Below are 144,179 nucleotides of genomic sequence, written 5' to 3'. Positions count from 1 at the left end.
TTTCTGATGGCGGCCCTGGATGCCATCCTTACACACCGCCAATCCACATCTAAGAGATGCAAGTATTATGGAGGCTTGCACCGCACAGCTCCACTCCATGTCAGCATGCTTTGCGATATACCTGAATGTGTTCACAGTATATGGAATAGGGTCTTTTGAAGAATCACAAGTAAAGAGGTGTCTTTTTATCCATCTTGTGCCTGCCTTGTCTTTGGTACTTCAGCAAACAGAATGTGCGCTCACTGCTCCAACGTGTGAGACATGGATCCAAAACCAGTTCTCCAGGACGTGCTCACAGCTACAAGGAGATCCAGGCTGGACAGTGAAGCATACATGAACAACATTCGCCAAGTACAGTCCAAATGCAGGTCATTTATTGAAAAGTCCTATGCAATTCCCTGTTATGCATATGCATTAATACTGGATTGGTGTGTGGTGCAGAGATGTGGGTGCTCAGGCACAAAGGATTGGCAGAGTAGACCCGGATGTCTCCCCAGACCCTTCACAGCAGAGTAACGCAGCAGGCAGCATTACTCTCCATCTCCAGCGTCCACTCTCCAAGTCCGGAAACATCTTCTCTTCCAGGCGTCTCCCCCTAGCATCTGAGAATTATAGGATTTCTAGAGTCTGATTCATTCTCAGACACTAGGGGGAGAGGCCTGCAAGAAAAGATGTCTACAGACTCCGGGGACTAAGCGGCCGGAACAGCTGAGTATTGCAGCCTGCTGTACAACTCTGCGGGAAAGGGGGAGGGGAGAACATCCAGGGCACCCCAAAATAGATCAATGGCACATGCTATCACTGGCGTAGTTAAGGAGCTGTGGGCCCCGATGCAAGTTTTACATTGTAGCCCCCCAAGCACTCTATACATAACAGTTGGTACGGCGCACCAAAACCTGCCAATGGCATTTACAGTGTCCGAGGTTCAAAAAAGGAATGGGGAACAGTTTGCTAATGATTACCACTATAAAAAGTATCTATAGAAGTGATTGTTATGAGCACAGGACCATTAGAAAGCAAACACTGCAGTTGAGGGAGGGCCCCTCCGGCCCAAGGGTCCCGATGCTGTAGCAACCTCTGCACCCCCTATTGCTACGCCCCTGCATACTATACAGACATATCTATTGCACTTGCTTGGTGCTTTTAGTAAACTTCCAAGCCTTCTTACCGATTGCGATTTTGCATTGCAGTATTCTGCAATTTTTTGGTAAATACATTTTGTGACTCTCATTTTAGTGAATGAGAATCACAACACAATCACTAGGAAAATGTTACATGCAGCACGTTTGCGATCGTCAAAAATCACAAGCATGCCGTAATCCCAGCAGTGTGAGTAATCCCATAGGATAATTCATATAGCAGCACTTTGCTGATCACCTGCAGTCACCAAAGCACAAATCGCAGGCCAAAAGTGCCCGAGGGTGAAGTCAGCCTTCAGATGTTTTGTCTGTCTACAACTACACAACTATACACTTTCAAAATAAAAGTTGGTTGTTGGTTTTAAGACTGAGTCTCTTCTATAACACTGGTCAGGGCCGCCATCAGAAATTTTGGGCCCACCCACTGGTTGCTGTGCCCGCCCACTAGCCACCCCACCCCGGTGTCTGTGCGTGAAGTGCGCTGCGGCAAAAAATGTGCATGGCTCCAATACTGAAGAAAGCAGTATGCACAGCGTGATGTGGCAAAAAGTGGGCGTGACCATGGCATGTTGTGGGTGGAGCCAAATACTAGCAAAATACAGGTAGTCCCCGGTTAACAAATGAGATAGGGATTTGTAGGTCCGTTCTTATCCTTTATCCATTCTCTTTTGTCCCCCTCTTTTCTTCCTGTGCCTCTTTTGTCCACCTCTGTCTCACCTCAGTTTGTGCCTCTTTTGTGTCCTTCTGTGTGATCTCATGTTCCCATCTCATCTCTTTTCTCCCTGTGCCTCTTTTGTCTGCCTCTGTTCCCCCTGTGCCTCTTTTATCCCCCTGTGCCTCTTTTATCCCCCTGTGCCTCTTTTATCCCCCTGTGCCTCTTTTGTCTGCCTCTGTTTCCCCTGTGCCTCTTTTATCCCCCTGTGCCTCTTTTGTCTGCCTCTGTTCCCCCTGTGCCTCTTTTATCCCCCTGTGTTACCCCAGATGCCCTGGGCCCATCACTGCAGTGTCAGTTGTCCCCCCTGATGGCTGCCCTGACACTGGTACTTCATTCCTCTTTGGGCAAAGACATGTAGGACCACAAGCGTGTCTGCTACTCCTTATTGGTGGGAGCTGCCCTTCCATTTGTTGTTGCTAAATTGTATCTTGTATACATTAAATTACAATCTCAGAATTTAATACAAAAAGACAAGTTACATTTTTTTTTTCATTATTTTATTATAACTATGTAAATAGTATAATGCTGTTGCCCAAGTGAGTAGATGGTGGAAGCTGGTATGTGTCCCAAACAACTCACCAACCCTCACTGGCAAATTATATACGACTTAAAGCGTTCAGCTTCTATCTGGCGGGACTTCTGTGCCTCAGATTTGTGATATCCAGCACAGTTATGGTCTCGCTTGGTTTTTCCTGTGGTAGTTCTGGAATGGGGGCTGCGCCTCTCCGGACTCCACAGCTTTCCAGTTTATGTCGATGAAGAACGGCTCTTTCCTCAGGTTTTCCACCACTTTTTTACGGTCTTTCTGTTTTTTGCACAGGAGCTTCTCTAGGAAGTCTTCCAGCGTGAGGTCCATCACCTCTGAGAAATCTGGTAAATCGTTACAAATGGAGCGTCTAACGGCAGATTCTTCATCATAACAATCCTCCATGAATGGGTGTTTGTTGCATGCCATCTCACAAAGCACGACTCCCATAGAGAAGTAATCTATGGTGTGGCCGTAGTCCATCCCTAGGCACACCTCCGGGGCCATATAGTACACGGCCCATTCACGTGATCCTTTAATCGTGTCGTGCTCAAACACATTTTGTGCTGCTAGGCCGAAGTCAGCGATCTTTATATTCCCGACTCCGTCCAGAAGGATGTTATCCGGCTTGATGTCTCGGTGGATTATACCCTTGGAGTGGATGTACTCCAGGCCGATGACCATCTGTGCAGCAAATAGTCTGATGGAAGAGAAATAAAATAATTATTAGCATCACATGTTCAATACACAAATAAAGCAGAAAGATGTATCCATGTGGCTAGGTACACACATAGCAAAAACGCTAGCGTTGCGCAAACCGCTGCGTCTTATTCACCATGGGCCGCATAAAAAAATGCATGGGTGTGCGTTTGTACTTTAGCATTTTTAAAATCGCTAGTTTTGTTGGATATTATGCATGAACGCATCAAAAACGCACATAATGAAAGTGAATTGAAACGCAATGTATTAAGTTATGTATGCGTTTTTGATGCTTTTTGTTTTAAAAAAATAAAGATATCTGATGTATTTCCGCTTCCTGTTGTCTTCTTAGTAATTTGCATAAATGGAAATATTAAACAGCATAAAATATGCATACAAATCTCATATGCGTTTTGTACCTGCAAACCGCAAACGCATTAAAACGCACGCAAAACGCTTGAAAAACGCATTTGCGGTAAAAATCGGAAACGCACCGAAAAATGCACACAACTTAAAATGAAAACATGACAAAATGCAGCCTTTTTTAACGTTATGTTATGTGTGCATCCAGCCTGACTCATTCTAAAAAGATCTAATACAAATTTCAGTGTGTGTAAAATGACTTCTCCACAGTGATGTGATGTAAATAAAGCATTTTACCACAACCTTTTCTAATAAGGGTAATTTACAATATGGAATAGTTGTAACAGGAAGACTAGCAGATAACCCCCCCCCCACACACACACACACACACACACACACTAGTATGCAGAGCAGTGCAGGAAGAAATGTATGCTACCTGCTTGCAGCACCATGTTGCTCTGATATCCTCTCCACAGTGGGTGGCCTCTGTGCTGCACACCTCCACATGGCTACTGGCTCCTCTTCCATGTCATGTGACAGGTATGCAGCATAATGCACAGCTGCTGTGAGAAGGGGAGTGGCACAAGAACAGGTAACATACGCTGCTCCCTGCACTGCTCTGCATATTGGGGATGGGGAGGTGGGCCCCCATGGGCTACAGGGGCTTTTATTAACTCCCCAGAGGGGCAGTTGTTAGCTTTATAAAATAGCAGAGCAATCTTACCTCAGGGTTGTTTGGTCAAAGCGCTCGTCAGCATCTTTTAGCCGTTGCATCAGTTTCATCAGTTCTCCCCCGCTCAGGTACTCCATGGCAATGTAGAGGTAATCCTGTAAAAAAATGGCAGAACAGAAGACAGGTTAAGCATATTATACGGCTATTTTCTCTTTCTGAGGGGTTATATCAAAGACAGCACCAGCACATAAAGGAATGGAGCAGAGGTGATTTCCTTACATTTTTTTGAAAAACAGCTTAAAGGGAACCAGAGAGGAATGGAGCCTGGAAAATAGAAACAGCTTTTATACATACCTGGGGCTTCTTCCAGCCCCATAAGCCTGGATCGCTCCCACGCCGCCATCCTCCGCTTCCTGGAACCGCCGGTACCGGGCCCGTCACTTCCGGCGGACGCGGCCAATTGTCCACATCACAGGGGCTCCCTCCATACCCGTAAGCATGAGGCTGCGCAGTAGGCAGCCTCATGCGTACTTGTATAGAGGGAGCTCCGTGTGATGTGGAGAATCGGCCGACTGGCCGACTCGTGGCAATGACGGGACCCGGTGGCTGCGGATCCAGGCAGCAGAGGACGGTGGCGTGGGAGCGATCCATGCGTATGGGGCTGGAGGAAGCCCCAGGTATGTATAAAAGCTGTTTTTTTAACCCTGTCTGGTTCCCTTGAATAGTTGTAATTTTACATTGTGTTCATACAAACATTGAAAACGTTGTCTGTCAGCTAATCTTGATGGAGACTTCTCCCTCTAGTGGTGAGATGCAGCACTGCACCGAATAATATGTCTGAGCAGGTGTCCCATGTGCAATTATTATAACCAAGTCCAGATTTCTGTAAAGCAAATTTATACAAGAAGACGCAAACCATGCGGGATTGTGAGGTGTAAGACCGTAGCCAAAGTCCAAGAAATTTCAAAAGGTCCGCACACTCAGTCAGCTCAAATAAAGCTGTTTATTAACCATCAGGTATCAAATGAACTGACAGGAGGTTTTCGGGGCCACAGCGGGTCCCCTTTATCAAGGCATGTACAGAATAGTAACTGTTTGGTTGCAGTGCTGTACATGCCTTCATAAAGGGGACCTGCTGTGGCCCCGAAACATCACGTTGGTTTATTGAATGGACATTTGGCACCTGATTGGTTTAATGAACAGCTTTGTTTGAGCTGACGGAGTGTGCAGACCTTTTGGAATTTCTCAGATTTCTGTAAAGGCCACAGAGGCCCGGGCCTTGGGTGGCTCCCGCCTGAGGTGGCATGGCTGGACATGGAAGAGAGTTTTCTGCATATTGTAGAGGAGGCTGCAAATAGAATATGAAGGCTGCATGTGGGCAGCAACAAGTGGAAGAGGGAAGATGCCGCCTTAGGTGGCTGTACAAGAAAGAGAAGGGCTGCTGATCATAGAGGGGCTATAAGAAAGCTGGTCTAGTGCTGGAAAAAGTATAAATCTGGACTTGGTTATACCATTGCAGCACCAGGATAAAGGGGTCTCCTACTACACAAGGAGGGCATGTGCAGAGCTGGCACACCTCATGACAGGTATGTAAGTGCCAGCTGGGCATTTATGCTGGATAATCATCTGTTTTACAGAGTGCTGTCTTTATACATTTATCTCTATAAGCTCTTGGGGAATGGAAGGGATGCATGGGTACGGGATCTGGTGAGAGAGCTGATAGTAGAACGGAATAATACTTACCTCTGACTGGAATGTACCAAATAGCTGGGTGATGAAGGGACCCTTCCTAAGGGTCTCCAAGACCTGACATTCCCTGAAGATGAGCTCGGGGTCTTTCTTTTTGACCATTTTTATGGCCAGTTGTTGGTCACTGGCTAGATGGGAAGCAAGGTGAACCTGGAAGAGACAGAGAAGAAAACTTATTGTTCTATAGATAAGATGGACCGTCACAATACAACAATGCTGCAGGCCGGGGGCTGCCTGTCTATATCTAGTTCCACTGAGACCAATAAAGATGACTATCTAAAGCCATATCTGGTCTGACATCCCCTCCCCCTCCCTCCAGGGAAATCTGTCCAATTACTCACCTTGCCAAATGCTCCCTCTCCAAGACGGTGATGGATCTTGAAGCTGTCCACAGTGAGTGGCGTCCTGATGGTCTGGATTCCACTCGGGCCTTGGAAAAGAAAGAGAAATCACATTAATATCATCATCTACTGAGATTTCCTATAAGCCAAAGCGTATACATAATCAAAGCTTATACATGATTGTAAAGGTAGCCCTACACCGGCAGATGTCTCGCTGAGATTAATAGGTAGTGAGAGATCTGCTTGTGCTCATCCACATCTTTCCTGCCGGGACCTTCTCACACTTATCTCCACTCCTCTATATGTCAGCCAGCATTCTCCCGCATGTGGCCTCTGTGAAATAGTGATGAACCTTCTACCCTAGAATTTCCCCTAAAGGAGAGGTCATGGAGAAATGTGATGGGCTGGTCATGTGATCACAGTGCATGGGCTGTGTTACCCGGGGATAACTTACCTAGGCCGCCACCTCCATTCTAAAGCTCACCATGCCGCTCTTCATCTTCCGGCACTTCCACCTCCTACACTGGAAGTCCTTCTGTAAAGGAAGTGTCAGAGGATGGAGAGCGACGTGGAGCACATCAGAAGGCAGGTGGCAGGCTAGGTGAGTTAGCCCTTGCTTACACTGCCCCACTCACTCCGGGACAATTATTTTTTTTTGTGTGAAATCAATTGGACCAATCATACTGCCTGATTGGGCCCATCACATTGCACAATTTGACCAGTCACATAGCACAATTAGACCAATCAGATAGGACCAATCAAATAGCAAAATTGGATCAATCAGTTTGGACCAATCAAATTGCATGATTGGGCTAATCAGATTGGACTAATAACATTGCACAATTGTATCAATCAGATTGGACCAGGCACATTGCATTATTGGACCAATCAGATTGGACCAATCACATTACATAATCAGACCAATCAGATAGGACCACTCACTTTGCACAATTGGACCAATCAGAGTGGCGCAATCAAATTCCACAACTGGATATATCAGATTGGACCGATCAAATTGCATGATTGGACCAATTACATTGCATGATTGGGCCAATCAGATTGGACCAATTACATTGCATGATTGGACTAACCACATTGCACAGTGAACCAATTAGCTTTAGGGCTGTACGGTTGGCGGCAATTGGATATATCAGATTGGACCGATCAAATTGCATGATTGGACCAATCAGATTGGACCAATTACATTGCATGATTGGACCAATCAGATTGGACCAATTACATTGCATGATTGGACTAACCACATTGCACAGTGGACCAATTAGCTTTAGGGCTGTACGGTTGGCGGTAGTTTGAAATTCTCCAATTAAAATCTATGAGACAAAGTTGGGTCTTTGGTGGGCTGGCCCAGGGGCATGGAGGGTGGAACCATTAAAAAAAAGTGCAAGTAAACCTAAACCGCTAAAGGCCAAAGATGTGCAAAGTTTCACAACTATCCTCCTAAAACTGTAGGAGAAAAAAAGTGTAGAAAATAGCTATATTTTTACTGGCTGGGTTTTTAGCCCCGCCCACTTTTGGGTATCCCAAATAAATGTCAAAATTTCCGCATCAAAGTCAATGAGGCGAGTGCAAAGCACACACAGACACACAGATGCTGGCTGGAAGTTATTACGAAATGATGAACCCCTTTTTGAAAGATGTGGTTTACAGTGTAGATTTTTATTAGAAAAATATTATTTACAATTATAATACAAATAAATAAATAAAATAATTTGAACAATTAATCAGACCAATTGTAACAAAAAACAAGATCAAAGAAACAAGAAAAAACAATCAATTCTGCATATATATGTGCAAATAAACGCAGGACTTCTATGTCCAAAAACAACAAAATCAAGATAACATTATCATACAATATTAATCTGTTATGAAGACCTGAGCAGAAGAATGCTCAAACATACCACCGATTCAACCAACGAGACATGACTAAACAACACAGACCCAACACCTGAACATATGCAACAAATGACAATAACCAACACCACACAATACCTGACATCACCTAACAGCCTAGAATCATGACTTTGTACATGTAGAACACATTAAAACCACTTCCCTACCACAGGTTATTTCCCCTTAACAACAAGGTTAACCTGTTAGCGGGGGTTAAAGGACAACTGTAGGGATCGGGATATGGAGGCTGCCAAAGTTATTTCCTTTTAACAAATACCAGTTGCCTGGTAGCCCTGCTGGTCTATTTGGCTGCAGTAGTGTCTAAATCGCACACCAGAAGCAAGCATGCATCTAATCTTGTCAGATCTGACAATAATGTCAGAAACAACTGATCTGCTGCATGCTTGTTCATGGTCTATGACTAAAAGTATTAGAGCCGAGGAAGAGGATCAGCAGGATAGCCAGGAAACTGGTATGGCTTAAAAGGAAATAAATATGGCAGCCTCCACATACCTCTCCCTGCAGTTGTCCTTTAACTCACCTAGGCCGCCGCCTCACTCTCGGTGCGCTCCATGCCACTCTTCATCTTCTGACACTTTCATCTTCTAAACTGGAAGTCCTGCTGTACAGGCGGAAGTGTCAGAAGATGGAGAGCGACGCGGAGCGCATCAGAAGTGAGGCGCCGGGCTAGGTGGGTTAGCTGTTGCTTACATCCACACACACTCCGGGACGATTACTTTTTAGTGAAATCGATTGGATTAATCACATTGCACGATTGGACCGATCACATTGCACGATTGGACCAATCACTTTGCACAATCGGACCAATCATATTGCATGATTAAACCAATCAGATAGGACCAATTACATTGGACAATTAAACCAATCAGAGTGGACCAATCAAATTGCAAGTGTCTCAAGGAAATAACACACTATACTGAGCACAGGGCCAGTGCTTCCAGAGGGGAAAACAAGGCAATTTCTCAGGGCCCTAGAGCAGGCTAATGCCCCCCCAGGTCTATCCCCAAGATAATAGTGTCCACTTCCTCAGGGTCCTGTATTGATGGTCGGTGCACTATTAGGACCAGCAGACCTGTCTCCAACAGCTAACTTGTGCACTGGCCCTCGAAGAGGAATACACTAGCAGGAAATACAATGTAGCAGCCCTAATAAGGGCTTAGCTATTCAAGACAATGTGGTGGCAGCAAGAATGTGCACTGAGAGGACACAGAACACAGGCCTACCTAACTCTCTCCCTGTCAGCAACACACTGCCCCTGCTCTCACTAACACTGCAGCCACAGAAAGAGTCTATCAAGGCTGACTTCCTGGCATTTTTATAGGGGATTGTGGTCCAAAAGGGGGTGCAATCTGATTAGCCAGCGCACATGCACGGCACATGGGCAGACGTTAGGAAGAACATGAGGACAGGGAAGGGGGGGGGGGGGTGATCGAGTGTGTGCTGTGCACGGTGTGCGGGCGTGTACGCTCTGACCTGCGGTTGATGCTGCGGCGATGGTGACGAAAAGAGCGGGAGGTGAGGGGGGTTGTGAGGAGTGTAGCGACAGAGGCCTAGTGCCAATTATCGTAACGGGCCCAATGCCTATTAACAGATAATGATGTAATGCTTACCAGCTTCCTCTGCTGTATCAACATAAAGGGAGATATCCGACAACTGATATCCCGGCGCTGGATTCTCAGCTACTTCCTCCACCACATGACCGGAATCACCTGTGAACACATAGATAAAAACAATGATTAGCCTAGAATCATGACTTTATACATGTAGAACACATTAAAACCACTTCCCTACCACAGGTTATTTCCCCTTAACAACAAAGTTTACCTGTTAGCGGGGGTTAAAGGACAACTGTAGGGAGCGGGATATGGAGGCTGCCAAAGTTATTTCCTTTTAAACAATAGCAGCTGCCTGGTAGCCCTGCTGGTATATTTGGCTGCAGTAGTGTCTAAATCACACACCAGAAGCAAGCATGCAGGTAATCGTGTCAGATCTGACAATAATGTCAGAAACAACTGATCTGCTGCATGCTTGTTCATCGTCTATGGCTAAAAGTATTAGAGGCAGAGGATCAGCAGGATAAGCCAGGAAACTGGTATGGCTTAAAAGGAAATAAATATGGCAGCCTCCACATACCTCTCCCTGCAGTTGTCCTTTAACTCACCTAGGCCGCCGCCTCACTCTCGGTGCGCTCCATGCCACTCTTCATCTTCTGACACTTTCATCTAAACTGGAAGTCCTGCTGTACAGGCGGAAGTGTCAGAAGATGGAGAGCGACGCGGAGCGCATCAGAAGTGAGGCGCCGGGCTAGGTGGGTTAGCTGTTGCTTACATCCACACACACTCCGGGACGATTACTTTTTAGTGAAATCGAATAGACTAATTACATTGCACGATTGGACTAATCACATTGCATGATTGGACCAATCACTTTGCACAATCGGACCAATCATATTGCATGATTAAACCAATCAGATAGGACCAATTACATTGGACAATTAAACCAATCAGAGTGGACCAATCAAATTGCAAGTGTCTCAAGGAAATAACACACTATACTGAGCACAGGGCCAGTGCTTCCAGAGGGGAAAACAGGGCAATTTCTCAGGGCCCTAGAGCAGGCTGATGCCCCCCCAGGTCTATCCCCAAGATAATAGTGTCCACTCCCTCAGGGTCCTGTATTGATGCAGTACTTACAGTGAAGCACACTCACCTCTCCAGCCGACACGCCCCCTTCCTATGTTCTGCCGTTTCCATCCCCGAACACTGGCGCCTGCCCTATGTGACCCGCCAGCATGTACATACTCACATAGCATGCTGCCGGGTCAGAGAGAACAGCCTCCAGTGTTAGGGGATGGTGACAGAAGGACACAGGAGAGGTCTGGCTACTGGAAAGGTGAGTGCACTGCTGCCATTCTGCATCAATACAGGGCCCTGGATGACCACTATTAGCTTGGAGGGGATACCTTGGGATGGGGCAATAAGCTGGCTCAGGGCCCTGGGGGACAACACTATCTGGGGTGTGGGGAGCAAAGGGAACAACTATTGCTGCATTGGAAAGTGTAGAAACATTATGTAATGTGCCTTGATAATAGCAATGAGTCAGCACTCATTATTGGTGTTCCTGCTGTACACTCATTGCTATAGATTCCTCAGTATTAACCTACATAGTTGAGATGTGTAATAACCAATAATGATGTAGTACTTACCAGCTTCTTCCTTCTCCTCCACATCCACAAGAGGAGAAGCATCAGACAGCTGATTTCCTGGCGCTGGAGCCCTAGCTACTTCCTCCACCACATGACCAGAAACATCAGCTTCTTTCTGCTCCTCCACATCCACACAAGGTGGAGCATCCGACAACTGGTATCCTGGCGCTGGATCCCCAGCTACTACCTCCACCACATGACCAGAATCACCTGTGAACACAAAGATAAAAAAATGATTAGCCTAGAATCATGACTTTGTACATGCAGCAAAATGCAACCTTTATTATCATCATTATTATTATTTATTGTATTTATAAAGCGCCAACATATTACACAGTGCTGGACAATTTATCTATATCTATATATATCTATATATATATATAAAATCGGATGTGTGTGTATGTATGTCCGATTTGAACAAAACTTGGTATACCGATCCCTTACTACCTGGGATGATAATTTCTGGGGGTCTTGCGTCCCCCCTGCACACCTGGGCGGAGCTATAAACAGCAAATCAGATTTCAACCATTCATGTAAATGGAAGAAATGTACAAGGCTGCTATTCTCACAGAAATCAAGCCAGAATCCCCACACTTAGTCATTTGGTGACCGAGGTTAAAAATTCAGAAAAGGTGGGTGGAGCATAAAAAAGCCAATCACATTTCAGCCATCCATTTTAAATTGGAAAATGTAAACAGCAGCCATTGTTACACTGTTAATCACAGGTTTTTCAAACTTGGTACATTAAGCCAATTAGATTTTCTTGGTGGATAAACTTCTTACTTTCACACATTTTTGATGCAAGGAAAGAAAAGTTCACAGACTTGGTCATTGAGTGACTGTGTGTCAAGGTTACAAAAAGTGGGCGGAGGCAAAACTAATTTCACTGGGAAAATATAAACTGCAACCCTTCTTACACTCTGAATGGCAGAGTTCTTAAACTTTGCACAGTTGGTCACTGGGTGACTGGAATTCATATTCAGGAAAATGGATGCAGCCTACAACAGCCAATCAAAATTCACCTGTTGATTTTCAACACGAATATTTAAATTGCTGCCTTTCATACACTGTTAATAGCAGATGCCTCAAATCTGGTACAGTCGGTCACTAGGTGACTGGGGTTCAAATTCAGAAAGGGGTGGAGCCACAAACAGCCAACCATATTTATTTAATTTCAATGGGAATATACAAATTGTTGATACCAAGGACCCCAAAGGTCATAAACTTGGTAATTGAGTGACTATAGGTCAAGGTTAGAAAAAGTGGGCGGTGCCAACAACAAACTTTTTGACATTGGAAAATATAAACTGCAACCATTCTTAGGCTCCCTGCACACTGCATGCAATTCCGATTCCAATTTTTAATCGTTTTTTTACATCCAATTCCGATTTTTAATCGTTACTGCATGCTGAGTTTTTTCCTCCCCCTTTTTTTGTTGATTTTATTCAGGGAAAATCGGAATTGCAAATCGGAAACGTAATCAGAATCGGAAAACTGATTTTCAGTGTGCAGGGACCCTTACTCTGTTAATGGCAGGGTTCTCAAACTTGACACAGTTTGCCACTACTATCTATTGATTTTCAAGGGGAATATTTACATTTCTACCATTCTTACACTGTTAATAGCAGAGGCCTCAAATCTGGTACAGTCAGTCACTGGGAGAATGGGGTTTAAATTCTGAAAAGAGGGCGGGCCACAAACAGCCAATCAGATTTGTTTAATTTCAATGGGAAAATGCAACTTATTAATACCAAGGACCCCACAGCTCATAAAACTGGTCATTGAGTGACTGTATGTCAAGGTTAGAAAGAGTGGGCGGAGCAAAAAACAACTAACTTTTTACATGGGAAAATATAAACTGCAGCCATTCTTACACTGTTAATGGCAGGGTTCTCAAACTTGACACAGCTGGTCACTGGGTGACTGGGATTCCTATTCAGAAAAGGGGGTGGAGTCTTAATCAGCCAATCAAAGTTCACCTATTGATTTTCAAGAGTAATATTGAAACTGCTGCCATTCTTACACTGTTAATGGCAGAGGCCTCTAACCTGCTACAGTCAAAGGGACTGGGGTTAAGATTCACTGAAGGAACAGAGCCACAAACAGCCAATCAGATTTCTTTGCTGAATAAACTGCTTCCATTCTCACAATTTTGATGCCAGGAACCCGAAAGCTCACAAACTTGGTCATTGAATAACTGTGTGTCAAGATTACAAAAACTGGGTAGAGTCAAAACAGATTTCCCTAGGAAAATGTAAACTGCAGCCCTTCTTCACTGTTAATGGCAGGGTTCTCAAACTTTGTACAGTTGGTTACTTGGTGACTGGGATTAATATTCAGAAATATGGGTGGAGCCTAAAAAAGCCAATGAAAATTCACATGTTGAGGGGAATATTAAAATTGCTGCCATTCTTACACTGTTAATGGCACAAGCCTCAAACCTGGTACAGTTAGCCATTGGGTCACTGGGGTTCAAATTCAGAAAAGGGTGCAAAGCCAGAAACAGCCAATCAGATTTGTTTCATTTTACGGGGAAAATACAAATTATTGATGCAAAGGACCTCAAAGATCACAAACTTGGTCATTCAGTGCTTAATCATGCAGAGGTATAGCGTTTTATTGCATTTTTATTGCGTCTTTAATGTGGTTTTTTTTCTAAACCAAGTCTGATGATGTATTTCTGCTTCCTGTTGACTTCCTAGTGATGAGCCAGAGAGGACACCGAAAAGGTGTTTTTATACCGGTCACATTCCCAAAAAATTGCATAAAATGCATATCGAAAACGCAAACAAAACGCACAAAAATGCACTTGTGACTCATATGTGGGAAACACAAACACAGTAAAACGCAAGCAAAATACAAGTGTGAAACGCATCTGCGAACCGCAAATGCACTCAAAATGCACTTCATTATGACAAAAAATGCAGAAACACATATGCAGCAAAACGCAACCTTTCACGCAACGCCTAGTGCGTTCCCAGCCTGCATCTTCTGACACTTTCGCCTTTACAGCCGTAGTGTGCCCCTGCTAACTCTGGGATGATTTCATTTTTTGTGAAATAGATTGAACCAATCAGATTGGACAAATCACATTGCACAATTGGACCAATCAGACTGGACTAGTCACCTTAATGGTGGCCACTAATGATCCAATCTTTTTTGTCCACTCTTACCAAATCTATGTAGTAGCAGGTAAACTGAGTGTGAATATATTGAATGGATACTTTAGGCACTCCCTTACATTACATATAAGTGGTAAGATTGGATGAAAAAGATTGGATCATTCATCGCCACCATTAGATCAATTGGGCAACCTTTTTACGCAATGCTAGCATTTCTTCCTAGTGTGTTCCTACCCAGAGAGCAGCATAATGGGAGGCGGCGGCCTCATCAGAAGGGAGGCGGTAACCTAAGGGATTTAACCCTTGTTTACACTCCATGATAAGGTTCTTTTTGACCTCTACATTGCTTTCAATTCATGGTTCCACATTCCAGGCCAATTTTTTTTTATCTATTTGTTCACATATAACATATACCAAACTCACAGAAATACTTAGGATCTTTTATCTCTTTATAATTATACAAAAATGATCATAGCAGCAGTTGCTTGCGAATTTTCGCCAACATTTTTTCGCATCAAAAAAATAATTTTCGAGAATAGATTTTTCACAAAAATTAGCTTCTATTTTCACGTTTTCCATGAAAACGTGAAAACGATATTCTTACCACGAAAATTTGAAAAATGTATATTTTACCATGAAAAATGCCACAACGCAGCAAAACTATATTTTTACCGCAACAATTTTAACAGTGAAAACCTGAAAAAATCAATACTGATTGGTGAAACAGCACGAAAACCACAAAAAATAACTGAACACTTTGTCAATGGAATTTCACTCGATAATCAAATTATTTTTGCAAATTGTATGCGAAGAAAATATTGGCATTTTCGCTCATCACTGCACAGCATCACTGGGGCGGGGGAAGGTGGGATCCCTGGTTGGCCTTCTATAAATTTGGCATCATAAAAGTTTACATTAGATTTTTGATAAGTAGGGACTGGGAAATGAGAATCTGATCACAGCTTATCACTTCTTTGTAAATAGACCCCTAATGTATATAGTCCTTACCTGCAGCAGCAGCAGTAGCTCTAGACCGACGGGCTTTGCAGCAGCAAAGTCTGCCAAAAAAAGCTCTGACACGGCCCACAAATCTGCTAAATCTACAGAGCTTCAGATGATGCTAGCTCCGCATGCTGCTGCTGCCCTGCTGCTGCCCTGCTGGTCTCTGTCTCCTGTAGTGACGGCGTCACTGTAGGAGACAGAGACCAGCAGGGCAGCAGCAGGGCCGGCCTTAGGTTTCACAGCGCCCTGAGCGTAACCAGATTTTGGTGCCCCCCCCCCCCATTCATCCTGCACGCACGCGCGCACAGTTCGAATCCCGGCCAGGGCACTATCTGCAAGGCGTTTGTATGTTCTCCCAGTGTCTATGTGGGTTTCCTCCGGGCACTCTGGTTTCCTCCCACATCCCAAAAACATACAGATATGTTAATTGGCTTCCCCCTAAAAAATTGTCCCTAGACTATGATACATGCTCTACACAATACATACATACACATATGACTATGCTAGGGACTAGATTGTGAGCCCCTCTGAGGGACAGTTAGTGACAAGACAATATATACTCTGTACAGCGCTGTGTAATATGTCGGCGCTATAAATACTTAAATAGTGTATATATAATATATACACTAAGGGGGATCTGCCTAATATATATACACTAAAGGGGGGATCTGCCTACATATACAAGACTAGTAGCCTATATACACTAAGGGGGGGGGGGGGTCTGCCTATTATAGTCAGATCCCCCCCTTAGTGTATATAGGCTACTAGTCTTGTAGGCAAGTCCCCTCCTTTAGTGTATATATATTAGGCAGATCCTTAGTGTGTGTATATATATAATATATACACTAAGGGGGATCTGCCTATATATACACTAAAGGGGGGATCTGCCTACATATACAAGACTAGTAGAGCCTATATACACTAAGGGGATGGATCTGCCTATTATATGTGTATATAGGCTACTAGTGTAGGCAGATCCCCCCTTTAGTGTGTATGTATATAGGCAGACCCCCACTTAGTGTGTATATATATGACCCCCACTTATTGTGTATATATATGATCAGTATGCAGTATGATCAAAGTAAATTTAACACAACAGACAGCACAAATATATATATATATATATATATATATATATATATATATATATATATATATATATATATATATATATATATATCCTGGGGAGCGGAGCCTTACTTTTACTGGTGTGGGGTCCAGTCAGTTCGGGAGATGGCCAGCCCGGGTTTCGAGGGACAGTCACACCCAGTCACCCACTGTCACACAGCCAGGTCAGGGCAGGGTGGCTGACACTGTGCCACTGGCTGGCACACCGCGCGCTTCCATCCTCCTCCTATCACGGGTCCAGCAGCGCGGGGGGAGACTCTCACTACCTCCAAGAGTTTGCCGCAGTTGTTGCTGGTCTTCGCCCCCATCACCCCCAGCGGCACCAGGGGGCGGAGCCAGAGGGAGACAGTCGGGTGGCACAACCAAGCCGGAGCCCGCAGCCGCAAGTGAGCAAATAAATAAACAATATGCAGCCGGGCGGCATGAGAGCGGAGCGGCGCCCCCCCTGGAAGCCAGCGGCCGGCGCCCTGAGCGATCGCACAGGCCAAAGGCCGGCCCTGGGCAGCAGTGGCATGCGGAGCGGAGCTAGCATCATCTGAAGCTCTGCAGCTATTCTACGCTCGCTGCTGGCTGCACTTATGGAGGAGGGGGGTGTGCGCGGAAGGGGGGGCCCCTAGGTGAGGGAGGGGGGGGAGGCTTCCCCCCCTCCCCGCCGCTCTGTGCCCAATTTCCCCCCTTCCAAGCTGTGCCCCCCTCCCTCTTAGCTCTGGGGCCCCCAGGAGGCGGGGCAGTCGGGGCCCACCGATGGGACCATCGGTGGTTTGGTGGCTCAGTCCGAGCCTGGCTACTGTTATAAAGGTAAATATGAAACCTTACATGCCGCATGTCAGTGGTGGTGACAATGGCTAATAAGCATAATTACATACCCAGCTTTTCAGTCTGACTGGGTATCATCAGTCCCAAGAGTTTTTTCAGATGGGGCCACTACAGATACCAAACGGAGTGAGTCCTTTTTTGGACTCGGCGCGCTACTGCGACATCAGCACTGTTCTGTGTGCCGGGTTTTTCAAACCCGGCACACAGTAGTCAAATATCAGACCACAGTAGTCAAATATCAGACCAATTTTCCTGCGAGTCATCCAATGTTGTATACATGATACGCTGCATGAAATGCCCCTCAAGAGGAATCTATATAGGAGAAACAGGACAAAAACTGCGCACAAGAATGAACCATCACCGTTTTAAAATCAATGAAGGTAAAATGGACACACCAGTGGGCCAACACTTCTGTGAACCAGGACACAGCATGCAAGATCTCAAAGTACTTATTCTTAAGGGTAACTTCAAAAATGAACAAGCAAGAAAGATTTCTGAGTACAAATTTATAAAAATGTTCAAGACATTAACAGAAGGTTTAAATTGTGGAATGGGATTCATGACTCCTTATGTAACATGATTGACTTGGCTTCACTATCTTCAGAAACCTGCTAGATTTCATGTTTGCTTGCATAAGCTCACTGGCTCCAGCCTGCTGATCACCTGATATCTAACTGCTAAACAGCAACCAACTGTCATCTTCATGTTTGCCATTTCCCTGCATCAGTGTTTTACTACAGCTAATATCTGGAAATACGCCTGAAGACGGGGACTAGATCCCAGAAAGCTTGCATTATTCAACTTTATCAGTTAGCCATTAAAAGGTATTACTTTTACAAGACTTTGTTTTTTTCAACCTTCCTATATAACATAAAATCTGATGGAAAGTGCCCGGAAGGTCCCATCTGCTTCCATCAGGCCCATCTGGTGATGTCATAATAGCAGCCCACGCCCCTCTGGTGATGTCCTAATAGCAGCCCACGCCCCTCTGGTGATGTCATAATAGCAGCCCACGCCCCTCTGGTGATGTCATAATAGCAGCCTGTGCATGTAAGCAGGCGCTGAGCTTCCCTGATATCACCAGAGGTATACAGGCTGCTATTATGACATCACTTTCCTGACATCACAAGAGGGGCCTGGTGGAAGCAGATGGGACCTTCCGGCACTTTCAATACTGGCCACATTCCAAAAAATTGCATAAAATGCATATCAAAACGCAAACAAAATGCACAAAAATGCACTTGTGACTCATATGTGGGAAACACAAATGCAGTAAAACGCAAGCAAAATACAAGTGTGAAACGCATCTGCGAAACGCAAATGAACTCAAAATGCACTTCATTATGACAAAAAATGCAGAAACACATATGTAGCAAAACGCAACCTTTCACGCAACGCCTAGTGCGTTCCCAGCCTGCATCTTCTGACACTTTCGCCTTTACAGCCGTAGTGTGCCCCTGCTAACTCTGGGATGATTTCATTTTTTGTGAAATAGATTGAACCAATCAGATTGGACAAATCACATTGCACAATTGGACCAATCAGACTGGACTAGTCACCTTAATGGTGGCCACTAATGATCCAATCTTTTTTGTCCACTCTTACCAAATCTATGTAGTAGCAGGTAAACTGAGTGTGAATATATTGAATGGATACTTTAGGCACTCCCTTACATTACATATAAGTGGTAAGATTGGATGAAAAAGATTGGATCATTCATCGCCACCATTAGATCAATTGGGCAACCTTTTTACGCAATGCTAGCGTTTCTTCCTAGTGTGTTCCTACCCAGAGAGCAGCATAATGGGAGGCGGCGGCCTCATCAGAAGGGAGGCGGTAACCTAAGTGATTTAACCCTTGTTTACACTCCATGATAAGGTTCTTTTTGACCTCTACATTGCTTTCAATTCATGGTTCCACATTCCAGGCCAATTTTTTTTTTATCTATTTGTTCACATATAACATATACCAAACTCACAGAAATACTTAGGATCTTTTATCTCTTTATAATTATACAAAAATGATCATAGCAGCAGTTGCTTGCGAATTTTCGCCAACATTTTTTCGCATCAAAAAAATAATTTTCGAGAATAGATTTTTCACAAAAATTAGCTTCTATTTTCACGTTTTCCATGAAAACGTGAAAACGATATTCTTACCACGAAAATTTGAAAAATGTATATTTTACCATGAAAAATGCAACAACGCAGCAAAACTATATTTTTACCGCAACAATTTTAACAGTGAAAACACGAAAAAATCAATACTGATTGGTGAAACAGCAAGAAAACCACAAAAAATAACTGAACACATTGTCAATGGAATTTTCACTCGATAATCAAATTATTTTTGCAAATTGTATGCGAAGAAAATATTGGCATTTTCGCTCATCACTGCACAGCATCACTGGGGCGGGGGAAGGTGGGATCCCTGGTTGGCCTTCTATAAATTTGGCATCATAAAAGTTTACATTAGATTTTTGATAAGTAGGGACTGGGAAATGAGAATCTGATCACAGCTTATCACTTTTTTGTAAATAGACCCCTAATGTACATAGTCCTTACCTGCAGCAGTAGCTCTAGACCGACGGGCTTTGCAGCAGCAAAGTCTGCCAAAAAAAGCTCTGACACGGCCCACAAATCTGCTAAATCTGCCTCCCTTCCTAGCTCTTGGCTGGGGGTCAGCAGAGACATCATCAGTGGGCTGGAGCTCTGGTTCGGCATCCTGTCCTTCCACTGGATCCACAGGAAGGGCAGGCTCATCTTGAATGTTAGCAAGATTTGCACTTTCCTCTTCCTGGATCTCCTCCAAAGGTTCAGCTTCCTCAAGGATGGTAGAGAGAGGTTTCAGCTGAACCTTTTCATACCTGGCCCACAGCTGTAGAGCCAAGGGTGTGCGCCTCATTAAGAGGGCCATTGGTACCTGATTGGTGGTAATCTCAAGTACCAGATCCTCCTCCATACTTGGATGAGGGTTGTTCTGAAAAGAACAGTTGGGGTGTGTTCTGAAAAGAACAGTTGGGGTGTGTTCTGAAAAGAACAGTTGGGGGGTTGTGTTGTGAACACTTCACTAGCAAGTAGTAAAGCAAGCTCAAGCAACGCAAGGAAAATCGCCTTCACTGTACAGTGAAAACAAAGCAAGTGACAGCTGGTCTGAGTGACCAGGTATATATACAGCAGGTCAGCATTGTGACATCATCACTCAGCCTTCCTGGGCAGCTTCTGATTGGCCAGCAGCAGTGCCCTGTAAGCATTGTGACATCATCAGCTTCCGGTATGTTCTGGTGGTATCACCTGCTGGCTGTTTTCAGGCTTTCGTATTCTATATAATGATATTAAAGATAAACCAACCCACATAATGTTATTTCTTACAGGAAACCACATTAACAATGAGAACACTGTATTTATTTTTAAATTGATATTGTAAAGATGATTGTTAGTAATAAATACATGTCTGTATTTAGTGACAGCTCTGACTCCATGTAAAATGTGTAATGATTAGAGGTGTAACAGCTGCTGTGTCCTCCCTCAGTGGCACACGGGCGGCAGTTGATGCTGGTGCCACATCTCTAACCGCTCTGAATATTTTACAACTGTAAGAGGGGAGGGGTAACGTAACCTCAGCAGCAGTTGACTTGTGTGTCTCGCCTACTGCAAATACTGCTCAGCCAATGGGAAATGTTCAAAGAAGGATTTAGGGCCCTACTCCACTGTGTGCTGCCATGCGTCTTGCAAGACGAATCCCTCTAGTTGTGCCATGCATGGCTATAGGGAATTTTATGCGGGATGCAGAAAAATGACACATGCCAACCAATTTTTTTCCCTGCATGCAAATCAGGCAGCAGCCTATTGATTTCAATAGCCTGCGTTTCCCCATCCTAATTCACATACAGGGAAACACAGTGAATTCAACTAAATAGAAAAAGGCCCAGAGGCCTCGCTCACATTGGGTGCGTTCAGTATTTAAGCGCATGACAAAGAGGCATATATTGTTGCGCGTTTCATAAGGCATTTTTAGTAGGCTGCACTACTAAGCGGAACCCACGCGTTTTACAGGCACCTAAACACTCTTGAGCGCATTTTTGTTCAGCACGTTTTGCTTATTTGATGTAGCAGTTGTCAATAAAGATTTGTTTTCATTTGAAAATGTTTTTGTTTTTAATCAGGGGTAAAAAAAACGCATCTCCAAAGCGCATTGCTATTCTTGTCTATGGGCAAAAAAAGCACACCCATTCCCAATAACCAAGCGCATAGATGTGAACGTGGTACATTAGAATTAATGGAAAAAGCTTGTCCCTAGCAAAGCACACAGTGCAATGCGCTGGGAAAAGAGTACAGCAACGTCCCTAGTGTGAGCCAGGCCTAAGGCTTGGTGCACCTTATACACATAACAACTGATACACAAACTGTCTAGAAGTAACACAGCCGTGGCAGGTTTTATTTCCCTGTTGCAGCCACTTTCACAGCCTGGTCACTACAGTGAATGATGCTGTGCAGATAATTGACATAAAGCCACACCTGCACGCAAGTTTCACAACCAGAAACTCTAATCTCATGTAGATAGAGCTGTCCCATTGGAATACACTGAAGGACGTTTATTCATGGGGTTTCCACCAGACGAGAAATTGTGTACAAAAACAGACACAAAGAAGAATTATATGCACATAGCTATGAACCCATCTAAATATACAGCATTCTGCTACTTCTCACTACGTCAGCACTATAGGCTATTATAGCATGATAGGTTATTAACAGAATTTTAGGTTAGCTACTGTCAGGGTCAGACTGGGACACCAAGGGCCCACCAAGGAAGTTTCAGCCTGGGGCCCGCCCCCCTCTCCTCCCCCCCCTTCCCATTTTGGGCTCACATACACATGTACTCTAGAAATTTTGCACGACTGTATGGTAGGGAATAGATTTTGAGCAATTCTGAGGACAGTCTCCAATAGGGATATGTCTAAATGCGGCGCACGCAGCGACGCAGCGAAACTAAATGGGTGTCACCATGCACTGGAACATCGGCATGGTCATGATGAGTCATGGGCAGACTTAAAAAAAAAATAATACAAAGCACAAAATAAGTAGCGGTGTTATTCACAGAGATTAGGTCTGACCAGATACATTTTAGATAAAATATTCAAGTAGTTACATGCCTCATGACAGTTCATAAAGTAGTCAAATGGCAGCAAATACCCCCACAAAATGCAAACAGGTTGGCTGCAGATACCCCCACAAAATGCAAACAGGTTGGCTGCAGATACCCCCACAAAATGCAAACAGGTTGGCTGCAGATACCCCCACAAAAAGCAAACAGGTTGGCTGCAGATACCCCCACAAAATGCAAACAGGTTGGCTGCAGATACCCCCACAAAATGCAAACAGGTTGGCTGTAGATACCCCCACAAAATGCAAACAGGTTGGCTGCAGATACCCCCACAAAATGCAAACAGGTTGGCTGCAGATACCCCCACAAAATGCAAACAGGTTGGCTGCAGATACCCCCACAAAATGCAAACAGGTTGGCTGCAGATACCCCCACAAAATTCAATCAGGTTGGCTGCAGATACCCCCATACAATGCAATTCCGGTTGGTGGCAGATACCCCCACAAAATGCAAGTCCCCCTCAGCTTGGAAGGGGTGTCAGCGGGCACAGATCAGCAGGGAAGCCTCCCCCCTCCCTCACCTAGAGGCCCCCCCTTCCGCGCACCCCCCTCCTCCAGAAGTGCAGCCAGCAGCGAGCGGAGAATAGCTACAGAGCTTCAGATGATGCTAGCTCCGCATGCTGCTGCTGCCCTGCTGGTCTCCGTCTCCTGTAGTGACGGCGTCACTGTAGGAGACAGAGACCAGCAGGGCAGCAGTGGCATGCGGAGCGGAGCTAGCATCATCTGAAGCTCTGCAGCTATTCTCCGCTCGCTGCTGGCTGCACTTCTGGAGGAGGGGGGTGTGAGCGGAAGGGGGGGCCCCTAGGTGAGGGAGGGGGGGAGGCTTCCATCCCTCCCCGCCGCTCTGTGCCCAATTTCCCCCCTTCCAAGCTGTGCCCCCCTCCCTCTTAGCTCTGGGGCCCCCAGGAGGCGGGGCAGTCGGGGCCCACCGATGGGACCATCGGTGGTTTGGTGGCTCAGTCCGAGCCTGGCTACTGTTATAAAGGTAAATATGAAACCTTACATGCCGCATGTCAGTGGTGATGACAATGGCTAATAAGCATAATTACATACCCAGCTTTTCAGTCTGACTGGGTATCATCAGTCCCAAGAGTTTTTTCAGATGGGGCCACTACAGATACCAAACGGAGTGAGTCCTTTTTTGGACTCGGCGCGCTACTGCGACATCAGCACTGTTCTGTGTGCCGGGTTTTTCAAACAGTAGTCAAATATCAGACCAATTTTCCTGCGAGTCATTCAATGTTGTATACATAATACGCTGCATGAAATGCCCCTCAAGAGGAATCTATATAGGAGAAACAGGACAAAAACTGCGCACAAGAATGAACCATCACCGTTTTAAAATCAATGAAGGTAAAATGGACACACCAGTGGGCCAACACTTCTGTGAACCAGGACACAGCATGCAAGATCTCAAAGTACTTATTCTTAAAGAGACTCTGTAACGACAAAAAGATCCCCTGGGGGGTACTCACCTCGGGTGGGGGAAGCCTCAGGATCCTAATGAGGCTTCCCACGCCGTCCTCTGTCCCACGGAGGTCTCGCTGCAGCCCTCCGAACAGCCAGCGACTGTGCCGACTGTTCAATTCAATATTTACCTTTGCAGGCTCCAGCGGGGGCGCTGTGGCTGCTTTCGCTCCGAAGGAGGCGGAAATACCCGATCTCAGTCGGGTCCGCTCTACTGCGCAGGCGCCGGAGACTTGCGCCTGCGCAGTAGAGCGGACCCGACTGAGATCGGGTATTTCCGCCTCCTTCGGAGCGAAAGCAGCCAGAGCGCCTGCGCAGGAGCCTGCAAAGGTAAATATTACGTCACCGCTGTACGGAGGGCTACAGCGAGACCCCCGAGGGACGGCAGACGGCGTGGGAAGCCTCATTAGGATCCTGAGGCTTCCCCCATCCGAGGTGAGTACCCCCCAGGGGACGTTTTAACGTTACAGATTCTCTTTAAGGGTAACTTCAAAAATGAACAAGCAAGAAAGATTTCTGAGTACAAATTTATGAAACTGTTCAAGACATTAACAGAAGGTTTAAATTGTGGAATGGGATTCATGACTCCTTATGTAACATGATTGACTTGGCTTCACTATCTTCAGAAACCTGCTAGATTTCATGTTTGCTTGCATAAGCTCAGTGGCTCCAGCCTGCTGATCACTAGTGTTGGGCGAACATCTAGATGTTCGGGTTCGGGCCGAACAGGCCGAACATGGCCGCGATGTTCGGGTGTTCGACCCGAACTCCGAACATAATGGAAGTCAATGGGGACCCGAACTTTTGTGCTTTGTAAAGCCTCCTTACATGCTACATACCCCAAATTTACAGGGTATGTGCACCTTGGGAGTGGGTACAAGAGGAAAATTTTTTTTAGCAAAAAGAGCTTATAGTTTTTGAGAAAATCGATTTTAAAGTTTCAAAGGGAAAACTGTCTTTTAAATGCGGGAAATGTCTGTTTTCTTTGCACAGGTAACATGCTTTTTGTCGGCATGCAGTCATAAATGTAATACATATAAGAGGTTCCAGGAAAAGGGACCGGTAACGCTAACCCAGCAGCAGCACACGTGATGGAACAGGAGGAGGGTGGCGCAGGAGGAGAAGGCCACGCTTTGAGACACAACAACCCAGGCCTTGCATGAGGACAAGAAGCGTGCGGATAGCAATTTGCATTTTGTCGCCATGCAGTCATAAATGTAATACAGATGAGAGGTTCAATAAACAGGGACCGGAAACGCTAACCCATCACAGATGTTCATTGTTCATGTTACTTGGTTGGGGTCCGGGAGTGTTGCATAGTCGTTTCCAATCCAGGATTGATTCATTTTAATTTGAGTCAGACGGTCTGCATTTTCTGTGGAGAGGCGGATACGCCGCCGATCTGTGACGATGCCTCCGGCAGCACTGAAACAGCGTTCCGACATACCGCTGGCTGCCGGGCAAGCCAGCACCTCTATTGCGTACATTGCCAGTTTGTGCCAGGTGTCTAGCTTCGATACCCAATAGTTGAAGGGTGCAGATGGATTGTTCAACACAGCTACGCCATCTGACATGTAGTCCTTGACCATCTTCTCCAGGCGATCGGTGTTGGAGGTGGATCTGCACGCTTGCTGTTCTGTGTGCTGCTGCATGGGTGTCAGAAAATTTTCCCACTCCAAGGACACTGCCGATACCATTCCCTTTTGGGCACTAGCTGCGGCTTGTGTTGTTTGCTGCCCTCCTGGTCGTCCTGGGTTTGCGGAAGTCAGTCTGTCGGCGTACAACTGGCTAGAGGAGGGGGAGGATGTCAATCTCCTCTCTAAAGTCTCCACAAGGGCCTGCTGGTATTCTTCCATTTTGACCTGTCTGGCTTTTTCTTCAAGCAGTTTTGGAACATTGTGTTTGTACCGTGGATCCAGAAGGGTATAAACCCAGTAATTGGTGTTGTCCAGAATGCGCACAATGCGTGGGTCGCGTTCAATGCAGTCCTAGGCCGAAGAGGTCATAGCCTAGGGTCACAAAACCTGTTTATTTGGGCAATTTCAATGGTGGCGAGTCTGACGTACATAAATCGCAGCAATGGCCGTTAGCAACGTCTGAATCTCACGAAATGTCTCATGCAGGTAGAAGACATATTGTTAGACTTGGGCTCCAAAGATGGGTTCCCTACATCTCTGCAAACCAGAGTTACAGGGCTCCAAATTTGGTAAAATCACCCATAGGCTTTCATTGGGCCTCCTATTTACAGTTCCAAAATCTCACATCTTTTCAAAGGGCAATTACTCAGCAGTGGCAAATTTTCTAGCATTGTAGGGACCCTTAGGGGGAACATGACTGGTGAGTTTCGGGCCCCTAGGCCAAAGAGGTCATAGCCTAGGGTCACAAAAACCTGTTTATTTGGGCTATTTCAATGGTAGTGATGGTGACGTACATAAATCGCAGCAATGGCCGTTTGCAAAGTCTGAATCTCACGAAATGTCTCATGCAGGTAGAAGACATATTGTTAGACTTGGATTCCAAAGATGGGGTCCCTACATCTCTGCGAACCAGAGTTACAGGGGTCCAAAATTGGTAAAATCCCCCATAGGATTTCATTGCCTCCCTATTTCACTTTCCAAAATCTCACATCTTTTCAAAGGGCAATGGCTCAGCAGTACCAAATTTTCTAGCATTGTAGGGACCCTTAGGGGGAACATGACTGGTGAGTTTCGGGCCCCTAGGCCGAAGAGGTCATAGCCTAGGGTCACAAAAACCTGTTTATTTGGGCTATTTCAATGGTAGTGATGGTGGCGTACATAAATCGCAGCAATGGCCGTTAGCAACGTCTGAATCTCACGAAATGTCTCATGCAGGTAGAAGACATATTGTTAGACTTGGATTCCAAAGATGGGGTCCCTACATCTCTGCAAACCAGAGTTACAGGGGTCCAAAATTGGTAAAATCCCCCATAGGATTTCATTGCCTCCCTATTTCACTTTCCAAAATCTCACATATTTTCAAAGGGCAATGGCTCAACAGTACCAAATTTTCTAGCATTGTAGGGACCCTTAGGGGGAACATGACTGGTGAGTTTCGGGCCCCTAGGCCAAAGAGGTCATAGCCTAGGGTCACAAAAACCTGTTTATTTGGGCTATTTCAATGGTAGTGATGGTGGCGTACATAAATCGCAGCAATGGCCGTTAGCAACGTCTGAATCTCACGAAATGTCTCATGCAGGTAGAAGACATATTGTTAGACTTGGATTCCAAAGATGGGGTCCCTACATCTCTGCAAACCAGAGTTACAGGGGTCCAAAATTGGTAAAATCCCCCATAGGATTTCATTGCCTCCCTATTTCACTTTCCAAAATCTCACATCTTTTCAAAGGGCAATGGCTCAGCAGTACCAAATTTTCTAGCATTGTAGGGACCCTTAGGGGGAACATGAATGGTGAGTTTCGGGCCCCTAGGCCGAAGAGGTCATAGCCTAGGGTCACAAAAACCTGTTTATTTGGGCTATTTCAATGGTAGTGATGGTGGCGTACATAAATCTGAGCCATGGCCGTTAGCAACGTCTGAATCTCACGAAATGTCTCATGCAGGTAGAAGACATATTGTTAGACTTGGATTCCAAAGATGGGGTCCCTACATCTCTGCAAACCAGAGTTACAAGGGTGCAAAATTAGTAAAATCCCCCATAGGCTTTCATTGGCTCCCTATTTCACTTTCCAAAATCTCACACCTTTTCAAAGGGCAATTGCTCAGCAGTGGCAAATTTTCTAGCATTGTAGGAACTGTTAGCGGGATCATAACTGGTGAGTTTCAGGCCCCTAGGCTGAAGAGGTCATAGCCTAGGGTCACAAAAACCTGTTTATTTGGGCGATTTCAATAGTAGCGAGTCTGACGTACATAAATCGCAGCCATGGCCGTTAGCAACGTCTGAATCTCACGAAATGTCTCATGCAGGTAGAAGACATATTGTTAGACTTGGATTCCAAAGATGGGGTCCCTACATCTCTGCAAACCAGAGTTACAGGGGTGCAAAAGTAGTAAAATCCCCCATAGGCTTTCATTGGCTCCCTATTTTACTTTCCAAAATCTCACATCTTTTCAAAGGGCAATTGCTCAGCAGTGGCAAATTTTCTAGCATTGTAGGAACTGTTAGGGGGTCATAACTGGTGAGTTTCGGGCCCCTAGGCCGAAGAGGTCATAGCCTATGGTCACAAAAACCTGTTTATTTGGGCAATTTAAATGGTGGCGAGTCTGACGTACATAAATCGCAGCCATGGCCGTTAGCAACGTCTGAATTTCACGAAATGTCTCATGCAGGTAGAAGACATATTGTTAGACTTGGACTCCAAAGATGGGTTCCCTACATCTCTGCAAACCAGAGTTACAGGGCTCCAAAATTGGTAAAATCCCCCATAGGCTTTCATTGGGCCTCCTATTTACAGTTCCAAAATCTCACATCTTTTCAAAGGGCAATTGCTCAGCAGTGGCAAATTTTCTTGCATTGTAGGAACTGTTAGGGGGGTCATAACTGGTGAGTTTCGGGCCCCTAGGCCGAAGAGGTCATAGCCTAGGGTCACAAAAACCTGTTTATTTGGGCAATTTAAATGGTGGCGAGTCTGACGTACATAAATCGCAGCCATGGCCGTTAGCAACGTCTGAATTTCACGAAATGTCTCATGCAGGTAGAAGACATATTGTTAGACTTGGATTCCAAAGATGGGGTCCCTACATCTCTGCAAACCAGAGTTACAAGGGTGCAAAATTAGTAAAATCCCCCATAGGCTTTCATTGGCTCCCTATTTCACTTTCCAAAATCTCACACCTTTTCAAAGGGCAATTGCTCAGCAGTGGCAAATTTTCTAGCATTGTAGGAACTGTTAGCGGGATCATAACTGGTGAGTTTCGGGCCCCTAGGCCGAAGAGGTCATAGCCTAGGGTCACAAAAACCTGTTTATTTGAGCAATTTCAATGGTGGCGAGTCTGACGTACATAAATCGCAGCAATGGCCGTTAGCATTGTCTGAATCTCACGAAATGTCTTATGCAGGTAGAAGACATATTGTTAAACTTGGGCTCCAAAGATGGGTTCCCTACATCTCTGCAAACCAGAGTTACAGGGCTCCAAAATTGGTAAAATCCCCCATAGGCTTTCATTGGGCCTCCTATTTACAGTTCCAAAATCTCACATCTTTTCAAAGGGCAATTGCTCAGCAGTGGCAAATTTTCTAGCATTGTAGGAACTGTTAGGGGGATCATAACTGGTGAGTTTCGGGCCCCTAGGCCGAAGAGGTCATAGCCTAGGGTCACAAACACCTGTTTATCTTGTTGGGGGCCTCATGATTTGTTGGGGGCCTCATGATTTCTGAATTTGTCTTGTTGGGGGCCTCATGATTTATTGGATTCCTCATGATTGCTGAATTTGTCTTGTTGGGGGCCTCATGATTTGTTGGGGGCCTCATGATTGCTGAATTTGTCTTGTTGGGGGTCACATGATTGCTAACTGCGAGACTATGGGAAAAGCTGAATCCTTATCATATGAGACAATAGCATTAAACCTACTTTTTTAGCTTAAACAGAAAATAAAACTGGGAGGTTCTAAAAATTTGAATACATTTTTCAGGAGTAGGATGGATGAAATTGTTTATCTTCAGAGTTTATTTTCAACTTGGATTTTCCATAATGTTCATGTATGAGTTAAAACGTTTGTACAGTATTGAGTTTAAATTGCTGTTGCCACTTTGCGATAGATAAGTGACTTTTGGGTTGCAGTTTAGGCACTCGGCCTCCAAAAGGTTCGCCACCACTGTCATAATCTAATGTCCCACCATTGCTAGGTTCATGTAAATTTGTCTCCACCCGTTACCACACCTATATTCTGGTCCATGGCCCACCCATTTTTCGGTGCGGCGCGATAAGCACGCCGCACAACCTGATCCTTATATTTTTGGCACGCTAGCTGCAGTGTGCTGAATTCTGCTGCCTACAGTATGTACAGTATACGCTGTTCTCTAGTGCATGCACTGTGTGCTGATTTACCTCCAGTGTGTACAGTGTAAGGTGTTACTCTGTGCCTTTACTGATTGTAAACCAGCTATATTGTATGCTGATCCCTGCTACTTTCAGTATGTACAGTATTAGCTGTAAAGCCTGGTACACACATACAATTTTGATTAGCCAATTTTAGCTCTGTTCATAAAATTCATTGTCTGTTGGCCCACTTACTGCACGGAGGTGGTAAAATTGGGGGTCAGTGATTGACCAATCAAAATTGTATGTGCGTATACATCTTTGATCTATACCTATACTGATTGTAAATTATCTAAATAAAGGACAGGGGGCTCCATCCAATATTTCGATGGGCAGGCCCGTTATCTGTAGCTTACACCGCTGCTAAGTTCATGTACATTTGGCCCCACCCATGGTCACGCCCACTCACCTCATGGCCACGCCCATTTTTACCTCCCCTCCTGGTGCCCACAGGTGCCCCCGATCTCCAAGGACCCTAGAAACGCCCCTGGTGCCCAGTATATGTAGGCAGGGGTATATGTGCCCAGTATATGTAGGCAGTGGTATATGTGCCCAGTATATATAGCCAGAGGTATATGTGCCCAGTATATATAGCCAGGGGTATATGTGCCCAGTATATGTAGGCAGGGGTATATGTGCCCAGTATATATAGCCAGAGCTATATGTGCCCAGTATATGTAGTCAGGGGTATATGTGCCCAGTATATATAGGCAGGGGTATATGTGCCCAGTATATGTCGGCAGGGGTATATGTGCCCAGTATATGTAGGCAGGGGTATATGTGCCCAGTATATATAGCCAGGGGTATATGTGCCCAGTATATATAGCCAGGGGTATATGTGCCCAGTATATGTAGGCAGGGGTATATGTGCCCAGTATATGTAGGCAGGGGTATATGTGCCCAGTATATATAGCCAGGGGTATATGTGCCCAGTATATATAGCCAGGGGTATATGTGCCCAGTATATGTAGGCAGGGGTATATGTCCCCAGAATACGTAGCCAGGTGTGCTCCAGCAGGAGGGGAGCAGCGCAGTGGAGGGAAAGCTATGGGCTCAGTGGTGAAGGGCGGACTTCTTCCCCCCCCCCTTCCCTCACCTTAGGGGGCTCTCCCACCCTTGCTCTCCCCTCCGGAACGAAGTGTGCAGCGGCTGGCAGCGGGCGGAACTTACCTCATCTCTTCGCAGGCGCCGGATGGATTAGCCGCTACTCTGGTCTGATCCAGACCAGAGTGCGGCACCAGAACTTTGGGCGCAGGAGCGAGATGAGGTAAGTTCTGCCTGCTGCCAGCCGCTGCACACCTCGTTCTGGAGGGGAGAGCGAGGGAGGGAGAGCCCCCTAAGGTGAGGGAAGGGGGGGAGACGTCCGCCCTTCCCCACTGTGCCCATAGCTCTCCCTCTCCTCTGCGCTGCTCCCCTCCTGCTGGCTGCACAGGCACGCGGCCAGGGGGGAGCAGCGGGCGGCCAGGGTCGGGCAGATGCCCGGTTTTGCCATATGTGTGGACACCCATGGATATTGCCAAAGCAAGGGAAAAAGGGGGATATGGAAGGGGGGTGGGGTAGGGGGACAATGGTTAAGCAGTCTGTGGACATTTTTAGGTTTACAGTTCTGTTATGCTCCCCTCAGTCTGTGGCATGCTGTGACATAGTGCGCAGCGATTGTCACTGTGGATTCCTCTTCTCTCAGTAGGATATATGTTTTTCGCTCATCTTCTAAAGTCCTGACATTCAAGTTGACAGAAAAATGTTCCTCCTTTGTGACCATATACACTTTACAGCAGCAGAGGGCTGCAGAGAGCAAATTTTTACTTTTATATTTATTCTACAGTACAGATGATTTGGTGTTCCCACAGTGCCTGACTCCTGACATTTTACAGAGAGCATTAACCACTTAAGGACCAGGGGATTTGGCGCAGATCTGTGCTGCGTGGGCTCTCCAGCCCACAGCACAGATCAGGAATCAGCCAGGGCGATCAGATTTCCCCCCTTTTTTTCCCCACTAGGGGGATGTCCTGCTGGGGGGGGGGGGGGGGTCTGATCGCCGCCGGCTGCTTGTGCCTTGCAGGGGGCTCTTCAAAGCCCCCCTCCGCAGCGATTCCCAGCCTCCCCGTCCTTCCCTCCCTCTCCCGCAGGCTATGGGCGGCGCAGGAGATCCGTCCTCTAATAGGCTTCAGCCTATCAGTATGCTGCGATCCCCGGCCAATCTCATTTACAGCGCTGCTTTACATTTCGCCTGCGAGCCGCGATCGGAGGCTCGCAGGTAGTTCACAGAGACACCCTCCGTGAACTGACATTCCATGTAAAACCACTTAACACCTAGGTCCGCCGATCAGCTGACCATGGTCGTTAAGTGGTTAAACAATCCATGTAGTTACTGTACCACTGAGGCATTGTCAGATGAAAGTTCCTGCCCCACACTAAAGGGGCCCATACACTGGTCGCTTTCAGCCATCGATCGATTCTATAGAATCGATCAATCAAAAATCGATTCTTTTACATCTATTGATTTCGATCGACTTTGATGGATTTGATCTATCTGACAGGATGGAAGATCTAGGTCGATCTGTTGCTGGTAGCAGACCCATGGCCTATAGAGTTGCATTGGATCTAATGGTCCAATAATGCATTTAGATACAGTACATTTGCAATAGATTTCATTCTGAAATCTTTTGGAAATCTGATCCTAGTGTGTGGCATACATCAGATAGATTCCTGTCAGATCCGACTTGACAGGCATCTGACAGAAATCTATCTGTTAGTTGAACCTGCTGCAAATCTATAAGTGTATGGCCACCTTAAGGCCTTTTTTCTGAGAAAACCAGTTACAGTGGGATGCGAAAGTTTGGGCAACATTGTTAATCGTCATGATTTTGCCATATAAATCGTTGATTGTTACAATAAAAAATGTCAGTTAAATATATCATATAGGAGACACTCACAGTGATATTTGAGAAGTGAAATTAAGTTTATTGGATTTACAGAAAGTGCGCAATGATTGTTTAAACAAAATTAGGTAGGTGCATAAATTTGGACACCACAAAAAATGAAATCAATATTTAGTAGATCCTCCTTTTGCAGGAATTACAGCCTCTGAGGGCTGGTGCACACCAGAGCGGTTCTGAAGCATTTTTTAAAACGCATCCAGAGGGAAAACCGCTTGGCTAATGAAAGTGAATAGGATGCTGCACATCAGAGCGGCTCGTTTGTTCCCCAAACGCAAACTTAGGGGCTGCAGCATTTTTTAGATTTCTGAGGTGTTTCTGCCTCAATGTTAAAGTATGGGAAAGTGGAAAACAGCTCTGAAAAACGCTAGATCAGAGCGGTTTTCCAGGCGTTTTTGTTACAGAAGCTGTTCAGTAACAGCTTTACTGTAACAATATTTGTAATCTGATACACAAAAACGCTCCAGAAAACACTAGGCATGTTTAGAAAATGTCTCTAAACATGCCTAGAATCGCTCTGAAAACTGCTTAAAAAACCTCTAGCGTTTTGCAGATCTGCTAGAAGTTTTTGCTGTGCACTGGGCCTAAATGCTTCCTGTAGGTTCCAATGAGAGTCTGGATTCTGGTTGAAGGTATTTTTCACCATTCCTCTTTACAAAACATCTCTAGCTCATTCAGGTTTGATGGCATCCAAGCATGGACAGCTCTCTTTCACTCACACCACAGATTTTCGATTATATTCAGGTCTGGGGACTGAGATAGCCATTCCAGAATGTTGTACTTGTTCCTCTGGGTAGCAACAGCTAAGATAGGGGAGGGACACCTTTAGGGCCCCTACAGGCTCTGGGGCCCTGGGGCAATTGCCCATTTTTTCCTATGGTAGCTCCGGCCCTGGTAATGAGGAGAGAAGAGTAGATAGAGGGGGACACATTTATTAATTAATGCACCATGGCTCCCAATTGTACCTTTTTCGGACATTCCCTCTTTTGCATTCAATACCTCTGTCCCTCTTTTTTTCCATATTTGTCCCTCTTTCTTCCTTATTTGTCCTACTTTCATGTTTGCGGTACGGTACATATTTGTGTAAATGTATTTTCCAACTAAAAATATATTTATGTGACTTCAAAGGGAGTCTGAAGCAAACTTCTGCTCATGCGCAAGCACACTCTCTCACGCACTCACAGTACAGAGCTGCCTGTCCTCAGGAGCAATCGGGCTCCTGAAGACTTCCGAAGCCTCTCGCGGCGGGGGATTTAAACCAGGGATGCAGAGCTGGAATGGGGGGAGGAGGGGAAGGCGGAGCCGGGAAAAAAGGGCGCAGGCCGCTAGTGGACAAAAAGGGCGCCGCCATTCACTCTCATAATAAATAACGTTTAATGGGCGCCGGGCAGGAAAAAAGGGCGCAGGACATAAATAACGTTTACAAACGGCGCCAGGAGATTTTTAATGATTTATAAGTGTGCTTGTGGTGATTTACGTTTATAAAAATACTAAACATATTTATCTTATTTAACTAATTAAAACATTATTTAAAGTTTTATCCCTTACTGTTTGTAAAACATTATTATTCACAAAATAAAGCGATCAGTATGTAACGTAAATTGCTAAATATTTTTTGCATCCACAATTAGTAAAACATTATTATCCACATAATAAAGGGGGGTCTTAGGTTTAGGCACCAACAGGGGGGTCTTAGGTTTAGGCACCAACAGGGGGGTCTTAGGTTTAGGCACCAACAGGGGGGTCTTAGGTTTAGGCACCAACAGGGGGGTCTTAGGTTCAGGCACCAACAGGGGGGTCTTAGGTTTAGGCACCAACAGGGGGGTCTTAGGTTTAGGCACCAACAGGGGGGTCTTAGGTTTAGGCACCAACAGGGGGGTCTTAGGTTTAGGCACCAACAGGGGGGTCTTAGGTTCAGGCACCAACAGGGGGGTCTTAGGTTTAGGCACCAACAGGGGGGTCTTAGGTTTAGGTACCAACAGGGGGGTCTTAGGTTTAGGCACCAACAGGGGGGTCTTAGGTTTAGGCACCAACAGGGGTCTTAGGTTTAGCAACCAACTGGGGGGTCTAAGGTTTAGGCACCTACAGGGAGGTCTAGGGGTTAGGGGTAGGTACAGGGAGGGTTACTTAGGCACCAACAGGGGGGGTCTTAGGTTTAGGCACCAACAGGGGGGTCTTAGGTTTAGGCACCAACAGGGGGGTCTAGGGGTTAGGGATAGGTACAGGGAGGGTTCTGTGTAAGAGTAGGCTTAGGTATAGTTTTTGTAAAATTTTAGTAATAATTACTAATGTTTTACAACACTTATTACGAATGTAGTTATATATATATCATCGTTATAAATAATATTTTCAGATTTTATTATAAGAACAAACCATAAATGAAGGTTATTCACAATAATATACAATTATAACAATTAAACATATATTATTGTTTTTTTAATAAATGTAATTATAAGTTTAACTTTTGAAACAGGGAAGATTAACGTTTTCACAATTTCCGATTTCATAAACATTATTTAATGATTTATAATTTTGTTAAACTTTATTTGTAAACGAAATATAGCAAACTATTTTTAAAAACCCTATTAATGATTAATTATTATTTAGAGTTTACACCCCGCGCCCTTTTTGTCCAGGCGCCCTTTTTGTACGTACGCGCTAGCAGCACCCATTGTGCCATCCTGTTTTGCATGGGAAGTATTTAGTTATGCATATGTTTTGCATCTGTCTGATTGCTGAGTGTGTATTTGAGCTATATAAGCGGTGCATATGAGGTGATGAGTAGAGTTGGGAAGGTTCGGTTTGCGTTAAAGTTCGCGAACCGCAATAGACTTCAATGGGGATGCGAACTTTGAAAAAAAAAAAAATTATGCTGGCCACAAAAGTGATGGAAAAGATGTTTCAAGGGGTCTAACACCTGGAGGGGGGCATGGCGGAGTGGGATACACGCCAAAAGTCCCCGGGAAAAATCTGGATTTGACGCAAAGCAGCGTTTTAAGGGCAGAAATCATATTGAATGCTAAATGACAGGCCTAAAGTGCTTTAAAACATCTTGCATGTGTATACATCAATCAGGTAGTGTAATTAAGGTACTGCTTCACACTGACACACCAAACTGTTCACTGAACAGAACAGGTATGCAGTGGCGGGTTCACTGAACAGAACAGGTATGCAGTGGCGGGTTCACTGAACAGAACAGGTATGCAGTGGCGGGTTCACTGAACAGAACAGGTATGCAGTGGCGGGTTCACTGAACAGAACAGGTATACAGTGGCGGGTTCACTGAACAGAACAGGTATACAGTGGCGGGTTCACTGAACAGAACAGGTATGCAGTGGCGGGTTCACAGAACAGGTATGCAGTGGTGGGTTCACAGAACAGGTATGCAGTGGCGGGTTCACAGAACAGGTATGCAGTGGTGGGTTCACAGAACAGGTATGCAGTGGTGGGTTCACAGTACAGGTATGCAGTGGTGGGTTCACAGAACAGGTATGCAGTGGTGGGTTCACAGAACAGGTATGCAGCGGTGAGTTCACAGAACAAGTATGCAGTGGTGGGTTCACAGAACAGGTATGCAGTGGTGGGTTTACAATACAGGTATGCAGTGGTGGGTTCACAGAACAGGTATGCAGTGGTGGGTTCACAGAACAGGTATGCAGTGGTGGGTTCACAGTACAGGTGTGCAGTGGTGGGTTCACAGAACAGGTATGCAGTGGTGGGTTCACAGAACAGGTATGCAGTGGCGGGTTCACTGAACAGGTATGCAGTGGTGGGTTCACAGAACAGGTATGCAGTGGTGGGTTCAAAGAACAGGTATGCAGTGGTGGGTTCACAGTACAGGTATGCAGTGGTGGGTTCACAGAACAGGTATGAAGTGGTGGGTTCACAGTACAGGTATGCAGTGGTGGGTTCACAGAACAGGTATGCAGTGGTGGGTTCACAGAACAGGTATGCAGTGGTGGGTTCACAGAACAGGTATGCAGTGGTGGGTTCAAAGAACAGGTATGCAGCCAGGGACAAGCTAAGCCTAACTAATCTTTCCCTATGAGAGAGAGTGTGCAGCAGCTCGCCCTACTCTCACTAATGCAGGCACACGAGCAGCGTCGTACTGACCCAGCGAAGTGCCGATGTTTTGGTCGGTGGGCCCCGCCTCCACATCTCCAGTGGGCCCCAGGGCCAGTGGCGTAGGGATAACTATGGGGCCCATAGACGGGGCGCGTTTTCTGGCTACATGTGTTTTAATATCTTCTTTAATGCAGCCCTGGCTGGGCCATTTCAATAAGTAAAATCACCCCCCAGAAGATTGTTGCAGAGACGCTGCGCAGGCAGGCTAAGGGACTATTTTAACCTTCCGCCTCCCTGCGCTCTCTGTCTCCAGCCGGCAATTAGTTTATAGTTCCGGCTGAACAGAGAAAACACAGCAAGTGGGCGTGGCTCCACCCCTCCGCTCTACAGCAGACAGAGATGGGAATACAGCCAGAGACGAGAGTCACTCTGGTTACTGGAAGAGGCCCTGCCCCCCACGTGCACAGCAGTGAGGAGAAAGCTGCAACAGCGCGGCTAATTTGAATCAGCCTGCACAGACATGTCTTTGGTCCAGCTGGTCCGCCTCCTCCACGGAATGCCATTGCCAGCAGGTATTCTTTTATCTCACCCTCTGGCTACCTCCTGCCTGTCAGTGCTGCAGACACTACCCTTCCCCCCTCCCCTCCGTGCACACACTCTCCTGTCCCAGCACTGAGCTGAGCCTGAAATAGCTGTCAGCTCTTCTCTCTATTGTAGTTTACACAACTCCCTATCTCCACTCTTTCCTGTCTGGAGAATTCTCACACTATTCATCCCTCTTTTTGTATTTTCTTTTAGTTTACAACAATGTATTGTTTGCACTTTCAGGTTATGCAGTTTATTGTATTCCTGGTGTATGATTATAGCATTTGCACTTTTTATTGATGATTATTTTGTGCAGTTATTGTCACTGAATTGCAGTAAGTCCTATCCATTTAATACATCTATTTGTGTGGATGACCTACCTGCATTGCATTTATTTTTCTCTCCTCTGCTAATGATCATTAGCGATACAATTCTCTAGACGATCATCTAATCGCAATATCTTTTGGAGATGATCGTTCGGTCCCACTAGCGGAATGAAAGCTTCTATGCAATTTGATCAGATTAATGGAATAGATACATTTTCTGGATCAATTTCATTGGTCTGATCAAATTGGTTAGCATCATTACTTCTGTTAGTGATCTTGAATGATTGTTTCCGATCGATATTACGATCGAATCAGATGGTCGATCATCTGGAGAATTGTATTGTTAATGGCCACCTTGACACTAACCTTTACTCTGCCTAATACTAACATACTAACCTCTTTTGCCTATGTACATAAGACGTTTCAAAGTGTAAGCTCACTTATTAGATCACCCACCCTGCCTTACTTAGGCTTGTGTGAGCCCACCCTCCAGGTAATTGATATTAGCCCACCCACCTGGTAATTGATATTAGCCCACCCACCTGGTAATTGATATTAGCCCACCCTCCTGGTAATTGATATTAGCCCACCCACCTGGTAATTGATATTAGCCCACCCACCTGGTAATTGATATTAGCCCACCCTCCAGGTAATTGATATTAGCCCACCCTCCAGGTAATTGATATTAGCCCACCCTCCAGGTAATTGATATTAGCCCACCCACCCTCCAGGTAATTGATATTAGCCCACCCTCCACGTAATTGATATTAGCCCACCCTCCAGGTAATTGATATTAGCCCTCCCACACCTGGTAATTGATATTAGCCCACCCACACCTGGTAATTGATATTAGCCCACCCACACCTGGTAATTGATATTAGCCCACCCTCCAGGTAATTGATATTAGCCCACCCACCTGGTAATTGATATTAGCCCACCCTCCAGGTGATTGATATTAGCCCACCCACCTGGTAATGGATATTAGGCCACCCACCCTCCAGGTAATTGATATTAGGCCACCCACCCTCCAGGTAATTGATATTAGGCCACCCACCAGGTAATTGATTTTAGATTGACTGAGGCCTCCTTTCCACGAACTGTTGAGCTGTGTGCTCAGCAAGCAGTTACCAGGCAGAAGTAAGCAGTTATCATGCAGCAACAAGCAGTTACCAGGCAGCAGTAAGCAGTTGAGAGAGTTTGAGAGGCATTTCACTGCCTATCAGCAGTCCGTGGAAAGGAGGCCTTAGATTCTTAGATTTATTGACTTAGATTAATTGACATAGTCGTGTCACTGACTGTCCTCAGAGGAGCTCACAATCTAATCCATGTCATATGTATGGCAACTGGGACATTATATTAAAGGGGGACTCTATGCAAAGTTTTACTGGGTAGCAGTGTTTCTTCATTACAATGCTGCTAAGTTCATGTACATTTGGCCCTGTCCATGATGCATCATGACCACGCCCACCTTCCGATGCATGGTCATGTTCCTTTTTTCACCGCAGTAATGGGATGTGTGGGCCCCAGGTTGAAATTTCTCTGGTGGGCCCCCAGGGTCCCAGTCCGACCCTGCACACGAGTGACCGTAATGGCCGCCGCTGCCTGCCTTATATAAGGGGGGTGGGGCTCCAGGGGCTAGTGTAGCCTAATTGGCTACACTGTGCCTGCTGACTGTGATGTAGAGGGTCAAAGTTGACCCTCCATGGTGCATTATGGGGCGAACCGAACTTCCGCAAAGGTTCGCCTGCGGGACGCGAACGCGAACTACGGAAGTTCGCATGGAACCGTTCGCAGGCGAACCATTCGGCCCAACTCTAGTGATGAGTCATTCAGTTGCAGCCCATGTTGGTGAGCGCTAAAGGTAGAAGGCTGCGCATCCCTTGCTTTGTTTTCTGCTGTCTGTATTGAATGTAAGTTACACATTTTAGCATAGCTGCTCCCAGGGTAAAGACATTTGCTTTTAACTTAGGTTAGTTAGTGTTAGGACATCTGCTCTGGAGATTTACCTCAACGTTGGTGCAGATGTCCGGTATATTATATTTTTGCATGCAAAACTATGATGGAAGCTAAAATTTCTCCATAGACCAGTATTGCATTGTTTGGACGCGGGCGCACATTTCAGTCCAGGGGGGGTGGTGTATACTGTAGCTAAGGCTAGCTGGCCAGAAGGCAGCAGCTGGCCTGGTGTGTGCACAGCACACACACAGACACATAGCAGCTGCAGCAGCCCTGCAGCACACACTCTGACTGTCACACAATGAAATCAAGCTAATTAACAATATAACAATTGTGTAGTGATAGTGAAGGGGTTAATCACCGAACAGCTTTAGGTTTATCACTGTATACAGCACTTGCTAGGCCAGCAGCACTGGAGCATGTCTCTCAGTGAGCATTCAGCAAGCTAGGACTATATGTCTCATCATGGCAGGCAGCCCTCCTTATTGTACGGGAGGGGGCCTGGCCAGGGTTCCTTTCTGTGATTGGGTGCCAGGGTTTGGGCTGGGAGGCCTCTGATTGGCTCAATGAGGTCAAGCGGGGCTGGCCAGGGTTCCCTTCTGTGATTGGTTGCTAGGGCTTCTGTTGGGAGCCCTCTAATTGGCTCAATTATGTCATCTCCTTAGTTACAGTATTCGGATTCGGATGTCCGCAGATATCCAGGTATGCGACCAAATATCCGCAGATAGCTATCCGGATTTGCACAGAAATCCGGAATCCGAATTGGATAGCTGAAAAAGGTCGGATACCCGGAATCCAGATGAGCAGCACTGGATACATACATAGACATATGACTATGGTAGGGATTAGAGTGTGAGCTCCTCTGAGGGACAGTTAGTGACAAGACAATCTACAGCGCTGTGGAAGATGTTTGTGCTATATAAATACTAAATGATGATAATAAAAAGCAATAGATATGGCAGCCTCTATATAAAGCGGACCTGAATTCAGAACTTCCTCTCTGCTCTATGAGATATACAACAGCATAATGACCTTTCTTTGTTACAGCTGATACAAATCCTGCAATAAATCTGCAGTGTGTCTACTTCCTGCTTTCATGGAAGCAGACATATTGTTAACATCCTGTGTTTACCAATCACCTCTTTGCCATGGCAGTCAGCTGACACATCTGAGGGATCAAATTACAACTTGATGGGACACAGAGGCATGTTCTCTGCCTCATGACAGGCCTCTGTGTCCCCACACTGCCACTCTCTGCCCCCCCCCCACCCCCACGCTATGGCCCCCCAAGATTAGTGACAATATTGTCGCTATCTCGGAGGGTAAATAGAGGAGAGGGATTCCCTGCTCAAAACGTTCCTGCAGGCTTTCCAGAGCTGCCATTGGGCAGGTCTCTTCCCCCTGCCACGCCCCCTACCACTCCCCCGCCTCCCAGCACGCTGGTGAGAGAATGAATCTCTCCTTTCAGCGTTTTGACCCAGAGGTCACCAAATTGAAAGTGGGCCACTGCGGCCCACAGGAGCGGCGGAGAACGGCATGGATGGAGGCTACCTGATCCGCTCAGCCTCCCTGGATCAGATAGCATAATTTTTTTTTTAATGAGACCACCTTGGGCTCTCTTTAAGTAAAAAAGAAAAAAAAAGATCTTTAATTACCTGGGGCTCCTTCCAGCCCCATGGACCCCTACTTTGCCCATGATGTCCTCCTGGTTCTCTCTGGGCAGTGGCAGCGACCCCTGCAAAGCTGGGCTGTCGCTGCCAGTCGGCGGCTACTGCACACATGTGACCACTAGCCGTGTGCACCCTGTTCGTGCTCCCGTGGATGGGAGCATTCTGCGCATGCGCAGTACTCATAATTCACTACTGCGCTTGCGTAGAACCCTCCCAGTGCCGGGAATACAGACAGAGTGGAGGCTGCACCTGGCCGCGTGTACGCAGTAGCCCCCCGACAGCCCAGCTTTACAGGGGTCACTGCCACTCCCCGGAGAGGACCAGGAGGACATTGTGGGAACAGTAGGAGTCCAGGGGGCTGGAAGAAGCCCCAGGTAAGTTAAAACCTTTTTTTTTTCCTCCTACGATACATCCAGGGCACATTTCTTTGTTTTTCTTCTGTCCTGTGCAAGAGTTCAGAATTCCCCTTTTTATATCTTCCTTGCTCTCAGAAGCCATTTTCTGCTAGGAAAGGGTTTTATAGTTGGAATTTCTTATCAGTGAGGGTCACACTCACTAGCGTAACAATAGGGCCTGCAGCCCCTGCTCCTGCTCGGGCACGTTTTGGGGGGCTAGAGGGGTGGCAGCATGAGGGGAAAGCCGTGGCCACAGTCGGCGGGGAGGGGGGACGTTCCCCCCCTCACCTTCGGGGCTCTCCCCTCTGCGCTCCCCTCCAGCTTAAATAAGTGTCCGTGGGCAGCGGCGGCAGCAAACAGATACATAGCTTCCGTGCGCTCCAGCCTGCGTTCCTCTCGCTAGCCTCTGCCGCGACTTCCGGTATTATTATTATTAATTTATTGTATTTATAAAGCGCCAACATATTACGCAGCGCTGAACATTAATTCAGGTTACAGACAATATTTAGGGGAGACATACAGCAATATGACAATACAGGAATACAAGAAAGACCAGATCACACAGCACAGTATGAGTACCAGGTAATGCTTAGTCAGTCACTGGATGGGAGCATGGAGATTAGGCAAGTTAGGTTCACTCAGATGCATAGCATGGGTTCACAGTAATGGAGGTGCATGATCAGGTAGGGCACACAAGGAGGAGGACCCGGCCCAAAGCCTTACAATCTAGAGGGAGAGGTAAGGACACGAATGGTAGGGGATGTGGGGAGTGAAGGAGAGTGCGGAGTCCAGGGTGACACCCAGACAGCGGGCTTGAGAGGTAGGGCGAATGGTAGTGTGGGTAACAGTGACATGCACATCTGGGAGGTTCGTGGATGGCCGGGGTGGGAAGATCATAAATTCCGTTTGGTCTAGATTTAGTTATAACAGGAAGTCGTGTCAGAGGCTAGCGAGAGGAACGCAGGCTGGAGCACACGTAAGGTATGTATCTGTTTGCTGCCGCCGCTGCCCACGGACACTTATTTAAGCTGGAGGGGAGCACAGAGGGGAGAGCCCCGAGGTGAGGGAGGGGGGAGGGAACGTCCCCCCTCCCCGCCGACTGTGGCCACAGCTTTCCCCTCATGCTGCGACCCCTCCAGACCCCCAAAACTACCCCAAAGGGGGGGGGGCTCTGAAATCCTGCAGGGGGGCCCGGTGGGGCCTAGTTACGCCCCTGGTCACACTGTAGTCACTTCCTGTCTGAGTCAGGACTGAGTCAGCCACCTGATATTTAACTCTTTCAGGCAGAGAAAGAAAAAAAAGGAACACAGCATAGTTATTTGTGTGCTAGGCACTGTACACATGTCTATCTCATCATGTCACATGTCGCTTTGGGTATCCTTTGAATGGTTATTCTGCCACCTACATGCTTTATAGCTATTAGCACAGGAAGTGCATTGTTCAGTATCAATCTTCCTTCCTGTAAGACTAGCAGGGACCAGGGTGAATATACAGCTCTGAGTTGATCTGCACAGTCCCTGCGTTATTGATCCAACACAAACACCTCTCACTTCAGGTGTGCATTCATTATCCTGGTTCCAGCATCAGAAATACTTCTGATCTGTATATATTGCTGTTTATTGGTCTATAGCTCCGCCCTCCAGACGATGGTGAGCCAAGGCTGTGATGTCATGTAGCCTTCTGCCCCAGGGCAGTCTGGGAGGTCATGTGATGTACATACTCACTTCACATGGGATTCCCCAGCCACAGTGACACACCTTGCCTGCAGCAAGGAATCTTTGCTAAATGTGAGTATGTAAATCAGAGAGCACTATTGGCAGCTGTAACCCGGCAACACACATGGTGTGTCATCGTCATGCACACAGACTTTCAAATTACTATGGGATGTGCATTGATTTTTATTACTATTATTTTTGCTGTTATCGCTGAGTAAGACGGAGGGGTGTATATATAAAGGGAGCAGCCCTGTGATCTCTGTGGGGGTCCCAACTACTAATCATCCCTTCCTCCGATACAGGGGACTATACTCCAGATCAGGTGGTTTTGTGGCTACACTTGTTATGGGTATGAAGGTCATGGTGGTCACACTTGTTTTATGACCCTTGTGAGATGGGCCTCCAGGACATGAAAGACAGGAAGGGGGGTGAACATTAAAGGGTCCATCAAAGTTTACTGGGGGGCCCCCATGATTTGTAGTTCTTCTTTTCTGTAGTATTTAAAGGGAATATTAACTGAGAATGGATTTTTTCCCTTTAAAATAATACCAGGTGCCTTACTTTCCTGCTCAGTGGCGTAGCTAAGGAGCTGTGGGCCCTGATGCAAGTTTTACAACGGGGCCCCTAAAGCACTCTATACATAACAATTGATAGGGTGCACCAAAACCTGCCAATGGCAACTACAGTGTCAGAGGTGTAAGAAGGGGGTGGGGAGCAGCTTGTTAATAATTACCACTATTCATAGTATCTATAGAAGGGATTATTATGAGCACAGGACCCATGGAAAGCTAATACTGCAGTTGAGGGATGGCGATCGCTACCTCTGCACCCCCTATTGCTATGCCCCTGCTCCTGTGTCTCTAATACTTTTAGCCACAGCCCCTGAACAAGCATGCAGATCAGGTGCTCTGACTGAAGCCAGACTGGATTAGCTGCATGCCTGTTTCAGGTGTGTGATTCAGCCATTGCAGCCAAAGAGATCAGCATGGCTGCCAGGCAACTGGTATTGTTTAAAAGAAAACATCCATATCCCTCAGTTAAGGTTCCCTTTAAAGGACAATGGTAGAGAGAGATATATGTAAGCTGCCATATTTATTGCCTGCTAAACAATGCCGGTTGCCCGTCAGCCCTACTGATCTATTTGGCTGCAGTAGTGTCTGAATAAAACCAGAATCAAGCATACAGGTAATCTTGTCAGATCTGACAATAATGTCAGAAACACCTGATCTGCTGCATGCTTGTTCAGGGGCTATGGCTAAACGTATCAGAGGCAGAGGATCAGCAGGGCAGCCAGGCAACTGGTATATTGCTTAAAGGGACTCAGAGACGACAGACAGCCCAGCTCTGATACTTACCCGGGGCTTCCTCCCGCCCCATTAACACGTCTAAGTCCCACGCCGTCCTCCCGTGGTCTGCCATTCAGCCGCGGTGAGCTCAGTGACGTCATCCGGGTCTACTGCGCGTATGCGGGAGGTCTGCTCCTGTGCGGGAGGTCTGCTCCTGTGCGGGAGGTCTGCGCCTGTGCGGGAGGTCTGCGCCTGTGCGGGAGGTCTGCGCCTGTGCGGGAGGTCTGCGCCTGTGCGGGAGGTCTGCGCGTGTGTGGGAGGTCTGCGCGTGTGCGGGAGGTCTGCGCGTGTGCTGGAGGTCTGCGCGTGTGCGGGAGGTCTGCTCCTGTGCGTGAGGTCTGCTCCTGTGCGTGAGGTCTGCTCCTGTGCGTGAGGTCTGCTCCTGTGCGTGAGGTCTGCTCCTGTGCGGGAGGTCTGCTCGTGTGCGGAAGGTCTGCTCGTGTGCGGGAGGTCTGCGCGTGTGCGGGAGGTCTGCGCGTGTGCGGGAGGTCTGCGCGTGTGCGGGAGGTCTGCTCCTGTGCGGGAGGTCTGCTCCTGTGCGGGAGGTCTGCTCCTGTGCGGGAGGTCTGCTCCTGTGCGGGAGGTCTGCTCCTGTGCGGGAGGTCTGCTCCTGTGCGGGAGGTCTGCTCCTGTGCGGGAGGTCTGCTCCTGTACGGGAGGTCTGCGCGTGTGCGAGAGGTCTGCTCCTGTGCGGGAGGTCTGCGCGTGTGCGGGAGGTCTGCGCCTGTGCGGGAGGTCTGCTCCTGTGCGGGAGGTCTGCTCCTGTGCGGGAGGTCTGCGCCTGTGCGGGAGGTCTGCTCCTGTGCGGGAGGTCTGCGCCTGTGCGGGAGGTCTGCGCGTGTGCGGGAGGTCTGCGCGTGTGCGGGAGGTCTGCGCCTGTGCGGGAGGTCTGCGCCTGTGCGGGAGGTCTGCGCGTGTGCGGGAGGTCTGCGCGTGTGCGGGAGGTCTGCGCCTGTGCGGGAGGTCTGCTCCTGTGCGGGAGGTCTGCGCGTGTGCGAGAGGTCTGCGCCTGTGCGGGATGTCTGCTCCTGTGCGGGAGGTCTGCGCGTGTGCGGGAGGTCTGCGCGTGTGCGGGAGGTCTGCGCGTGTGCGGGAGGTCTGCGCGTGTGCGGGAGGTCTGCGCGTGTGTGGGAGGTCTGCTCCTGTGCGGGAGGTCTGCTCCTGTGCGGGAGGTCTGCTCCTGTGCGGGAGGTCTGCGCCTGTGCGGGATGTCTGCTCCTGTGCGGGATGTCTGCGCGTGTGCGGGAGGTCTGCGCGTGTGCGGGAGGTCTGCGCGTGTGCGGGAGGTCTGCGTGTGTGCGGGAGGTCTGCGCGTGTGCGGGAGGTCTGCGCCTGTGCGGGAGGTCTGCGCCTGTGCGGGAGGTCTGCGCGTGTGCGGGAGGTCTGCTCGTGTGCGGGAGGTCTGCGCCTGTGCGGGAGGTCTGCGCGTGTGCGGGAGGTCTGCGCGTGTGCGGGAGGTCTGCGCGTGTGCGGGAGGTCTGCGCGTGTGCGGGAGGTCTGCGCAGGTGCGGGAGGTCTGCGCGTGTGCGGGAGGTCTGCTCCTGTGCGGGAGGTCTGTTCCTGTGCGGGAGGTCTGCTCCTGTGCGGGAGGTCTGCGCGTGTGCGGGAGGTCTGCTCGTGTGCGGGAGGTCTGCGCGTGTGCGGGAGGTCTGCTCGTGTGCGGGAGGTCTGCGCGTGTGCGGGAGGTCTGCGCGTGTGCGGGAGGTCTGCGCGTGTGCGGGAGGTCTGCGCGTGTGCGGGAGGTCTGCTCCTGTGCGGGAGGTCTGCTCCTGTGCGGGAGGTCTGCTCCTGTGCGGGAGGTCTTCGCGTGTGCAGGAGGTCTGCTCGTGTGCGGGAGGTCTGCGCGTGTGCGGGAGGTCTGCTCGTGTGTGGGAGGTCTGCTCGTGTGTGGGAGGTCTGCGCGTGTGCGGGAGGTCTGCGCGTGTGCGGGAGGTCTGCTCCTGTGCGGGAGGTCTGCTCCTGTGCGGGAGGTCTGCTCCTGTGCGGGAGGTCTGCGCGTGTGCGGGAGGTCTGCTCCTGTGCGGGAGGTCTGCGCGTGTGCGGGAGGTCTGCTCCTGTGCGGGAGGTCTGCTCCTGTGCGGGAGGTCTGCTCCTGTGCGGGAGGTCTGCACAGCTGCTCCTGTGCGGGAGGTCTGCTCCTGTGCGGGAGGTCTGCGCCTGTGCGGGAGGTCTGCGCCTGTGCGGGAGGTCTGCGCGTGTGCGGGAGGTCTGCGCGTGTGCGGGAGGTCTGCTCCTGTGCGGGAGGTCTGCGCCTGTGCGGGAGGTCTGCGCCTGTGCGGGAGGTCTGCTCCTGTGCGGGAGGTCTGCGCGTTTGCGGGAGGTCTGCTCCTGTGCGGGAGGTCTGCGCGTGTGCGGGAGGTCTGCGCGTGTGCGGGAGGTCTGCGCGTGTGCGGGAGGTCTGCGCGTGTGCGGGAGGTCTGCTCCTGTGCGGGAGGTCTGCTCCTGTGCGGGAGGTCTGCTCGTGTGCGGGAGGTCTGCTCCTGTGCGGGAGGTCTGCGCGTGTGCGGGAGGTCTGCGCGTGTGCGGGAGGTCTGCGCGTGTGCGGGAGGTCTGTGCGTGTGCGGGAGGTCTGCTCGTGTGCGGGAGGTCTGCGTGTGTGCGGGAGGTCTGCTCCTGTGCGGGAGGTCTGCGCGTGTGTCGGAAGTCTGCTCCTGTGCGGGAGGTCTGCGCGTGTGCGGGAGGTCTGCTGCTGTGCGGGAGGTCTGCTGCTGTGCGGGAGGTCTGCTTGTGTGCGGGAGGTCTGCTTGTGTGCGGGAGGTCTGGTCGTGTGCGGGAGGTCTGGTCGTGTGCGGGAGGTCTGGTCGTGTGCGGGAGGTCTGCTCGTGTGCGGGAGGTCTGCGCGTGTGTGGGAGGTCTGCGCGTGTGCGGGAGGTCTGCTACTGTGCGGGAGGTCTAATGCGCTTGTGCGGGAGGTCTGCGCGTGTGCGGGAGGTCTGCTCCTGTGAGGGAGGTCTGCGCGTGTGCGGGAGGTCTGCTCCTGTGCGGGAGGTCTACTGCGCGTGTGCGGGAGGTCTGCGCGTGTGCGGGAGGTCTGCTCCTGTGCGGGAGGTCTGCTCCTGTGCGGGAGGTCTGCTCCTGTGCGGGAGGTCTGCTCCTGTGCGGGAGGTCTGCTCCTGTGCGGGAGGTCTGCGCGTGTGCGGGAGGTCTGCGCGTGTGCGGGAGGTCTTCTCCTGTGCGGGAGGTCTGCGCGTGTGAGGGAGGTCTGTTCCTGTGCGAGAGGTCTGTTCCTGTGCGAGAGGTCTGCTCCTGTGCGGGAGGTCTGCTCCTGTGCGGGAGGTCTGCTCCTGTGCGGGAGGTCTGCTCCTGTGCGGGAGGTCTGCTCCTGTGCGGGAGGTCTGCGCCTGTGCGTGAGGTCTGCGCGTGTGTGCGGGAGGTCTGCGCGTGTGCGGGAGGACTGCTCCTGTGCGGGAGGTCTGCGCGTGTGCGGGAGGTCTGCGCCTGTGCGGGAGGTCTGCGCGTGTGCGGGAGGTCTGCTCGTGTGCGGGAGGTCTGCGCGTGTGCGGGAGGTCTGCTCGTGTGCGGGAGGTCTGCTCGTGTGCGGGAGGTCTGCTCGTGTGCGGGAGGTCTGCTCGTGTGCGGGAGGTCTGCTCGTGTGCGGGAGGTCTGCTCGTGTGCGGGAGGTCTGCTCCTGTGCGGGAGGTCTGCTCCTGTGCGGGAGGTCTGCTCCTGTGCGGGAGGTCTGCTCCTGTGCGGGAGGTCTGCGTGTGTGCGGGAGGTCTGCTCCTGTGCGGAAGGTTTGCGCGTGTGCGGGAGGTCTGATCCTGTGCGGGAGGTCTGCTCCTGTGCGGGAGGTCTGCTCCTGTGCGGGAGGTCTGCTCCTGTGCAGGAGGTCTGCGCGTGTGCGGGAGGTCTGCGCGTGTGCGGGAGGTCTGCGCGTGTGCGGGAGGTCTGTTCCTGTGCGGGAGGTCTGCTCCTGTGCGGGAGGTCTGCGCGTGTGCGGGAGGTCTGCTCCTGTGCGGGAGGTCTGCGCGTGTGCGGGAGGTCTGCGCGTGTGCGGGAGGTCTGCTCCTGTGCGGGAGGTCTGCTCCTGTGCGGGAGGTCTGCGCCTGTGCGGGAGGTCTGCGCCTGTGCGGGAGGTCTGCTCCTGTGCGGGAGGTCTGCTCCTGTGCGGGAGGTCTGCTCCTGTGCGGGAGGTCTACTGCGCGTGTGCGGGGGGTCTGCGCGTGTGCGGGAGGTCTGCTCCTGTGCGTGAGGTCTGCGCCTGTGCGGGAGGTCTGCGCGTGTGTGGGAGGTCTGCTCCTGTGCGGGAGGTCTGCGCGTGTGCGGGAGGTCTGCGCGTGTGCGGGAGGTCTGCTCCTGTGCGGGAGGTCTGCTCCTGTGCGGGAGGTCTGCTCCTGTGCGGGAGGTCTGCTCCTGTGCGGGAGGTCTGCGCGTGTGCGGGAGGTCTGCGCGTGCGCGGGAGGTCTGCTCCTGTGCGGGAGGTCTGCGCGTGTGCGGATGGTCTGCTCCTGTGTGGGAGGTCTGCGCATGTGCGGGAGGTCTGCTCCTGTGCGGGAGGTCTACTGCGCGTGTGCGGGAGGTCTGCGCATGTGCGGGAGGTCTGTTCCTGTGCGGGAGGTCTGCGCGTGTGCGGGAGGTCTGCTGATGTGCTGGAGGTCTGCGCGTGTGCGGGAGGTCTGCTCCTGTGCGGAAGGTCTGCTCGTGTGCGGGAGGTCTGCTCGTGTGCGGGAGGTCTGCTCGTGTGCGGGAGGTCTGCTCGTGTGCGGGAGGTCTGCTCGTGTGCGGGAGGTCTGCTCGTGTGCGGGAGGTCTGCTCCTGTGCGGGAGGTCTGCGCGTGTGCGGGAGGTCTGCTCGTGTGCGGGAGGTCTGTGCGTGTGCCGGAGGTCTTCTCCTGTGCGGGAGGTCTGCGCCTGTGCGGGAGGTCTGCGCGTGTGTGGGAGGTCTGCGCGTGTGTGGGAGGTCTGCGCGTGTGCGGGAGGTCTGTTCCTGTGCGGGAGGTCTGCGCGTGTGCGGGAGGTCTGCGCGTGTGCGGAAGCTCTGCGCGTGTGCGGAAGGTCTGCGCGTGTGCGGGAGGTCTGTTACTGTGCGGGAGGTCTGTTACTGTGCGGGAGGTCTGTTACTGTGCGGTAGGTCTGTTCCTGTGCGGGAGGTCTGCGCGTGTGCGGGAGGTCTGCTCCTGTGCGGGAGGTCTGCTCCTGTGCGGGAGGTCTGCTCCTGTGCAGGAGGTCTGCGGGTGTGCGGGAATTCTGCGCGTGTGCGGGAGGTCTGCTCCTGTGCGTGAGGTCTGCGCGTGTGCGGGAGGTCTGCTCCTGTGCGGGAGGTCTGCATGTGTGCGGGAGGTCTGCATGTGTGCGGGAGGTCTGCTCGTGTGCGGGAGGTCTGCTCGTGTGCGGGAGGTCTGCTCGTGTGCGGGAGGTCTACTGTGCGTGTGCGGGAGGTCTGCGCGTGTGCGGGAGGTCTGCTCCTGTGCGGGAGGTCTGCGCGTGTGCGGGAGGTCTGCGCCTGTGCGGGAGGTCTGCGCCTGTGCGGGAGGTCTGCTCCTGTGCGGGAGGTCTGCTCCTGTGCGGGAGGTCTGCGCGTGTGCGGGAGGTCTGCTCCTGTGCGGGAGGTCTGCCCGTGTGCGGGAGGTCTGCTCCTGTGCGGGAGGTCTGCGCGTGTGCGGGAGGTCTGCGCGTGTGCGGGAGGTCTGCGCCTGTGCGGGAGGTCTGCGCGTGTGCGGGAGGTCTGCTCCTGTGCGGGAGGTCTGCTCCTGTGCGGGAGGTCTACTGCGCGTGTGCGGGGGGTCTGCGCGTGTGCGGGAGGTCTGCTCCTGTGCGGGAGGTCTGCGCCTGTGTGGGAGGTCTGCGCCTGTGTGGGAGGTCTGCGCGTGTGCGGGAGGTCTGCGCGTGTGCGGGAGGTCTGCGCGTGTGCGGGAGGTCTGCTCCTGTGCGGGAGGTCTGCGCGTGTGCGGGAGGTCTTCTCCTGTGCGGAAGGTCTGCTCCTGTGCGGGAGGTCTGCGCGTGTGCGCGAGGTCTGCTCCTGTGCGGGAGGTCTGCTCCTGTGCGGGAGGTCTGCGCGTGTGCGGGAGGTCTGCTCCTGTGCGGGAGGTCTGCGCGTGTGCGGGAGGTCTGCTCCTGTGCGGGAGGTCTGCCCGTGTGCGGGAGGTCTGCTCCTGTGCGGGAGGTCTGCGCGTGTGCGGGAGGTCTGCGCGTGTGCGGGAGGTCTGCGCCTGTGCGGGAGGTCTGCTCCTGTGCGGGAGGTCTGCTCCTGTGCGGGAGGTCTACTGCGCGTGTGCGGGGGGTCTGCGCGTGTGCGGGAGGTCTGCTCCTGTGCGGGAGGTCTGCGCCTGTGTGGGAGGTCTGCGCCTGTGCGGGAGGTCTGCTCGTGTGCGGGAGGTCTGCTCGTGTGCGGGAGGTCTACTGTGCGTGTGCGGGAGGTCTGCGCGTGTGCGGGAGGTCTGCTCCTGTGCGGGAGGTCTGCGCGTGTGCGGGAGGTCTGCGCCTGTGCGGGAGGTCTGCTCCTGTGCGGGAGGTCTGCTCCTGTGCGGGAGGTCTGCGCGTGTGCGGGAGGTCTGCTCCTGTGCGGGAGGTCTGCCCGTGTGCGGGAGGTCTGCTCCTGTGCGGGAGGTCTGCTCCTGTGCGGGAGGTCTGCGCGTGTGCGGGAGGTCTGCGCCTGTGCGGGAGGTCTGCGCGTGTGCGGGAGGTCTGCTCCTGTGCGGGAGGTCTGCTCCTGTGCGGGAGGTCTACTGCGCGTGTGCGGGGGGTCTGCGCGTGTGCGGGAGGTCTGCTCCTGTGCGGGAGGTCTGCGCCTGTGTGGGAGGTCTGCGCCTGTGTGGGAGGTCTGCGCGTGTGCGGGAGGTCTGCGCGTGTGCGGGAGGTCTGCGCGTGTGCGGGAGGTCTGCTCCTGTGCGGGAGGTCTGCGCGTGTGCGGGAGGTCTTCTCCTGTGCGGAAGGTCTGCTCCTGTGCGGGAGGTCTGCGCGTGTGCGCGAGGTCTGCTCCTGTGCGGGAGGTCTGCTCCTGTGCGGAAGGTCTGCGCGTGTGCGGGAGGTCTGCTCCTGTGCGGGAGGTCTGCGTGTGTGCGGGAGGTCTGCACCTGTGGGAAGGTCTGCGCGTGTGCGGGAGGTCTGCTCCTGTGCGGGAGGTCTGCTCCTGTGCGGGAGGTCTGCTCCTGTGCGGGAGGTCTGCTCCTGTGCGGGAGGTCTGCTCCTGTGCGGGAGGTCTGCGCGTGTGCGGGAGGTCTGCGCGTGTGCGGGAGGTCTGCTGATGTGCGGGAGGTCTGCTCCTGTGCGGGATGTCTGCGCGTGTGCTGGAGGTCTGCGCGTGTGCTGGAGGTCTGCGCGTGTGCTGGAGGTCTGCGCGTGTGCGGGAGGTGCGCGTGTGCGGGAGGTCTGTTCCTGTGCGGGAGGTATGCGCGTGTGCGGGAGGTCTGTTCCTGTGCGGGAGGTCTGCGCGTGTCCGGGAGGTCTGCTCGTGTGCGGGAGGTCTGCTCGTGTGCGGGAGGTCTGCTCGTTTGCGGGAGGTCTGCTCGTGTGCGGGAGGTCTGCGCGTGTGCGGGAGGTCTGCGCGTGTGCGGGAGGTCTGCTCCTGTGCGGGAGGTCTACTGCGCGTGTGCGGGAGGTCTGCGCGTGTGCGGGAGGTCTGTTCCTGTGCGGGAGGTCTGCGCGTGTGCGGGAGGGCTTCTGATGTGCTGGAGGTCTGCGCGTGTGCAGGAGGTCTGCTCCTGTGCGGGAGGTCTGCTCCTATGCGGGAGGTCTGCGCGTGTGCGGGAGGTCTGCGCGTGTGCGGGAGGTCTGTGCGTGTGCCGGAGGTCTTCTCCTGTGCGGGAGGTCTGCGCGTGTGTGGGAGGTCTGCGCGTGTGCGGGAGGTCTGCGCGTGTGCGGGAGGTCTGCGCGTGTGCGGGAGGTCTGCTCCTGTGCGGGAGGTCTGCTCCTGTGCGGGAGGTCTGCGCGTGTGCGGGAGGTCTACTGCGCGTGTGCGGGAGGTCTACTGCGCGTGTGCGGGTGGTCTACTGCGCGTGTGCGGGAGGTCTGCTCCTGTGCGGGAGGTCTGCTCCTGTGCGGGAGGTCTGCTCCTTTGCGGGAGGTCTGCTCGTGTGCGGGAGGTCTGCTCGTGTGCGGGAGGTCTGCTCGTGTGCGGGAGGTCTGCTCCTGTGCGGGAGGTCTGCTCCTGTGCGGGAGGTCTGCTCCTGTGCGGGAGGTCTGCGCGTGTGCGGGAGGTCTGCTCCTGTGCGGGAGGTCTGCTCCTGTGCGGGAGGTCTGCGCGTGTGCGGGAGGTCTTCTCCTGTGCGGGAGGTATGCGCATGTGCGGGAGGTCTGCTCCTGACCTTCTGTGCGGGAGGTCTGCTCGTGTGCGGGAGGTCTGCGCGTGTGCGGGAGGTCTGCTCCTGTGCGGGAGGTCTGCTCCTGTGCGGGAGGTCTGCTCCTGTGCGGGAGGTCTGCTCCTGTGCAGGAGGTCTGCGCGTGTGCGGGAGGTCTGCTCCTGTGCGGGAGGTATGCGCGTGTGCGGGAGGTCTGCTCCTGTGCGGGAGGTCTGCGCTTGTGCGGGAGGTCTGCTCCTGTGCGGGAGGTCTACTGCGCGTGTGCGGGAGGTCTGCGCGTGTGCGGGAGGTCTGTTCCTGTGCGGGAGGTCTGCGCGTGTGCGGGAGGTCTGCTGATGTGCTGGAGGTCTGCGCGTGTGCGGGAGGTCTGCTCGTGTGCGGGAGGTCTGCTCGTGTGCGGGAGGTCTGTGCGTGTGCCGGAGGTCTTCTCCTGTGCGGGAGGTCTGCGCCTGTGCGGGAGGTCTGCGCGTGTGTGGGAGGTGTGCGCGTGTGCGGGAGGTCTGCGCGTGTGCGGGAGGTCTGCGCGTGTGCGGGAGGTCTGCGCGTGTGCGGGAGGTCTGCTCCTGTGCGGGTGGTCTGCGCGTGTGCGGGAGGTCTACTGCGCGTGTGCGGGAGGTCTACTGCGCGTGCGCGGGTGGTCTACTGCGCGTGTGCGGGAGGTCTGCTCCTGTGCGGGAGGTCTGCTCCTGTGCGGGAGGTCTGCTCGTGTGCGGGAGGTCTGCTCGTGTGCGGGAGGTCTGCTCGTGTGCGGGAGGTCTGCTCCTGTGCGGGAGGTCTGCGCGTGTGCGGGAGGTCTGCTCCTGTGCGGGAGGTCTGCGCCTGTGCGGGAGGTCTGCGCCTGTGCGGGAGGTCTGCGCCTGTGCGGGAGGTCTGCTCCTGTGCGGGAGGTCTGCGCGTGTGCGGGAGGTCTGCTCCTGTGCGGGAGGTCTGCGCCTGTGCGGGAGGTCTGCTCCTGTGCGGGAGGTCTGCGCGTGTGCTGGAGGTCTGCTCCTGTGCGGGAGGTCTACTGCGCGTGTGCGGGAGGTCTGTGCGTGTGCGGGAGGTCTGTTCCTGTGCGGGAGGTCTGCGCGTGTGCGGGAGGTCTGCTGATGTGTGGGAGGTCTGCTCGTGTGCGGGAGGTCTGCTCGTGTGCGGGAGGTCTGCTCGTGTGCGGGAGGTCTGCGCGTGTGCGGGAGGTCTGCTCCTGTGCGGGAGGTCTGTGCCTGTGCGGGAGGTCTGCTCCTGTGCGGGAGGTCTGCTCCTGTGCGGGAGGTCTGCTCTTGTGCGGGAGGTCTGCGCGTGTGCGGGAGGTCTGCTCCTGTGCAGGAGGTCTGCCCGTGTGCGGGAGGTCTGCCCGTGTGCGGGAGGTCTGCTCCTGTGCTGGAGGTCTGCGCGTGTGCGGGAGGTCTGCTCCTGTGCGGGAGGTCTACTGCGCGTGTGCGGGAGGTCTGCTCCTGTGCGGGAGGTCTGCGCGTGTGCGGGAGGTCTGCTCCTGTGCGGGAGGTCTGCCCGTGTGCGGGAGGTCTGCGCCTGTGCGGGAGTTCTGCGCGTGTGCGGGAGGTCTGCTCCTGTGCGGGATGTCTGCGCGTGTGCGGGAGGTCTGCGCGTGTGCGGGAGGTGCACGTGTGCGGGAGGTCTGTTCCTGTGCAGGAGGTATGCGCGTGTGCGGGAGGTCTGCTCCTGACCTCCTGTGCGGGAGGTCTGCGCGTGTGCGGGAGGTCTGCTTGTGTGCGGGAGGTCTGCGCGTGTGCGGGAGGTCTGCTCCTGTGCGGGAGGTCTGCGCGTGTGCGGGAGGTCTGCTCCTGTGCGGGAGGTCTACTGCGCATGTGCGGGAGGTCTGCGCGTGTGCGGGAGGTCTGTTCCTGTGCGGGAGGTCTGCGCGTGTGCGGGAGGTCTGCTGATGTGCTGGAGGTCTGCGCGTGTGCGGGAGGTCTGCTCCTGTGCGGGAGGTCTGCTCCTGTGCGGGAGGTTTGCTCATGTGCGGGAGGTCTGCTCGTGTGCGGGAGGTCTGCTCGTGTGCGGGAGGTCTGCTCCTGTGCGGGAGGTCTGCTCCTGTGCGGGAGGTCTGCTCCTGTGCGGGAGGTCTGTGCGTGTGCCGGAGGTCTTCTCATGTGCGGGAGGTCTGCGCGTGTGTGGGAGGTCTGCGCGTGTGCGGGAGGTCTGCGCGTGTGCGAAAGGTCCAATTTTGATTGCCCAATCTGTCAATTGAGGTGGCAGATGTCTCTGATCAGGTTTTTTTTTGTGAGAACTGAATGTTGAATAGTGTAATTTATTAAAATTCGAGGTGGTAGGCGTGTAGTAGGAATTGATAAAAATCCGATCAGGTTCTGATCAGACAGTGTCTGCCAGTCACTACAAAGTAAATCTGATGTGTGTGTATAGCTGCCTTCACACATGCCTGCTTCAGGCGTATGATTTAGGCTGGGAGCACACCTGTCAGTGCAGAAAACCATAAGGGTCCGTTTCCACTAGCCGCAGTGTCTCCTACAAGACGCACGGTGGTACTTCCTGTTGTGCGACTACGCAGCCAAATCCCGGACGCCGTGCACGGCTATGGGATTCGCTGCCACTTGTATGGAAAATGCTGCAATGTCGTCCAAATCACTATGGCAAGCGATTTGGATGGCTCCTGCTTTATCACCTATGGAAGGGTTTCACCGCGCGATTTGCCTGCTGGGAAACTGCAAATTCTGCAAGAGTTTCGCATTAGTGAAAACTGGGCCCTAAGTTGTCTGCCATGTGCACCTCTCTCTGTGTTTATCAGGTGTTTGTGTTTTGTTTTTTTAAAGTGCCTTTCTATGGCTAAAAGTGTTAGAGGCAGAGGATCAGCACGACAGCCAGGCAATGTGCATTTTTTGAAAGGGAACCTAAACTGAGAAAGATATGGATTTTTTTCTTTTAAAATAATACCAGTTGCCTGGCTCTCCTGCTGATCCTGCATCTCTAATACTTTTAGCCACAGCCCCTGAGGGTCTGCGCATGTGCGGGAGGACTGCTCCTGTGCGGGAGGTCTACTGCGCGTGTGCGGGAGGTCTGCGCATGTGCGGGAGGTCTGTTCCTGTGCGGGAGGTCTGCGCGTGTGCGGGAGGTCTGCTGATGTGCTGGAGGTCTGCGCGTGTGCGGGAGGTCTGCTCCTGTGCGGGAGGTCTGCGCGTGTGCGGGAGGTCTGCGCGTGTGCGGGAGGTCTGCTCGTGTGCGGGAGGTCTGCGCGCGTGCGGGAGGTCTGCTCCTGTGCGGGAGGTCTGCGCGTGTGCGGGAGGTCTGCTCGTGTGCGGGAGGTCTGTGCGTGTGCGGGAGGTCTGCGCCTGTGCGGGAGGTCTGCGCCTGTGCGGGAGGTCTGCGCGTGTGTGGGAGGTCTGCGCGTGTGCGGGAGGTCTGTTCCTGTGCGGGAGGTATGCGCGTGTGCGGAAGGTCTGCGCGTGTGCGGAAGGTCTGCGCGTGTGCGGAAGGTCTGCGCGTGTGCGGAAGGTCTGCGCGTGTGCGGAAGGTCTGCGCGTGTGCGGGAGGTCTGTTACTGTGCGGGAGGTCTGTTACTGTGCGGGAGGTCTGCGCGTGTGCGGGAGGTCTGCGCGTGTGCGGGAGGTCTGCTCCTGTGTGGGAGGTCTGCTCCTGTGCGGGAGGTCTGCTCCTGTGCGGGAGGTCTGCGGGTGTGCGGGAAGTCTGCGCGTGTGCGGGAGGTCTGCTCCTGTGCGGGAGGTCTGCGCGTGTGCGGGAGGTCTGCTCCTGTGCGGGAGGTCTGCTCCTGTGCGGGAGGTCTGCTCCTGTGCGGGAGGTCTGCTCCTGTGCGGGAGGTCTGCTTGTGTGCGGGAGGTCTGCTTGTGTGCGGGAGGTCTGCTCGTGTGTGGGAGGTCTGCTCGTGTGCGGGAGGTCTACTGTGCGTGTGCGGGAGGTCTACTGTGCGTGTGCGTGAGGTCTGCTCCTGTGCGGGAGGTCTGCTCCTGTGCGGGAGGTCTGCGCGTGTGCGGGAGGTCTGCTCCTGTGCGGGAGGTCTGCTCCTGTGCTGGAGGTCTGCTCCTGTGCGGGAGGTCTGCTCCTGTGCGGGAGGTCTGCTCCTGTGCGGGAGGTCTGCCCGTGTGCGGGAGGTCTGCTCCTGTGTGGGAGTTCTGCGCGTGTGCGGGAGGTCTGCGCGTGTGCGGGAGGTCTGCGCCTGTGCGGGAGGTCTGCGCGTGTGCGGGAGGTCTGCTCCTGTGCGGGAGGTCTGCTCCTGTGCGGGAGGTCTACTGCGCGTGTGCGGGGGGTCTGCGCGTGTGCGGGGGGTCTGCGCGTGTGCGGGAGGTCTGCTCCTGTGCGGGAGGTCTGCTCCTGTGCGGGAGGTCTGCGCGTGTGTGGGAGGTCTGCTCCTGTGCGGGAGGTCTGCTCCTGTGCGGGAGGTCTGCGCGTGTGCGGGAGGTCTGCGCGTGTGCGGGAGGTCTGCGCGTGTGCGGGAGGTCTGCGCGTGTGCGGGAGGCCTTCTCCTGTGCGGAAGGTCTGCTCCTGTGCGGGAGGTCTGCTCCTGTGCGGGAGGTCTGCGCGTGTGTGGGAGGTCTGCTCCTGTGCGGGAGGTCTGCTCCTGTGCGGGAGGTCTGTGCGTGTGCGGGAGGTCTGCTCCTGTGCGGGAGGTCTGCGTGTGTGCGGGAGGTCTGCTCCTGTGGGAAGGTCTGCGCGTGTGCGGGAGGTCTGCTCCTGTGCGGGAGGTCTGCGCGTGTGCGGAAGGTCTGCACGTGTGCGGGAGGTGCGCGTGTGCGGGAGGTCTGTTCCTGTGCGGGAGGTATGCGCGTGTGCGGGAGGTCTGTTCCTGTGCGGGAGGTCTGCGCGTGTCCGGGAGGTCTGCTCGTGTGCGGGAGGTCTGCGCGTGTGCGGGAGGTCTGCTCCTGTGCGGTAGGTCTACTGCGCGTGTGCGGGAGGTCTGCGCGTGTGCGGGAGGTCTGTTCCTGTGCGGGAGGTCTGCACGTGTGCGGGAGGGCTGCTGATGTGCTGGAGGTCTGCGCGTGTGCGGGAGGTCTGCTCCTGTGCGGGAGGTCTGCTCCTATGCGGGAGGTCTGCGCGTGTGCGGGAGGTCTGCTCGTGTGCGGGAGGTCTGTGCGTGTGCCGGAGGTCTTCTCCTGTGCGGGAGGTCTGCGCGTGTGTGGGAGGTCTGCGCGTGTGCGGGAGCTCTGCGCGTGTGCGGGAGGTCTGCGCGTGTGCGGAAGGTCTGCGCGTGTGCGGAAGGTCTGCGCGTGTGCGGGAGGTCTGCGCGTGTGCGGGAGGTCTGCTCCTGTGCGGGAGGTCTGCTCCTGTGCGGGAGGTCTGCGCGTGTGCGGGAGGTCTACTGCGCGTGTGCGGGTGGTCTACTGCGCGTGTGCGGGTGGTCTACTGCGCGTGTGCGGGTGGTCTACTGCGCGTGTGCGGGTGGTCTACTGCGCGTGTGCGGGAGGTCTGCGTGTGTGCGGGAGGTCTGCTCCTGTGCGGGAGGTCTGCTCCTGTGCGGGAGGTCTGCTCGTGTGCGGGAGGTCTGCTCGTGTGCGGGAGGTCTGCTCGTGTGCGGGAGGTCTGCGCGTGTGCGGGAGGTCTGCTCCTGTGCGGGAGGTCTGCGCGTGTGCGGGAGGTCTGCTCCTGTGCGGGAGGTCTACTGCGCGTGTGCGGGAGGTCTGCGCGTGTACGGGAGGTCTGTTCCTGTGCGGGAGGTCTGCGCGTGTGCGGGAGGTCTGCTGATGTGCGGGAGGTCTTCTCCTGTGCGGGAGGTCTGCTCGTGTGCGGGAGGTCTGCTCGTGTGCGGGAGGTCTGCTCGTGTGCGGGAGGTCTGCGCGTGTGCGGGAGGTCTGCGCGTGTGCGGGAGGTCTGCTCCTGTGCGGGAGGTCTGCTCCTGTGCAGGAGGTCTGCGCGTGTGCGGGAGGTCTGCTCCTGTGCGGGAGGTATGCGCGTGTGCGGGAGGTCTGCTCCTGACCTCGTGTGCGGGAGGTCTGCGCGTGTGCGGGAGGTCTGCTCGTGTGCGGGAGGTCTGCTCCTGTGCGGGAGGTCTGCGCGTGTGCGGGAGGTCTGCTCCTGTGCGGGAGGTCTGCTCCTGTGCGGGAGGTCTGCTCCTGTGCAGGAGGTCTGCGCGTGTGCGGGAGGTCTGCTCCTGACCTTCTGTGCGGGAGGTCTGCGCGTGTGCGGGAGGTCTGCTCGTGTGCGGGAGGTCTGCGCGTGTGCGGGAGGTCTGCTCCTGTGCGGGAGGTCTGCGCGTGTGCGGGAGGTCTGCTCCTGTGCAGGAGGTCTACTGCGCGTGTGCGGGAGGTCTGCGCGTGTGCGGGAGGTCTGTTCCTGTGCGGGAGGTCTGCGCGTGTGCAGGAGGTCTGCTGATGTGCTGGAGGTCTGCGCGTGTGCGGGAGGTCTGCTCCTGTGCGGGAGGTCTGCGCGTGTGCGGGAGGTCTGCTCGTGTGCGGGAGGTCTGTGCGTGTGCCGGAGGTCTTCTCCTGTGCGGGAGGTCTGCGCCTGTGCGGGAGGTCTGCGCGTGTGTGGGAGGTCTGCGCGTGTGCGGGAGGTCTGCGCGTGTGCGGAAGGTCTGCGCGTGTGCGGGAGGTCTGCGCGTGTGCGGGAGGTCTGCTCCTGTGCGGGTGGTCTGCGCGTGTGCGGGAGGTCTACTGCGCGTGTGCGGGAGGTCTACTGCGCGTGTGCGGGAGGTCTACTGCGCGTGTGCGGGTGGTCTACTGCGCGTGTGCGGGAGGTCTGCTCCTGTGCGGGAGGTCTGCGTGTGTGCGGGAGGTCTGCTCGTGTGCGGGAGGTCTGCTCGTGTGCAGGAGGTCTGCTCGTGTGCGGGAGGTCTGCTCGTGTGCGGGAGGTCTGCTCGTGTGCGGGAGGTCTGCTCCTGTGCGGGAGGTCTGCGCGTGTGCGGGAGGTCTGCTCCTGTGCGGGAGGTCTGCTCCTGTGCGGGAGGTCTGCGCCTGTGCGGGAGGTCTGCGCCTGTGCGGGAGGTCTGCTCCTGTGCGGGAGGTCTGCGCGTGTGCGGGAGGTCTGCTCCTGTGCGGGAGGTCTGCGCGTGTGCGGGAGGTCTGCTCCTGTGCGGGAGGTCTGCTCCTGTGCGGGAGGTCTGCTCCTGTGCGGGAGGTCTGCTCCTGTGCGGGAGGTCTGTGCGTGTGCGGGAGGTCTGCTCCTGTGCAGGAGGTCTGCCCGTGTGCGGGAGGTCTGCCCGTGTGCGAGAGGTCTGCACCTGTGCTGGAGGTCTGCGCGTGTGCGGGAGGTCTGCTCCTGTGCGGGAGGTCTACTGCGCGTGTGCGGGAGGTCTGCTCCTGTGCGGGAGGTCTGCGCGTGTGCGGGAGGTCTGCTCCTGTGCGGGAGGTCTGTCCGTGTGCGGGAGGTCTGCGCCTGTGCGGGAGTTCTGCGCGTGTGCGGGAGGTCTGCTCCTGTGCGGGATGTCTGCGCGTGTGCGGGAGGTCTGCTCGTGTGCGGGAGGTGCACGTGTGCGGGAGGTCTGTTCCTGTGCGGGAGGTATGCGCGTGTGCGGGAGGTCTGCTCCTGACCTCCTGTGCGGGAGGTCTGCGCATGTGCGGGAGGTCTGCGCGTGTGCGGGAGGTCTGCTCCTGTGCGGGAGGTCTGCTCCTGTGCGGGAGGTCTGCTCCTGTGCGGGAGGTCTGCTCCTGTGCGGGAGGTCTGCTTGTGTGCGGGAGGTCTGCTTGTGTGCGGGAGGTCTGCTCGTGTGCGGGAGGTCTGCTCGTGTGCGGGAGGTCTGCTCGTGTGCGGGAGGTCTACTGTGCGTGTGCGGGAGGTCTACTGTGCGTGTGCGGGAGGTCTGCTCCTGTGCGGGAGGTCTGCTCCTGTGCGGGAGGTCTGCGCGTGTGCGGGAGGTCTGCTCCTGTGCGGGAGGTCTGCTCCTGTGCTGGAGGTCTGCTCCTGTGCGGGAGGTCTGCTCCTGTGCGGGAGGTCTGCTCCTGTGCGGGAGGTCTGCCCGTGTGCGGGAGGTCTGCTCCTGTGTGGGAGTTCTGCGCGTGTGCGGGAGGTCTGCGCGTGTGCGGGAGGTCTGCGCCTGTGCGGGAGGTCTGCGCGTGTGCGGGAGGTCTGCTCCTGTGCGGGAGGTCTGCTCCTGTGCGGGAGGTCTACTGCGCGTGTGCGGGGGGTCTGCGCATGTGCGGGGGGTCTGCGCGTGTGCGGGAGGTCTGCTCCTGTGCGGGAGGTCTGCTCCTGTGCGGGAGGTCTGCGCGTGTGTGGGAGGTCTGCTCCTGTGCGGGAGGTCTGCTCCTGTGCGGGAGGTCTGCGCGTGTGCGGGAGGTCTGCGCGTGTGCGGGAGGTCTGCGCGTGTGCGGGAGGTCTGCGCGTGTGCGGGAGGCCTTCTCCTGTGCGGAAGGTCTGCTCCTGTGCGGGAGGTCTGCTCCTGTGCGGGAGGTCTGCGCGTGTGTGGGAGGTCTGCTCCTGTGCGGGAGGTCTGCTCCTGTGCGGGAGGTCTGTGCGTGTGCGGGAGGTCTGCTCCTGTGCGGGAGGTCTGCGTGTGTGCGGGAGGTCTGCTCCTGTGGGAAGGTCTGCGCGTGTGCGGGAGGTCTGCTCCTGTGCGGGAGGTCTGCGCGTGTGCGGAAGGTCTGCACGTGTGCGGGAGGTGCGCGTGTGCGGGAGGTCTGTTCCTGTGCGGGAGGTATGCGCGTGTGCGGGAGGTCTGTTCCTGTGCGGGAGGTCTGCGCGTGTCCGGGAGGTCTGCTCGTGTGCGGGAGGTCTGCGCGTGTGCGGGAGGTCTGCTCCTGTGCGGGAGGTCTACTGCGCGTGTGCGGGAGGTCTGCGCGTGTGCGGGAGGTCTGTTCCTGTGCGGGAGGTCTGCGCGTGTGCGGGAGGGCTGCTGATGTGCTGGAGGTCTGCGCGTGTGCGGGAGGTCTGCTCCTGTGCGGGAGGTCTGCGCGTGTGCGGGAGGTCTGCTCGTGTGCGGGAGGTCTGTGCGTGTGCCGGAGGTCTTCTCCTGTGCGGGAGGTCTGCGCGTGTGTGGGAGGTCTGCGCGTGTGCGGGAGCTCTGCGCGTGTGCGGGAGGTCTGCGCGTGTGCGGAAGGTCTGCGCGTGTGCGGAAGGTCTGCGCGTGTGCGGGAGGTCTGCGCGTGTGCGGGAGGTCTGCTCCTGTGCGGGAGGTCTGCTCCTGTGCGGGAGGTCTGCGCGTGTGCGGGAGGTCTACTGCGCGTGTGCGGGTGGTCTACTGCGCGTGTGCGGGTGGTCTACTGCGCGTGTGCGGGTGGTCTACTGCGCGTGTGCGGGTGGTCTACTGCGCGTGTGCGGGAGGTCTGCTCGTGTGCGGGAGGTCTGCTCGTGTGCGGGAGGTCTGCTCGTGTGCGGGAGGTCTGCGCGTGTGCGGGAGGTCTGCTCCTGTGCGGGAGGTCTGCGCGTGTGCGGGAGGTCTGCTCCTGTGCGGGAGGTCTACTGCGCGTGTGCGGGAGGTCTGCGCGTGTGCGGGAGGTCTGTTCCTGTGCGGGAGGTCTGCGCGTGTGCGGGAGGTCTGCTGATGTGCGGGAGGTCTTCTCCTGTGCGGGAGGTCTGCTCGTGTGCGGGAGGTCTGCTCGTGTGCGGGAGGTCTGCGCGTGTGCGGGAGGTCTGCGCGTGTGCGGGAGGTCTGCTCCTGTGCGGGAGGTCTGCTCCTGTGCAGGAGGTCTGCGCGTGTGCGGGAGGTCTGCTCCTGTGCGGGAGGTATGCGCGTGTGCGGGAGGTCTGCTCCTGACCTCGTGTGCGGGAGGTCTGCGCGTGTGCGGGAGGTCTGCTCGTGTGCGGGAGGTCTGCGCGTGTGCGGGAGGTCTGCTCCTGTGCGGGAGGTCTGCGCGTGTGCGGGAGGTCTGCTCCTGTGCGGGAGGTCTGCTCCTGTGCGGGAGGTCTGCTCCTGTGCAGGAGGTCTGCGCGTGTGCGGGAGGTCTGCTCCTGACCTTCTGTGCGGGAGGTCTGCGCGTGTGCGGGAGGTCTGCTCGTGTGCGGGAGGTCTGCGCGTGTGCGGGAGGTCTGCTCCTGTGCGGGAGGTCTGCGCGTGTGCGGGAGGTCTGCTCCTGTGCAGGAGGTCTACTGCGCGTGTGCGGGAGGTCTGCGCGTGTGCGGGAGGTCTGTTCCTGTGCGGGAGGTCTGCGCGTGTGCGGGAGGTCTGCTGATGTGCTGGAGGTCTGCGCGTGTGCGGGAGGTCTGCTCCTGTGCGGGAGGTCTGCGCGTGTGCGGGAGGTCTGCTCGTGTGCGGGAGGTCTGTGCGTGTGCCGGAGGTCTTCTCCTGTGCGGGAGGTCTGCGCCTGTGCGGGAGGTCTGCGCGTGTGTGGGAGGTCTGCGCGTGTGCGGGAGGTCTGCGCGTGTGCGGAAGGTCTGCGCGTGTGCGGGAGGTCTGCGCGTGTGCGGGAGGTCTGCTCCTGTGCGGGTGGTCTGCGCGTGTGCGGGAGGTCTACTGCGCGTGTGCGGGAGGTCTACTGCGCGTGTGCGGGAGGTCTACTGCGCGTGTGCGGGTGGTCTACTGCGCGTGTGCGGGAGGTCTGCTCCTGTGCGGGAGGTCTGCGTGTGTGCGGGAGGTCTGCTCGTGTGCGGGAGGTCTGCTCGTGTGCGGGAGGTCTGCTCGTGTGCGGGAGGTCTGCTCGTGTGCGGGAGGTCTGCTCCTGTGCGGGAGGTCTGCGCGTGTGCGGGAGGTCTGCTCCTGTGCGGGAGGTCTGCTCCTGTGCGGGAGGTCTGCGCCTGTGCGGGAGGTCTGCGCCTGTGCGGGAGGTCTGCTCCTGTGCGGGAGGTCTGCGCGTGTGCGGGAGGTCTGCTCCTGTGCGGGAGGTCTGCGCGTGTGCGGGAGGTCTGCTCCTGTGCGGGAGGTCTGCTCCTGTGCGGGAGGTCTGCTCCTGTGCGGGAGGTCTGTGCGTGTGCGGGAGGTCTGCTCCTGTGCAGGAGGTCTGCCCGTGTGCGGGAGGTCTGCCCGTGTGCGGGAGGTCTGCTCCTGTGCTGGAGGTCTGCGCGTGTGCGGGAGGTCTGCTCCTGTGCGGGAGGTCTACTGCGCGTGTGCGGGAGGTCTGCTCCTGTGCGGGAGGTCTGCGCGTGTGCGGGAGGTCTGCTCCTGTGCGGGAGGTCTGTCCGTGTGCGGGAGGTCTGCGCCTGTGCGGGAGTTCTGCGCGTGTGCGGGAGGTCTGCTCCTGTGCGGGATGTCTGCGCGTGTGCGGGAGGTCTGCTCGTGTGCGGGAGGTGCACGTGTGCGGGAGGTCTGTTCCTGTGCGGGAGGTATGCGCGTGTGCGGGAGGTCTGCTCCTGACCTCCTGTGCGGGAGGTCTGCGCATGTGCGGGAGGTCTGCTTGTGTGCGGGAGGTCTGCTCCTGTGCGGGAGGTCTGCTCCTGTGCGGGAGGTCTGCGCGTGTGCGGGAGGTCTGCTCCTGAGCGGGAGGTCTACAGCGCATGTGCGGGAGGTCTGCGCGTGTGCGGGAGGTCTGTTCCTGTGCGGGAGGTCTGCGCGTGTGCGGGAGGTCTGCTGATGTGCTGGAGGTCTGCGCGTGTGTGGGAGGTCTGCTCCTGTGCGGGAGGTCTGCTCCTGTGCGGGAGGTTTGCTCGTGTGCGGGAGGTCTGCTCATGTGCGGGAGGTCTGCGCGCGTTCGGGAGGTCTGCTCCTGTGCGGGAGGTCTGCTCCTGTGCGGGAGGTCTGCTCCTGTGCGGGAGGTCTGTGCGTGTGCTGGAGGTCTTCTCATGTGCGGGAGGTCTGCGCGTGTGTGGGAGGTCTGCGCGTGTGCGGGAGGTCTGCGCGTGTGCGGAAGGTCTGCGCGTGTGCGGAAGGTCTGCGCGTGTGCGGGAGGTCTGCGCGTTTACCATACCATTTGAAGTTTGCACTTATGAATATTTTTGCAACAATAAATTGAGCAAATGCAGCAGTGCCAGCCTTTCCTTTCTCTACCTGCCTTCACATAGATTAACCCTGAAACACACATCCAATTTTGATTGCGCAATCTGTCAATTGAGGTGGCAGATGTCTCTGATCAGGTTTTTTTTTGTGAGAACTGAATGTTGAATAGTGTAATTTATTAAAATTCGAGGTGGTAGGCGTGTAGTAGGAATTGATAAAAATCCGATCAGGTTCTGATCAGACAGTGTCTGCCAGTCACTACAAAGTAAATCTGATGTGTGTGTATAGCTGCCTTCACACATGCCTGCTTCAGGCGTATGATTTAGGCTGGGAGCACACCTGTCAGTGCAGAAAACCATAAGGGTCCGTTTCCACTAGCCGCAGTGTCTCCTACAAGACGCACGGTGGTACTTCCTGTTGTGCGACTACGCAGCCAAATCCCGGACGCCGTGCACGGCTATGGGATTCGCTGCCACTTGTATGGAAAATGCTGCAATGTCGTCCAAATCACTATGGCAAGCGATTCGGATGGCTCCTGCTTTATCACCTATGGAAGGGTTTCACCGCGCGATTTGCCTGCTGGGAAACTGCAAATTCTGCACGAGTTCCGCATTAGTGAAAACTGGGCCCTAAGTTGTCTGCCATGTGCACCTCTCTCTGTGTTTATCAGGTGTTTGTGTTTTGTTTTTTTAAAGTGCCTTTCTATGGCTAAAAGTGTTAGAGGCAGAGGATCAGCACGACAGCCAGGCAATGTGCATTTTTTGAAAGGGAACCTAAACTGAGAAGGATATGGATTTTTTTCTTTTAAAATAATACCAGTTGCCGGGCTCTCCTGCTGATCCTGCGTCTCTAATACTTTTAGCCACAGCCCCTGAACAAGCATGCAGATCAGGTGCTCTGACTGAAGTCAGACTGGAATAGCTGAATGCTTGTTTCAGGTGTGTGATTCAGCCAATACTGCCAGGCAACTGGTATTAAATAAGTAACACCGAAACAGCCCAATATAGTGTAGTATGTATTGGAAACCATGGATAAATGTAAGTGTGAGATGAATATACTCACAAACATGGGTTACCTCTTAGGCAACCACTGTAGATGCAGGTGAGGAGATTAGACCTGTCCTCACTCAGGATTAGGATGTCGCTCTCTGTAGATCAGGAAAGTAGGGGTAGGTCACCCCTCCACCAGGGGTGGACACAGTATTATCGTAAGAGAACAGAGGCGCCAGCAGGATAAAAGGCAGGGGCGTCGCTAGCCCTATTTTGGGGTGGCACGTGCCCCCAATCTGTCCTGGGGTGCCACGGTTCTCCGCCCGGCCGCCTCCTCTGTCAGCGGCTCCCTCCAGCCGCCGCGTCACTTAGACCTCAGTATCAGGCGGCGAGCCGGCAACCAATCGTGCGGGCGCTAGGACCCAGCGCCCGCACTGATATGCGGAAGTGACATCACTTCCGCATATCGAGCGGGTGCGTCCGGCGCCCGCTGGTACTGGTCGGGTCGCCGCTGATCATGAGGTCTGCTGCGAGGTAAGGGGGAGGAGCGGCGGCGGCTGGAGGGGGGGCCTCCCTGTCACTCACTCACTCCCTAGGGGGCCTGCCTGTCACTCACTCACTCCCTAAAGGGCCTCCCTGGCGCTCACTCACTCCCTAAAGGGGCTCCCTGGCGCTCACTCACTCCCTAAAGGGGCTCCCTGTCACTCACTCACTGCCTAAAGGGCCTCCCTGTCACTCACTCACTACCTAAAGGGCCTCCCTGTCACTCACTCACTACCTAAAGGGGCTCCCTGTCACTCACTCACTACCTAAAGGGGCTCCCTGTCACTCACTCATTCCCTAAAGGTGCTCCCTGGCGCTCACTCCCAAAAGGGGCTCCCTGGCGCTCACTCACTGCCTAAAGGGGCTCCCTGGTGCTCACTCACTGCCTAAAGGGGCTCCCTGGCACTCACTCACTGCCTAAAGGGGCTCCCTGGCACTCACTCACTCCCTAAAGGGGCTCCCTGTCACTTACTCACTGCCTAAAGGGGCTCCCTGTCGCTCACTCACTGCCTAAAGGGGCTCCCTGTCGCTCACTCACTGCCTAAAGGGGCTCCCTGTTGCTCACTCACTGCCTAAAGGGGCTCCCTGTCGCTCACTCACTGCCTAAAGGGGCTCCCTGTCACTCACTCACTACCTAAAGGGGCTCCCTGGCACTCACTCACTGCCTGAAGGGGCTCCCTGGCACTCACTCACTGCCTGAAGGGGCTCCCTGGCACTCACTCACTGCCTGAAGGGGCTCCCTGGCACTCACTCACTGCCTGAAGGGGCTCCCTGGCACTCACTCACTACCTAAAGGGGCTCCCTGTCACTCACTATCGGGGTCCCTGTCACTCACTACCTAACTGGAGGCGCCTGTCACTCACTAGCTAACCTGGGGGTCCCTGTCACTCACTACCTAACTTGGGGGGCTACCATATTAAGGGGGCATTCTGCCTATTTATGTGAAATGCTGTCTATTTATGTGCCTCATGACTGCTGAATTTGTCTTGTTGGGAGCCTTATGATTTGTTGGGGGCCTCAAGATTGCTGAATTTGTCTTATTGGGGGCTTCATGATTTGTTGGGGGCCTCATGATTGCTGAATTTGTCTTGTTGGGCGCCTCATGATTTGTTGGAGGCCTCATGATTGCTGAATTTGTCTTGTTGGGGGCCTCATGATTTGTTGGAGGCCTCATGATTGCTGAATTTGTCTTGTTGGAGGCCTCATGATTTGTTGGGGGCCTCATGATTGCTGAATTTGTCTTGTTGGGGGTCACATGATTGCTAACTGCGAGACTATGGGAAAAGCTGAATCTTTATCATATGATACAATAGCATTAAACCTACTTTTTTAGCTTTTTAAAACAGAAAATAAAACTGGGAGGTTCTAAAAAATTGAATACATTTTTCAGGAGTAGGATGGATGAAATTGTTTATCTTCACAGTTTATTTTCAACTTGGATTTTCCATAATGTTCATGTATGAGTTAAAACGTTTGTACAGTATTTAGTTTAAATTGCTGTTGCCACTTTGCGATAGATAAGTGACTTTTGGGTTGCAGTTTGGGCACTCGGCCTCCAAAAGGTTCGCCACCACTGTCATAATCTAATGTCCCACCATTGCTGGGTTCATGTAACTTTGTCTCCACCCGTTACCACACCTATATTCTGGTCCATGGCCCACCCATTTTTCGGTGCGGCGCGATAAGCACGCCACACAACGTGATCCTCATATTTTTGGCACGCTAGCTGCAGTGTGCTGAATTCTGCTGCCTACAGTATGTACAGTATACGCTGTTCTCTAGTGCCTGCACTGTGTGCTGATTTACCTCCAGTGTGTACAGAGTAAGGTGTTACTCTGTGCCTTTACTGATTGTAAACCAGCTATATTGTATGCTGATCCCTGCTACTTTCAGTATGTACAGTATTAGCTGTAAAGCCTGGTACACACATACAATTTTGATTAGCCAATTTTAGCTCTGTTCATAAAATTCATTGTCTGTTGGCCCACTTACTGCACGGGGGTGGTAAAATTGGGGGTCAGCGATTGACCAATCAAAATTGTATGTGCGTATACATCTTTGATCTATGCCTATACTGATTGTAAATTATCCAAATAAAGGACAGGGGGCTCCATCCAATATTTAGATGGGCAGGCCCGTTATCTGTAGCTTACACCGCTGCAAAGTTTATGTACATTTGGCCCCACCCATGGCCACGCCCACTCACCTCATGGCCATGCCCATCTTTTGCTGCGGCGCGCGCCGCATATACCTCCCCGCCTGGTGCCCACAGGTGCCCCCGATCTCCAAGGACCCTAGAAACGCCCCTGATAAAAGGTAATAAAAATTTTAAAATTTGCTGGGAGGCAGTGGTGGGCTTACCTCCGGAAGGCAGACTCAAAATACTGTCTGAATACAACAAATAGGTACTTATCCGTTAGCCGGGCGCATCCGGCAGGTGGCGACAAAACTCCACCAGAGTTACATCTTTCCCTACTATCCATGTCGGCCTGGAGGGGGAATAGTAATTAGCGCCACCTGCCGGATGCGCCCGGCTAACGGATAAGTACCAACAAATACATTTATTATTGGTACCCCAAAAGATGCAAGGCGTTTCGCAGGCACAGCCCGCTTCATCAGGCAATAAGATAGGGGACAAACAGTAGCTCGACAGACAGTATTTTGAGTCTGCTTTCCGGAGGTAAGTCCACCACTGCCTCCCAGCAAATTTTAAAATTGTTATTACCTTTTATTCTGCTGGCGCCTCTGTTCTCTTACGATAAGGCAACTGGTATTGTTTAAAAGGAAACATCCATATCCCTCTCAGTTTAGGTTCCCTTTAAAAAAAGTAAATAAATGACAGTCTTCACCTCTCTCACTTCATAAGGACAACTGCACTGCAAGGGATATGGAGGCTGCCATATTTATTTCCTTTTACATACCAGTTGCCTGGCAACCGTGCTGATCTCTCTGGCGTCAGTAGTGTTCAAATCGCACACCTGAAACAAGCATGCAGCTAATGCAGTCAGACAAGTGAACCCGAGGCAAGAGTGATAATGGAGGCTGCCATATTTATTTCCTTTTAAGCAATGCCAGTTGCCTGGCTGCCCTGCTGATCCTCCTGATATGTTTAGCCGTAGCCCCTGAACAAGCATGCAGCAGATGAGTTGTTTCTGACATTATTGTCAGATCTGACGAGATTAGCTGCATGCTTGTTTCTTTCAGGTGTAATTCATCCAGATAGATCAGCAGGGCAGCCCGGCAACTGGTATTGTTTAACAGGAAATAAATATGGCAACCTCCATATCACCCTCGCTTCGGGTCCACCTACAGTCCGAAACATCCGATCTGCTATGGCTAAAAGTATTAGAGGCAGAGGGCCAGCATGACAGCCAGGCAACTGGCAATGTTTAAAAGGAAATACATATACCAGCCTTCCTATCTCTCTCACTTCAGATTCCTTTTTATAGGAAACAGTTCTGGTGTTTCTGACCATACTGTCAGAATTGACACAATTAGCTGCATTCTTGTTTCTGGTGTACTTCAGACAATACTGCAGCCAAATAGATCAGCAGGGCTGCCAGGAAACTGGTATTGTTTAACAGGGAACAAATATGGCAGCCTCCATATCGCCCTCACCTCGGGTTCACTCTAAGCTTCTGTTATGTAAAGCATGTAGCGGTGATGTTGGCGTTCCTCACAGCTATATCTACATCAGCAAGGCAGTTTACTGTAAGTGGAATCTTGGAAACTTTGATCCACGAGACAAGACCCTGCGTGTGCCCAGGCGGTGACAGAAACACTCGTCACTGTGCTGTCGCAATGTAAACATGTCTGTATGATCTGAGGTTTAGACACAGAATGGGCTCAGAGAAATGAAACCCGCATTGCGAGGAAGAGACATGATCAGGGTGAAAGGAAACTGTGTGTTTAGTTTCGATTCCTTGCCTGTCATGTGAGGGGGAGTATCTCTGCTATAAAGCCTGATCCCCCTCATTCCCAGCAGCAGCAGATGCAGGGGGATCCCAGCTGTGGAGATCAGTAAGAGAATTCTCTGTGTACCCAGCTAATGTGACAGACTTGGGGCTGGTGCATGCCAAAAACCACTAGCGTAATAGTGATTTTTCAGAGCGATTCTAGGCATGTGCCTAGCCATTCTCTAAACATGCCTAGCATTTTTTGGAGCGTTTTTTTATATTTTGTTACAGTAGAGTTGGAACTAAACAGCTTCTGTAACAAAAACGCTTGGAACACCGCTCTGATCTAGCGCTTTGCAGAGTGATTTTCCACTTTCCTATACTTAACATTGAGGCTGAATCACCTCAGAAATCAGCAGAAATGCTGCAGGACCCGCGTTTGGGGAAAAATCATATCTCTCTGGTGTGCTCCATCCCATTCATATACATTAGCCAAGCGCTTTTTAAAGTGCTCAGAAGCGCTCTTAGTGTGCAGCAGCCCTTACTGAGTGGCCCATCTACAGCGGGGAGGGGAATCTGAAGAAACCCACTGATGATACAATCCTGATTGTATGATCTTTACCACCTCTGTGTAATATGAGGGACTACCTGAAGTATTCACGTATAGTATACTCGGTCAGTTTACTCTTCTACTACTTAAAGTGAACCCGAGGTGAGAGGGCTATGGAGGCTGCCATATTTATTTCCTTTTAAGCAATACCAGTTCCCTGGCTGCCCTGCTGATCATCTGCCTCTAATACTTTTAGCCATAGACCCTGAACAAGCATGCAGCAGATCAGGTGTTTCTGACATTGTCAGGTCTGACAAAATAAGCTGCATGCCTGTTTCTGGTGTAATTCAGACGCTACTGTGGCCAAATAGATGAGCAGGGCTGCCAGGAAACTGGCATTGTTTAAAAGGAAATAAATATGGCTGCCTCCATATCACCCTCGCCTCAGGTTCACTTTCAGTCTGAAACATCTGATCTGCTGTGGCTAAACTCAGAGGCAGAGGGTTAGCATGACAGCCAGGCAACTGGCGTTGTTTAAAAGGAAATAAATATACCAGCCTCCATATCTCTCTCAGGCCTGGAACCCACCCGAGAGTGCTTTTTTGAGCGTTTAGGGAGCGCTTTAAATTGCTAGCGATTTCCCTAAATGCTCTGCTAATGTAAATGTATCAAATTCCTCAATAGCGATTGCGATCAGCAAAATCACAGTCGCAGGACATGCAGAATTTTGGGAGCGTTTGCGCTTCAGTGTAAAGTATTGAAGCGCGGGCAAATCGCTCATGAATCGCTACACATATCGATTTGTGTGCGGTTTTAAATTACTGCAATCTGTAGAAAAAACAATTATAATAATTTGAAAGGACCAATCAGAATTAAAATCACTCATCGCTATCACAATCGCTGCCAAAAAGCGTTCACTTTTTAAAATTGCCAGAAAACGCTCATGGAATCACGTACAAAACGCTACTTAAAAATGTTAGCGATTGCGCTAGCTGTTTGCGATTAGTAGTGGGTTCCAGGCCTCACTTCAGATTCCTTTTTGTTGGAAACAGATCAGGAGGTTTCTGACAATACTGCCAGAATTGACAAGATTAGCTGCATTCTTGTTTCTGGTGTGATTCAGACACTACTGCAGCCAAAAAGATCAGCAGGGCTGCTAGGCAGCTGGTATTTAACAGGAAATAAATTTGTCAGCCTTCATATCGCCCTCACCTCAGGTTCACTCTAAGCTGCTGCTATGTAAACCATGTAGCGGTGATATTGGCGTTCCTCACAGCTATATCTACATCAGCCAGGCAGTTTACTGTAAGTGGAAACTTTGATCCACGAGACAAGACCCTGCGTGTGCCCGGGCGGTGACAGAGACGATCGTCGCGGCGCTGTGATGTGTCGCAATGTAAATATGTCTGTATGATCCGAGGATTATTCACAGAACAGGCTCAGAGAAATGAAACCCGCATTGCGAGGAAGAGACACGATCAGGGTGAAAGGAAACTGTGTGTTTAGTTTCGATTCCTTGCCTGTCATGTGAGGGGGAGTATCTCTGCTATAAAGCCTGATCCCCTCATTCCCAGCAGCAGCAGATGCAGGGGGATCCCGGCTGTGGAGATCGGTAAGAGAATTCTCTGTGTACCCAGCTAATGTGTCAGACTTGGGGCTGGTGCATGCCAAAAACCACTAGCGTAATAGTGATTTTTCAGAGCGATTCTAGGCATGTGCCTAGCCATTCTCTAAACATGCCTAGCATTTTTTGGAGCGTTTTTTTATATTTTGTTACAGTAGAGTTGGAACTAAACAGCTTCTGTAACAAAAACGCTTGGAACACCGCTCTGATCTAGCGCTTTGCAGAGTGATTTTCCACTTTCCTATACTTAACATTGAGGCTGAATCACCTCAGAAATCAGCAGAAATGCTGCAGGACCCGCGTTTGGGGAAAAATCATATCTCTCTGGTGTGCTCCATCCCATTCATATACATTAGCCAAGCGCTTTTTAAAGTGCTCAGAAGCGCTCTTAGTGTGCAGCAGCCCTTACTGAGTGGCCCATCTACAGCGGGGAGGGGAATCTGAAGAAACCCACTGATGATACAATCCTGATTGTATGATCTTTACCACCTCTGTGTAATATGAGGGACTACCTGAAGTATTCACGTATAGTATACTCGGTCAGTTTACTCTTCTACTACTTAAAGTGAACCCGAGGTGAGAGTGCTATGGAGGCTGCCATATTTATTTCCTTTTAAGCAATACCAGTTGCCTGGCAGCCCTGCTAATCCTCTGCCTCTAATACGTTTAGCCATAGCCCCTGAACCAGCATGCAGCAGATCAGGTGTTTTTGACATTATCAAATATGACAAGATTAGCTGCATGCTTGTTTTTGGTGTTATTCAGACACAACTGCAGCCAGATAGATTAGCAGGGCTGCCAGGCAACTGGTACCGTTTAAAAGGATACAAATATGGCAGCCTCCATATCCCTCCTATTTCAGTTGCCCTTTAAAGGGAACTCGAGGTGAGAGGGAATTGGAGACTGCCATATTTATTTCCTTGTAAACCATGCCAGTTGCCTGGAAGCCCTGTTGATCTTCTGGCAGAAGTGGTGTCTGAGTCAAAACCCTGGAACAAGCATCTAAGTAAAACCTGAGTCAGCTGAGTCAGAGTACCTGATCTGCCTATGCTTGTTCAGGGGCTATAGCTAAAAGTATTAGAGACACAGGATCAGGAGGACTGCCAAACAAAGGAAATGCATATGGAAGTTTTTCATATCCCTGACCTCGGGTATCCTTTAAGCCATAGCCCCTGAACAAGCATGAAGCAGATCAGATATCTATGACAAATCTGACAAGATTAGCTGCATGCTTGTTTCAGGTATGTATCACATTGGAAGTATTGTCTCGCACTCACTAATGGATCAAACCCATAGTCTTTAAGGGGAGTGCAACAGCTTAAGAGGGATCACGCCCTCTATGCAGTATTCAACAAGGAGGAAAGCTGGCACATCCAAAATCAATCTTTATTAGTTTCATGTAAAAATATGGCCAATGTTTCGGAGCCGCGCAGGCCCCCTTTGTCAAGGCAATATTTGCTCTGAGGCAAAGATCTGTTTGCTGCTGCACAAAATTCTACATAGGAATTCGGGAGTCTGGCTCCTCTAAAACTCTCGCTATCAGCGATGTGTATCTGTCTGGGGGCAGCAGCAGTGGGCCTTATGCGGCTCCGAAACGTTGGCCATATCTTTACATGGAACTAATAAAGATTGATTTTGGATGTGCCAGCTTTCTTCCTTGTTGTTTCAGGTATGTGACTGACCAGAAAGACCAGCAGGGCTGCCAGGCAAGCAACTGGTATGGTTTAAAAGGAAATAAATATGGCAGCTTCCATAGGTCTCACACCTCGGATTCTTCAGGTAGTCCCCGAATTATGAACGGCACATAAAATGGGAACAAGGAATTTTTTTTTTTTCCCACAAAGACCTTGTCGTTAATGAGAATCAATTTTACATTTTTTTTATTCTCTGTAAAATGACTTGTTGCTGTGTACACTATACTATATAGCGACTTCCGAGTCCTGCGTACACATTTTATACATTTTAAAGCAAACCTGTGATCCTGTGACCCCCGGGAGCTGAGAGCATCTGACGTTTGTGTGAATTTGTTTATTAGTGGAATTTCCCTATGAGGTTTCCTGCTGGGTCCCCCAAACTAGACTAGTGCCCTTTTCATCTGTGTTCTGGGTAGTAAAATCCCTGCGGAACTGCTTTTGAACGAGTGATTGCAAAGTTGATTTTGCAGTGAACCCATACATTGCATTATGCCTAGTACACACCATACTATTTTCTCTGAGGGCTCGTTTCCACTCGAGCGAATCTGCATGCGTTTCCTGCATGCAGATTCGCTCAACCAATACAAGTGGATGGCGCTGTTTCCACTTGTCAGGAATTCTGTGCGGCTCGCTATGCAGAAAAAATCTACACAGCAGAGCCGTCAGAATTTGCACGCCGCACACCCGCACGCGAATCGTCGGTAATGTAACTAAATAGGAAAACCGCAAGCTCTTTAGTCTTGCCGTTTTCCCGGCGTTTCCGCTTGCGATTTCGTCTAAAAACCCATGTCATTGCTTGTCGTCATTGACATGGTTAAAATCACGTCGTTAAAACCGCGGGCGATTCCGCGTGAAAATCCGCATGGAAACGTCAACGAATCCGCAACCGCATGCGGATTCGTTGACGCGGTTTCCGCGAGCAAATCGCGCCGCTCAAGTGGAAACGTACCCTTAGATTTTTCTGTAAGATTTTCTGCAATTAGATTATTTTCTGTAAAGTACTGGTAGAGACTGGTCATTATCTCTGGTGCATTGTCTTCTGGTTATCTCCTGCTGAGTAGAACACTGCCTGATTGCTAGGCAGATAGATGGGTAGATAGATAATTTCCAACATGTTAGAAATGATCTATCTGGCAGGTAAATCTAACAGAAAATCTTACAGAAAATTGTATGGTGTGTACTAGACTGCCATTTCTGTGGCGCTGCAGTGCCCACGATTGCAATTTGGGGCAATCCCCTCCATTGACTTTCATTAGCCTAGCATTTTTTGGAATCGCCCGTGAATGCAAAGCGCAGCTAGCGGCTCCTGTCGCACAGGGCAAACCCAGCTTGAAAATTTCATTTGATTGATTTACTTTCGAGTTACACAAGTAAGCACAAAGGGTGTTTTAGCATGTGATGGTTTGCATGGAAAGGTAGGAAGCTTTTGTGCCATGTTTTCCCAGCAGATTCGATCACAGTGATTGAATCTGCCTAGAGTCACACAGAAGATTCGATAAGTGTTCTGTGTTTTGTATTAAGCTGAGTACACACGTACGATAACGATCGTTCAAAAACGAACGATAACGACAATCGGAACGATAATCGTGCGTTCAAAAAGTGTGAACGATCGTTTTTGTGAACGATAACGATCGTTATCGTTCAATCGGACCGATCCAACCCGGCGGATTTTTTCGAAAGATAATCGTTCAATCGTTGCAGTGTGTACAAAGATCGTCCGATAACGCATGTTCTTATTGCCTGTCATAACGTCACTTCCGTTTGCGCACGCATTTTTTAATCGTTCGTCGTTCAGTACTTTATACTTATAACGTTCACGTGTGTACACAATCGTTCATTACGAACGATCTTTTCCGTCTAATTTGAATATCGTGTAAACGTCACGAATCGTTCGTAACGAACGATCTTTATCGGACGTGTATACGAACCTTAAGTCAGAGCGGTGAGCCAGCTCATTTGCATAGGGGAGTTTGGGATAGCCCCGCCCTATATCTGTTAACCCTGTGTGTATGTTTTGGTTAGTCAGGCCGTACATTTCCCACAGAGGCTCTTGTGCTGCCCAGAGGCTCAGAGCTCTCCAGGCATGCGTACTCTGACTGGTTACATTCAAGCCCAGAGATCTCCACGACCATGCTGCCCTTATTAGGATATACAGGGGGACCCCTGAGCTGATTCCATGCCAATTATAATAATTTGAAAGGACCAATCAGAACTAAAATCACTCATCGCTATCACAATCGCTGCCAAAAAGCGTACACTTCTTAAAATTGCCAGAAAACGCTCATGGAATCACTTACAAAACGCTACTTAAAAATGTTAGCGATTGCGCTAGCTATTTGCGATTAGTAGTGGGTTCCAGGCCTCACTTCAGATTCCTTTTTGTTGGAAACAGATCAGGAGGTTTCTGACAATACTGTCAGAATTGACAAGATTAGCTGCATGCTTGTTTCTGGTGTGATTCAGACACTACTGCAGCGAAATAGATCAGCAGGGCTGCTAGGCAGCTGGTATTGTTTAACAGGAAATAAATATGTCAGCCTCCATATCACCCTCACCTCGGGTTCACCCTAAGCTGCTGCTATGTAAACCATGTAGCGGTAATATTGGCATTCCTCACAGCTATATGTACATCAGCAAGGCAGTTTACTGTAAGTGGAAACTTTGATCCACGAGACAAGACCCTGCGTGTGCCCGGGCGGTGACAGAGACGATCGGCGTGGCGCTGTGATGTGTCGCAATGTAAACATGTCTGTATGATCCGAGGTTTAGGCACAGAACAGGCTCAGAGAAATGAAACCCGCATTGCGAGGAAGAGACATGATCAGGGTGAAAGGAAACTGTGTGTTTAGTTTCGATTCCTTGCCTGTCATGTGAGGGGAGTATCTCTGCTATAAAGCCTGATCCCCTTATTCCCAGCAGCAGCAGATGCAGGGGGATCCCGGCTGTGGAGATCGGTAAGAGAATTCTCTGTGTACCCAGCTAATGTGTCAGACTTGGGGCCGGTGCACACCAAAAACCGCTTGCGTAATCACACACTCAGCACTTTTTGAAGTGATTTTTTAGAGCGTTTCTAGGCATGTGCCTAGCGATTTTCTAAACATGCCTTGCATTTTTTGGAGTGTTTTGGTGTAGCGTTTTTTATATTTTGTTACAGTAGTGCTGTAACTGAACAAAAACTCTTGGAACATCGCTCTGAGTTAGCGCTTTGCAGAGTGATTTTCCACTTTCCTATACTTTACATTGAGACTGAATCACCTCAGAAATCAGCAGAAATGCTGCAGGACCTGCATTTGCTTTTGGGAGAAAATCATATCTCTCTGGTGTGCTCCATCCCATTCATATACATTAGCCAAGCGCTTTTTAAAGTGCTCAGAAGCGCTCTTGGAGTGCAGCAGCCCTTACTGAGTGGCCCATCTACAGCAGGCAGGGCCGGCGCTACCATTAAGGCAAAGGAGGCAGCTGCCCCAGGGCCCCAGAGCTTGTAGGGGCCCCCAGTGGCTACAAGAGGAAAAAAAAATTTTGCAAATCGGCATTATAGTTTTTGAGAAAATCGATTTTAAAGTTTCAAAGGAAAAAAACAAAACACATTTAAAAACCTGTCGACTTTAATGGTTAATTAATAGCAAATCCACCTTAAATGCTAGAAACCCTAAATTTACAGGATATGTTAAGGAGATCATTAGGAATAAGAAGAAAAAACAATTTTTCAAAAAGACCTTATAGTTTTTGAGAAAATTGATTTTAAAGTTTAGAAGGAAAAAAGTATAGTTTTAAATGCAGTAAATGTCACTTTTAGTAGCAAACCTAACGGTAGTGTAATTTTACATGCATCAAACGAAAGCGCAGTAAATTTCCTGACGGGGTTTCCAGGGGGTCTATACGCAGCCGCAGCGCTTTGGCCAGGGATCGCTATACAGCCGCAATATGGCTGTATGAAGATCCCTGGCAATTTTTTCCTATTTTCCCAAATGTTTTTTATGTTTAGAGTGTGGGAATTTTAAAAAAAAATTATGTGGGGTCCCCCATCCTGAAACTTTTTAACCCCTTGTCCCTCATGCAGGCTGGGATAGCCAGAATGTGGAGCTCTGACCGATTGGGACTTCACACCCTGACTATACCAGCTGCAAAAAAGGTCCCCTAATGCCGATTTTTGTTCCGGGGTATATGTTGGGGGGCCCCCCAGGTTTATTTTGCCCTGGGGCCCCATTGTTGCTTAAACCGGCCCTGACAGCAGGGAGCGGAAACTGAAGGAAACCACTGATGACACAATCCTGATTGTACGATCTTACCACCTCTGTGTAATATGAGGGACTACCTGAAGTATTCATGCAAAGTATACTCGGTCAGTTTACTCTTCAACTACTTAAAGTGAACCCGAGGTGAAAGTGCTATGGAGGCTACCATATTTATTTCCTTTTAAGCAATACCAGTTGCCTGGCTGCCCTGCTGATCCTCTGCCTCTAATACTTTCAGCCATAGCCCCTGAACCAGCATGCAGCAGATCAGGTGTTTTTGACATTATCAAATATGACAAGATTAGCTGCATGCTTGTTTCTGGTGTTATTCAGACACTACTGCAGCCAGAGAGATTAGCAGGGCTGCCAGGCAACTGGTATCGTTTAAAAGGATACAAATATGGCAGCCTCCATATCCCTCCTATTTCAGTTGCCCTTTAAAGGGAACTCGAGGTGAGAGGGAATTGGAGACTGCCATATTTATTTCCTTGTAAACCATGCCAGTTGCCTGGAAGCCCTGTTGATCTTCTGGCATAAGTGGTGTCTGAGTCAAAACCCTGGAACAAGCATCTAAGTAAAACCTGAGTCAGCTGAGTCAGAGTACCTGATCTGCCTATGCTTGTTCAGGGGCTATAGCTAAAAGTATTAGAGACACAGGATCAGGAGGACTGCCAAACAAAGGAAATGCATATGGAAGTTTTTCATATCCCTGACCTCGGGTATCCTTTAAGCCATAGCCCCTGAACAAGCATGAAGCAGATCAGATATCTATGACAAATCTGACAAGATTAGCTGCATGCTTGTTTCAGGTATGTATCACATTGGAAGTATTGTCTCGCACTCACTAATGGATCAAACCCATAGTCTTTAAAGGGGAACTTCAGCCTAAACAAACATACTGTCATCAAGTTACATTAGTTATGTTAATTAGAATAGATAGGTAATATAATCTCTTACCCACCCTGTTTTAAAAGAACAGGCAAATGTTTGTGATTCATGGGGGCTGCCATCTTTGTCATGGGGGCAGCCATCTTTTTGGTTGAAAGGAGGTGACAAGGAGCAGGAGACACAGTTCCAACTATCCTGTGTCCTGATTACCCCTCCCAGCTGCACACGCTAGGCTTCAAATGTCAAATTCAAAATGTAAAAAAAAAAAAAAAAAAAAAAAAAAATTGCACCAAAACAGCAGAACGAGAATAACAAAATCAGAAATCCCATCATGCTTTGCACAGCATCAGGGGAAAAAAGCCCGGGCAGTTTTCTTCTGTGCAGCTAAAAATGAGGCTTGTATAAGAGAAACAAAGTACGGATGCTGTGAAACTGTTAAAGAAACACACAGCCTTTTCAGTGCTGCTGAGTAGATTTTTAGTCCGGAGGTTCACTTTAAGGGGAGTGCAACAGCTTAAGAGGGATCACGCCCTCTATGCAGTATTTAACAAGGAGGAAAGCTGGCACATTCAAAATCAATCTTTATTAGTTTCATGTAAAAATATGGCCAATGTTTCGGAGCCGCGTAGGCCCCCTTTGTCAAGGCAATATTTGCTCTGAGGCAAAGATCTGTTTGCTGCTGCACAAAATTCTACATAGGAATTCGGGAGTCTGGCTCCTCTAAAACTCTCGCTATCAGCGATGTGTATCTGTCTGGGGGCAGCAGCAGTGGGCCTTATGCGGCTCCGAAACGTTGGCCATATCTTTACATGGAACTAATAAAGATTGATTTTGGATGTGCCAGCTTTCCTCCTTGTTGTTTCAGGTATGTGACTGACCAGAAAGACCAGCAGGGCTGCCAGGCAAGCAACTGGTATGGTTTAAAAGGAAATAAATATGGCAGCTTCCATAGGTCTCACACCTCGGGTTCTTCAGGTAGTCCCCGAATTATGAACGGCACATAAAATGGGAACAAGGAATTTTTTTTTTTTCCCACAAAGACCTTGTCGTTAATGAGAATCAATTTTACATTTTTTTTATTCTCTGTAAAATGACTTGTTGCTGTGTACACTATACTATATAGCGACTTCCGAGTCCTGCGTACACATTTTATACATTTTAAAGCAAACCTGTGATCCTGTGACCCCCGGGAGCTGAGAGCATCTGACGTTTGTGTGAATTTGTTTATTAGTGGAATTTCCCTATGAGGTTTCCTGCTGGGTCCCCCAAACTAGACTAGTGCCCTTTTCATCTGTGTTCTGGGTAGTAAAATCCCTGCGGAACTGCTTTTGAACGAGTGATTGCAAAGTTGATTTTGCAGTGAACCCATACATTGCATTATGCCTAGTACACACCATACAATTTTCTCTGAGGGCTCGTTTCCACTCGAGCGAATCTGCATGCGTTTCCTGCATGCAGATTCGCTCAACCAATACAAGTGGATGGCGCTGTTTCCACTTGTCAGGAATTCTGTGCGGCTCGCTATGCAGAAAAAATCTACACAGCAGAGCCGTCAGAATTTGCACGCCGCACACCCGCACGCGAATCGTCGGTAATGTAACTAAATAGGAAAACCGCAAGCTCTTTAGTCTTGCGGTTTTCCCGGCGTTTCCGCTTGCGATTTCGTCTAAAAACCCATGTCAATGCTTGCCGGCATTGACATGGTTAAAATCGCGTCGTTAAAACCGCGGGCGATTCCGCGTGAAAATCCGCATGGAAACGTCAACGAATCCGCAACCGCATGCGGATTCGTTGACGCGGTTTCCGCGAGCAAATTGCGCTGCTCAAGTGGAAACGTACCCTTAGATTTTTCTGTAAGATTTTCTGCAATTAGATTATTTTCTGTAAAGTACTGGTAGAGACTGGTCATTATCTCTGGTGCATTGTCTTCTGGTTATCTCCTGCTGAGTAGAACACTGCCTGATTGCTAGGCAGATAGATGGGTAGATAGATAATTTCCAACATGTTAGAAATGATCTATCTGGCAGGTAAATCTAACAGAAAATCTTACAGAAAATTGTATGGTGTGTACTAGACTGCCATTTCTGTGGTGCTGCAGTGCCCACGATTGCAATTTGGGGCAATTCCCTCCATTGACTTTCATTAGCCTAGCATTTTTTGGAATCGCCCGTGAATGCAAAGCGCAGCTAGCGGCTCCTGTCGCACAGGGCAAACCCAGCTTGAAAATTTCATTTGATTGATTTACTTTCGAGTTACACAAGTAAGCACAAAGGGTGTTTTAGCATGTGATGGTTTGCATGGAAAGGTAGGAAGCTTTTGTGCCATGTTTTCCCAGCAGATTCGATCACAGTGATTGAATCTGCCGAGAGTCACACAGAAGATTTGATAAGTGTTCTGTGTTTTGTATTAGTCAGAGCGGTGAGCCAGCTCATTTGCATAGGGGAGTTTGGGATAGCCCCGCCCTATATCTGTTAACCCTGTGTGTATGTTTTGGTTAGTCAGGCCGTACATTTCCCACAGAGAGGTGTGGCTCTGATTTCTGTGGCTGTGCTGCCCAGATAAGCGCTGTGTCTGATGTCACTCTATGGAGGAAAGCACAGAGACATGTGATCTGTGCTGAGCAGGGCGGAAGGTGCAAATAAATGAGTTAGGGTCCTTTCACTCTATGTCAGACTTTGGCCTGCAGGACAATTCTGGCCCACGGTGGCATGAAATTTGGCCCACAAGTGGTTTTTACACTTAGCATTATAATTGGCCTGTGAGCACCGTGAGTGCTACGCCTATATAGCTAAGCACTGAAACTATCAAGCCAGAAGGTGAAGGGAGAGGGGCCACAAAACACCAGGAAACTGTATAGGGGAAGGAGGACCACTAGACACCAGGGAAATGTACAGGGGAGGTAGGCTACTAGACACTAGGGAGGCGTATAGGGGTGAGGGGCACTAGACTCCAGGGAACTGTATAGGGGAAGGAGGCTACTAGACAACAGGGAACTCTACAGGGGAGGGGGGCCACTAGACACTAGGGAACTGTATAGGGGAAACAGGTAAACTGGGAAACAAGTAAACTTGGGATTCTGACCAGTGTGAATCCAAAATGGTGACAATTTAGTATATGAACTGGGGAGGTTGTTGAATGCAGATATTCCAACCATGACTCCTGACAGTCTGATGCAAAACGGAGTTATTGCTCCAGGGACTGGTTGGTTCTCTCTGTCTGCCCGTTGGTTTCTGGGTGAAACCCTGAGGAAAAAGAGTTTGATACCCAAGAGTTCATTGAAAGCACGCCAAAAGTGTGACTCAAACTGGACCCCCCTATCTGACACAATATTTTCAGGAATTCCATGCAAACCGAAGATATGAGTAATAGATAACTTAGCCAATTCTTGAGCTGAGGGAAATCCTGAGAGAGGTACAAAATGTGCCATCTTGCTAAATCGATCCACTGTCACCCAGATTACTCTTTTACCTCCTGATGCAGGAAAATGATGTCCATGACGTCATCCCGCCCGATCGCCATGAACGGGATTTCCTGCTTACTCTGATCGCCGAAGGCAGCGGCTATCATGTAGCGAGCCCTCGACGTTTCTGTACCGTGTATCGACCAGCTGATAATATTCAGCTGGTCCGATCACGTTGCTCGACCACCGCCGGTGGACAATGGCGGGGAATCGAGCAGCTGATAAGGAGCGCCGGCGGGGATGAGCGGGAATCGATCCGCGCGGACGAGCTGGGACGCGGCGGGAGTCGATCCGGCGGCTAATCGGCCGCCGGATCGACCCGTGTATTCCCAGCATTAGGTCTCCAGAAACAGCTGATGAACAGCTGTAGACATGTGGTGATCTTGTGCTGCCCAGAGGCTCAGAGCTCTCCAGGCATGCGTACTCTGACTGGTTACATTCAAGCCCAGAGATCTCCACGACCATGCTGCCCTTATTAGGATATACAGGGGGACCCCTGAGCTGATTCCATGCCAAATCTGAGGCTGCTTCCAGATTTACGATGTATGAATCTATCTCAAAGATCAGCGTGGCTGGGGGTATGCAATTTGGCACAGAGGCGGCTGTAGAGTTGAGCCGAAATTTTCGAAATTTCGCGTTACTATAATTACGCATGCGAAATTTGCTATTACGATGCGAAATTATGGTAGCGTAATTGCCATTAAAATCGTAATTGAAAATACCGTAAGCGTAATTTTTAACGCGTAATTTCACGTTTCGTTCATAACATAATTTCGCGTTAAACCATAACGTAATTTCGCGTTAAACCATAACGTAATTTCGCATTAAACCATAACGTAATTTCGCATTTCTTCGTAATTTCGCGAATTTCGTAATTACTTGTTAGCAGGGTTGCTCGCGAATTTTCGCCAAAGGCATTTTCGTCTGCATGGCGAATTTTGATGCGAAATATAACTACATGGCGAATTTTATATGCGAAATAGCATTCCGTAAGGCGAAAACGACGCGAAAATTAACGCTTACAGTAATATGAACTATCACGAAATTACGTTATGTAACTACGCTTACAAACGGTTGCATGCAAGGCAAACGTAATTTCACGATACCCACTGTAATGCGAAAATTACGCGAAAATTACACTTACGCGGAATTTCGCGAAATCCTTCTTCATTACGATTATGTACTTACGGCCATAATCGTAATTACGCGAAATTTCGCGAAATCGTAATTAAGTCATTACGCTCATCTCTAGGCGGCTCCCCTACCTGCCACAAAGTTTGGGGTCAGTAGGGGCTATGGTCGCAGATCTTCCATGGCGGACCGGACGTGCATACTGCTAGTGCCACCAAAGCCTTCTTTCCTCCCCAACTGAAAGTGGCAGTCTTTAGCTCAGGGAGGACATCAATGTTGGCCATTTTCCACCTACAGTCAGAATTTGGGGCACCAGCACCTTCTGAAGTCCCTTGACGACCACCAGAGTGCCCCCCCCCCCCCCCAAACACACCGAGAAATGCCACAGCACTAGCGGCAGCATGGAGAGGGACCCTCGGAGTAAATTATGGCAGGCAGTATCACAACTTACACCGAGGATCGCTCATCATACTGCTGCTAGCGCAGCCGCAGTTCTGGCGACCATTGCTCTCTAGAATGTAGGAGCGCTGGTGGGTGAGATGCAGAGGGGAGCGCCACACTGCCCATGGCTCCGACTCCGAAAACATCTGAGCATCAGCTGTTTCAGAGACCTTAAAGTTCTACTGCGCATGTGCAAAGTCAACATGGGTGTGATGTGATGATGCCTGGGTCACACTGACAGTCAAGGGTCTGTCCCTGCTGCAGTCTGGGGTTATTTCTTTGGGGGGGGCTGGACTACATGTATAATGTGCCAAGAAACCTGCGCAAATACTGTATGAGTAGCACACACACGTTCCATGCCAATAGTGAGCTTCATGATGAGGATAACACAGGATCCTAGAGCTGCTTCTTATAATAATGCTACCTGTGTCTGATGCATACATTTACATTTCTTCCTTTTTTTTTTCTTTTTTTTTTTTGTATTTCATTTTTAGATTACACAGGAGATCTCACATGAAGTATGGGTAAGTTGTTACTGTGAGCTCACTTACATGTTTCCCCATCACTGAAAGTCTGACGCTTGTACTGGTGTTCTCCTAACCCTCAATGCTTTAGTTTATTATTTGTATAACACTGACATCCTCTGCAGCACATTACAGAGTACAGAGTCATGTCACTGGCTGTCCTCAGAGGAGCTCACAATCTAATCCTACCATAGTCATAGTCTAATGTCCTACCATATTATTATTATTATTATTATTATTATTATTATTATTATTATTATTATTATTATTACTAGCTGATTGCCCGGCGTTGGCCGGGTATGTATTTGGCTGGTGTTGGCTCTGCATACTTTTTCTAACCCTAACACACAATTACTCAATGACTAAGTTTGTGAGCTTTGCGGTCTTTGGTATCAATAATTTGCATTGAAATTAAAAAATCTGATTGGCTGTTTGTGGCTCCACCCCCTTTTCTGAATTTGAACCCCAGTCACCCAATGACCAACTGTACCAGGTTTGCGGCCTGTGCCATTAACAGTTCAAGAATGGTAGCAATTACATATTCCTCTTGAAAAGCAATAGGTGAAGTTTGATTCACTTTTGTAGGCTCCACCCACTTTTCTGAATATTAATCCCAGTCTCCCAGTGACCAACTGTGCAAAGTTTAAAAACCCTGCCATTAACAGTGTAAGAATGGCTGCAGTTTACATTTTCCCAGTGAAATTTGTATTTGTCTCCACCCACTGATGACCCGGCGTTGCCCGGGTATGTTTTTGACTGGTGTTCACTCCGCCCACTTTCTAACTAACACACAAACACTCAATGACCAAGTTTGTGAGCTTTGGGGTCCTTGGCATCAATAATTTGTATATTCCCATAGAAATTAAACAAATCAGATAGGCTGTTTGTGGCTCCGCCCCTCTCCAGCATTTGAACCCCAGTCACCCAATGACCAACTCTAGCAGGTTTGAGGCATCTGCTATTAACAGTGTAAAAATGGCAGCAATTTAAATATTCCACTTGAAAATCAACAGGTAAATTTTGATTAGCTATTATAGGCTCCACCCACTTCCCTGAATATTTATCTCAGTCACTCAGCGATCATCTGGGCAAAGTTTGGGAACATTGAAATAAACAGTGTAAGAAGGGCTGCAGTTTACACTTTCCCAGTGAAATTTGTTTTTGGCTCCACCCACTTTTTGTAACCTGGACGCAAAGTCACTACTCAATGCCCAAGTTTGTGAGCTTTGGGGTCCTTGGCATCAATAATTTGTATTTTCCCATGAAATGAAATAAATTGGATTCACTGTTTGTGGCTCTGTCCCATTTTCTGAATTTGAACCCCAGTGACCCAATGACCAACTGTACCAGGTTTGAGGCTTGTGCTATTAACAGAGCAAGAATGGCAGCAATTTTAATATTCTCCTTGAAAAGTGACATGTGATTTTTGATTGGCATTTTTAGGCTCCACCCACTTTTCTGAATATGAATCCCAGTCACCCAGTAACCAGCTATGCTAAGGTTGAGAACTCTGCCATTAACAGTGAAGAAGGGCTGCAGTTTACAATTTCCCAGAAAAATCTGTTTTTAACTCCACCCACTTTTTGTAAACTGGACACACAGTCACTACTCAATGACCAAGTTTGTGAGCTTTTGGGTTCCTGGCATCAAAATTGTGCTAATGGAAGCAGTTTATCCAGCAAAGAAATCTGGCAGTTTTTGGCTCCGCCCCTTTACTGAATTTGAACCCCAGACACTTAACGGTTCGACTGTAGCAGGTTTGAGGCCTCTGCTATTAACAGTGTGAGAATGGCTGCAATTTCAATATTCCCCTTGAAAATCAATAGGTGAATTTTGATTGGCTCTTGTAGGCTCCACCTACTTTTCCGAATATTAATCCTAGTCACCCAGTGACCAACTGTGTGAAGTTTGAGAACCCTGCCATTAACAGTGTAAGAAAAGCTGCAGTTTACATTTTGCCATGTAAAAAGTTAGTTGGTTTTTTTTTTTTTGCTCTGCCCACTATTTCCAATCTTGACATACCGTCACTCAATGACCAAGTTTATGAGCTTTGGGGTCCTTGGCATCAATAAGTTGCATTTTACCATTAAAATAAACAAATCTGATTGGCTGTTTTTGGCCCGCTCCCTTCAGAATTTAAATCCCAGTCTCCCAGTGACTGACTGTAGCAGATTTTAGGCCTCTGCCATTAAGAGTGCATGAATGGCAGCAATGTAAATATTCCCCTTGAAAATCAAAAGGTGAATTTTGATTGGCTGCTGTAGGCTCCACCCACTTTTCTGAATATTAGTCCCAGTCATCCAGTGGCCAACTGTGTCACGTTTCAGAACCCTGCCAATAACAGAATGGCTGAAATCAATCTAACAAATCTGATTGGCTGTTTGTAGCTCCACCCCTTTAGTGAATTTGGACCCCAGTTACCCAATGACTGACTGTATCAGGTTCGAGGCCTCTGCCACTAACAGTGTAAGAATTGTAGAAATGTGAATATTCTCCTTGAAAATCAATAGGTACATTTTGATTGGCTGTTGTAGGCTCCACCCACATTTCTGAAAATTCATCCCAGTCACCCAGTGGCCAATTGTGTAAAATTTGGGAAACCTGCCATGTTAAAAATTTAGTTGTTGGCACTGCCCACTTTTTTTAACCTTGACATACAGTCACTCAATTATCAAGTTTATCAGCTTTGGTGTCCTTGGCATCAATACTTTGTATATTCCCATTGAAAAATAAACAAATCTGGGTGTTTGTTGCTCCGCCCCCTTTCTGAATTTGGACCCTAGTCACCCAGTGACCAACTGTACCAGGTTTGAGGCATCTGCTTTTAACAATATAAGAGAATGGTAGCAGATGAAATATTCCCTTTGAAAATCAAAAGGTGAATTTTTATTGGCTGTTGTAGGCTCCACCCATTTTTTTGAAACTTAATCGCATTCACCCAGTGACCAAGTGTGCCAAGTTTGAGAACCCTGCGATTAACAGTCTAAGAATAGCTGCGGTTTACATTTTCTCAGTAAAAGTTGTTTTGGGTCCGTCCACTTTTTGTAACCTTGACACACAGTCACTCAATGACCAAGTTTGTGAGCTTTCAGGTTCCTGGCATCAAAAATGTGTGAATGGAAGCAGTTTATCCACCAAGGAAATCTGATTGGCTGTATGTGGCCCCGCCCCTTTAGTGAATTTGGACCCCATTCACCCAATGACCGACTGTAGCAAGTTTGAAGCCTCTGCCATTAAAAGTGTAAAAATAGCAGCAGTTTAAATATTCCCCTTGAAAATCAAAAGGTGAATTTTGATTGGCTGTTGTAGGCTCCACTCATTTTCTTGAATCTTAATCGCATTCACCCAGTGACCAAGTGTGCCAAGTTTGAGAACCCTGCGATTAACAGTGTAGGAATGGCTGCAGTTTACATTTTCCCATTTAAAATGAATGGCTGAAACTTGATTGGCTGTTTTATGCTCCGCCCACTTTTCCTGGATTTGTAACCTCTGGTCACCAAGTTACCAATTGTGCCAAGTGTGGGGACTCTGGCTTGATTACTGTGAGAATGGCAGCCTTTTACATTTTTTCCATTGACTTGAATGGGTGAAATCTGATTTGCTGTTTGTAGCTCCGCCCAGATGTGCAGGGGGACCGCGAGACCCCCAGAACATATCACCCCAGGTAGTGAGGGATCTGTGTACCAAGTTTCGTTCAAATCGGTCAAGCCGTTTTGTAGAACTTTACAGAGTACACCGTCATGTCACACAGACTCTCCTCAGGGGAGCTCACAATCTAATCCTACCATAGTCATAGTCTAATGTCCTCCCATATTATTATGTATTTATATAGCACTGACATCTTCTGCAGCACTTTACAGAGTACATAGTCGTGCCACTAGATAATAGGGGAAAACCAAGAGCCCAATATGGTGTAGTGTAATGATGTAGTGGAATCAGAAGCAAAGGAATGAGATGAATATACTCACAAAGGTGGGTCGCCACCAAAGCAACTACTGAACAAGCAGGCGGGGAGAATTATAACCTGACCCCGCTCAGGTCTAAGAAGTTACTCTCTGTAGATAGGAAAAAATGGGGATACACCCCTCCACCCAGGGTGGACTAGATAATTCCGTAACAAGGTAACAGAGGCGCCAGGTAGAGTAAAATTAATTAAAATCGTTAAAAAGGGGGAAGTGGGTGGACTCACCTCCCTTCTGGAAAAAATGGCCGGACAACAGGCAGGTTACTTTTTAGTTCAAAGTAACATTTATTAATAACTCCACTTTTGGTTAGTAATAAAAATGAACATGCTGCCCCCCCCCCCCCCCCCTCCCACACACACACTCTCACTCACTCACTCCTAGAATAATGACTATAAGGTTTACCAGTTAAGTGACGCTCACTCTCTTTATGCAGATTTCTTCCAGAGAGCTCCGCCCTTCCTCATCCAGCTGCAGAACATCCTGCGGAAGTACCCGGACGGAGGGCAGATCCTTAAAGTGAGTGGCTTTGCTTGGAATTGATGGCATGAAGTTGCTGCCACACTCGCACTCTGTGTACTTTCTATGCATGCCTGTGTTTGTGTATAGGCAGGTCTGGCAGAACAATCAGGGATGGTTTTAGGTAAATAGGGGCCCTGAACAAACCATGAGGCTTCTTACATGTTAGTGCTGTATTGACTGTTATAGGGACCATGAGCAGATGCCGGGACCCGCGGCTATTTGATAAAGAGGAGAATCAGTGGCCCCTTATGTAAGCGCTCCCGAGTCCCGAGCTGGCTGCTATCCATTACATGGGATCGGCGACTCTGACTTAAGGAAAATCTGTAATGTAAAAAACCCTCTGGGGGATACTTACCTTGGGAGGGGGAATCCTCTAGATCCTAACGAGGCTTCCCCCATCCTCTGGTACCCCGGCAATCCAGCGCGGCAACCCCCTGAACAGCGGCACCGTACATTTTTACCTACCGCGATCCTGCACAGTAGCTCTTCGTTCGGATAAGGGCAGAGGAAGCTGAACCTGATCGGATCGGCCCTACTGCGCGGGTGAGAGTCCTTTGTGCCTGAGCAGTAGACCGGATACGATCGGGTTCGGTTATTTCTGCCTAGCCTGAACAAAGAGCCGCTACTGCGCCTGGATCCTGATGAGGTATATAGATCAAGCCTTTTCTGGCTTGTCTGGGGAGGACTGGGGGAGCCAATGCTGGATTCCCTGCAGCTACAGGGGATAGGAAAGCCTCATTGGGACCCTGAGACTTCCCCCTCCTGAGGTAAGTATCTCCCAGAGGGCTTTTTTTTTAATTAGTCTATTTAAGGTGGCCACAAACTATACAATAAAATAATCAGATTTTACAGAAATTCAATAAAAACGATCTGATCCCCTCCCCCATTTTTTTTTTTTTTTTTTAAGCGAGAAGTCCGATTGGATTTCCCATTTTTATTCAATAGAAGTCATTCGGGAGTGGTGGATTTTTCTGATCAGTTTCTTTGAAAACTGAATGGTGTGTGCTAGATTTATTTATATGGTCAATTTATTAATCTATACACCCAAGACATTTTCTTTGAGTTTTCATTCATTTTTTTATCGTTGGGAAACATTGAACATAGGCGTGTGGTACATTGATCAGATTTTTGAAAAATTACACTCAGTCAGAAAAATGGATTGTAATTATTGAATTGGAAAGAGATTTAAAAAAATTGTACGGTGTGTGGTCACCTCAAAACCACTTCAGGACCACAGGCCTACACCCTCCTAGTCACCAGGCTATTTTTGTTTACAAATTAGTGCTCTGCAGCTTTAATGTGAACCAGAGACGAAGCACCCTCATGTATTTTACCATATATATCAGTGGGAACATTAGAGAAAACACCTACCCTGCTCTCTGTTTCATTCTGCACTGCACAGCCTGCTTGTTATCAGCCCTGATACAATCCCAGACTGAGCATTCAGTCTGGCCTTGCTCAGGAATCATTATAACTGAGTCATTATAGCAGAGCCAGAAGGGGGCAGGCTTGGGCTTGAAAAGACATCACAGAAGACAGACTCAGCTATAATGATGCCTGAGCAAAGCCAGACTGAATGCTCAGTCGGGGATTTTATCAGGGCTGGTAACAAGCAGGCTGAGCAGTGAAGGATGAAAAAGAGAGCAGGGTAGGTGTTTTCTCTAATGTTCCCACTGATGTATATGGTAAAATACATGAGGGTGCTTCGTCTCTGGTACACTTTAAAAGCTCTCTGCAGAGCCATACAACTTGGCACACAAATGAATTGCCCCCCCCCCCCTTTTTTTTTCTGCCCACCAGCAGAGATTTCTGTTTTTTCTGTTGGTGGGCTCTGATCACTGGTGCCAGGTTTATTTATTTTTTTATTAATTTATTTGTAGTTTTTTAAATAAAATTGTCTCCCTCCCCCCGCCAGCCAATCACGGCGATCCTCTCCCAGGAGAGACTATGAGAGGGGAACGCTGTAGATAGATCGCTGTGCTGTGCAATATAAATAAACAGTCTGATAGCGACGATCGCCGCTGGTAGACTGACAGAGTGGAGCTCTGTCACTCAAGCGGGGATGCGTGGCGTGCGCATCGCCTTTTGGCGTTTAGTAGTCCTGGAGCTGCTACCTTCCCGACACCTGTCAGTGTTAGGCGGTCGGGAAGGGGTTAAAGTCGTGCTGTGACCCAAAACAGACTTACAGGCTTCCTCTTCGCGTGCACGGCAGAGGGAGGGGGAAGAAGCCTGCGCAGAGAGGACCCACATGCCTCCTATTCCGAGTCACAGTGCGACTTTATGTCATAGTCGCCGATCCAATGTCCTGGGAGGAGGAGCTCTTACAGTAGCGTAGACCCGATGGGGCTCGGCTTAAGGTGATTCCTAATGGTGCACCTTCACCACTTGGCAACCTCTGCCATGTTTATCTACGCCCCTTAAAAATTCACCTGAGCCACAGGGGCGTAGATAAGCGACTCCTGATTATTTCCCCGCTGTGTGCGATCACGCGCATGGGTGTACACGTCGGGCACCCACTGATCCGTGATTGACTGATGTGAACAAGTGTTCACAAAGCCAATCAAAGTGCTTGCAAGTTTAAATGAGCACTGCCAAAGCCAATGGCAGTGCTCATTCATTCAGAATGTGTATAAACATTGCATCAGTCTCTATGCTGTTACAGTTACTGAGATCACTCCTGAGAGGATCTCAGATAACTAGAACAGCATTAGTGAGTGATCAGCATCAGTGAGGTTTTTTTTTTTTTTTTTTTTAACCACTTGCGGACCAGGTACATTGAATCAACGTCCAGCAGGTGGTGCTACTGTTCTGACCAGACGTTGATTCAACGTCCGCGCTAACAAACCATCCCGACGCGATCGTGCGCACCTGAGAGGGGAGATTAAGCTGTCATATGACAGCTGGCATCTCCCCTCAGTGATCAGCAGCCATTGCGTATGGCTGCTGATGGCTGCTGATCACGTAATCAAAAGGGGATCGTAGTGATCACTTTGACAGCGGTGGCGGCGGCAGGGGGGAAAGAAGAGGATCCACTCACCTCCCTGCCATTCCAGCGACGATCGGCGCCCCCCTTTGCTCTGGCCGGCATCTCTGCTCCGTCTGACGTCAGCGCCGGGTCCCGGCTTGATGACGTCATTAACCTTCCTGGCGGTAAGCCCGAACTGAGTTCGGGCTATGCCGCCGGAAGGCACCGCTCAGGCCCCGCTGGGCCGATTTGCATAATTTTTTTTTTGCTGCACGCAGCTAGCACTTTGCTAGCTGCGTGCAGTGCCCGATCGCCGCCGCTACCCGCCGATCCGCCGCAATTCCTCTCGCCGCGGCCGCCCCCCCCCCAGACCCCGTGCGCTGCCTGGCCAATCAGTGCCAGGCAGCGCTATGGGGCAGATCGGAGTCCCCTCTGACGTCACGACGTCGGTGACGTCATCCCGCCCGTCGCCATGGCGACGGGGGAAGCCCTCCAGGAGATCCCGTTCTTTGAACGGGATCTCCGGATCTCCGATCGCCGGCGGCGATCGGAGGGGCTGGGGGGATGCCGCTGAGCAGCGGCTATCATGTAGCGAGACTTTGTCTCGCTACATGAAAAAAAAAAAAAAATTAAAAAAAAAAGATTTGCTGCCCCCTGGCGATGTTTTTGCAAACCGCCAGGAGGGTTAAAGTGAATGTTTACCGTATTAAAAAATAAAAAGTCAGATACTCACCTAAGGAGAGGGAAGGCTCGGTCCTAATGAGCCTTCCCCCTCCTCTCCCGGTGCCCGGTCCCGCGCAGGATCCCCCGTGGCAGTATTCGACCAGTTCGGTCAAATACTGCCACTTCCGCATGCCTTCGGGAGCTTTCGGAAGCCTTCGGGAGCACTCGGGCTCCCGATGATGCGGCCGCTCCATACTACGCATGCACGAGCGCCCTCTATGACGCACTCGCGCGTACGTAGTATGGAGCGGCCCGTCTTCTGAAGCCTGAGTGCTCCCGAAGACCTCCGAAGTTCCTGCGGCAGCGGACGCGAACGGGGGAGCCAGCGCAGCACCGAGGGCACCGGGAGAGGAGAGGGAAGGCTCATTAGGACCGAGCCTTCCCTCTCCTTAGGTGAGTATCTGACTTTTTCTTTTTTTAACCGGTAAACATTGGCTTTAAGTCGCGACCCGGACCTGAGCGTCATTTGGAGCGGAGATGCCGGCTGGAGAAAAGGTGGCTGCTGTGGCTCATCGCTGGAGCCTGGAAGGTGAGGGAAAGCTGCCAGCTACAGGGGGGACACCTGCCCAGCCAGTCACAGACGGGATCCGGTCGCCCGACCCCCACCCTCCAAACGCGCCCCCCCCCGGCAAATTGCCCTGGTCCTTAAGGGGGGTTAGGTGGCCGGTCCCAAAGTGGTTAAATAAATTATACCCCCCCATTAACCCCATCCTCCCTGAAATGTGAAAATTGCTGTGGTTTTTAGGTGAAAAACCCGGTGGTTGAGAAGTGGTTAATGTGGAGCCGTTGAACGATCAGGTCCGCTCTACTGCGCAATATTAAGGTGCACCATTAATGGGCACCATAATCTGTGTACAGGGCTTTACTCTGATCACGTCAGTATTTCCTGCTCTGCCTTATGACTGGTGCGAATGTATGTGGGCAGGGCGTGATCCATTCCCCAGCTGAATACATTTGCATACAATTTGCAATAACTCAGAATTTTTTTATTGCTACATGTATTTTTATTACTGTTGTCGTTTTTTTTCCTTATAATTCTACAGCAGGCTATTGCAGTGTGGTTTCCGGTGTGGAGGTAACTGGCAGCCTCCATGTAAGTCTGTGGCATGCTTATCTATTGCAGTGCATGTCCTGCTTTTGTGACGTTGGAGTAGCTGTCAGACTCTGTACAGGAGAAGTGTTGCCCTGCAGTGACGTGGTGTGCATATGTACAGTGCTAACGGGTATAACCAGGAGTGTAGCAATAGGGGGTGCAGAGGCTGCGACTGCATCGGGGCCTGAGGGGGCCCTCCAACTGCAGCATTAGCTCTTGATCGGTCTTGTGCTGGTAATGATCACTTCTCTAGATGTTTTGAATAGTGGAAATCATTAACAAACTGTTCCCCATCCCCTTCTTACACCTCTAATACTGTGGTTGTCCTTGGCAGGTTTTGGTGCGCCACATCAGTTGTTATGTATATAGTGCTTGAGGGCCCAATGTAAAACTTGCACTGGGGCCCATAGCTCCTTAGCTACGCCACTGGGTATAAGCCTCTCCTGTAACATTCAGGTGTCCTTTAATGCAAAATAACGAGGGCAAGTCATTGACCCCAATGATCTCAATAAGGAAGACTCCCTGACCTAAATTTAATGTCTGTAAACACCTGTGCCCTCATGTAAAGGACACCTGGTAAGTGGGATATGGGGGCTGCAATATTTATTACCTTTAAAGCAATACCAATTGCCTGGCTGTCCTGCTGATCTTTTTGGCTGCAGTAATGTCTGAATCACACACCTGAAACAAGCATGCAGCTAATCCAGCCAGGCTTCAATCGGAAACCTCTTATCTGCATGCTTGTCCCCGGTCTATGGCTACAAGTATAAAGCCTGGTACACACTTTCAATTTCCAGAAATGGATTAAAGGACAACTGCAATGAGAGGAATAAGGAGGCTGCCATATTTATTTATTTTTAAACAATACCAGTTGCCTGGCAGTCCTGCTGATCCTCTACCTCTAATACTTTTAGCCATAGCCCCTGAACAAGCATGCAGTAGATCAGGCGACATTATTGTCAGATCTGACAAGACTAGCTGCATGCTTGTTTCTGGTGCTGTTCAGATGCTACTGCAGCCAAATAGCTAAGCAGGGCTGCCAGGCAACTGGTATCATATAAAAGGAAATAAATATGACAACCGCTATATTCTGCTTCCTTCAGTTGTCCTTTAAGATGAAATAGGGCCCCAGGCAGGATAGCACTTTTTGTCCACCGCTGATGGTCACCTGGCTTTGTTTTCTACTAAGATTTGGTGGGGGCTAGCCTCCACCAGGCCCCTAGACTCTCTCCAGGCCCTAGGCAACTGCCCAGAATTGCCTTGTGAATGATCCACCTCTGCCAATCACTGACTGATCACCTCCATGTAGAATGAGCGTTTACCTGCGTCAACTTTTCATAGTATTCTATATCAGTCGACCCTCCTACTACACAGAGGTGGTAATTGGTCAGTGATCAGAGCCAATCATAATAATACTGCGGTGGCGGCGATCTGAAGGATCTGTACCTCCTCGCTCTAGAGCAAGTGGGCCACCTGGCATCAGGGGGAGGGGGCAGGGCTGGCACCAGCTCGCCACCGTTGCACGTGCGACAGTGTAATTCTGTTCATGCGTGGTGCTGGTCTGACACTTTGAGCCACATAGGGGGATGCCATGGCGGTCCAGATTGGGTAGCGCTGCCCCTAAAGCAAGCCCAAAAGCTGCCACATATTTATGGCATGGACAAGCCCGGATTTACCTCACAGAAGCCTATAGACACATATGTCCTGGCACCCTAGACTCCGACCTCCATGATCCTACAAACACCCGCTGAACCGCACTGCATGTTGGCTGGCACAGCCGTCACTTTTCCCTTACTTCCCTTGCCCGTCATAGGTAGCTACCGGTGCCCTTTAGTGTTAGGTAGCCAGAGCAAAGGTATCCTCAGTATTAACCTCCCTGGCGGTAAGCCCGTGCTGAGCACGTGCTGAGCCACCGCTCAGGCCCCGCTGGGCCGATCTGCATAATTTTTTTTTTTGCTACACGCAGCTAGCACTTTGCTAGCTGCGTGTGCAATGCGATCGCCGCTGCTACCCGCCGATCCGCCGCTATTCTTCGCGCCGCGGCCGGCCGCCCCCCCCCCCCCCCAGGCCCCGTGCGCTACCTGGCCAATCAGAGCCAGGCAGCGCTGTGTGGTGGATCGGAGTCCTCTTTGACGTCACGACGTTGATGACGTCGTGACGTCATCCCGCCCGTCGCCATGGCGACGGGGGAAGCCCTCCAGGAGATCCCGTTCTTTGAACAGGATCTCCAATCGCCTCCGGCGATCGGAGGGGCTGGGATGATGCCGCTGAGTAGCGGCTATCATGTAGCGAGACCTTGTCTCGCTACATGAAAAAGAAAAACATTTTTAATGTTGGACCTTTGAAGGTAGGACTGGCAATGCTTAGGAGAGCTCACGGAGAAGCATGTGATCAGTTTGATCAGCTGATAAGATTTGTAAGGCTCTGATTGGCTGGTCCTGATCTTGCGGTACACCAGGAAGCCATCACAGCAAATCAGAACCTCACAAATCTATGAGCTGATCAAACTGATCACATGCTTCTCCGTGAGTTCTCCTAAGCATTGTCATCCCTATATGAAGGTAAAGGCCGATGTCGGACTAAAGGTGGCCCATATACATATACGGTACAATCAAATAGTTTGATTTTTTTCCAGTTTCTTTGACCAAAACGATCGAATAGAGAAGAATCTGTTTTTTTTTTTTTTTATCAACCGAAAAAAGATACATTTTTTTCGATAAAATCTGATCAATTGTGTTGGAAAAATCAGGCTGATTGTTTTGGAAATGAAGCAGTGTAAGGCAAGATTGATAAATAATTTAATAGATCAAATCTTATAAAAAATTAAGAAATTGAATCCTGTATCATCATCTTCAGTCCGACCAAGGATTAGAAAGGTAAAAGGAAAGGAATATGGCGGCCTCCATATCCCAGGCTCTGGTGTCCTTTAAAGAGAACCTAAACGGAGAAGGATATGGATTTTTCCTTTTAAAATAATACCAGTTGCCGGGCTCTCCTGCTGATCCTGTGTCTCTAATACTTTTAGCCACAGCCCCTGAACAAGCATGCAGATCAGGTGCTCTGACTGAAGTCAGACTGGATTAGCTGCACGCTTGTTTCAGGTGTGTGATTCAGCCACTACTGCAGCCAAAGAGATCAGCAGGACTGCCAGGCAACCAGTATTCTTTAGAAGGAAACATCCATATCCCTCTCAGTTAAGGTTCCCTTTAACCTTGCAGATGGTGCAGCGGTCTATTTATAGTAACTGATAACTAAATTGCCAGAGGTTCTAGAACTGCCCTTACAGGGAGAGCTACAGTACAATCGGTTTGTATCGTTCTGCATTGGTTTGTCACATGTGTGGGGCTGCTGCATGTCGTAATATTGTGTAGATGAAATAAACTGATTTTACAGAAGTAAAGATGGCGTTTTCTTCACCGTCCACATTAGGAGCTGATCCAGAACGCGGACGACGCTAAGGCCAGCGAGGTCATTTTCATCTATGATGAGCGAGAGTATGGGAAGGACTCCCTCTACTCCAAGAAACTCCAGGTTGTCCAAGGTAAGAGTCGTGATCCACAGACGGGTAAAGCTAGGCGCACACAAACCCAATCCTCGTTCAATCGATTTAAAAAATGTCATTGTAAATTAATAGACTGCAGTAGAATGCAATGCAATCAATGTGCAGTAAATTTTGTAGTGGGAGGAGATCCAACAGGAGAAAAGCAAAAAAAAAAAAAGATAATTTTGAAGATGATTTTGCATGCTAAAATGTGTACCCAGCCTAATAGATGAGTTCAGTAGCCTGGCAAGGGCTTCTTGACATCTGAAATCGCTGACACCAGTGATTTTGAAATTATTATTTTTTTGCGCATGTTTTTCCCCTTCCCCGCGCTTACCTGCACGCTTTGATTTTGTATAAAGCACTTTTGTAAAATGCTTTTGCAGAGCGATTCAATTTTTTCTCTTCCTGACGTCAGGAAGTGAACTCTTTCACCCGGAAATGAATAAATACAATTTATTCATGAAAGCGCTGGGGAAATCATTATACAAAGCGTTTTCTTCAAGCGCTTTGCAATTTCCCTTTACCTTCCATTGAGGCAAATGGCTCCAAAAATGGTCCAGGCAGCGCTTTGCTGAGCGGATCGGAATCGAACCGCTCAGATAAGAACACTCTCATAGGGAATCATTGCACACGCAAATCGCCAGCACTTAAAAAAAGGCAACATCGCCTTAGGTGTGAACAAGCTCTAAGGCCCGGTGCACACCAAAACCTGCTAGCAGATTTTGAAACGCTTTTTCTTATTTTTCTGTAGTGTTTCAGCTAGCATTTTGCGGTTTTGGGAAGCGTTTTTGTGTAGCAGATTTCATATATTGTTACAGTAAGGCCCGGTTCACATTAGCGGTCGCCGTCCGGAATCGCCGTGCTGGAGCCGGACCGCATGCAGAACGGACGGAACGGACGCACGGCATAGCAATGAAAGCCTATGCGTCCGTTCACATGCGTCCGTTTCGTCCGGACCGGATCCGGACCAGATCCGGACTCCGGCATAAGACCCAACATGCGCTATTTTTTGGTCCGGCTCCTCCGGCAGCCGTATCCGGAGCGGAGCCGGACTGCACCATCCGGCCAATACAAACCAATGAGAACCGGAGAGCGCACAACACACTGGCTAAAAATCCGGATGTTCTACCCCACTTCCTATGCGTGAGATACATTGACCAAGCGTATCCGCAGCTGCAAACGGCTGCAAAAACGCCCAAAAACCCGCTCGGTGTGCACCAGCCCTATGAGAGTATACAGAGCTGGACAGGACTCGCATGAAGACCTGTAAGCAAAGAGAAATGAAGGATGATGTTTTTGCTCAGGCACATGTCTAGTACTCTGAGCCTCCCTCGGAAGGAACCAACTACCGTATATACTGTACATAGTAACATAGTTTGGGTAAAAGAAGACTTCCATCCATCAAGTTCAACCAGAAAGAAAAATAAATCAATAAACTGTCCTGAACCCGCACATATCCCAGTTGATCCAGGGGAAGGCAAAAAAAAACAAAAAACAAAAAACTTACAAGGCCTGTACCAATTAGCCTTAAAAGAGAAAAAATCCTTCTTTGCTCCAGATGGCAGTCCTATAAATCCCTGGATCAACTCTTTCGGGATTTGGGATGCCCTTCAATGCAAGGAAAGCATCCAAGACCTCTTTAAATGCAGATATAGAGTTTGCCGTAACTACTTCCGCTTGTCTGTTGGTACAACTCTAGGAACTAAAAGCTCATCTGCCAAGCGTTTGTATTGCCCTGTGATGTATTTATGCCTGTTAATCAGGTCACTGCTCAGTTGCCTTTTTTCCAAGCTAAATAAGCCCAGTGTGCTTATTGTCGCTGAGTGCTTCCAAAGACTGTCAGCTCCGTACTACTCACGTGCATGCGCTGTAGGAAACCACCTGTTTTTGGAAGCTCAGGAACACGATTGCTTCTGAGGGCTCCTAGCGGCGGCACTGTTGAACAGGGAACAGCACTGGAACAATTCCACCAACAGAGAATAGGGAAGGCTCTGCAGGATCCAGAGCATTCCCTCTCTGTAGGTAAGTATCTAACTTGTTTTACTTTAATTATACATGTTCACTTGAAGTGTAGGTTATAATCTAAAGAACAGGAGTCCGATGTCTTTTAAGAAGAAAACAAAAACAAAAAACATATATTAACCAAGTTGGCTTTAATACCTTCTATTCTTTGCTGATGTAGCTTTCTACTCTTCCAGGTCCAGCTCTTCTGGCCTACAACAATGAGGTGTTCTCTGACCAAGACTGGGACGGGATCCAGAGGCCCGGTAACAGCATCAAGCGCAAAGATCCGGACACGGTGGGAAGATTTGGACTTGGGTTCAACTCCGTGTACCATATTACAGGTGGGTATGAAGTGAGATTGAGCGTATCGGAGTAAGCATAAGTTGGTAGATGTGTGATATGGATCCAGCAGTAGACCAATCCAAAAATCTCAATAAACTAGAGACCGTTCACCCTGGACCACTAATCCTGTTCACAACATGCTGTGCTTGTCCTTGCTGTGAACTGTTAAAGAGAACCTGGAACAAAAAAAGTTCCCCTGGGGGGTACTACTCACCTCAGGAGGGGGAAGCCTCAGGGTCCCAATGAGGCTTCCCACTCCCCTGTAGCTGCAGGCAATCCAGCGCTGGCTCCCCCGAATTGTCCGGCAATCCTCCCTCGACAAGCCTGATAAGCGCTGATTTATTTACTTTTCCTGGCTCCAGCGGAGGCGCTGTTGTAGCTCTCCACACAGATATAGGCGAAAATAGCTGATCTCCGTCGGGTCCGCTCTACTGCGCAGGCACAGGAGACTTGCGCCTGCGCAGTAGAGCGGCCCGACAGCGATCGGCTATTTCCACCTATCTCCGAGCGGAGAGCCAATACTGCACCTGCACTGGAGCCGGGAAGGTAAATATTTACATCCCCACTGTTCGGGGAGCTTTATCTCCGCCACCATTGGACTGAGGAGGACGGGGGAAGCCTCAATAGGATCCGGAGGCTTCCCCCACCCCAGGTGAGTACCCCCCAGGGGAGGTTTTTCTCATTACAGGTTTTCTTTAAGGTGGTTACCCGTTTGCAGAGTTGACGTCCTTCTACCAACCATCTTTAGAGGAGAATGAACTTGCTTTCTACAAGTGCTTCCCCCACTATCATCATATTGAGAGGGGTGATCTGGCAGCTTTCCTGCTGTCAGAGTCAGAGTGAGATGTCTAGCACTTTCCCTATTAGCCTCCAATAGTAGACATTTGTGTATTGCTATGTACACATGTTAGATTATCCTCTGCCATGGATAATTTAAAGACCGCCTCAGCCAAGAATCTAGCCCCTCCTTTAGTATAAATGGAAGTATAGTGCAGCTATAATAACTAAAGGTAGCGATGATGGGCAGATTCAACCAAGAGACCAATCTCTCTCTATTATACACATAGCAGAAGCAGAGTGAAGCGAGAAATGATCACTAGATACTTTGATACTAGATACTTAAAAATAGCAGCTATGCAATAGCAGCTTTAAGAGCAGATAAACTATACTTTAGGAACTTGTAGTTTGGAAACAGACGATATTTGTGCACAAAAACATATATACGATAACTGTATGAGTAATAAAAAGAAGGAAAATGTGTTTTTATTCAATCCAATAGTGATTGGCCAATGACTGATCAATTTTGCCACCACCATGTAGCATAAGGGCCAACAGATTTTGTATACAACGAGGAGACAGCATAGGTACACTTTCAAACTACATGGAAATGGTAAAATGTAGCCAATGATCGGCCAATCAAAATTTGTGTGTCAGGCTTAAAATACTTAAAATATGTTTGGTATTAGAGTACTTGTTTGCCTACGTTTTAGCACTTTTTTAATTGCTAAGTGCTGAAAAGTTACTCTTTAGACAAGGTGAAAACGTATCTCCTGGCAGAAAATGCAGGAAAAAAAGCTTATTGTAGCCGTAGTATCTTTGTACTTGCTTTTAGCAATGGCCCGTGATATGCTATGAATTGTGGCTTTCATGCAAATGATATGTGGCTTGAAATTGGACCAGTCATCAGTATCGGCAGAAAGTGCCTCTGATTGGCCAAAACCCACTTTGCATCTAATTTGCATGCTATCAGAAATAATTAGCATCCCACTGACTATATTTACTTTTTTTTCTGCATATGAACAGTTTATTAACAGCTTCCTGTTGTGAATTAATTTCCTGCAACGCCTTCTCAAATTCGTATATGTCCTGTTTCCTACCAGATTACCCAGCCATCTTCAGTGGAAACAATTTTGGCTTTCTGGACCCCCAGGAAGAGATCTTGCACAGAGGAGGTCGTCTGTGGAACCTTGAGAAAGATGGCCGTGAGATAGAGGAACTTTCAGATCAATTTCAACCTTTCCAAAAGGCCTTGGAGTCCCTTGACGTGGGCTCCTGGGAGGAAATTCGCCATTCCGGACATTTCAGGGGAACCCTCTTTCGTTTCCCTCTCCGATTAGATCCTTCTGAAATTTCAGAGAACATTTACAATTCAGAGAGGGTCCAAGAGCTGTTTGAGTCTTTCATAAAAGATGCCAGCATCAGCCTTCTTTTCCTCCGTCACGTGACTAGAGTGTCTCTGAAGAAAATTGACAAGGAAGGAGTGCTAACACCACTCTTAAGCACTGTTGTTTCTATTGAAGAGACCCATGAAAGCACTACAGCTGGGCTGGATGTTAAAACACACCTGAAAGTTACTACACTAACACGTTGTGGAAGTGAAGAGGAAGAAAGTAAGTGGTTGGTGACCTCTTGTGCTGTCCAAGATGACTTATTTCCAGACTTGACAGAGTTGAGCATCAAACTCTGCAACAAACCATCACTTGACCTGGCATACCCCTTATCTGAGACCAATATGGACTTGTATGGAGGTCGGTTAAGTTGCATTTTGCCCCTTCCAGACAAAGAGGAGAATCGGACTGGTCTACCCTTAGTCATAAATGGGTGTTTTGATCTTACTGATGACAGGAGAAGCTTGAAGTGGCTTGAAGTAGACCAGCAACATGATGAAGCTGCCAAGTGGAACCATATCCTGGTGGAACAGGTTTTGCCTCTGCTATATACACATGCAGTCCGTAATGTGGTTGCTCTTGTCAAGTTGTCCAAAATTCCAGCAGAAGTGGCACAAAGCATTTGGCCGGACCCAGAAAAGACACAACATAAACACAAATGGCATACTCTTGTAAAGAAAATAGCCATGAACTTGGTGAAAGAAAGAGTTTTTCAAACAGCTGACCAGTCTTACTGGATAACTGCAAAAGAGGCGATTTTTCTAGTTTCTGAACATGAAGACCACCATGCTGGTTTAGAGGAGCTTCTTCTGTTACTGAAAGTTCCACTAGTTAAAGTTCCAAGACATGTCTACTCAACCCTCCAGCTAGCCTCAAAACCAAATCCTGTTTCTCCACATTTGGTGAGGCAGAAGTTGCGCAACAGCAACATGTGGCATCCGTTCTCACAAGAAAAAAAGCAATCCATTCTGAAGTATATCATCAGCGATGGACAGTACACCGAGCTGCTGAATCTTCAACTAGTACCCTTAGCAGATGGATCCTTCACAAGTTTCCAAAATGCAGAGGACAGCATGATTTACATAGACAGTGAAGACTTTCCTAGGTAAGCTTCTTCCATCTCCAGTCTTGTAGTTCTAGGGTATTTTGTTGGTGAAAAAGTTGTTTTAATCTGTAGCCATTCAAAGCCTGTCTTCACTGGCATAACAATAGGGCCTGCAGCCCCCCCCTCCTGGGGCCCGCTTGGGCCGTTTTGGGGGGCTGGAGGGGTCGCAGCATGTGGGGAAAGCCATGGTCACAGTTGGCGGGGAGGGGGGATGGTCCCCCCCCTCCCTCACCTCGGGGCTCTCCCCTCTGCGCTCCCCTCCAGCTTAAATTACTGTCTGGGCAGTGGCAGCTACATACCTTCCGTGCGCTTCAGCGTGCGTTCTTCTCTAGTCTCTGATGCGACTTCCTATTTATACAGGAAGTCGCTTCAGAGACTAAAGAGAGGAACGCACGCTGGAGCGCACGGAAGGTATGTAGCTGCCGCTGCCCGCCGCTGCCCAGACAGTAATTTAAGCTGGAGGGGAGCGCAGAGGGGAGAGCCCCGAGGTGAGGGGGGGGACGTCTCCCCTCCCCGCCAAGCACGGCCATGGCTTTCCCCTCATGCTGCGACCCCTCCAGCCCCCCAAAACAGCCCGAGCGGGCCCTGGTGGGGGGGCCTGCTCAGAATTTCTGCAGGGGGGGGCCCGGTGGGGCCTAGTTACGCCACTGCCTGTCTTCAAAAGATGGTAAAATATTTTAGTTTTGGATGGTCTCAAAAGAGATTGCACTCTCCTATGCCTTTTAACTGTGGTCTGTAACTCCACTAGAGATTTTACCTTACGTTCTATAGCTGGCTTCTTTCTGGACTCCTATAGTAAACCTGAGACAATTATGGCAAAATGATTTACACTTACCTGTGGCTTTCTCCAGCCCCCTGTAGTCCGTTCGCTCCCTCCGTGTCCGTTCAGTCCCCTCCGTTCTGCTACTGTAAAGTCCGCAATACAGTTGGGTTACGGCTACTGAGCTAGCATGGTCCCGCCCGTGCACCCACTAATCACGGTTCCGTAGCCGGGAGCCTTCTGCACAAGTGCAGTTACAGTCTTAAAAAAAAAACTGCATATGCAGAACGCTCCCGTTAAATGGAGCGCGGTTGGGTGGTGTGTGCAGTAGTTGCCAACTGGCCCAGTTATGGACTTTACTGGTGCTGACAGCGGCACAATCGAGAGGCCTGGGAGGATGAGGAAGGGAGCTGATGGACTACAGGGGACTAGAAGAAACCCCAGCTAAGTAAAAGTGCCTAATTCCTGTTTGTCTTAAGTACACTTTAACCGTTGATTTCAGGGCTGGAAATTGTAGAACACAATAAATCTTGAGGGCCCCAGAGCTTCCCAGACTAGAGAATATATAATTATTTTTTTTTCTATTTGATGCTTCTTCAGTCCCCATCTGAAGTGAGGGAAAGTATCATTAGGGACAGAAACAGCTTGCAAATCCCAAATTGGTTGCAATTCTTTTCCCCACTATCCAAAGCTAAAACCATCCTTCACCTGGAGTTTTAAGACAACTGTAGCAAGAGGTATATGGAGACTGCCATTTTTATTGCCCTTTAAGCCAGGGCTGTGGAGTCAGTACAAAAATCTTTCGACTCCAACTTCAACTTCGACGCCTCAGTTTATGAAACCACGACTCAAACTCTGACTCCGGGTACCCAAAATTGCTCCGACCTGGACTCCGACTCCTTAGTCTGATACTTAACAGGGCTGTGGATTTTGTACAAAAATCATCTAACTCCTCAGTTTATGAAATCAACGACTCCAACTCCGACTCCGGTTTCCCAAACTTGCCCCGACTCCGACTCCAACTCCACAGCCCTGCTTTAAGCAATACCAGTTGCCTGGCTGTCCTGCGGATCCTCTGCCTCTAATACTTTTAACCATAGACCCTGAACAAGCATGCAGCAGATCAGGTGTTTCTGACATTATTGTCAGATGTAGCCACATAGATCATCAGGGCTGCCAGGCAACTGGCATTGTGTAAAAGGAAATAATATGGCAGCCTCCATACTGTTCTCTCTTCAGTTGTCCTTTAAGGCGATGCTATAGTGGCTTGGCGGCATACTACGTGATCTTGCCACTTCAGCAGTGCAGTCCCATTGAGTCTCCACCCCCTCAGTGGTTGAGACCAGGGCGTGACAGTGGGATGTAAGGAAGTGTGTGGCTTATGCAAAAGGGGTGCATTATGTTTCATAGTCACTAACATTTTGTTTTTCTGTTGTTTTGTTTTTGTACACAGAGTCTTATTACCTGGACTTGCACATAGGTTTATTCCTGAAGATCTGCCTGCTGATCTCCGCCTGTTCTTCACAGATCTTGGAAAAGCCAGTAAGGATATTTGCATTGTTTAAATACAAAACTTAAATGCCTACTTTGGGTTTTGTGTGAATGTAGCAATGTTGTGTGTTGGATTTTAACATTCCTGTCACCCTTGTGGAGAGACCTCCTGACCAAATCCCCTCAAGTGAACCTGGCTTGCTTATTTCCTCCTGGTCTGAAGGCCACTGGAGAACAGGTGGCTAACGTGATGTTAAAGTGGGGGTGTCAAATACAAAGTGGTCCGCAATTGAACACTGGGACCAGGTCAGGGGCCAACCTCAATGAACAGCGGCCACGTCCCTCCTTCATAAAGTTCCCTTGTGTATAATGCCCCCCCCCCCCATACAGTTCCCTTGTGTCTAGTGACCCCCCCCCCCCATACAGTGTCCTGGTGTCTCTGAGCTTTCCCCTCCCTCCTCCCCCATATGGCTTCCCAGTTATTTAGGCCTTCACTCTCAACATAGCTTCCCTGGTGGTTTAGAGTGGGCCAAGCTATGCACAATGGGGAAGCTACTTGTGGGACAAATTTCATGGCTCTGCAGGCCAGATTTGGCCCACGGGCCAGAGTTTGACATGCGTGTGTTAGAGGTATCTGCTTGTATAAGGAAAGCATCATTCATGCCTGTGTTACCACCAGCGGCCTGATGCTGCAGTATAGAGTCACACTTTGTGGCTGGAAGAGTCTGTACAGACTGCTGCGCTTTTAAAATCGCATGCGATTTTTTTAAATCGCAAGCCTTCATGAGAATAGGAAAAGTGCATCGCACCAGTGTGTACAGGTCTTCACGATTTTCATTATTTCTCAAAAGACCTTGCGATTAAAAAGCGCTTGCGATTTGAAAAGCGCAACGCAAGCGCAGCAGTGTGTACAGGCCCTTACTGGGGAGAAGTAGTTAATTGGGTGCGAATCATTCCATCCTGCATACAAATTTAACCACTTCAGGTTTCAGAGTTTTTACCCCAATTTTAGCATTTGTTGTCACAGCAATACCATGTTTAATAAATTGTGCCATCAAAGTTATGTATATTGCTGCACAAAAGAAAAGAGATGTGTGCTCAGACCAGTCAACTCCTGACTTCATTACTGGCTGCCTCAAGTCTGCTGACTAATTAAAATGGCAAAGCGTTTGCATAATGCATTCGCCTACCAGAATGTGCAGGATCTAAACCAGGTATGTCAAACCGGTCCTACGAGGGCCGAGGTCCTCACACATTTTTGATACAGCTCAAATGAATTGATGGGTCTGAATCAGGAAAGGCGTGGTCCATCAGGTAGAACACATTCCTCTCTTTCTCAGTCCATCCTAAACACTGGCATGGATCTGGCCCTCCAGGCCTGGAGTTCCACACCTGTGCTCTAAACTATCAACCTGCCTTTCCTGCAGGAGTTGGCCCACACAATATACATTGCATCTCAACAGGGGTGCCGCGTGTAGGCCTCCTTGTACCCCCAAGAAAGGAAGGGCAGCGCAGACACCCCCAAAAACCTGGAAGCGCTGCAACTGCCCCCCCCCCCCGAGAGGGGGGAGCGAGATTACATGGCCGGTTCGCCCCCCAGACATAGCCTGTGTCTGGGGGGGACCACCCATTCAGCCCCCCCAAAGGATAGATTCCCTACCTTGCGTATTTACTTACCTGTGGGGCAAAATTGCATGTCCTGGGAACGAACACACCAATGGTGGGGTGAGGGGGGGGGGGGGGGCAGGGCGCAGTTATGTATATTTTTTTTTTCAGGATAATCTAGGCTTAATATTTTTGTTTTTTAAGAATTGTTTAATTTTAAAGGCATTTTACAGGGGAAAATTAGGCATAAATGCAGAAAATAGGAGGCACAAAGGGGTACAGAGGAATGCACAGGGGGTGAAGGCAGCACAAAGTGACAGAAAGAGTCACAGGGGGGAAAAAGGAAGCACAATGATGGGAGCAGAAGGCGTCACAAAGGGGGACAGAGGGAAGCGCAGGAGGGCAGAGGTGGCACAGGGAGACAGGAGGCACAAAGGGACAGCAGGGGTAGAGGTGGCACGAGGGAATTCAGGGGAGGGGCTTAATCAGGGGCATAGTTTCCCCAGGACAAATATCACTCATTGCAATGGCCTGGAATGCCTTTGCCTAAGAATGACCCCTTGGGCCATGGCACCATGGGAGGGGGTTCAGTTACAATATCAGTCACACAACCCTCCTTGATGATATATTTGAGAAGAGGTAAAGGTTTCTTGTGGGGAAGGGGGTACTGATTGGCATGAAGTTCAATCCTGGGATAAAGTTCCTCTTTAACCATTTCAGCCCGCGGGTATTTTTCACCTGTCAGCGCTCCTCCCATTCATTCCCCGATAACTTTATCACTACTTATCACAACTAAATGATCTATACCTTGTTTGTTCTGCGGCCAATTAGGCTTTCTTTGGGTGGTACATTATGCTAAGAATTATTTTATTCTAAATGCATTATGATGGGAATAATAAGAAAAAAATGGAAAAAAATCGTTATTTTTCTAGTTTTCAGCCATTATAGTTTTAAAATAATTCATGCTACCATAATTAAAATTCACACATTTTATTTTGCCATTTGTCCCAGTTATTGCAACGTTAAAATTCTATCCCTAGTACAATGTATGGTGACAATATTTTATTTGGAAATAAAGGTGCATGTTTTCAGTTTTACATCCATCACTCATTTTTAGTCCATTATTTCATAATTATACGCCCTCTTGTCATAAATATGATTCTTTTTTTCTTCCCTAAAGTCAGTAGGTGTACTTTACTAATTGGCCACAAGATGTCCCGGCTGAGAAAAAATCCTATTAGCGTACTTTGTACGCTACATAGGATACAATGTATTGTTACATTGTAACTAGGAGAAGTGACGTAGGCTTCCATCAGAAGCCTCCGATCACAGTGGCGGTGGGGAGATTATGAATGGAAACATTGTTTCCATTAATAAATTTAACGATCGGGCGGTGGAAATCAGCAGCGGGAGATAGTTCGGCGGCTCTATCTAAAGGTGGCCACTAACGGTCCAACTTCTATCGAAAAATCGTTCGAACGATCAGAAATTCTGATCGGATTGGTTGTAAATAATCTCCATTGGCGGGCACAATCGATTATGAACGAGTGAAAAAAATGTCGTCCGAATGAATTTTCGTCGAACCAAAATTTAGATTTTCTTGTTGGTTGTGATAGATAGGAAGCAAAGATTGGTTCGTTGATGGTGTAGTGAACGATGTGTTACAATATTTTACTTCCGATCAGAATTTCTGATCGCTCGAATGATTTTTCGATAGAAATTGGACAATTAGTGGCCAGCTTAAGAATAAACACTGTTTTTGAACAAACAGTGTTTATTCTCAGCGGACATGTTCGGATTGGCACATGGGACTTTTGTCCCCTGCAGCCAATCCACCCTGCAAGCAGCAGCAGTGCAATCACGGGCATCTGTCCGCACGATCACCTGCAGACCCCCCCAGACTGCAGAGACGTGACTAGCGCGTCCCTGCAGCTCTAGCACCTGCTGCTGCGGACGTGACGCTCACGTCCGCGCGTCATAAATAGTTAAAGGACAACTGAAGTGAGAAGAATATGGGGGCTGCCATTTTTATTTACTTTTATACAGTACCAGTTGCCTTTCAGGCCTGCTACTCTATTAGGATGCAGCTAATGTCAGAAACACCTGATCTGCTGCATGCTTGTTCAGGGTTTATGGCTAAAAATATTAGAGGCAGAGGATTAGCAGGATATCCAGGCAACTGGTATTGCTTAAAAGGAAATAAATATGGCAGCCTCCATATCCCTCTTGCTTCAGTTGCCCTTTAAATGGTTTTATGTCAACTTTTTTTGATGGGATAAAAATGTGCTTGATACATGACAGAAGGTGCAGTTGTTGCCAATCTTATTCTCTTGAGGCCCACTATAGCTTTCTTTGGCAATGCACATGTTAGGAAGATGACATGGCGTTGAGTTCATAGACCTCACTATGGTATGATATGCCCCAGATGAGAGCTGTAAACGATTGCCACCATACATCAGTGGGTTTCTACTAAATTGAGGTTGTGCATGTAAAATCCCTAGCAGTAGGTTCTTCATTCCAGGAGAACTACATTGACTGACCCTTTAGTCTTTTGTCATGGCCTTGCACGATTAATTACCTGTGAAGATTATTATTATGTATTGGATTTATATAGGGCCAACATATTACACAGCGCTGTACAATAAATAGGATTACAGACAATGATAACGGGTGACCGCACAATACAGGTAATAGACAATAGATACAACAATACAGGTAACAAGCAATAAGATACACAACACAAGGCAGTTAGTAATGCAATGCCAGATCATACACACCGGAGAGGTAGTGGTAAAAATACAAGTACCCATATTTCTAGGTAAAGTGCACACCGTCATGTATGATACACAAGGGGAGAGGGCCCTGCCAAATGCTTACAGTCTAGAGGGGAGGGGTTGGTGACACGAAAGGAGGGGGGGCAGCAAGAAGTTCTTGGCAGAGAGGGTTAGGGCAGTGTTCAGTTGATATAGGCCTCCTTGAAGAAGTGAGTTTTGAGTGCTTTTTTGAAGGTGTTGAAGGCGGGGGCAAGCCTGATGGGTTTGCCCGCACCATGGGAAGATGTTTTTTATTTCCGGAGAGTGGACAGCTTGCATATATTAACCCATTATTAACGATCAGCCAATACCAAAATATACATTCTGAGTAGAATTGGTCCAAAAGGACACCTGACGTGAGAAGGCTGCCATTATTTATTTCCTTTTAAACTATGCAGATTGCCTGGTTGTCCTGCTGATCTCTCTCTCGAATACTTGTAGCCATAGACCTGGGATGTCAAACTCAAATACAAAGTGGGCCGAAACTGAACTGTAGGACAAGGTCACGAGGGCCAACCTCAATGCCTAGTGGTTACCTCCATCCCTTAAAACATTCTCTGTTGTCTAATGCTCCCCCCCATACAGTTCCCTGGTGTCTAGTGGCCCCCTCCATCCCTCTTTTACATAGTTTTCTGGTGTCTAGTGGCCCCCTCCCCTATACAGTTCCCTGGTGTCTAGTGGTTACCCTCAATAGTTTCCTAGTGTCTAGTGTTCCTCACTCCCACTCCTAAACAGTTACCTGGTATCCAGAGACCTCCCCCTCCCCCAAAACAGCTCCTTGGCATCTAGTGCTTTCCCCCTCCCTCGCCCATATGGTTTCCGTGGTGATCTAGGGCTTTACCCCAAGATAGCTTCAATGGTGGGACAAAGAGTTGGCCAAACATAATGCAAAGTGAGGAAACCACCTGCGGCCAAATGTAATGGCTCTGCAGGATAGATTTGGCCTGCAGGCCAGAGTTTGACATTCATGCCATAGACCCTGAACAAGCATGCAGGTCAGATGTTTTACTGAAGTGCGGCTGGATTAGCTGCATGCTTGTTTCAGGTGTGTGATTCAGACATTACAGCAGCCAAAGAGATCAGCATGAAGACAGGCAGCTGGTATAGTTTGAAAAGGAAATAGATATGGCAGCCTCCATACCCTCACACTTCAGGTGTCCTTTAATGGAGATGGTCAGTGAAATGCTCATAATTTTGAGATGATTTAACATTTCTATTAATATTGAAGCAAACCTATGACTTTACAAAAGGGAAAAGCTCAATACTTTTCCTCCTGGATCCTTAAAATGTACCTGAGACAGGCAAAGTAAGAGATTTTATACTTATCCACGGCTTCCTCCAGCCCCATGAGCACTGCTGTATCCCTTGCCGTCCTCCCGAGTGCTTCCGTTCACGGGGTAACCTCAGATGTGCCAGTCGGCCCCTCCGCGCATGCACAGAAGAGCTGACGGGTGCGGCTGAGACAGATTACTGGGATCCAGGGCTGGTTCTAGTAACAAGGGGGCCCCTGGACAAAAATTAACCCCGGGCCCCCCAATAGACACCCCCCAATCAAGCCAAATTTCCAACCAAGGCCCCTGAGGCAGGGGCTGACACCACCTGGCTCAGCTGAAGACTCTCCAGGGGCAGCGGGGAACAACAGTTAAGTTGGGGGGAGACACCTTGGGGCCCCTACAGGCTCTGGGGCCCTAGGGCAATTGCCCCCTTTGCCTCTATGGTAGTGCCGGCCCTGCCGGGATCAATATCGGGCGAACAGAACCACTGAGGAGGAGGGCGAGGGACGCATTGGTGCTCATGGGGCTAGAGGAATCCCCTGGCAAGTATAAAATCTCTTACTTTGCCTTTCTCAGGTTTACTTTAAGAGGCTTCCAATGTCTTCCTCGAGACCATGCTGGACCATCTGGAAGTTTGGGGCTGCAGTCGCACTGTGCAGGTGCTGGATGGCTCGCACCTGTGCAGTGGCACAGAGCTGCTCGTGCTCGGTGGAAAAAGCCAAGCCCGAGTGATACCGTGCAACTGCGCAGGCGTCAGCCATCTTTTGCCTATTCAGTCCAACCAGTTCCCATTGAAAAGTCTTTGTCAATTGTTATCATCACCTTTGTCTTTATCATCACCAGCTATGGCATTTGGTTTTTTTCTATCCCAAGCTGCATGCATTTGCATGAAATCAGTGCAGTTTCTAGGCTAAAATGCACCCAGGGCGAGGGTGTAAAAATTGCGCCCCCCCCCTAGGTTAGATAGGTAGGTGCCTCTCAGTATAGGTTAGATTAGGTAGGTGCCCCCTAGTATAGGCTAGATTAGACAGGTGCCCCCCAGAATAGGTTAGATTAGGTAGCTGCCCCCCAGTATAGGTTAGATAAGGTAGCTGCCCCCCCAGTATAGGTTAGGTAGGTGCCCCCCAGTATAGGTTAGGTAGCTGCCCCCCAGTGTAGGTTAGATAGGTAGCTGCCCCCCCAGTGTTGGTTATATTAGGTAGCTGCCCCCCAGTGTAGGTTAGATAGGTAGCTGCCCCCCAGTGTAGGTTAGATAGGTAGCTGCCCCCCAGCGTAGGTTAGATTAGGTAGGTGCCCCCCAGTGTAGGTTAGATAGGTAACTGCCCCCCAGCGTAGGTTAGATTAGGTAGCTGCCCCCAGTATAGGTTAGATAGGTAGCTGCCCCCCAGCGTAGGTTAGATTAGGTAGCTGCCCCCAGTATAGGTTAGATAGGTAGCTGCCCCCCAGTGTAGGTTAGATTAGGTAGGTGCCCCCCAGTGTAGGTTAGATAGGTAGGTGCCCCCCAGCGTAGGTTAGATTAGGTAGGTGCCCCCAGAATAGGTTAGATAGGTAGATGCCCCCAATAATGGAGGGGGGAGCCGCAGGGAGGGCAGCCCGACCTCTCCCTCCCTCTCCTCTCCCGGGCGCCCTCCGTGCTCCCCCCTCAGATGCAGAGTCCGTGAGCAGCAGGGAAGCGCTGTTTACAACTCACCGGCTGCCTGGCTCCAAGCGCTGCTCTCTCGCCGCTGGTCTCCTCTCTCTGTATACATACTGATACACGCTGCTTCCGGCTACAGGAAGCAGCGTGTATCAGTACGTATACAGAGAGAGAGAGGAGACCAGCGGCGAGAGAGCAGCGCTTGGAGCCAGGCAGCCGGTGAGTTGTAAACAGCGCTTCCCTGCTGCTCACAAACTCTGCATCTGAGGGGGGAGCACGGAGGGCGCCCGGGAGAGGAGAGGGAGGGAGAGGTCGGGCTGCCCTCCCCGCGGCTCCGGCTCCCCCCTCCATTATAGCGCCCCCCTCCCAACAGCGCCCCGGGCGGCGGCACGCTCCGCACGGGGCAAGAAACGGGGCTGCATGAAATTAACATAAGCTTTGCATCTACACAAACTTACATTGTATTAACCATTTTTGCTATTCACCATTCTGTATGACCATAGAGGAGGTTGGTTGAAGGGATAATACAGACCTAAAGTGCATTTTGAGATGTGAGGGTATAATTCTGTACAAGTGGACACAGAACTGGTTTGTTATGCAAAATGTCCATTAAATTTGGCTGTATTCCTTTACTAGGTAGCTAATAGTGAAGCCTTAATAAGACCATAATATCCTGATTTTTCTTTTCTTCCCCAGAAACCTTCAAGAACCTTGTATGCTTAAACGAAGATGTAGTATGTAGACGACTACGTGAAGCTCTTCCAGGAAGTTGGCTTCTTTGTCCTGATAAAGTCACCTGGTGTCCACAAAATCGGGACCATCCACCACTACAATGGATTACTGCACTGTGGACATTCCTCCAACGATATCCTACGCTGGACTCCTTTGAACAGCAGCCCATTGTGCCCTTAAATCTGGTGGCTAAAAGTTCTTCTGAAATTCAGCTTGCACGGCTAAAAAAAAAGACAACATTACTTCTACAAAACTGCGACCGCCACAGCCTGGCTGACTGCATCTCGGCAATCCTGGAGAAAGCCGGCTGTACTGTCCTACGGCAAAAGAACTCTTGGTTGTGGCATAAAAACCTGGACCTGTACCTTCTGGCACCAACCTCAAATAATATCCTGAAAGCCTTCACCCATTTGGATGTAAATCAGATCTCAAAAGTACTCATGGAAGCTCCTGAAGAACATATAAAGCTGCTTTGTGAAGTCCTTTCTCAAGCCTACTCCTTCACACCCTCAGAGCTGGACATTTTGCACAAACTACCAATCTTCTGCAGTGCCCCATCTATTGCAGCTACAAACCCCAAACAGGTGGCTGCACGTGGTTTAGATGCCATCCAGAAGGACACTGTCCCAGCTGTCCCTCATGACCTGATTTTGCCGAACATAGTAATAAAATGCAGAGATGAATCCGACCGAAGGCTGCTCCAGCAAATGCAAATCAGACTGCTGAATGCGGCAGATGTGGCTTTGATGATCGTGACCGCAATCCAAAATAAAAAACATGCTGCTCTTCCAAACAAAGCCGAAAGTGCCATGTTGTGGATACTGAGAAATGGACATGTGCTTTTTACTCAGAGTGGCCAGCTGAAGAACCTATGCAGAGATCTGAACTTCATACCTTCCAATGGTCATTTTACCCAACCATGTGCTCTTTTTGATCCAAAAATAGACATTCTAAAGGAGCTGCTTGCACTTGAAAAATTCCCACCCTCAGATTATCATGAAGATTCTGTGTTGGCTTCACTGAAGCAGTTGGGGCTAAAGGGCTCCATAGAGGATCTTACACCTGATGAGGTTCTACAAATTGCTGAAACTGTAAGTCAAAATGGATCTCGTCACTCTGCTGCAAAGGCCAAAGCACTCATCAAGGTTTGCAATGAAACCAGTGTATTATCTCGATTTCCTCCTCACAGCTTACAGAAACTTTGCAACCTTCCCTGGGTTCCAGCTAAGAATTACAATTCACAGTTGGTTTTCAGCCAACCAGTAAATGTGAGAACCGTTGTGTATCGTGACATTGTCGAATTTTCAATGGCTTTAACAAGTGACTTCTCAGAAAAGTCAAATGCCACTCTTGGCTTAAGTAAGCAGCCACCTCCTACAAAAATAATTGAACATCTTAAAGTTCTTTGTAAACAGTACACAAATGGTGCAAAAGAAAACTCCTTTGAACGGAAGCTGCAGAAGGTGTATGAGTACATTCAAGATAATCTTTCCCAGTTCCATGATGATCTTCTCTCTGAAGTCCTAATATGGAATGGAAATGGCTTTTCATCCCCACCTGAAATTGTTATGTTCTATCCTGATGGTTTGGATCTTAGCTCTTTTGCCAAAAGAGTACCTTCAGCTTACCTAGTCTACCAGCCTCTCTTCACAAGATGTGGTGTAAAGAAAACCTTGTCTAACCAAGAGGTAGTTGATGTGCTGTACAAATTAAAAGAGCGCCTACAAGCTGTTTCTTCAGGCCCTGGAACATACAAAGACTTAAAACTTGCAGTTCTGATTTTGGACTGGATGAAAGCAAATTCTGTAGATGGAACAGATGACCTTCCTATACCAGTTCAGTCTCGAAGCCATGGATTTGCATTAGAGCCACTGTCCAAAACTTTGTTTTGTGATATTGATAAACAGAATTTATCAAGTACCTTTGCTAATGACATGGACTGTTCTATTGTACATGAAGAGGTTTCTGTGGCAACGGCAAGATTTTTGAAGGTTCAGCTTCTGAGCACCAAAGTATTAAAGCCAGAGTTTTTTGAGCCATGGGGACCATCTGAACCAGTGACTCTTCGCATTAAAAACATTCTTCGGGAATACAGTGAACTCGCAGAGATTTTTAAAGAACTCATACAAAATTCAGAAGATGCAGATGCAACAGAGTGCAAATTTTTGGTGGATATGAGACAGAACTTGAATAATCGACAAACTCTCATAGATCCAGGGATGGCTAGCTGTCATGGACCTGCACTGTGGTCTTACAACAACAGCACATTCACACAGAAGGACTTTATAAACATTACGCAAATTGGTGCAGCCACTAAAGAAACACAGGCCCACAAAATTGGAAAATTTGGCTTGGGTTTTAACACTGTCTACCATATTACGGATGTGCCTGCAATTCTAAGTAGGTCCACCATACTTGTATTTGATCCAAATGTCAATCACTTACAAAAACACATTCCAAGCAATAACCCAGGAATGAAGTTGGATCTCCAAAAAAATTCTAAACCTCTTCATGCCTTTCCTGACCAATTCCAGCCTTTCCTCGGTGTGTTTGGCTGTGAATTTGAACAACCTTTCTTCTTTGACGGAACTCTTATTCGCTTGCCATTCCGGACTGAAAAAGAAGCTAATGACTCAAAAATCTGTCACCAAGCCTTCAGCGAAGAACAAATCTACACGCTCATGAATGATTTTGAGGCTTTTGCTGACACACTTCTCATTTTCTTAAAACATGTGAGGGAAGTAGAATTAAATGTCCTTTCTGATGGTTGTGACCCCAAAGAGCAGATCATAAAAGTGCACGTTCAAAAAGAAATAGTCCAAACACTGGCTGTGCCCCTGGAGGTGTCCTTGCAAAAAGAACAGATTCAAACATCTAAGAAGCTTGAAACACCACTACAAATCTTGGACTTTACCACTTCAAATATCATAAAACTGACTGAACAAATTACAGCCATTGAGAGCAAGTATTATCTAACGCAATCCAGTCTTGGAGTCAATGAATCATACCAGATGTTTGTAGAAGATAAAAATATCTTCAGTTTGCCAGTTGCCGGAATTGCACTTCCTCTAAAGAAAAGCCCCAACAATGAGAAATGGACCCCTGCTTTGGAAGAATTCCAAGGCATGGTATTTTGTTACCTTCCCCTGCCTGTGTCCTCTGGCCTTCCCTTTCATATCAATGGGACTTTTGCTGTCATGTCAAATCGAAAAAACCTATGGGATACAACTGTAAAAGGCGACTGGAATAAGAAACTGCTCTGTGATGCGCTCCTGGTTGCAATGATAACAGCACTGACTCAGTTACAGAGCTTATATCAGAAGGGCGACTTGCAGGACTACGACTACTACACATTTTGGCCAGACACCACAAAAGTCAACACCTTCTACGCAGTAGTAGTAAAAAGCTTTTACCATGCTGTTACTTTTGGACTGAGAAACTCACTCCCTGCTCTGTTTAGCAATGGCCAAGAATGGTGCACAGTCAAACATGCCTGCTTTTTAGATCTAGAAGATATCCAAGATGAGACCATCCAACGTCTTTCCAAAAGGGTATTTTCCTCGTTACTTAAAAAGCCATATATGGCAGTAAGCCTTCCAAAATGGGTGAGAAAAAGTTTCAGTGCAAGTTCTTGCTTCAGTGAGCTGGAGAAGAATTTTTACAACTCTGAGAGGTTCTACGAGGAGATAATATTTAAACAGCTGGAGGATATAAGTGTAGAGGACAGAAATAAGCTAGTACTTCATGCCATTGATCTCCAGAATAAATGTCTTGACCAACTACTGATGTCTAAACCTTGTATCCCATCTTCTAATGGTAGAATGCAGTTTATTGGGAAACTTGTGCATCCAAAGGGAAAGGTGTCATTGCTGTTTGATCCGGAAGAAGGGCGTTTTCCTGAAGGAGCTGAATTTCTTAAGCCACAAAGACTGGTACGTTTACAGACTTTAGGGATGCAGAAGGACAGCCTGCCCATACCTGAGCTCCTGGAAAGAGCCAGTAAAATAGAAGGAGTCTGGAGGATTGATAGGGCTAAAGCTTTAAATCAAATTGGCTGCATTTTGGAATTACTTAATGACCTGCTTCAGCAAGGACTTGACACAGTCCATCATGGACTATTCAGAGAGATCCTGTTTCTTCCTGCTATCCCCCCTCAAAGCAAAGATGTCCAGTCAAGAGATGTAACATTAATGAAATCAAATGGGCTTTATCATTACAAACACAAAACTCTTGTCTGCATGGTCGAACCTGTGCTCAGCAAAGAACATTTAGGAAAGATCAAATTATCTGACGAATTGCTGTCCTTTTTGGGACTTGATCATTTCCCTTTATTCAAGACTGTGTTATCCCAGCTTCAGGAAGTCTTCAAAGTCCCCAACAGATTTAAACCTGAAGAGACATTTGAGATAGCTAAATACTGCTACAAGTATTTTAATGAACAGATCAAAAAAGATAGTAATTACACCTCTCAGTTAAAGGAAGAATTTTCTACTGTCCCTTTTATCTATGTGGATGGTGAGTTTGTTTTACCAAAGGTAGTTGCCCACCAAGTTCAATTTCATGCATTCCCTTATTTGCACAAACTGCCAAAAGATTATGAAAAATTTGACACACTCTGGACCTGTGTTGGAGTGAAGAAAGAATTTTCAGCCCATGATTATATTTCTGTTCTGAAACAGATGGCTACAAAGTACAGAGGAAAACCCCTTTCAGAACGAGAGTTTCATCTCGCCATAGACTTAATAATTCACACCCTCCAGAAGCTGTCTGGTCCAAAGTTAGATGAACCACTTGATGCACAGAGTATTTATATACCTGACAAGCAAGGAATATTGCGCCATGTAGATAAAATCTTTTACTATGACACTCCCTGGCTTTCATTTAACCAAGACCTTAATTTTTGCCATGATAGAATTCCTCGTGAGGTGGTATCAAAACTGGGAGTCAAAACAAAGATCCATCAAACACTTGGGAAGCTGAAAATTTCTGGTCTTTCAAAGTGGGTTTCACGGTTTGGTGCAAAGGAACAACTTACTACCAGAATCAAGAACATTATAAAAGATTACTCTTCTAAAAAAGATATTTTAAAGGAACTTATTCAGAATGCAGATGATTCCGAGGCGACTGAAATACACTTTGTATTGGACTGCAGAACCCATCCCACTATGAGAACTTTTGGAGCAAAATGGCATCCACTGCAAGGTCCAGCTCTGTGCATTTACAACAACAATAAATTTGAGTCGAAAGATATTGATGGAATTCAGCAGCTGGGCATAGGTAGCAAAGAGGACCGTTTAGACAAAACTGGAAAGTTTGGACTTGGCTTCAATTCTGTGTACCACATAACTGATTGCCCATCTTTTGTGACCGGTGACACCGCCTTGGGCGTCTTTGACCCTAATATTTTGTTTTTGGAAAGCTCTGATGAAGTAAGCCCAGGTGGCATGTTTGCTGTGAACAATGAATTCAAGGACACATTTGAGGATGTGTACAACACCTTTTTACCTTCTAAATTTAATCTGCAAGAGGGCACACTATTCCGACTACCACTAAGGATGGCGAATACTGTCTCGAGGTCAAAAATAAGTAATGAAACTTCATCAGTACAGGACATCAGAAGCATGTGTGAGGAACTAAGGCAAGAGGCAGAAAACATGATCCTCTTCTTGAGTAACATTAGGAAGATAAGTTTTTCTGAAATTACAACTACAAACCATTTTAATGAAATTGTTTCATTTGCCTCTAGAATACATTGCAGTCAAGAAGAATTATTGTCTTCCTTCCAACAAAGACTCTGTGAGTTTTCTATGAAGAATGAATTTTTGTCTAAGACCTCACCATTTCAAATACAGTACAATGTAGAAATAATACAAAGCAAGCCAAACAAGGCAAGTCAGTGGGTTGTAGTAAAGCAAATGGGTACTGAAAGCAAGAGCAGCTTAGCGAATTTAAGGACAATTTCCGATAAGTTGCATCAAAAGACTGTTCCCCATGGTGCTGTAGCTGCCTGTATTACGCACTCCGTAAAAGGTAGAGCATTCTGTACCTTGCCACTTCCTGTAGAAACTGGGCTTCCTGTGCATGTCAATGCAAACTTTATTGTGGACTCGGCAAGGAGAGGCATCTGCCAAGAGGACGGGAACAGCCCAAAGACTGAATGGAACACATTTTTGCTTTCAGATGTTGTAGCTCCGCTCTATAGTTGTCTTCTCAAACGCCTGTGTGAAGTTTTAACTCAATGGAAAGAGGAGCCTCTAATTTTTAAGGATTTAGTCTCTTGCAAACATTTTCTGAACTACTACTTGGGTTTCTTCCCAGCTGTGACAAAATCTGTGCCACCCCAGTGGCAACCATTAGTTAAGAAACTCTTTTTGATTGTATTTGAAAAGAAAGTGCCTGTAATTCCAATTTATAAAGAGCAGGAAGTACGTGAAATGTCTTTGACAATAAAAACTGTTCATGTTGATTGGTCAAGTGTGGGCAAGACCACCATCACAGAAGAACCTTTCTTCCATTCCAATGTAGAATATGAATCTGTCGGATCTGCCCTGCAAAAAATCAACATGCACTTAGCCTATGGAGGAAGTCTGAATTTTCTATGCAAGGAATTGAAATCAGCTGGTGTAACTGTTCAGGAACTAAGTCCTCAGTCCTTGTGTGAGTTCATGAGGCATGCTCAGCTACTCTCTTACGGTCAAGTATTCCCTGCTCCTGTGTCCAGAACTCTTCTCAGAGATGAGGAAACATGCAGTAAACTTTTATCATATTGCCTGAAAGACTGTTCTGCAAACAATGTAACTGATCTGCAAGGTGTTCCTTTACTGGTTACTGCAGATGGAATGCTGCACATCTTCGACAGAAATAATCAAAAATTATCTTCAAGCTTCCATCATGAACTTTTCCCTGATCGAGGAAACCTATTTGCTACTTATAACTTGTTTCATAACTATTTAATAGAACAGGCATTTTTGAAATCCCTTACAATTGCCAATTCTGAAAGTCTGGTAAAAAATCATTTGGGAGAGTCACATGATATGACTTCTTCAAAACCTTGTCCATTGCTATCAAAAGAGAAAGAAAGCTGGTTAAAAACACTATGGCAATTCTTTGAAGATGAAATCTCTAAACAGGATAAAACGGAGAACAGGAAAAGACAGTTTGAGTCCATTGTCTTTCTGTACTCAAACTGGGCAATTTTGCCTGTCCAATTAAAGGAGGAACCCAGAATCCTTTCATTTGCTCTCATTAAAGATATGTTCCTTCCAAGTCAAAGTGATGTTGCTAAATATCTGCTCAAACTGGGATTCCCAAAGATAGAACTCCATTTATTTTCTAATATGCGCACAATAATTACTAATTTGAAGCCTCTTCTTCTAGACACTGACAATGTAGGCCAGATTCTTCAAACTCTGAGCTCCAGAACAGATCTTCACTGGAAGTTATTGGATAACCTAGAGCTAGACATGTTTCTGGGTTGGATCTTATCAAGGATACAAAAAAACCAGAAAGATATAAACAACCTGCAGCGCTTGCCTCTGTTTGAAACACATGATGGCAGAAGATTGTGTTTAACAGGATTTAATCAGAAATATGTTCTTGCCTCAAGGTCTGATCTAGAAGCTCTGAAGCTTTCAGAAATCGATACACAAACCATTTTCCTAAAAGATACTCCTCTTAACTATCAAGCCAGTAGAATCTTGAACATCCCTATAATCAAGGAGCGGGAATTGCTTACTGAATTTCTCATTCAGCATCTACATCTTCTCTGTGAAAGCCAGTTATTGGCAATTTTACGTCTGGTCCTGGAACTGCAGCATCTCGGAGATCTTAACGGCTGTGAAGATCACATTTTCTCTTCTCTCAGGACTATAAAACTTATCAGAAACCGACAAGGACTACTTCAACAGGCTTCATACTTTTATGACGATGCTATAAAACTCTTCCACACGCTTGAGCTAGAAGAATGTTTCATCCCCAAAACATTTTGGGAGATGTTTAAGCGTGTTAAAGCAGACCTCCGCAAACTCCTCCGCAAGCTTGGCATGAAACACTATCTTACCGAGGATGATTTCATCAGATTTGCAACTGAAATACAAAATGATGCAAAAGCCACATGCTCTTCAGAGAGTCTGGCCACCAAAGCTGAAGAATTATTTGAGTACTTGCTGTCTATGAAGTTGGATAAATTGAGCACCAGTTTCCCTTCGGTGGTGGGTAATATTGCATTTGTCAATCCTTTAAAGGCTGAGGAATATCTACTAGCTTTACATCCTTCATTCACTCACAAAGTAAAGACCATAACGCTCAAGGGATCACTACTGGCACGGGGACTTGATCACTGCCTGGTTTGGACATCAATGCCACTTATCCAAATAGATACTACTAATGAGGAAAAGCTGAAGTTCTTAAAAAACTGTGGAGTAAATCTTGAACCACCTGTTCCTCAAGTAATTGAGAATGTGAGGAACATTTGTAACACTACATGTGAAAATAAACATTCAAAATATGTCAGAGGTAAGGTCTTACAATCAAATTACAGTTTCCTACAGGGACACATGGGGGAAATAGACTACAGTTCTCTTAAGAATATTCCATTTGTTTTAGTAGATGATGATGACCTTGCCATTCCTGGACAAATTGTGTTTAACCTTCCAAACTTCATTGTTCTTCGACCGTATCTCTACAAACTACCTCCCTTGCTGGCATGTTACAGTGAGCTCTTTCAGAAAGTAGGAGTTGAGGCAGAGGCTTCTTTGTTTCACTTCAAAAACGTTCTTGCCATGATTTACGAGGAAACTTCAGACAGAGAGTCTTTACATCCAAATCTCATTAAAACTGTCATTGAGGCTACTGATACAATTTTCAAGCTTCTAGAACAACAAATACCAAAAGACCTCCAAAAACTCAGACCCCTATATCTTCCAGCAACTGATGGCAAACTTTATGAGTCTTCTAGTTTGATTCTAAACAACTGCCGCTCTGACACTGGAATGGGAGAATTGCATAGTATTTTTAAATTTCTCTACCCTGGTCCTGACCCATATAAAGCAGAATGTCTTCTTCAGGTATTGCCTGAGGATGTCCGTCCAAGACTGCTTTCTGATATTACAAAGGAGTCTATCCAAATTCTTGAGACTTGCACACTTGGTGAAGGCTGCTTTATTAACAGTGCCCTAAAAGAACAACTCCTTTCTCCTATGTTTCTTCAAGGTCTGGTTTGTGTTCTTCGTAGCCAGAGCAGGGGTAACATTAGCCAGGAGGCAGCAGAACAAAAGTGCAGCAATATCTTTGGAAAATTACAGATCATATGCTGCTTTAATCTCCTAACAAGTCTCATGCATGGCAATGAAACTTTGAAAAATACAACCACGAGAAGACCAGTTTGTGTTGTAAAACATGAGGATGATTGTGAGATTTATATTGAACATATTGAATCCTTGAAGGGTAGAAAAATGGTTAAAGTGCTGCATGCTCTTTCAAGTCAGATAAATCATCTTATAGGAAATATATTGACAGTCTCGTCTCTAAAGATCATTGAAGAAATGCTAGCTGGCGATAAGCCTGAGGATATTCTTGAAGTGCTAAAAGAACACAATGTATGGAACAAAAACTTAGGAACAAAAAATGCCTTCAGTTTCCCAAACCCAGGAGAGGAAATTCCAAAAGAATGGTATGATTGCTTGGACATGAGCATTCTAAATACATTTAAAGTAGATGACTATGTGGGCTATATGGTTCCCGAAAAAGATGAGATCTACCTCTATGCTGTAATTGTTGAGGAACTGGACGTAAAAGTATTTGGGAGCTGTGAAGTTCCAATGTATCGTGTAGACATTGGTCATGATACGCTCATTGATGTCAGCGTATATGACTTGTATCAGTTCAAAAGGTCTTCAAACCCATCTACAAAAGCTCTTGTTCCACTCACCAACCCACAACCTCAAGATCAGCATTTTGAAAAATGGCATGAAAGTTCCTTGGAAAAAATTAAACAGGAAATTGACCAAGCTTTAAGCAAAATATGGCAATTGCCTCAAGCTGAGCGGATAAAGGCTGTTAGACGAATGTACTTACAGTACCACCCAGACAAGAACATTGGCCAAGAGGAAATCTCAACAGAGATTTTTAAGTACCTTCAGCAGAGAGTCACAGAATTGGAAACTACTGGAAAAATGAAGCCTCACACAGGGTCCGCCCATCATTCCAGCACATCCAGAGGATTTTCCACATTTTGGGATGAATGGGATAGAGAAGCTTCTCAACACAGAAAAAACCGAGATAACTTTTCAAGGAGAAATAGAGGTTATTATGACTTTTGGGGCTTTCACAGTGGAAGTCGACCAAATCCTCAAGAGGCCGAAAGGTGGCTGAGACAAGCCGAATGTGACCTGAAATCTGCAGAGAAAGACGCTGGATGCCACACAGAATGGGTGTTTTACAAAGTGCACCAAGCTGTGAAAAAGGCTCTTTTTGCAGCACAGTATATGAGGAGTGGAAACATCGACAAGAATGATGACCTACTCAGTTTAGCAGAAAAAGTCTCTACCTACACCAGTGGTCTACAAGGTCTTTATGATCAAGTGTTACAAATGAAAAGAAGTGGTGTAGATAAGCAAAAAACTCAATATCCAAGCTGTCACCCTCCACCTCGAATTCCCAGTGGCAGTTTTTCACCAGACAATGAAGAAGAGATTCTTACCTTAGCAGGGAACATTCTGCGGAGAATAAAGACTTATATCCATTCCTAAGAGGTCAAGTTGTTGCTCCTGTAGAGCTAAAATCATTAGTTACAAAAATGACTGAATGTTTAGAGCATATGTGTCAAACTCCATTCTTCGAGGCCATATCCTTGCCAGCATTTAGGATGGACTGAGAACATGAGAAATGTGATCTTGATGAACCATGCCTTTTTGTATTCACTCCCATCAATTCAATTTGAGATGTGCCAAAAATGTGTGAGCACCTCGGCTCTTGAGGACTGGAGTTCGACATTTGTGGTTAAGAGGGATTTTCACTGCATGAAGAGAGAAATTAGTTTTGTTTTTATTTTATTTTATTACTCCCCACTTCCACCCAAAACTTTTTTATTTTTTATTTTCAGTAGCGTAGGTAACCGTGAGAACTTGAGATGTTTAATTTCCCCTACCTAAATGTTATTTATGCTGCCTAATTGGAGAAACCATACACTTGATTTGTTAATGTGATCGAATCCAAATCCTCTGAATCCCGATCATGTGTTAAAGCGCAAAAGTGAGACGTGATTGGGAATACTCAGATGTGCTAAGTGATTGCATGGCCAAACTGCTTCTTAATAAATTCCCTTGACAGTCAGTTATGTGGGAGAAAGTGTCAATCTCTATTGAGTACATCTGTCTGGGGAGGAACACACTAGGCAGTGCGGAAAAGGTAGCATTTTGCTGCATATGTGTTATGCATTTGCATTTTTTGTTCCGCACAGCCGTTTTTCTTGTGCTTTGCGTACGTTTTTAAAGAGAACCTGTATAAAAGAAAAAACCTCCCCTGTGCGGTAATTACCTCGGGAGGGGGAAGCCTCAGGGTCCCAATGAGGCTTTCCCCATCCCGTAGCTGCAGGCAGTCCAGCGCTGGCTCCCACAATCCTCCCCCAACAAGTCTGACCAGGTATGATTGATTTACCTCTCCGGGATCCAGCGCAGGGGCAGTAGCGGCTCTTCGGGCTAAGCGGAAATAGGCGAGCCCGATCATATCTGCTCTACTGCGCAGACGCAAAATGATCTGCGCCTGCGTAGTAGCGTGGATCGATCAGGTTCGACTATTTCCACCTTACCCGAACAGAAAGCCGGTAATACACCTGCGCTGGATCCCGGCGAGCTTAATATATACATCTCCGCACTTCGGGGGACCCAGGCAGGCTAACGGAGGGACACCGGAGTACGGGGGAAGCCTCGTTTGTATCCCTCACGAGGTAAGTATCCCCCAGAGGGGTATTTGTTATTACAGGATTTCTTTAATGCGTTTGCATATATAAATCGCATATGCGTTTTTTGCATGCTTTTTTTGTGCGTTTTTATGCAAATAACTAGAAAGTCAACAGGAAGCAGGAATACATCAACTTGTTTTTTTTTTTTTTTTCGTTTCTTTTTCAATGCGTAAAAAAAAGCGCTAAATCGCAATACCTCTGCGTCACCATTGACTTTCATTATTTTAGTGCATTTTAGATGTGTTTTGGAAAAATATGCAGCAAGTTTTTAGCCCATTGACTATTTCTGCCTATTGTGTTCCTACCCTCAGTGTACTTCTGCTGCCTTTGTCCTGCCTTTGCCCACCTCACTTCCTGTAATGTTCACACTTGGGGACGAATCAGGTTGTTTGGTTGCACAGGGTGTCAACTACACCAGGTGCCATTTGGCTATTAGCCAAGCTCTGGCTATTGGATGGGGGAGGTGTTAATGTTAGTTGTAAGTGTGTGTGTGTGTGTGTGTGTGTGGGGGGGGGGGGGGGGGGGGGGGGGTTAAAGGGCAACTGTAGTAAGAGGGCTATGGAGACTGCCATATTTACTTCATTTTAAACAATACCAGTTGCCTGGCAGCCCTGCTGGTCTGTTTGGCTGCAGTAGTGTCTGAATCACACCAGAAACAAGCATGAAGCTACTCTTGTCATATCTGACAATAATGTCTTAAACACCTGATCTGCTGCATGCTTGTTCAGGGGTTATGGCTAAAAGTATTAGAGGCAGAGGATCAGCAGGACAGCCAGGCAACTAGTATTGCTTAAAGAGAAACTCCAACCAAGAATTGAACTTTATCCCAATCAGTAGCTGATACCCCCTTTTACATGAGAAATAGAATGATTTTCACAAACAGACCATCAGGGGGCGCTGTGTGACTGATTTTGTGCTGAAACCACTCCCACTAGAGGCTCTGAATACCGCGGTACTCCTGGCAAACTGCCACAATGTAACAATGTTCACAGACAGGAAATGGCTGTTTAGAGCTGTCTAACAGCCAGAACAGCTAGAAACAGCTACATAACATGCCCACAGTAACAATGTCACCATGTAATACATGTCAGAATGTGAATCTGGGAGATGAAAGATTTTACAATGAGCAAACACTGACTAAATCATTTATACATAATTATGGTAAAAAATGAAGCACTTTTTTACTACATTATTTTCACTGGAGTTCCTTTTTAAAAGGAAATAAATATGGCAGCCTCCATATCTCTCTCTCTACAGTTCTCCTTTAAAGTTGGGCATAGGTGATGATCTTGCACATTTATGTACCTTCAGAAAGGATCTGCATCACCTTGGAATGCTTTACACCCTTATTGATAATCCCTATTGCACTATGACCCCTATTCACTTAAAATTATTTTGAGTACTTCATTCAAAAAAAAAGGTTGAGTGTACTTTTTCATTTACTTTTTGGTACTTTGTCAATTTTGAAGTGCTGAAAATGTATTTTGAAGGGAAGCAAATTGCTCTCCTAGGAGAAGACTCATGGCCTCTGGCCCTTTTTGAACTCACTTTTTTTTCTCCTAAGCTTTCTCCTACAGATGATTTCTCATCTTCTGTTTAGAATAACTTTTCAGTTCTCTGCAATTGAAAAAGTACCAAAAGGGTAGATAAAGTACACTCAAAAGCATTCTTATTTTTCTTGCTTGCTAGTGGCTTAAAGCTGTAGCCACACTACGAGCGCTTTCTGAGAGCTTTTCTTACCATCAGAGCTTTCTGAGCATTTAAAAAAAAAAAATAATAATAACCCTCTCATTGACTTGCATTAAAATTGTGGTAAAATTGCCAGGATTGCAATTTTTCAAAAATTCGCAATCGCAGCAATTATAGTGACTTTACTGTGATTTTAATGCAATTCAATGGGAGCGCTTTCAAAAAACGCCCAGAAAGCTGTGATGTTCAGAAAAGTCAAGAGAAGATGAAAAATGTATCTCATAGGTGACAACTCAGGAGTGAAAGTTAATTGACAGAAAATGAGGGATGGCAAAGAGAAAAACTGACCTTCTAACTCTTTTCACACTTTCAAAATAAAAAAATAATCTGGTGCTATCTAGGTATAAAACACTTCGGGCTGGTGCACACCGAGCGGCTTTTTCAGCGTTTCTGCAGCCGCTTGCGGCTGCGGATCCGCTTGGTCAATGTATCTCAATGGGCTGGTGCGCACCAGAGCGGGAGGCATTTTGCAGAAACGAATCCTCCCGGGGTGAGGCATTTTTTGGATTGCGGATGCATTTCTGCCTCAATGTTAAGTATAGGAAAAACGCAAACCGCTCTGAAAAACGCCTTTTCAGAGCGGTTTTGCCGGCGTTTTTGTTACAGAAGCTGTTCAGTAACAGCTTTACTGTAACAATATATGAAATCTACTATACTGAAATCCGCTGCAGCAATCCGCAAAACGCTAGCAAAACGCCATAGAAAAATAAGAAAAAGCGTTTCAAAATCTGCTAGCATTTTGCGGATCTGCTAGCGGGTTTTGGTGTGCACCGGGCCTTAGGCCTGGTGCACATCAGAAGAGCTTTTAGAGGTTTCAAAAGCTCTTCCCAATGTAATGCTATGGTTTTTTTTTTACAAAACCTCATTGCTCCAGTGTGCGCAGACACATAGGATAACATTAGCAGCAGATTTAAAAACTCAAAACGCTCAGAAAAACTCCTCTGGTGTGCACCAGGCCTTAGGCCCAGTGCACACCAAAACCGCTAGCAGATCCGCAATACGCTAGCGGTTTTGGGAGCTGATTTCAGAGCGATTCTAGGTATGTTTAGAGAGGTTTTCTAAACATACCTAGCGGTTTTTGTGTAGCAGATTACACATATTGTTACAGTAAAAGCTGTTACTGAACAGCTACTGTAACAAAAATGCCTGGCAAACCGCTCTGAACTAGCGTTTTTCAGAGCGGTTTGCGGTTTTCCTATACTTTACATTGAGGACGAAACGCTTCCGAAAACCGCAAACGCGCAGCAGGAGGCGCGTTTGCGGCTTGGCAAAAAACCGCAAACCGCCGGTGTGCACCATCCCATTGCAATACATTAGCCAAGCGTTTTTATAGGCGGATGCGGCCGGCGGATCGCTCCAAAAACCGCTCGGTGTGCACTAGGCCTAAAGCTTTTTCCACAATATCCATGCTGTAACTACAAAAAGGATTTTGGATGAGTGCTGTAGTAGTAGGACGCTGTGCAGAGTGTCAATAAAATAAGTACAATGTGCCTTGTCTAATCTGTTGATGTATATACATTTTTTCCGCCCTGAACTACAGATTATTTTTCTGGAATATATTTTCATGTTTTTTTTTTTTTTTTTTTCAATTAAACTTGCTTCTGTAGCGCACTCATGGCTTTTGTTTTATTTTATTTCCGTTTACTGTGTGGGAAGTGTGCAGGTTTTACTGTGGCATTGTAAAAACCTCATTTATGTGACTGATCATCGTCAACTGCTTTTGAGGTCATCATTGATTACTGATGACATTATGGATAGATGTTATGCAATCGAACAGAGGTGCTTGGTTTGAACTAGACCTGCATTTATTTTATATGCTCCTGTCTATATCACCTGATGAAGTGGGACCACGCCTGCGAAACATGTTGCATTGAATCGCAGTATGTAAATAATTGAAGTATGTAAATAAACTAATGTAAATAATTGAAGTACTGTATGTAAATAAACTATATTGTATATAATACAACAATCTTGTGTCTACTTGGAGGAAGTAAGTCCACCACTGCCCCCTCTATTTTTAACTTTTTAAGCTATTTTTATTCTTTTTGGCGCCTCTTTTCGATTGCATATTGTCTGAATCCACCATTGGTGGAGGGGTGTTGCTCTCCTTTTTCCTATCTACAGAGAGCTACTTTTTAATTCTGAGTGGGGTCAGGTCTGGTCTCCTCACCTGCATTGACAGTGGTTACCTACAGAGGCGGGACAAGGTCCTCCAGCACCCAAGGCTGAGACACCAAAGTGCGCCCCTCCATCTCTGCCACCCCAGCTGTCACACACTGATTGCTATTAGACTAAGAGGTGCCACAGGGCCCACAACCTCCCCAACACCTTAATATCTAGTTATCTGGCCTGCAGTCACTGCTATGTATCCCCTTTTCTTATTTCTTTCTGCTTCAAACACAATTAGGAATGACAGCTGAATGAATTGTGCGCCCCCTCCTACACTGCGCCCTGAGGCTGGAGCCTCTCCAGCCTATGCCTCGGCCCGGCCCTGGTTACCTAAGTGGTAAACCTGGTTTTATGAGTATACCTATACTTACTTTCCAGCTCTATATCCAATACCAATACTTCCTACTATATTGGACTCTGTGTCTCTGCAGTTTTTATTTCTGTTTCTCTACGGATAGATGGTGTGTGTCATGTGATACTTGTCCCCTGCAGATTTTTTTGCCATATTCTCCCCCACCTCCCCACTTTTGTCCCGCTCAGCGTGCTTAGTGGGTTGGCAAAGGGGCAAGTAAGGGTCAGACGAATGCCAACAAACCAGCCTCTCCCTCTATCAAACTTAACTTAACTTTCTCAGAAAGTAAACATTTTTGGCCGGGGAGCATGGGGGCACATATTGAAAAGGACGCCCAGAAGTTTTGGGTGAGCAGAAAAGCTGATTCGCAGAAATGGTAAACGTAATCACACCCCTACAGGTAAGCTTAACTCTCCCCCCCCCCCCCTTCCTGGCGGCTAACCTTAAACCTCTCCCCCCCTCCAAGGCTAACCTTAACCCTCCCCCCTCCAAGGCTAACCTTAAACCTCCCCCCCCCCTCCAAGGCTAACCTTAAACCTCTCCCCCCCCCCCCTCCAAGGCTAACCTTAAACCAGCCCCACGGCTAACCATCACAACCGCCACATAAGACCCACAAAAAGTCTATACTCAGCCATCGCCATTGGGGGCCGTTGAATTATCAACAAATAGGAGATATTTGGGTGCTCCCAATAAATATCAGGAGTTGGGGCCACAGGAAACCTGAAATAAGAGGGATATGGAGGCTGCCATATTTATTTCCTTTGAAACGATACCAGTTGTCTGGCATCCTGCATGTTTTTGGATCACAAAAATCTGAAACGAGCATGCAGCTAATCCAGTCTGACTTCAGTCAGAAACACCTGATCTGCTGCATGCTTGTTCACGGTCTATGGCTAAATGTATTAAAGGCAGAGGATCAGCAGGACAGCCAGGTAACTGGTATTGCTAAAAATGAAATAAATATGGCAGCCTCCGTATCCCTCCCACTTCAGGTTTGCTTGAAAAGGTAAGAAGTTCCTCCCGGATTCCAGGTGGTAGTCAGATGAATCCTTGGATCAACGTCGTCCTGGAATTAGCTAGTGATTTCAGCCATGGATGTTCTTCAATGCAATCTGTATACAGATACAGGTGTGTAGGGTGATCAAAGAACACCCTGGAGGGAAAAAAGCACAGAGACAACGGGAGCCCATTTGGTGCAGCATGTCACAACAGTGGTTAATTAATGGTGAAGATGAAAATTGTGGTACTCACAAAGGAAAGTTGCAGATGGGCAACCGACCACTATAGGCAGGTGGAGACAGAGGCGTATCTGAAGGGGTGCAGGCATGGCTCATGCCATAGGTGTCACAGCAGTCCTTCACCACATCATCATCAGCATCATCATACTCCTCCTCCTCAAACAACTGCTAGGATGTTGCGGACCCCCCAAACTCCTCTTCTGCTGACACATCAGGCAAGGACTCTTCCACCCCCCCCCCCCAACAATCACCATCCCCATCTGTGACTCCTCCACATACCCCATTGCTCCCAGAATATCCTCCACTAACTCAGTGGTAACAGCCCTGATTGCGCTCGCGGTGTCTGGACTAAAGAGCGCGCTGACTGAGGGTAGGCTGCCCGCTGGGTCGACATGATGGCCGACGAGTCCCCATGCACTGCTGGGCGGCGGCTGCTGCTCCTGTGAACAGGAATGGTGGTGGGGGTGGAGCTCTCTGTTGTAGAGCTTCTGGTGCCCTGCTCATCCAACATTAGCTGCATCACAGGCTTGACGTCTTTCTCCTCCAATTTGCGGCGCCAGTCCTGCTGAAAAATTGCCGCTACACGCTGCTGCAGCGTGACCCCCTAACAGCCGGGCGCCCAGTACGTCCACGGCCGGTGGCTAGCAGTGGAATGGACACTGGCACGGCAGAACTGCTTGCGGTGATGATGCCAGCAATGTTCCCTCTCTTCTTGGCCTTGCTGCCTTTCCCCCTGCTGCCAGTGCCAGCAGATATAGTGCAAGTTTGTGTGATGATGTCACCAGATGGATGTGGGGTACTTCCACTTTATTGAAATCGGTGGACTTTAATGAATCTGCACGGAGTGACAGACAGCAGAGTAGAACACAGTGTGCACACTAACGGTCTATCTCACAAACACTGACACTCAGAGTCAGCAGCACAGCAGAAATGCAGTAAAATCTGTAGTAGTAAGCTAACATAGACAGTACTACTCTAACAACTAGCACTGCAGTACTAAATAACTACACAATAATACAGTAATCCTATTCGAGGGAAGCCCCAGGTGAGTAAAACTCATTTTTTTGGCATGACTTAACCTCCTTGGCGGTAATCCCGAGCTGAGCTCGGGGTATGCCGCCGGAGGTCGCCGCTCAGGCCCTGCTGGGCCGATTTGCATTCTGCAAAAAGCAGCACACGCAGCCGGCACTTTGCCAGCCGCGTGTGCTGCCCGATCGCCGCCGCTCCGCGGCGATCCGCCGCGTGCAGCGGCGAAAGAGGGTCCCCCCAGCCGCCCGAGCCCAGCGCAGCCGGAACAAACAGTTCCGGCCGGCGCTAGGGGCTGGATCGGGCGGCTCTGACGTCAGGACGTCGACTGACGTCCATGACGTCACTCCGCTCGTCGCCATGGCGACGAGGAAAGCGAAACAAGATAGGCCGCTCATTGCGGCCTATCTTGTTACTTTCGATTGCCGGAGGCGATCGAAAGTACGCTTCCGGAGCGCCCTCTAGTGGGCTTTCATGCAGCCAACTTTCAGTTGGCTGCATGAAATATTTTTTTTTTTATTTAAAAAAAACCCCATTTCAGCCTCCCTGGCAAAATAAATAAACCGCCAGGGAGGTTAAGTGCCTCTTTAACCACTTGCCGACCGCCTACTTCATATTGGCGGCGGCAAAGTGGCAGCCCCAGGACCACGTAACGCAGATTGGCGTCAGGTCCTGGGGCACTCTCTGGCCGGGGATCGCGCGCTGGGATGCGCGCGCATCCACCGGCAATAGGCTCCGCCCACCCGCGACGTCAACCCGCCGGCCAATCGGAAGCGCCGGCGGGTTGTTGTTTGAGACATTTGGGTTCAAGACTACTCCTCACGGTTTAGGGCCCCTAAAATGCCAGGGCAGTATTGGAACCCCACAAATGACCCCATTCTAGAAAGAAGACACCCCAAGGTATTCCGTTAGGAGTATGGTGAGTTCATAGAAGATTTTATTTTTTGTCACAAGTTAGCGGAAATTGATATGTATTGTTTTTTTTTTCACAAAGTGTCATTTTCCGCTAACTTGTGACAAAAAAAAAATCTTCTATGAACTCACCATACCCCTAACGTAATACCTTGGGGTGTCTTCTTTCTAAAATGGGGTCACTTGTGAGGTTCCTATACTGCCCTGGCATTTTAGGGGCCCTAAACCGTGAGGAGTAGTCTAGAATCCAAATGCCTCAAAATGACCTGTGAATAGGACGTTAGGCCCCTTAGCGCACCTAGGTTGCAAAAAAGTGTCACACATGTGGTATCGCCGTACTCAGAAGAAGTAGTATAATGTGTTTTGAGGTGTATTTTTATACATACCCATGCTGGGTGGGAGAAATCTCTCTGTAAATGGACAATTGTGTGTAAAAAAAATCAAATAATTGTCATTTACAGAGATATTTCTCCCACCTAGCATCTGTATGTGTAAAAATACACCCCAAAACACATTATACTACTTCTCCTGAGTACGGCGGTACCACATGTGTGGCACTTTTTTGCACCCTAAGTGCGCTAAGGGGCCCAAAGTCCAATGAGTACCTTTAGGATTTCACAGGTCATTTTGCGACATTTGGTTTCAAGACTACTCCTCACGGTTTAGGGCCCCTAAAATGCCAGGGCAGTATAGGAACCCCACAAATGACCCCATTTTAGAAAGAAGACACCCCAAGGTATTCCATTAGGAGTATGGTGAGTTCATAGAAGATTTTATTTTTGTCACAAGTTAGCAGAAAATGACACTTTGTGAAAAAAAACAATTCAAATCAATTTCCGCTAACTTGTGACAAAAAAAAAAAATCTTCTATGAACTCACCATCCTCCTAATGGAATACCTTGGGGTGTCTTCTTTCTAAAATGGGGTAATTTGTGGGATTCCTATACTGTCCTGGCATTTTAGGGGCCCTAAACCGTGAGGAGCAGTCTTGAAACGAAATTTCTCAAAATGACCTGTGAAATCCTAAAGGTACTCATTGGACTTTGGGCCCCTTAGCGCAGTTAGGGTGCAAAAAAGTGCCACACATGTGGTATCGCCGTACTCAGGAGAAGTAGTATAATGTGTTTTGGGGTGTATTTTTCCACATACCCATGCTGAGTGGGAGAAATATCTCTATAAATTGACAATTGTGTGTAAAAAAAATAAAACAATTGTCATTTACGGAGATATTTCTCCCACCCAGCATGGGTATGTGTAAAAATACACCCCAAAACACATTATACTACTTCTCCTGAGTACGGCAATACCACATGTGTGGCACTTTTTTGCAGCCTAACTGCGCTAAGGGGCCCAAAGTCCAATGAGCATCTTTAGGCTTTACAGGGGTGCTTACAATTAGGCACCCCCCAAAATGCCAGGACAGTGAACACACCCCACAAATGACCCCATTTTGGAAAGTAGACACTTCAAGGTATTCAGAGAGTAGCATAGTGAGTCCGTGGCAGATTTCATTTTTTTTTGTCGCAAGTTAGAAGAAATGGAAACTTTTTTTTTTTTTTTGTTACAAAGTGTCATTTTCCGCTAACTTGTGACAAAAAAATAAAATCTTCTATGAACTCACCATGCCTCTCACTGAATACTTTGGGATGTCTTCTTTCCAAAATGGGGTCATTTGGGGGGGATTTGTACTATCCTGGAATTTTAGCCCCTCATGAAACCTGACAGGTGCGCAGAAAAGTCAGAGATGCTTGAAAATGGGAAAATTCACTTTTGGCACCATAGTTTGTAAACGCTATAACTTTTACCCAATCCAATAAATATACACTGAATGTTTTTTTTTTTATCAAAGACATGTAGCAGAATAACTTTTGCGCTCAAATGTATAGGAAATTTTACTTTATTTGAAAAATGTCAGCACAGAAAGTTAAAAAAGTCATTTTTTTGACAAAATTCATGTCTTTTTTGATGAATATAATAAAAAGTAAAACTCGCAGCAGCAATCAAATAGCACCGAAAGAAAGCTGTATTAGTGACAAGAAAAGGAGGTAAAATTCATTTAGGTGGTAGGTTGTATGACTGAGCAATAAACCGTGAAAGCTGCAGTGGTCCGAATGGAAAAAAAGGCTCTGGTCCTTAAGGGGTTTTATGACTGCAGTCCTTAAGTGGTTAAGTTAAGGTGGACATACACTTATAGATTTGCAGCAGATTCGACCATCAGATAGATTTCTGTCAGATGCCTGTCACGTATAATTTGACAGGAATCGATTTGATGTGTGCCACACACTAGGAACAGATTTCCAATAGATTTCAGAATGAAATCTATTGGAAATCTATCTAAATGCATTATTGGCCCATTAGATCCAACACAACTTTATGGGCTATCGATCTGCTACCAGCAGCAGATTGACCTAGATCTTCCATCCTGTCAGATAGATCAAATCCATCGAAATCGGCCACAAAAAGATCTATCAATAGATTTGGGAGCTGTATGGACATAATGAAAAAAACCACAGGGACACTGGGAGCCCTTATGGTGTATTATCTCAGGATAAATGGTATGCAAATAAGAGTAGTACTACTCACAAGGGTAGGTTGCTTAGGGAGGCAACCACTCAGCTGTGCATGTGAGGAAGTTCCGTCCCCACTCGGTCTTTTCCTAGGGTTGGTTGCTGCTCCTCGAGAAAAATTCTTCACTCCAAGTATACCGTGAAGGAGGGAGGGCGGGGCATGGATGGGGAGACCATCAGGGCTATGTCATGGGGTACTCTGCCCCCATGACATAGTCCTGATGGTCACCCCATCCATGCCCAGCCCCGCCCTCCCTCCGAGTACGAGTCGGCCTTATTAGTGCACCCACGCCACACAGCGTTGTTTGGCGCTCAGAATCTCTGAGACCATTAGTAAGGTAAGAAGCCTTGCAACCTCCATTCCCTCACCCAGCCTGCCTGTAACGGGCCCCAGCCAAACCCCCCCGCCATTCAGCACTTCTCTGTACCATACTTCAGCCAGTACGGCCTCACACAGGGCACTTGGCCCCTTGCCATATCACCACCATCCGACCTGGCCAGTCCTCTACCATCACCCAGTGACAATACTACCTCATTGTAAGTGTAGATAGGGTTCCCTTCCTATAGGTATAGATGTAACTTAGTAGGCCACATGAATGGGGCGGGTGTTGTACCTATATGTTACAGAGCCAAGCTGGATTAGAGGGTGGGGAGTGTGAGCCATCAATCACTTTTCTCCTATGTTGCTGTCACTTACAGTAGGTAGTAGAAATCTGAAATTTTGGACTAGTCCATCTCTTCATAGGGGATTCTCAGCAAGGCTTTTATTCTTTATAAAGATATTCTCTAAAAAGGAATTAAACAATGATGCTGGCCAGCTTCCCTGCTGCCTACACAGTTTTTTGGCAGTTTGACACAAAAACTGTCATTGTCTAAGTGCTTTTGAAAATAAATAAAGCCCTGAGAATCCCCTATAAAGAGGTGGACTAGTCCAAAACCTGTCACTTCTGTCAGATTTCTACTACCTACTGTGAGTGACAGCAACATAGGAGAAAAGTAATTTATGGCTCATTTTACTCAGGAAGAAACATACTTTTTATTTATATATATTTTTGCACATATCTTACATTTTACAATTTTTCGCCATACCGCCCCTTTAACATACCTAAGCAATACAAAGAGGTGATTTATATGGCTTCAGACTCTCTTTAACATACATAGCAGTTTTGGTGACTAAAGCATGTATGGCGGCTTTGATATTAACCGGTAAAATCAGTGTGAAATCACGTTATTGCAAAATTCCTAAATACGGTTATGAATGAAATTGTTTGTTTTTTTTCCTGAAATTCCGCATTATGATTTTGCATCAGAATTGCAAATAACGATAAGAAATTGCAATTATGTGAAATTCATACTCCTCACTAGTGGTTACCACTCCTGTCAGATGGTGTCCATGGAAACGGCTGCCTTCAAGCAAATCGACCCATTTACCTCAAGCTTGTTTGAATGAGGAATGTGATGCATGAGGTGTCAGTCTGCTGTGGAACACATCCATTGTTGTCTGGCCCTACTTTTAACTGATTTCAGCATTTTCTTCACAAGTTGCTGCTAAGGGAAAAAATATTTTGTACGTTTTCTAAACAGTGTTGAGCCGTCCATTCTTTTTTATATTAGCTCACACCTGTATCTATAGACTATATAGATAAAGGTGTGAGCTCCCACCAATCAGTGTTACAGTTAGGCCTTGTTCACACTATTTCGTAAGCGCTGGCGATTTTGCAAATCGCCCTAAAAGCGCTTGTGTAGTGATTTCCTATGACAGTGTCCACATGTAAACGTTCCGATTTCATTGAAATCATAAGGGTGCTACATGTACCATTTTCTGTGCGCGTTGGCTTAATGTAATATATAGGAATATCGCAAAGCGCTTTGTATTGCAATTTCCCGAGCGCTTTTATGAATAAATACATTGTGATTATTCATTTCCGGGTGAAAGAGTTCAAATACGGATCACTCAGCTAAAGCGCTTAGGCCCCGTTCACACTGCATGCGTTTCCAGCCATGTTTTGGAAACGCGTGCAGGAGGCAGACACGCACGACATCAGACAGTGCATATAGTGCAGTCTGATGTTCACACTGCATGTGTTCCAGACCTGTGCGGTCCGGGAACGCATGCTGCACGCATTTTTTGCAAATTTTCAGTGATGGGATCAGCCACGCAACGCACACAAACGCGGATGGCGTGCGTTTGCACGCGTTGCATTCCGCATGCATGGCCATCCGCGTTTGTGATGTAAACGGGGCCTTAGTAAAGCGATTAGAAAAGCACTTTTCTAAGCGCAAAGGGAAAAGCACTTTTAGAAAAGCTCAATAAATCGCTCAGCTGCAGCCATACTATCCCGGGAAAAAACAAAACATATACAGTGCTCCCCATAATTATTCATACCCCTGGCAAATTTTGACTTTAAGTTACTTTTATTCAGCCAGCAAGTCATTTTTTTGACAGCAAATGACATAGGTGTCTCCCAAAAGATAATAAGACGATGTACAAGAGGCATTATTGTGGGGGAAAAGAAAACATTTCTCAGCTTTTATTTATAGTTCAGTAAAAATTGTTCAGTCCAAAATTATTCATACCCTTCTCAATAATCAATAGAAAAGCCTTTATTGGCTATTACAGCAATCAAACACTTCCTATAATTGCAGACCAGCGTTTTGCATGTCTCCACGGGTATTTTTGCCCTTTCATCTTTAGCAATGAGCTCCAAATATTTCAGGTTAGAGGGTCTTTCTGTCATCACCCTGATTTTTAGCTCCCCATACAGTTTCTCAATTGGATTCAAGTCAGGACTCCAATACGTTAATGTTGTTGTCTGCTAACCATTTCTTTTGCTGTGTGTTTTGGGTCATTGTCATGCTGAAATCTACTGGTGCCCAAGGCCACGTTTCTCTGCAGACTGCCTGCTGTTGTCGTTGAGAATCCTCATGTATTGCTCTTTTTTCATAGTGCCGTTTACTGTAATTAGGTTCCCTGGTCTATTTTCTGAAAAACACCACCAAAGCATTAGGATCCCACCACCATGTTTGACAGTGGGGACGGTGTTCTTTGGGTTGAAGGCTTCTCCTTTTTTATGCCAAATGAAGGAAACATCATTGTGACCAAACAATTAAATTCTTGTTTCATCTGACCATAACACAAAAGACCAGAAGTCGTCTTCTTTCTCCAGATGAGCATTTGCAAAGGCCAAGCGAGCTTTTGTGTGCCCTATCTGGAGAAGTGGCATCCTCCTTGGTCTGCATCCGTGGAAGCCAGCAGTGTGCAGTGTCCGTTGGATTGTCTGCCTTGAGACATTGGGCTTGATTCACAAAGCGGTGCTAACTGTTAGCACGCCTGTGAAAACCCCCTTAGCACGCCTAAACGAGCTTTTCGCGTGCAAAACTTTACGCACGCACTGCACAGAGCGCATGGCGCTCCGTGTGAAGTGCCCATTAAAGCCTATGGGACTTAGCGCGCGCATAGGACTTTGCGATCTGATTGAGAAAACCGGTGCTAACCTACTTTGAACCCTGGTTGGCGCGCCTAAAGAATTTAGACGTGCTAAGTAGGTTAGCACCGCATAGTGAATCAAGCCCCATGTCACCAGCAGAGCCCAGATTCACCAGGATGGCCTTGGTGGTGATCCTTGGATTCCTTTTCACCTCTCTCACTAGCCTCCTGGCCAGCACAGCTGTCACTCTTGGCTTCCGACCACATCCTCTGAAATTTTCCACAGTGCGGAACATCTTGTATTTTTAATAATACTTCGCACTGTAGCAACTGGAAGTTGAAAACCTTTAGAAATGGCCTTGTAGTCCTTTCCTGACTTGTGAGCAGCCACAATGCGCAGCCGCAGGTCCTCACTAAGCTCCTTTGTCTAATGCTACGTACACACATGCGACAACGATCGTTCGTTAAGAACGACGAACAAACTTTTAATTGATGAAAGAACGACCTAAGTAAAGGTAGTTTTAAAATGTGTGTAACGATCTGATCGTTAGAACGAACGTTACATCACAGAAAGCAACTATTGCGCCTGCGCATAAAAATGAGAAGTTCCATGGAGAAATAGTGAAATGCGCATGTCAAGCCTAGTACGAACGACCGTTTCCAACGATGTACTACTTTTGCAAACGATCGTCGTTGGTTAAAATCCGCCGAGACAGAACTTTCTTTTGTAGCGATTTGGCTCGTTCGTCGTTTGCCTTAATAGTCGGTGGTTCGTTTTTTGTAACGATCGTCGTTGGTAAAGATCGGGGAACGATCGTTACAAACGACTATAGTCGCATGTGTGTACGCACCTTTAGCCATGACTGTCCACAAACCAACTGCAGAGAGCTGCTGTTTTTCACCTGTTCAGTTGATTAAAACAGCTGTTCCAAATTAATCAGGGTAATTATGATGCTTTAGAACAGCTTGGACTGTTTGGAATGGTATAGAACTTTGGATTTTCCAACAGACTGTAACAGTTTGTGAAGGGTATGAATAATTTTGGACTGGACACTTTGCTAAAAAATAAATAAAAGCTGAGATGTTTTTTCTTTTTCCCCACAATAATGCCTCTTGTACATCGTCTTATTATCTTTTGGGAGACACCTATGTCATTTACAGTCAATAATGTACTTGCTGGGTGAATAAAAGTAACTTAAAGTCTCACACCTTGGGCTCGATTCACAAAGCGGTGCTAACCCAGTTAGCACGCCTAAAAGACTTTAGGCATGATAACCATTGCACCATGCTGGTGAAAAGCCAGTTTAGGCGTGATAAGTTTAGGCATGATAAGTTTAGGTGTGATAAGTTTAGGCATGATAAGTTTAGATAAGTTTAGATCGCTTGCAAAGTCCCGCACGCAAAGCAGCGCCATTAAACTTTATACAAAGTGCACCAGTCTTTGCTAGCGTAAAGCTTTTGATCAGCTGTGCACTGCGGTGCTAATGCAGTTGCCGCTTAAACTTATCATGCCTAAACTTATCACACCTAAACTTATCATGCCTAAACTTATCACACCTAAACTTATCACACCTAAACTTATCATGCCTAAACTGAGTTTAGGCATGATAAAGGGCTTTTCACCAGCGTGCTAACTGTTAGCACCGCTTTGTGAATCAAGCCCCTTGTGTTATTGCAGGGTAACGTGCCTGGAGTTTCTGGTGTTGATAATGTTCTTCTGATAATCATTTGTCACAAATTGGGAGGTTGTCTGAAAAAAAGTATAACTAATAGGGATGATCAATGAGATGGTCAACAACAATTTTGTGTTGATACAGCATTTTGCAAATTTTGTATGCAAATTTATGCTGCTTGGACATAAACCAATCCAATCCTGTCGAGGTAAAATTTGATTCGTCCATTTTCAAGCTGCATAACTTTGCATATAAAATTTGCATAATCCGACATCAACTCAAAAGGATTTGCATCTCATTGACCATCCTTTATAACAAATAGAACAAATTCGATACACCTATAATAGCCAACTAAATTTCAAATGCAAAGAGTGTCCTTCAACATTGCCTAGAAAAAAAAAGCACATATACATATGATGGCCACAAGATGGCAGTATGTATATAGATGATACAGATATTATGCAGAGTAGAAACAGATGCATTCATTGCATACGTTCTCTAATCATCAAATCTGTTAATTTCTTCACTCTAATTAAATTCTTCACATGCCTACCATAGGTGCTTAATAAAGTCCATATATTTAAATGAATTATCTTCATTTAAAAATAAATTAAATAAATTCCCTAATGCCACTTTTGACCCTGCTATCATCAATTACATGAAAAATAGGTCAATTAAAATAAAATAAGAATGATTAAATAAATTAGTTTGAATTTAATTAAAATACTGTTGACTGAATTCTCCAGATGCCTATCATACGGATTACCTAGCTAATAAGTCCATACACTTTACAGAGGCATTTAAAGTGAACCTCCAGACTAAAAATCTGCTCAGCACTGAACAAAAACTCTTTAAACTATAACAGTCTCACAGCATCAGAACTTTGTTTTTCTTATCCAAGCCTCATTTTTAGCTGCACAGAAGAAAACTGCCCCGGTAATTTTTCCCCTGATGCTCTTCAAAGCATGATGGGATTTCTGATGTTGTTGTTCTCGTTCTGCTGTTATGGTTTTTTTTTTTTTTTTTTGAATTTGAGATCTGAAAGACAGTTGGAACTGTGTCTCATGCTCTCTGTCACCTTTTTTCAACCAAAAAGATGGCTTCCCCATGAAAAAGATGGCTGCCCCCATGAAATCACAAACATTTGCCTGTTCTTTTAAAACGGGGTGGGTAAGAGATTATATTACCTATCTATTTTAATTAACATAACTAATGTAACTTAATGACCGTATGTTTGTTTAGCAGGAGAAATTGGCAGTGCTTCCAGACAGCGGATGTACCCCGAATTAGCTACCTGCAAGGATTTGCAGAGCTCCAGAATATGGACAAAATTACACAACCTGCAATCAGTTTTTTAGATTAGGAATTAGTACATAATTTGCATCGATTTGCATTCAAGGTATGTATTTAGCACCTGTCCCGGCTCTGCATGCCTCTGTTGGCTTTCATTTCAGTTGCAGCTTAGAGCGCTGTCACTTGTTTGATGCATGTTTGTTTAGGCTGAAGTTCCCTTTTAAGAAGATAACCAGTGAAGAAATATTTACAGTTGTAAGGAGGATCATAAAACAATGGTAAATATTACAGATTATTTTACAATAGTTGAACCTAACCCTACTCTCACACAGAGCCCGCCCTCTACCGATGCCTAACCCTAAGATCCCCCCTCCTCCCGGTGGTTCCTAACCCTAAGACCCCCCTGGTGGTGCCTAACCTTAAAGAGTAACTGTCAGGCTGCAAAAGCTAATTTAAACCTCTATTCTCCTGTGTTAAACAGTTTGGAAGGAAGCCAAAAAGGCAATACTGAAGTTAAAAATCTCTCTTACTGTGATGTGTGCTGAACAGCAAGGCTCGTTATTCCAAAGCTCCTAAGGAGGCCGGCAGGACGTATAACAGATACTGCAAAGCATTCTGGGGCTGCCTCTTCTCCCTACTGCACTACCTTGGGTCATCCCCTTCATTTCCCTATCACGCCCTAAGGCTGCTTTCACAGTGAGAAGTTACAGGCTCATGTTACAGCAGCTTCTAACAGCAGCCTAAACTCACAGCACTGAAAAATCACAGGGCACATGTTCCGTTAGAGTATACTGCATGAGTCCGCTATCGTTCCTAGCCACGTGGCTAATTAATATTCACTGCACAGTAGTGTTGTCCATTAGGATCTTTTTTGTAAGTCGAATCATCAGGAAGCAGGGAGGATATGACATCCCAATTGGCTTCATAGGAGACAGACAAACATGGAACCTGCCATGAGCTGTCAGGAGCATCATTCTCTGCAAATACTATATAAAAATTCTGTGAAATCCAAACGTGGACAGTGAAATGCATATGTAATGTAAGTAGAGCCAATATTTAGCTACTGATATATGTGTTTTTTTCCATATACCTAACCCTATACCTAACAGCTCCTCTTTAAGACCCCTCCCACCGATGATGCAGAGCCCTCCCTCTATCGATGCATAACCTTAAGATCTCCCTTCCCCTGGTGGTGCCTTACTCTAAAATCCCCCTTCCTGATGCCAAACCCTAAAACCCCCTTTACTGACACCTAACCTTAAAACCTCCTCCCTCCACTGCAAATTACATAGAAAAAGATACATTTCTAAGACAATTCTAAAACGATAATTTACGAAATGATAATTCTTAAAATGAAATTCAAAACAATAATTTTGCAAAATAATTCTCAAAATGAATTTCAAAATGATAATTCTCAAAATCATAACTCTCAAAATGGAAAAATGTCAGTTCGCCGCCAGGCCCGGGTTCTGCTTTTGGTGTTTAATAGCCGATATTTTACATAAGCCAATGGAGTCAGGACCCTCTATTCCAAGTATCAGATCAAGTCTAACACTTTGATCCCCACTTCCTCAGCACCATGCGGTGTGATATAATGACAAATTACATTATCTCGCGTGCATTCCGACGTTAGAGCGCATGCCGACCCTGCCTTCCTCTGATTCACGGGTCCCTAGAGCGAGCAAGTGGTGACCCCGCCAGCTCATACAACCCTCCCTCCCCCCATTCTACTCAGCCCAAAGTGGCCATCCATGTCCACCCCACACTGCAGAAGGAAAAAAGATCTGATGGGATGTGGATGACTTTTTTAAATTGCAAACCACTTAAGGACCACGGGCTTAAACACCCCTAAAGACCAGGCCATTTTTTACAAAATAGGCCTTTGCAGCTTTAAAGGGAACCTGAAGCGAGTAAAATTATTTAAAATAAACACATGACGTAGCTGCAAATGAATATTACATACCAGGCTTGCTCAACTCCGAATTCAGGAGATACCTGGATATTTGCTATCCGGATATCTCCCAGTAAACCTGTGCGGGGGGGGGGGTTCAATCTTACCTGTCTGACGTCTTCTTAGCTCCGTCCTCGGCGCCTCCCACGATTCG

The 144,179-nt window shown here is 48.5% G+C and overlaps 1 protein-coding gene across 3 annotated transcripts; it reads left to right on the top strand.

The window, feature by feature from the left end:
- The first annotated feature begins 37,416 nt into the window (after positions 1-37,416).
- On the top strand, positions 37,417-125,796 carry LOC137521902 (sacsin-like). Of its 3 annotated transcripts, none has more exons than XM_068241772.1 (8): positions 37,417-37,631; positions 84,941-84,970; positions 89,369-89,451; positions 97,665-97,776; positions 99,978-100,124; positions 102,006-103,398; positions 105,612-105,700; positions 113,674-125,796. In XM_068241772.1, exons 2-8 carry the CDS (start codon positions 84,967-84,969, stop codon positions 124,455-124,457), a joined length of 12,612 nt encoding a protein of 4,203 aa, XP_068097873.1. In that variant the 5' UTR covers positions 37,417-37,631; positions 84,941-84,966; the 3' UTR covers positions 124,458-125,796. The 3 variants fall into 3 exon arrangements, with proteins under 3 accessions (XP_068097873.1, XP_068097872.1, XP_068097871.1); XM_068241771.1 differs by lacking the exon at positions 37,417-37,631 and adding an exon at positions 43,761-43,778; XM_068241770.1 differs by lacking the exon at positions 37,417-37,631 and adding an exon at positions 77,221-77,245.
- The last annotated feature ends 18,383 nt before the right edge of the window (positions 125,797-144,179 follow it).

Source organism: Hyperolius riggenbachi, chromosome 6, assembly GCF_040937935.1.
Source record: "Hyperolius riggenbachi isolate aHypRig1 chromosome 6, aHypRig1.pri, whole genome shotgun sequence".
Classification (NCBI taxonomy): Eukaryota; Metazoa; Chordata; class Amphibia; order Anura; family Hyperoliidae; genus Hyperolius; species Hyperolius riggenbachi.
The sequence above is the reverse complement of the archived record's forward strand: the minus strand, read 5'-3'. Positions and strand labels throughout refer to the sequence as shown.

Bases quoted from the DNA above. Each gene is read 5' to 3' on its own strand.
- LOC137521902 (XM_068241772.1), top strand. The intron at 89,452-97,664 runs GTGAGTGGCTTT...CGTCCACATTAG, and splicing joins ACGGAGGGCAGATCCTTAAA to GAGCTGATCCAGAACGCGGA. The intron at 103,399-105,611 runs GTAAGCTTCTTC...TTTTGTACACAG, and splicing joins GACAGTGAAGACTTTCCTAG to AGTCTTATTACCTGGACTTG.